Raw genomic sequence first — 113273 nt, forward strand, 5'->3', positions numbered from 1 at the left:
AAGAAAGGATCAATGGTAACCTGCATGAAATCCTTGTTTCTCATTGGCTGTTGATCAGTGTTACCATGGCAGTAACCATGATAGTAACTTTTATGCAATAGGTCCAAGGTGGGTGTTTCATAAAGCTGGTCAGAAGTACAAGTGACTTTATGACCAATTGATGACCTTTCTTAGGAATGTGATCAATATAAGAAAACAAGACATTTACAAGGTAAGATAGGTCAACAGTTCATCATAACTTAGGAATAGATTTATCAAAAACCCACCTGGTGATGAAGAAAAAAAATCACTACAAATATATACTTTTTTAATAGACATGAGAAGTCATATCTATCTCAACCTGGTAAGTATACAGGGAGACCACTGTCAAGGAATTGATAGAAATAGGAGATAATAATCCAACATAGTTTATATACAAAAAAGGTATTTTCAATGGCCAAAAAATAATACAGATAAGCTGCATATTAAAACGAACTCTCGACAATTGGAATAATCACCATGGTCAAATCAATACAAGACTACAGGTTAGAATGCCTTAATTGACATTTCATTAGCTGAACATTCATCCATATTTGCCCAAGTCAGAGCAAACTTGTTTAAGCTGACATAAGTCGTAAGTCTCACCTAAGTCAAACAAATTTTTGCAGTACCAAAATATTCAAATTGGGTAAGGTTACCTGCATTTCTATTTGATTTCCCATTAATTTGAACTACTATGTGATAAGACAATCATCAATGATTTTTGATCATATGATCTACAAGATGACCACTTTGTGTAAAACACATCTTACATTCATAACATTCATAAGGTTTTTCACCAGTATGGATCCTAAGATGAATATTAGCAGCACTCTTATCAGTGAATTGTTTTTGACATACATTACATTCATAACGCTTTATTCCTCTATGTGTATTCATATGCCGCTTCATAGAGCTACGATCCCTGAATTGTCTTCCGCAATCCTCACAGGTATATGGCTTCTCACCGGTATGGATCGTAGAATGGCTAACTAAATAAGATTTCCTGGCAAAGCGTTTATGACAGACCTCGCACTCAAAGCGCTTCTCTTCATCGTGTATGACCTTATGTTTCTGAAGAGTTTTCTTAGTCTTGAAGAACTTTTCACAGATTTCACACTGGAATTCTGTGTTTTCAGTCGTGACAACATCTTCCTGGATAACAACCTCTGTGACATTGTCCATCATAACCTGTGCAGCCATCATGGTTTCAGCTAAAGCCTGAGATGCGACACGCTGTTCAGCTTCATGCTCAACCAAGTGAGCTGTCAAGTTCTCTTGTCCAAGGATTTGTTTCTGACAAACGCCGCATTCAAATAGAGTCTTCTTCCGATGTGTCTTAGCATGCGCTCTCATATTAGTAGCAGTCCAGAACATCTTCCCGCATACTTCACAAGAATGTGATTTCTCACCTGTATGCATTCTAACATGAGAGTTAAGGGCACTTTTGTCTGCAAATGCTCGATCACATGTTTCACATTTGTAAGGTTTCAACCCTGTATGGATGATCTTATGCCTTCTGAGTGTTCCAGGTTCTGTGAAGGCTTTATTGCAGACATCACACACGTAAGGTTTCTCTCCTGTATGCACACGTACATGGTTGACAAGACGAGGTTTGGTTGGGAAGGCCTTGCCACAAAAAGTACACAAGAATGGCTTGACACCTGTGTGTATTCTCAAGTGTGTATAATAACTTGATTTAGACCTTAAGACTCTGTTGCAGATATCACAAGTGAATATTTTTTGCGGAGGCTTTTTTGGTTTGATACCTTGATGTAGTTTCATGTGAGCATTGAGGAAGTTCTGCCGTACAAACTTACGAGAACAAATGTTACATTCATATGGTCTGTCTCCTAAATGCATCCGCTTGTGAAGATTCAGGTATGATTTGTCTCGAAAAGACTTGCCACAAAGATCGCATAAGAATGGTTTTGCTCCTGTATGGATGGACTTATGGCGACGTTGGGAGGTCTTATCAGAAAACCTTTTATCGCAGAGGGAACAACCGTATGGTTTCTCACCAGTGTGTACCCTTTGATGACGCACTAGGTAACTCTTTTGGGCAAAGGTATGGTCACATATATCACACTTGAATGTCTGCACCTCTTTCTTTGCTTTGGCTACCTTAGCTGGCATAGGGATCATCTCTTCTTCTTCATTATTCAGTTCTTCATGGGTTTCTTTATGTTTAATCAGCTCTTCCTTCTCCTCAAACTCTTTTTTACAGATACGGCATCTATACACCATCTTGAGACCAGTGTCTTCAGAGCTTGGAATGTCTCCCTTCACCTTGTCACCATCTTCCATTCCTTTCCGATGGACCTTCTTCTCATGCATTGTCCGTTGTCCTTTCTGACGAAACCCTTTATCACAGTAGGAACATTTGAAGGGTTTCTCTGCAGAGTGCACTCTCATATGTGATGCACATGCACTCTGGTCACTAAAAGACTTTTCGCAAAATCCACACTTGAAAGGTTTTTGGCCGGTGTGTATGCGTTCATGCCTCCTGAGTGATTTGGCATTGTAGAAGGTTTTGTTACACACAGAGCACTTGGGACCTTGACCGGTATGTAGCTTCATGTGATACTTAAGACTGACAGACGTAGAGAATATCTTATTACACACCTCACATGCATAGACTTTCCCTTGTTTACCATGTTTCTTGTTATGCATTGTGAAGGTACGAAGATTAGGAAAATCCTGCTTGCATGTAGGGCACTTGAAGATCTTGTTAGATTTCTTATTGTTATCTGTTGATTTGCCTTCTTTGGTGACATACTCGGTATGGGTCTCCATGTGTTTTTCTCTCTCTTTCTTGTAAAGGAATTTTTCAGAGCAGAAAGGACAGGAGAACTGCTTTCCACATTTACCTGATATTTTGTGTTTTTCCAAACTGCTCGGGCTAAGGAATGCTTTTGGGCACCCATCACACCGCAGGAGCTTCTCTTCTTTGTGGTCCTGTCCTCCGTGTGTCAGTCGATGGGTTCTCATCTGAAACCCAGTGTAAAACTTCATCTGACAAACATCGCATTCCACCTGCTTGTCACCTGCATGGCGTTTCTTATGGCTTTTCAACGATGAGGCATCACTGAATCTCATATCACACAGATCACATTTGTATGGCTTGGTACCTTTGTGGATGATCTTGTGTCGTCTCAGACCTCCATAGCTCTTGAAGGTTTTTTCACACTGGGTACATTTGTAAGGGCGTTCTCCTGTGTGCGTGTTGAGATGTTCCTTGAGAATCCAGGATGTCCGGAAACTCTTTGAGCAGTGTGGACAATCCCAACTTGCATGTGTGGATTCATGCCGAGTCAACTGGCGCACACTCACAAAGGTCTTCTTGCACACTGGACACTCGGCTCTTTCACCCTTTCCTTCCTTCGTTTTCTTCTTGACTATCTCTTCGTCCTCACTGCTTGATAGCTCTTTTTGAATGTCTACATGAACCAATCTCTGATGCATCTTCAAACCTTTCTGTGAGGTGAAGGATTTCTCACATTCATCACATTTAAACTTCTTTGAGGCAGGTACTTCCCAATCACTGTCATCGTCATCAACCTCTTCACCATCTACATCATTCTCTGCTTCATCTACTGTCTCCTTCACTCCTTCTTGTCTTTCATCTAAAGTCTCTGTCACCTCTTCCTGTCCTTCATCTACAGTCTGGCCCATCTGAGTTTGGCCTATTGATCTCACATGGCTGATGTCTTTATTGTTTGCTGTCTCATCTACTGCTGCATCCATGGTCTCCCCTAGCTCTTCTTCTTCTTCATGGACAACCTTATGGCAGATGAGATAACTCTCCTTGGTAAACATTGACCCACAGATATTACACATAAACATCTTAGGCCGACTATGCAACATCATATGCTTTGCAAGAAGTGCCTCATTATCAAAGCAAGCCTCACATTCTTCACATTTAGAGAGAGAATGTTTTTGTTTCATATGTTTCATCCTCTGTCCATCTGTGTCAAATAACTTACTGCAGTAGCGACAAAGGTAAGGTGATTCTTCCTTGGCATGAGATTTCTCATGAGCACGGTGTTGCCTTTCTGTTCGGAACTCTTTCCAGCAGTAATGACAGACCTTATGGGATGGTTCTGGAGTCTTTACTGGAGCTTGTTTCCTGGGGGTACCCCTTGACACAGACTTCATGTTGGAATCACGTTTGGTTCCTGCAAAGCAATACAATACATAAAAATATTACTCAATAAAGAAATCTGCTTTCATGCCAACATAATATCTTATATCGTAGTTTTTGTTATACTAGTAATGATTCACTAAATCTGTATACATGTACATGTAATATCTACCTTCAACCCTAAATAGACTGGGCTATTTCAACGCCTAAAGACGGGGGGGGGGGGGGGAATAGAATATTCCTCGGAATAGAATATTTCTTGATAGATGGCGCTATATAAATGCCTACATGTATTATTATTATTATTATCATTCAGCCCCCATTATGATTTTGCCCATCGATCGCGACGAAAATTGGCCCGTGCATTACCCATTGCACAATCTACAGAACTATAAACAGCTGCTGTGAAAAATCTCATTACTAATTAATTATGCTAATTTAGGGGTAAAATCAAAAGTTTGCTTTAACTAAATAATTCCCCTAAAATGCTAATTTTTAGTTCACAGACTCTTTATAATAATCTGATCAAATAAACTTTTTTTTTTACTGTTTTGTCAATGGAAATTGTCGGGAACTTTATTTGACCATAAACAAGATGAAAATAATTGATATTAATCAGTAAAAGGATAATAGTGACGCTTTTATGAATTTTGGCAAAAGAAGCTGCTGAAAACTGCTTATCTAAAAAAAGAGCCAATGGAGTAAATAAGAGAGCCAAAAGGGGCCTAAGCTTTCGATCCTAGCAGAATCTTCTTCGGAGGCAAAATGACAAACATATAAAGTGGAACAACCATAATATAGACCACAGACATTCAACAGCAACACTACATGTAGAAACAAGGAGACAAAAGGGGCATTAGTGAGAAGAGATGACCAATCAGGTTAATGAGGCCCCCCCCCTGGCCTACATGTGGATAGGTTTAATATCATTGTGTTTATACATATACCGGTAATATGGATGAAATGAATCAAATTAAATTGAAAACATTTCCTTTGATACGCTGTGCTTATTCAAAGGTCTCATCCATTATAATACATATCTGACTTTAATAACCAAATGAAATTAAAACAAACTTCATACACAATACTCTAAATACCAATGAAAAGGAAATAAAATAAATTAGCCCCTCCCCCCTTTTTTGGCATCGAAATAGCCCAGTGTATTTAGGGTTAAGAGTGATAACATGGGTAGCAACCTTCTTTTCCTCAGAAGAGTTCTTCACATGTATCAGAAGACTGTTTTCAGACAATATGAGACTGCCAAAGCCTTTTCTAATCTGCCCTCAGATGTTTTGAGATACAAGTTTTTATAAGCCCAGCCACAACATAACACACACAAATGTTTTTATACTAACCTTGGGTTTTATTAGAGGATTGCTCTAGCTCTGCATTATTTGACCCTTTCGTTTCTGATGTAGCATTCTGATTGTTGATCTCAGCTTCTCTTATCACAGTATCTGCACTAACATTGGTTAACTCAGCCTCCTCACCTGTACTAACATTGGTCACCTCTGTTTCTGGGTTCATGGTATTTGTGCTCTGATTGGTCAATCCAACTTGAGGTGTGATAGTATCTGTGCTCTGATTGGTCGATCCAACTTGTGGTATGATAGTATCTGTGCTCTGATTGGTCGAGCCAACTTGTGGTGTGATAGTATCTGTACTCTGATTGGTCGAGCCAACTTCTGGTGTGATAGTATCTGTACTCTGATTGGTCGATCCAACTTGTGGTGTGATAGTATCTGCGCTCTGATTGGTCAATTCTGACTCCAACATGACAGGTTCTGCAGTCTCATTTGTCAAACAAGATTCTGGTCTCAAGATAACTGAACACTGGTTGGTCACTTCAGATTCAGGTAAGGCAGGAGTAGAGTTCTCATTGGTCAAACTAGCTTCTTGGTTTATATCATCAGCGCTCTGATTGGTCAATCCATCTGGTATTTGTATAACAGTATCTATCCTATGATTGGTTGATAGTCTATCTCTGCCTATGCCTATCTCTACTTGATTAGGTAGCTTGTTGACCTCACCGCTCTCAACAATCTCAAGCAAACTCTCTGTATTGTGGAGAAAAAAATATTTAGAGAAATAATTCGAATAATGTTTTCGCCAGTTTTACAATGCATGCTGTTTGCCCTAAATGCTCAAAATTTTCAAATATGAGTTTTACTCTGAATTAAACTGTTGATTGTGGTATCTCTGACTTCACAAATTTTGAAAACTTTTTTAATGATGATACTGTTGTGTATAAATAACCACACACTATAGATTAATGTAAATCTTCATGCATAGTTTGTGACAATATGAAAATTAATGAGAACATTACTTTTAAATACAGAGCATATTGTCTGCGGTAATCCGACCATCATTTCACGACTCAACAGTGTGTAACCCATTTCAGAGAAAATCAACTTCATAGTTTACTATAATTTCCATGTTTTTTCCTTAGCTTTACAAGATTTTCATTGCTATTAAAATACATGGTAGGAAAGACCAAAACAACTGATTAACATCGATATCTTTATTTTACAGAGTACCAAGAATCACAGGAATTAATATCATGAAAGAGCTAAATGCATGTAATTTTGGTTTGAGTGGTTTAGATTGTAGATTTTCCCTGTAAAAAATATCATTGAAAATAAAACTCCAACCACATTTTCAATACATGCAATCAACAATTCATTGTATCCCTCTTTCAGATGCAAAGTCAATGCATGACTGCATGCATTAAGGGTGAGCAGGGTTGTTTTCAATCATTTGTGCATTTTGTAGAAAATTTGTATGGCAATACCTTGAGAATTCCCACACATCTGAGAAACTAAAATATTGCTGCTTGGAAATTTAATCATATACATACAGAGTAGCACTTGTACTTTTTTTCTGCAAAAAATTCTCAAAATCAATGTTTTTGACAAAAATCACTGGTTTATTTTCAAAGTCTTTGACATAATGTGTGATTCATGTATTTCATCTGTCCACTGGTCTTGAGAACACATGTGAATCACTGATCAGACATTATTTAAAATAAAAACAAAAAAACAGAATCTGGAATTTATTAATGATTAATTTCTTTCCAACTGTTCCAGATGCATTTAATAACTTAAAACATTCTTTTGTTTATTGTCATACTGAGATTCAGCTTGCTGCATATTGTTTATTCTTTACGCAATTTTACCAAATAAAGCACATTCATACATTATCATTCCATTTGTATTATTACAATTTTCAAATTGTAACAAAAAGCCAAAAATAAAATTGGCTCTTTGGAGAGCTCATGTATCTTTGTTTCCATAGTGATTTTTATGATTCTAACCTTGAGTATGGTTGCTTTGGTGATGACTGTCTTCCACAATCATCTCAGAGTTCTGTTCTGCTACCGGTAACTCAACATAAATGCTTTCTGTTAAACCAAGTTGTTGGAGATCCTGACCTATAGACCAATGGCATGTGACAGGGAATAACAATGATCATAATAAAAACAACAACAATGATAATTTCATTTCATTTATTTCATTTTAACCAAAATATAAATCAAATAAATACAATCATAACAAGTCAACATCATAAAAATATACCAAAAAATATACCAATGATGATGATGATAATGATGATGATGATAATAATAATAATAACAATAATAATAAACAACCATGGACTCAACATAGATTTTCAAAACCACCTTTGTGAATTCGGGCCATAAAGTTTATTTTAAAAGCGAGGTCTGTATTTCTGAAACCATGGTTTACAGAAATTTCATTCATTTATTAGGCCTGATTCAATGCCTACATTGAGAGAGAGAGTATAACAAAACATTATACACAATGACATTGGTTGTATATAATTAAGGCAAAGCAGACACTGTTCTGACTTTTAAAATATTGAGCATACTGTTTATGTTAAACTAATTAAGAGATAAATGATTTGATGTTGTAAGTTCAACATTAGCCTAAACGTATGTAAACTGACTTGAATCCACAGAACCACCACATCAAACGCACTCTCTTGCATGATTGTACTTTTATTCAAAATGATTCTTTTGTAAAAACTCAATTTAATAAGGTTTTATACAATGTGAGTTCTAGGTATAAGATAATCTATACAGTGTGAGAGTTCTAGATATATATACACTGAATGACCCGGGGCCACTTCCAATGAAAAGTGGATACCATGCGCGACCATGGGGTCTCAATAAGCATTTTTCATTTTCTGAAAATTCATCCCTTAACAATTATTGGGGTGTGAAACCCTACCCTTCACCTTGGCAAGTATTCCCTGAATTGAACCCCTAGAAACAAGTACAATGATATTTTAATTGTTATAGTATTTCATGGACGACATCGTTTTTACCTTTACCTACATTTACATCATTGGGTTTACTATGGCCCCACCTCCCACACCTTGAGCAAATCAGACTCTAACACGTAGTGTTGACTGTTTGGGCAAAAAGAACATCCTTAATAAAACATTTGTCTTTTTTATAAACCTTGCAAATTGACCCTAAAAATGTAGCTATCCTAGCAAAATATAGATACCCTTTTTTTCATTATTTTAGTGTTTTGGACACCCTTATTACATTACGTACGTAATGTGCCCTATCTTGAAAAAGACATCCTTTTACGTTTCTTTGGTCGCGTATGGTATCAATTCGTCAATGTAAGTGCCCCCCCTGGGACTGTATGATAATTCATATGTGAGTGAGAGTTCAAGATATATAATTAGCATTTATTACAAAGATCTCTAATGATGAATTCATAACTTTAATAACTCAAATTTTCATATTTTTAACCCGTTGGAGACATGTACAAACTAACTTGTGTTGAAGTCTACAGAAATTTATTGAAGTGAAGTCAAATGGTGTCCCACAGATTAATAAAGGAGCTGTCTTACCTTCCTGTGCAAAAGCCAGATTAACAGCGATGATTGGTTGTCCATTGTGATCAAGATGTTGGGTCACATGACCACTATCTTCTGATGCAATATGAACCTGGCCATCATGGCTTATAATCTGAAATGTTGTATTTCCTGTAGAATAGGTGGATAGGATTACTACATGTATCTGACAATCACAGTTACTACAGATCTACAGTCATGTAATGTAGTATATTCTTTGTGACACATGTTACGATATCAGTATGGATATCTAAGCACTCCATACACCTCCCGCAACATGGATACCATGCCTGTTGATTGACCTGCCTAGCTGGCCTGTATAATAAACCTGTATATACGTTCATACCAAAGTCTCCACCAGAGTCCTTTGTATTGGATCATGGTGGCAGCTGAAACCAGTGATCGCTTTTGAAATGACAAGGATCAAGTAACCAGATACTGTATTGTTGGGAAGTAAACTGCATGTCTTTTTACCGAAATTCGCATGCTTCCTAACCTACTAACCCAACGGGCGCCCGCGAGTCGCCGCCCGCTAGCCCCGGCTATCGCATCGCTACTGTACCGTACCGTACTGTGCATACCCAATGCACTGTCACAGCAAATCACACAGTGCTGTGAGAAGGAGCGAGATGCTAACGGTAACTGTAAACAATCAAATATAGCCTGAATAAGTTATAACTGTGTTCAATCACTGGCACAGAGGTCTGCATCATAAGATCAACATACACTAAAAGTTGATAAAACCTAAATTACTTAATTTTCTGGACTGGAGTGTGAACAATGAATTAATATTTTCCTAATATTAATTGTAAATCTGGAGTGTGAGAAGTGAGTGGGAGTGACCAGCATTTTCACTGCATGAAACACCTAATGACATTCACACAGGGCTGTGAGTGCGTTACAGGTATCATCACCAGTCGACCTGTGACTGTAAGGAGCGTTCACACGTGGATATAATCAGACATTAATATCTACACTCATTCATTTAAATTAAATACCTAATTACGTACAGCGAACATACACAATGAGTAGTGGAAAATATCCAGAAATGAACTGGGAGGCAACAGACCTACCAGAAGAGTTCCAGCTTTTCAGACAAAGAATGGAGCTGATTCTAGCAGACCAAGACATAACTGATCAGAGAAAAGTGGCTATAAAAATCAAGATTGCTGTAGGCAATGAAGGCTTGCGTCGAATCAATGCATCGGGGCTATCAGAGACCGATAAAGAAAAACCGCAAGAGCTATGGAGACTATTAGAGGCACAGTTAAAGGTCAATATCAATTTTCGCATACACCGCTTAGAGCTAATGCGGTACAGGCAGAAACCAGATGAAACGATCGATGAATTCGTTACCAGGTGTAGGGACAAAGCCAAAAATTGCGATTTCGAGGAAGCTGAGTTAAATGAGCGAATCATGGAGCTAGTGATTGCGTCAACTCCAAGTCTCGAATTCCAAAAGTCATTGCTAGATCAACCGAAAGGTTACAAGGTCGAACAAATCTTGGTAGAAGGTCGTAAATACGAGGCAGTTGCTGCGAGCCGACAATGTCTTGAGACACTAGACCCTAAACAGAATATCGATTCGTTCAAGCGTAACCAGGGACGAAAAGCATGTGGTAACTGCGGACGTTTCCACAAACCTCGTCAGTGCCCTGCATATGACGATGAGTGCCGTGCCTGTGGCACCAAGGGCCATTGGGCCAAATTCTGTCGTAAATCGAAAAATGATCGTAGTCGTAAACAGAATCGTAGATCAGATGACCAAAGATCAGACACGGTATCTGATGACCGGAAACCAAGACAAAACAAATCACGATCAAAGTCGAAAAGTCGAAAGAGTAAACCAATAAGCGAAATGGACATAACACATGATACTACCACAGATCATGATCATTATCAATGTACAGATGGTCCATTCAACGTAGCACAATTTGACACCATACATACTAATGGACCACACACAGTTGTAAATCCAGAAGGTACTGTAGCATTTGCTAACATTGACATAATATGCCCACAGAGAGTAGGTCAACATAAGCTTTACCTAAAAGTGGACTCGGGGGCAAGTGCTAACACTATCACAGTACGTACCGCCAAAGCAATTTACGGTCCAAGGTGGGAATCAGTAGTGAAACAAACAACAATAAAGCTTATAGCTTACGGAGAGACACAAATTCCATGTAAGGGTACACTGGACATAAAGTGTAGATACAAGAGTACAAAATGGTCAACACATACATTCTATGTAGCAGATGTCAAGGGTCCAGCGATCCTAGGGTTGTTAGGTTGCACTGACCTTGGAATTATCACAGTTCACTCAATGGACAACAAAACACCTACAACCAATCCTCAACCTAAACAAACACCTATCACAAGTGTAAGGGATCTCAAACAAGCATATCCGAATCAGTTTGACGCTATTGGTAGTTTCCGAGGGAAGGCAATGCTTCATGTCAAGGATGATGCTAAACCTACCATAGACGCACCCCGCAAGTGCAGCGTACACTTGAAAGACAAAATCAAGGCGGAACTGGACAATATGGAGCAGCAAGGAGTCATCAGAAAAATTGAGTACCACACCGATTGGTGCAGCTCCATGACCACTGTTGTGAAGAAAGATGGATCCATCAGGATTTGTCTTGACCCCAGGAGGTTAAATGATGCCTTGAAGAGATGCCCGCACAAGGTACCAACCTTGGAAGAGGTCCAACCTGTCTTCGCAGGAGCTCAGTACTTCTCTAAGTTAGACGCGAAGGCTGGTTACTGGTCGGTTCACCTAGCAGAGGAGTGCCAGGATCTCACCACATTCCGTACACCATTTGGAAGGTACTGCTTCCAAAGACTACCATTTGGGTTATGTACTAGTCAGGATATCTTCCAGCAGCATATGGATAGGATTGTCCAAAATGTGCCAGGCTGCATATGCATCGCAGATGACATAGCGATCGTAGGAAGAACGGAGGAGGAACACGATAGGAATCTCTACTTACTCATGGAGACAGCAAAGCAAGAAGGCTTAGTGTTCAACAGCTCCAAATGTACTATCAAGAAGGAAGCCATCAACTTCTTCGGTTCCAAGTACACTAGATCAGGTATCTACCCAGATCCGAGCAAGGTAGAAGCTATCACATCAATGCCATCACCCAAGGACAAAGAAGATGTTCAGAGATGCCTAGGATTATTCACATACCTAGCAGCATACATTCCTAACTTCTCAGAGAAGTCAGCGCCACTTCGAGAACTTCTACACAAGGAAGTACCATTCATCTGGGACGATGATCATGAACATTCCTTGAACAGCCTGAAAAGTGCAGTATCATCAGGTGCATGTCTACAATTCTATGACCCAAAGAAAGAGACAACTCTTGAGGTAGATGCATCGATGAAAGGGCTAGGAGCATGCCTGCTCCAGCAAGGCAAACCAGTTGCATTTGCATCCAAAAGTCTTTCCACTGCACAATCCAACTATTCCAACATAGAGAGGGAAACCTTAGCCCTAGTGTTTGGTATCAACCGCTTCCATACATATCTGTTCGGGAAGGAATTCACCGTCATAACAGATCACAGACCATTGGAAATGATATGGAAGAAACCTCTTAGAAGTGCACCACCACGTCTACAGAGATTGCTTATCAAAGTCCAAGGATACCGATGTCAAGTCAAGTATCGACCAGGAAAAGACATGATTCTTTCCGATACCTTGAGCCGACTTCCTAATCCCAAGGAAGCACGCGATGTTCCGCTAGATGTCAGAGTGGAATCCATCTGCTCTGAAGCCGAAGATTCGCACCAGATTGACTTGATATACTTCGGACAACACAAGAGAACAGAGCTTCAGAGAGAAACAGCTAATGATCCTATTCTCAGATCACTATGGCAAATAGTCACTCAGGGATGGCCTGAGACCATCCAAGAATTGCCGACATCCCTTCGTCAATTTTGGTCTTACAGAGATGAAATTGGAGTATCACACGGAGTACTCTTCAAGGGAAGTCAAGTCATCATACCGAAGACACTAAGGAATGACATCCTTAGACAGCTTCATCTAGGACACATGGGAATCGAAAGCACGAGACGACTTGCTCGTGAGACAGTGTTCTGGCCAAACATCAACAAGGACATTGATCAGTTGATAAAGCAGTGTGAAACATGCCAGAAACACCAAGCAAGACAGCAGAAAGAGCCACTGCATCCCCATGATGTACCACCAGCACCATGGACCAGACTGGGAAGTGACTTGTTCATGCTCAATAGACAAGAGTATCTACTCGTTACTGATTACTATTCCAAGTATCCGATCATTGCTAAGCTAACCGATACATCCAGTGCAGCTATAGCAAGACAGATGACGGGAATCTTCAGTCTGTTTGGTCCACCAGAAGAGATTGTGTCCGACAACGGTCCACAATTTGTCGGGAAACCGTTCCAAGACATGTGCAAGAAGTGGAATATCAAGCACATCACTTCTTCACCGCACTATCCAAGATCCAACGGATTAGCTGAGAGAATGGTTCGTACAATCAAGAATCTGTTGACAAAGTGTTCTCAAACTAGCCAAGACAGTCAACTAGCCATGATGCACCTGAGAGCAACACCAGTTGACAATAACTTGAGATCACCAGCAGAGATGTTGTTTGGAAGACCCATCCGAACCACATTGCCAAGTCACTATCTTTCGAGAGATTCTGCTGCTACCGAGTTTCTCTTGAATAGGCAAGACAAAATGAAGGAAGTGCATGATCGACATGCAAGTTCTGATCTGCCACCACTGCATGTAGGACAGCCAGTGAGAGTTCTGCATCCAAGAGACAACACTTGGATACCAGCCAAAGTATCCAAAATCTGTGAAGAACCTCGATCCTACGAAGTTTCAACGCCGAACGGAGGAATCTTGAGGAGAAATAGATCTCACTTGAGGGAAATTCCATCCACCAACCCAACTCCGAAGCGTGTGAGGTTCGACGAAGAAAACCACTCCACAGAAACTCAACCAGAGGAAGACAACGTCCAACGAACACCAATGTCCAACTCTAACTCTAATCAATCTCAACAGACATACTCACAAACCACGAGGTCTGGACGCACTATTCGCAAACCAGAGAGATTCATGTTTGAAGATTGAACATTATGAACACTCTAAACTCTCAAACAAAGAAGAGAAAGAGAAGAAAGAAGACAACACTGAAGACATTAGTGTAGTTTTAAGTTTGTTATGTGCATGTATAAACATTGTACATTATTTTTGGTATGTCAAGATAGTGTTCACGAAATTATCAAAAAGACACTATAACCAAAACTTATTGTTTGGAAATATTGATTTCAGGATCAATCCGGTTATCCAAATTATTTTCAGTTTTGCACGAGATTGAAGTTATGTAAAATTGAAGATGCATACAGTTTATCACAAATTGGTATTATTCTCACAAACCAAACAATTTCTATATTATATCTGATAAATCATAACTAAGCCAAATTACCAAAATTTGCAGACTACCAAAAGTATTGTTTTAAAACAATATCATTGAAATTTGAAATTCTCAATCTTATCAGAAGAAGGGGGATGTTACGATATCAGTATGGATATCTAAGCACTCCATACACCTCCCGCAACATGGATACCATGCCTGTTGATTGACCTGCCTAGCTGGCCTGTATAATAAACCTGTATATACGTTCATACCAAAGTCTCCACCAGAGTCCTTTGTATTGGATCAACACATTCATGTGTTGTTTAAATTACTGTTATGTATCATACATGTATGTTATAGTTATTTTTTTTCATTTGTAAGATTGGCACTTCAATTCTTTACGTTTAATAAATTGATTACAAACTTGATTATTAGTATTAGAATGAAGTCTAGTGGTTAGACTAAATGGACTTATGATTGTAATGTTGTGAGTTCAAATCTCCACTCATTCATTATCTTCAATTCAACCAAAAGGGGCAGAGTATTTTATATTGTCTATAAGATTGATAAGGTTGGATATGAAATGTCTATGTAATTGGTTATATCAACTTGGAGATCATGTGGAGGGAAAGCTGCACTACTAGGTTCTTAGATTTACTTCAATAGAAACAGAAGCATTTATCATTTTCTATTATCATTAAGTAATTTATTATTACCATTATTATTTGTAGTCATGGGGGGAGGGAATCCAATTCTTTAACCAGTAGTAATCTTACCATGAGCTTCACCAGCTAAGGCATTCATAATAATCACAGCCTCTCTATCAACCTGTTCATCCAACTCAATGTGACCTTGACCTTCAACGACCATCATTTCTTCTTCCTCCTCCATCATTCAAATCTAAACAAAAAACAAAGATCACTGGTCTAACATGAATCCCATATTAAAATTTGAAATTTAGAGAGCGCATATACAGACCTGCCAACCTCTGGGAATGAAAAATTGTATTCTGTGACAAAAAAGTGTATTTTCCCAAAAAAAGTGTATTCCATAATAAAATGCGTGGCGCACTAGCTCATCGCGGCGCTCAAGCTGCAAGCTAAAATGTGCACTGCTCTTGCACATGAAAAAAAAACAACATTTAAACGTACAAATATCTCACCTTGATTTTAACAAAATGATTAAAAAAACACAAGTTACCTGAAATTACATTGATCTAATAACCATATTTGTGTAAGTTTTTTTTTTTTACAAAAAACATATTTTTAAAAGAAAAAACATACTGCAGTATTTTGGTTGCAAAAACGTACTATATGCGCCAAAAACGTACTGGTTGGCAGGTCTGATAAGTGTCAAGACTCTCTATGCGCTTTACAAAATATATTAGATTACTAAATTATATATTAAACCTAAGTGTGGTCCTTACGACCTGCCTGCTTAAGTGAGTTAGCTCTAGCTCTCTCTCTTAAATGGCCGATCGAGACTGGGGTAGGAGAGAACTTTTCCGTTTTTTTGAGGTTCCAGTCTGTGCCTTGATGTCAGGATACTACCACTCGTTAGACCATCATCCATATAATCGTGGTAAGTGCATAATTCATGTTTTCACAATTTATCTTGCTACTGCTAGATATTTTGACCATAATCTACCCTTGTCCCGTGAGTATGGGTAAATACACGGTGAGCTCCTGGGCGCCGGCCCGCTACGTGGGCCGGCACTCCCTGGGTTACCATCTAAAGAAACCTTGCGTGCACTGCATCTCCACTAATGGCACGCACTCGGCCTGGCCTGGCGCATGGGCTGGCTGGCTGCATGCAATAGTAATTAGTACTTAGCACCCCGACTCTTATCTTAAATTTAAGATGAGATTCTTCTTCTGCAAACAGTACAGTCCACCGTCTGGTGTATTGTCGTACTGGTGAAGTGCAGCGTGCAAGTGTATGTACATTATCCGATAAAAAATTGCTTACAGCGTGCAAGTAAAAACAACCACCGTTATTAACGGAGCTGGGTCTTTTGTACCTCTTGTTTAAAGATGTGTAGAGAGGTACAATTAACTGTGCTTTGGGGGAGGGAGTTCCAAAGTCTTATCGAATCTGGGAAGAAGCTCCTCTGGTAGACAAGTGTTCTGGCAAAGGGAACAAGGATCTTCTGAGAATGACCTCTATGCATAGATGTGGATGGAGTGAGGAAAGTAGGTGGGATGTCAATGAGTGAGTTGGTAATACAGTAGATCATCACCACCTTGGCCTGTGCCCTACGCTCTTGTAAAGTTGGCCATTTGAGCTGGTTCAACATGGCTGCAACACTGCTTGTCCTACGGTGATCATTACAGACAAAGCGTGCATACATGTAGCGTCGCTGCACCATTTCAAGCTTTTTTATATTTGCTTGCGTGCGAGGGTCCCATATTATGCTGGCATACTCCATGATTGGTTGCAGGAGAGCTTTGTAGGGTAGGTCTATTCATAAGGAAGAGGTCAAGAAAGCTGTCCTGCCTTGTTGGAAAATCTACAATTTGTTCAAGCCCACAGTTGTGAAGCATGTCCAAGAATCTCATGTTGACAGCATTTTGATATTGGTTCCTGTCAATAGCTAGGGTGGTCCAATTAATGTCAGGAAGATTTAAATCCCCTCCAAGCCACAAAACAGCGTTGCGATACTTAGCGTTAATATCCTCTATCACTTCACAAAGGTCATTCATGTAAGCAATAGAACTGGATGGTGGGCGATACATAGCACAGATAACTAGGGATTGGTGCCTGTCAAGATGAAGTTTTATAAAGACTGCTTCTATCTCCAAATCCAGTCTGTAGGTTAGACGCTCAAATACAAAGTTGTTCTTTATTGATTCATGATTCTTATTGATTCATGATATCACCAGCGTGATTTCAAGTACAGTGTTGTGGCTGGTGTTGTCACAACATCAACACCAGGGGCGGTATTCTGAAAATGTTCTTATCTTAATTTTGTTCTTATCTACGTCATGATCTCAAATTTGTATTCTGAAAACGTTCTTATCTTGCTTTCCATCCTATGCTGAGCGCGTAAATTTACCACTCGCGCACGTAATATAAAAGTGCGCTAAAAAGATAAGAACAAAATCAAGTGATATTCTGAAAACGTTCTTATCTTTCACGATATTTAAGATACATGTAGCTTGATGGTTATCACATCTCACCATGTCCACATTTTTCTTGCTCAAAATTGATGGCCACTAGTAGTAACAAGTACCCACAAGTATTCCTCCCACCATTTCTTTCATTCACCCTTTATTTTGCCCATCTCTTTTTTCTATCCCTTCTTTCTTTTTCTTTTTTTCTGGCCTTTCTATCTGTCTGTCTTTCTACTTTTCTTTCATTCTTCATTTATATTTAACTGTCTAAAGAACTTTGAATTAAAACAGTATATACTACTCCTCGTGATCCAAGTCCCCTCTCCTAAAAATACAAAACGGCAATTAACCCGTTGATATTCATCTACCCCTCATTTCCATCCTCTTCAAAACCACTCTGTCACTTTTAGACAGTTTAATAGACCTGATTAATGAATATTTTCGATAATAAGAATCATTAAAATCAATGAAAATCACATTAAAACACTATTTAACTGTCTAAATACTCCTCGTGATCAAGTCCCCTTCCCGTGTTAAGTTCGTCCAATTTCCCATAGGAGGGGACTTGGATAACGAGGAGTACTATTACTCGTGATCCAAGTCCCCTCTCCTAAAAATACAAAACGGCAATTAACCCGTTGATATTCATCTACCCCTCATTTCCCTCCTCTTCAAAACCACTCTGCCACTTTTAGACAGTTTAATAGACATGATTAATGAATATTTTCGATAATAAGAATCATTAAATCAATAAAAATCACATTAAAAACACTATTCAACTGTCTAAATACTCCTCGTGATCCGAGTCCCCTTCCCGTGTTGAGTTCGTCTAATTTGCCATAGGAGGGGACTTGGATAACGACTAACACTACTCCTCGTTATCCAAGTCCCCTCCTATGGGAGATTGGACGAACTTGACACGGGAAGGGGACTCGGATCACAAGGAGTATTTAGACAGTTAAATAGTGTTTTAGTGTGATTAATTTTGTCTTATTAATTGTTTTGATAATTATTTCATAAACTAGGAAGAATATACCGCCACAGGAGAGAAAAGACTATTTTTGTCGTTTGAAAAAGTGTCCGAGTCAGTTGTTTTTGTGTCAATGGGAAAACGTGTGGTGGAAGTCCCCGCTCAGTGAGAAGCTTCGCACCGTTTTGCATCGCGAACAATGAATTTCTTTTGAAAATCTTCCAACCGTGGATTCTATTGAAAGATTGCTGATATTTGAGGTGTGTCTCAAGTTTGTCCCCAGTGACTTGGATGACGATAAGGCCAAGATTTTCTGAATACCGATTTGCAATGATTTTAGCGTCTTCTTGGCCAAATCGTGGTTTTGGAAACCACTCATAGATTTCTGTACGTGCATTTGTGTACAAAGTGAATGGAGGTGGAAATAGGGAACCGTGCGTGCGACTGAATAAAGCGCGAAGCGCTGCTGTATGAAGTGAATGGTGGTTACCTATATCACGATAATGCCGTCTTCTTATCTCATTGATATAAGAACAAAGATAAGAACGTTTTCAGAATACCACCCCAGATTTCAACACCGTACTTGAATGTGAAATCACCAAGTTTCATACACTTGTCCCACACGCAGCCTTTTGTGTAGTTTCATCAGACCTAGGCTATGATGAATATGAATTCTTAAATTGTGCGTGTGTGCGCTTTTTTTTAATTACTTGCGACCCATACCAGCAATTTTCAAATCTTTTCTAGCTCATAAATATCAGTTAAATAATTAAATCAATAGTGGTTACCTTTTTACTGAATTTTGGTGACAGCGACAGAAATTATTGATGCAAAACAGCGAAATTTTTCAGTTGTGAATTGACGATAACGGACTCTTCGACTTCAATCGAATCAGACTCGAAATAATACCGGTCATCAGACAATAGAGGGCGAAAATAGCATTCGAGATTTTAGAGAGATCGATGATAAGGATAAGAAATTGATGACAATCTACACGTATGTTGTTGAACAATAATGTTTATCTCATTGATAATTGATGAGAACACGGAATGAGAGCTGATATTCTATTTTCAACTGAAAAGTGGGCATTCTTTGGATTTTTTTTAACCATGGAGAAAGGTATCTGTTTGAAGGACAAGTCCACCCCAACAAAAAGTATATTTTAATAAAAAGAAAAGAAAAAATCCAACACTGGCATTACACTAAACATTTCATCAAAATCGGATGTATAAGAAAGTTATGACATTTTAAAATTTCGCTCAATTTTACAAAACAGTTATATGCACATCCTGGCTGGTATGTAAATGAGGGAACTGATGACATCACTCACTCATCCCCGGGAATCACCCCGGGGGACTCACTATTTCTTTTGTATTTTATTATACATGTATTATAATAGATATGAAATATTCTAATTTTCACTTCATTGTAAAGTGATACAACGATTAATTCCTTCATGAACATGTGGAATTTGCATTTTTTTTAATACTATATATCGTTCAGTCAAGTTGGTCCTTATTGTCAAATCTATAAAAAAAAAAGAAATATTGTATAATTCAAACAATAAAGAACAAAAGAAATAGTTAGTGATGGGCACTTACGTTAATAAGCCGTCCTTACAAATGTGACCCCACCCCCCTTGAAAGTCACAGCATATATCTTTAAGGGGAATTTGTCTCTCATACGAAAACCAAAATCTTATTTACTGAATAACCTTTATGGAAGTAAAGCAAATTTTTCGTGTGTTATTTATTAGTTAATGCTAAATTATCAATGTTTCATCCCCCTACCCTTTCCCGGGCCTGGCTGGTCTTTATCCTCATGTCCCCTTTTTTGTCCCTTGTACATAAATATGTCCCTCATCTCTCCCGCCTCTCTCTTTAGTTATCATATTATATTATATTGCCATTTCTGTGTTGTTTATCTTATGTTCGGCGTAATGAGGAACCTTGCTTCACTTAGGTCTCCTCGTCTTCCTTTAAAATAATTTCTTTTCTGTCTTAAGCTGTATAATATTTTCTGAATACTCTGTTTATATGTATTGTATGTTTTATCATGTACTCTGATTATTGTTTCATACACACCTGTATGTTTGTCATGTATTCAAACTCAAAGCTGGAAGACAAATAAAATGAACTTAATATGAACTTATGAGTACCTTTCACGAAATGACCTTCAATTTTGGGTGAAAAACTTTTATTATTCTTTGCCTGTCAAATTTTCCTCGGGGATGATATGCGCCATTATTTTTTTTTTCAAAATCCTGGATCCGCCCGCCCCGAATATATCCTTTGGTAGGGCCGATGAACATCATATGGGTATCTAATCAAACAATCTGAGTTATTAGACGTAGCACGGTTTACGTAAAGAATAAGAATGTTATGACAATTTCGAGTGCGGAGCGAAGTGATTTTATTCAAAGATTTCGACCTAAAAAAAACACCATTGGACATGCCAGGCCGAGGGGCCGATCGATGCATTTGATAATGAATAAAAAAATTTCTTTGGCATGGCCGATGTTCGAGCTGTACGGTATCTCATTATGAGTAAATAATGCGCTGTATGCCTCGAATAGCATGCCTTCATTGGCGTAGAGCAGTATTAAGGTCAGCAGTGGCGTACCGTGGGTCATGGCATTGGGGGGGCACCAGCAAAAATTTTGAGTCACTAAGTGAGCGCGCGAAGCGCGCCCAGTTGCTGGGTATACTGACCTATTAGAGGCATTTTAAGGACAGTGCCATCAAACGGAAATGTCTCTCACTGGTCAAATAATGCGAGCGCGAAGCGCGAGCTTAAAATTTTTTAAATTCAGACCTAAAAAAGGACATTGTAATCAATCTTTTGTAATCATGATACGTACTTTTCTCGCTAAATAATGCGAGCGCGAAGCGCGAGCTGAATTTTTTGTAAATATTGACCCCCAAATAGGAAGATTTTAAGGACTATATTTTAGGAATCCATTAAGATTATAAACATCTCACCGTAGTAATCTAATGCGAGTGCCAATAAGCGCTTGCTTATTTTGTTACGATTGCATCTAAACATGCACATAAAGCACTTGTAATCATGATTAACATACCCATCTCACTAATCAAATCTTGCGAGCGCGAAGCGCGAGCTGAAAATTTAGGAAATTCAGAACTGAAGAGGGGCATTTTAAGGCTTGTTTGTAGGAATCCACGAAGACCATGCATAGTTTACTAACCAAATGATGCGAGCGCGAAGCGCGAGCTGAAAATTTTTGATATTCAGATTAGAAAAAGGGACATTTTAAGGACTGATTCTAGGAATTCATACTTCACCAATCCACTACTGCGAACGTGAGCACGGACAGGAAATGTTTTATATTAAGACCTTAAAATGGGGCAATCACTATAAGTAGTCATGAAAAAGAAGCATACTATTGTACATAAAACAATAATATTAAACTTGAAATAAAATTAAAGTGCGAGGAAATATATTTGGCAGTTTGGTGTATGTGGTGTGGTGGTATAAGGTATATGATTATATTTCTCGGTAAACAGACAATGCGAGCACCAGGAACAATGAAGACATAGGCCCTGAGCAAATTATGTCTCATAAAGTTATGAAAAAAATGTTTCTTATGTAATATAACATAACATAATTATGATATAATATAACATTATAATGAACAATAATGTTTTCTTTCTCACTACGTTTCTCTTCCTTTCTCTCTCTTTTTCTCCTTTACCCCGTTTTTTTTTGGTCAGCCGATTGGGGGGGGGGGGGGGCACGTGCCCCCCATGCCCCCCCCGTAGTTACGCCACTGAAGGTCAGTAAGCAAATTTGTTAATATATAGTACAATAATTAAGTGAGCAAAAAAAAAGACGTTCAATTTAAAAATTGTATAATTTTGATCCAGGTTTATATGGTATTAATTCAACAGATATACGTTAACATCTCCTTTCTGTTTCTTTAATTCCCCTTTGTTCTCTGGTCATGGAAATGAGGCTAGCATATATGCCAAGCAAACCCCGGCATAGGAGAATATTTTGACGAACAAAATAAAGAATGGACCGGAGAATGGGTATATAATCAGCTTCCCATTAAAGGAGAATGAAACCATTGGAACAAGATAGATTGTGTGAAAACAGAAAAATCAAAGAAACAGATCAACAAAAGTTTGAGAAAAGTCGGACAAATAATGAGAAAGTTATGAGCATTTGAATATTGCGATCACTAATGCTATGGAGATAGCAAATTGGCAATGCGACAAAGATGTGTGATGTCACTTGTGAACAACTCTCCCCATTACTTTAGTATATATTTCACTTGAATTGCCTCTTTTATCACATCTATCCATAGATCATGTGTTCTTTCTACATGAGGGCATGTAATACATATTTTTTAAGAATACATCTTGGATAAAGAGTTTGTATCATCATCAGAAAAAGTATAACAAGAGACATTTTGAGGGTATTAGTCCACGTACCAAAGGGAAAGTTGTTCATCAGTGACATCACACATCCTTGTCGCATTGCCAATAGGAGGATCTCCATAGCATTAGTGATTGCATATTCAAATGCTCATAACTTTCTCATTATTTGTCCGATTTTCTCAAACTTTCTTTATTTTTATTCTTTGATTTTTCTGTTTCTACACAAGCCTATTTGTTCCAAAGGTTTTATTCCCCTTTAATGTCAAGCCAATATGAGTCTGCATAGGGACTGATTCAACCCACTCCGCCCATGCATGCACACTGTTAAAAACAACTCGCAGTAATTAAAAAAAAGTGTTTAAAATCTTAAACAACCATGTTTAAATTATTGATTAAATATTTGAATTCAAACTTTGTTGTTTAAGAAAACACTTGCTTAAAATGTTTCAACAACTACTACTGTGCGAATCACATAGTTATTAATTCAACAGTGCAATCTTTTCAGAGTATCTGTATATTATTAGACGCCATCAAACAGAAGCCCAAACAACCTTCAAGTTTGTCAAATGTGATTGTTATCTGTTAGCCCGTCGTCTGTTGGGAGGGCATTTTATTAGAAATTATTTGTGTCACCTTTTGACCATGGGCCAATTGCACGAAAGGGTCTTTGCAAGGACCGTCTTTCGTGTCGCCCATCTTTTATGATAGTGTATGCGGGGTATTTCCGAAATGTATCATAAACAAATAAAATTCAATAGCTAGCATTTAAATCGATATGTATACGATTTCATGATATATCACATCATTTTATGAACAAATATTTTGTTTACTTCAACGGATGAAGAAAATATGTTTGCAGGTAGTTTATTTAAAATGCGTTATACTTTGCGCATCATAATAAATGGGCGACATGAAAGACGGTTCTTGCAAAGACCCTTTCGTGCAATTATTGTAGATAATGTATACATTAGGTTATGTTAAAATATAATCTTATTTCACATATTAGGAGGATTGTTGTTTGCTTCAGATGTTTGCACATGACTGATGGATTATGTATGTATTTTATTATTATTTTTTTGAACCATATTCCAGTTTTGTTACAATATGATAATGTTTTATACTAACTATAGGACCCCATTTGAAATAAGCCTTTCGGCTTTCATGGGCTATCCTGTCACGGTATTCTTCAATTTCATTGTAATCTCTTGTGATATTCTTGACGAATAAAATCAATCAATCGGCCACTCTGGTCTTTACGAGCTGTGGAATAAATAACATTCTCGTTTGGATTAGTCTAGCGCCATCTATTGAGCATGTAAATAGTTTAAAGTGGGGACCATCTTCTTCCTTCAAACCAGCATCGGTTCACACCACTAATCTCTCTCCACTAGAGGAGAGAGATCAGTGGTTCACACTCTCAGCCAAAACAAACAAAGCGGTGCCAAGGTATCATGGGGGTGGGCGACCCCAACTGAATATTGGCGGCGCAAATAAATAAAAACAGAGAAAAGGAATAAAAAAATATATAAATATAAAGGATGCCAACCTCATGAGAAAGATATTAATCTATAGGCGGATAACATGGGGCTTAAAGTATCCCGTTTTTAAATCAATATGCACAAATAATTATGCTCACAATTCGAGGCTCCATATTGCTTTAAACTGTTCATGATTGAAAAAATGGCCGAAAATTACGTTATTAGTGTCTCAGTAACAATATATCCTCTTCATGAATTCCCTGAAATAGCTCTTTAAACGTTTCCTTTTCAGGTTGGTATTCACTAGGCCTAGTATTCACCTCGCGCTGCTCTCTTATTTATAATTATGTTAACTAAAATACACATTTTTGTCATGTGCGTGATTAAAAATGTTCTAATCCCGCTTGGGGGGGGGGGGGTTAAGTCGGCAAAATTTTCAGCTTGCATCATATTATATTTCAGATCTCTACATTTGCAATTTCCTTCATGTTAAACATTGCTTCCTTTTTTTGGACAGTATGACAAAATTGTCTGCTCGCGCTTCGCGCTCGCATTTATTGTTATTATAATACACAGATTTTCATTTATTTAAAGACGAAAATAAAATGTCCACTTTTCGGATGGAATATTTGATTTGATTTGATTTGATTTATTGTTTTCTTCTGCATCCATAACATTCGTATAATACATTTTTAATAACATAATAAACATAATATGTTTGCATTTTTGGCATAAATTATAGGTAAAGAGTACTAAAAAGATAATTCCAGACAAAAATGATTAACTATTATAATGTTCACAATTTGCAGGAGAAGGATTGTCATCACAAGCAGATTGCTTGAAAAAATGACAATCCCAAACTTATACTAATTGAATTAATACATTTATAAAGCAGAATGGGCATATTCTTTCAAATAGCTGAGGGTGACGGTGATATGATGATGATATTGATGATGATGATGATGATGATGAAGGCCATGGAGATGATGATGGTCATGATGAAGATATTGGTAATGACTAAATCGAAGGAGGAATAAATTCACGATAAAAAGGATACGACACAGAAATTTTACTTCAAGTATTCTGATAATAACATAGATTTAACGTTTGCCTTAAATGAGTGAAGAGACGAACATTGTTTAACAGGCTCTGGTAGAGAGTTCCACAAATCTGGACCATGGTGTCTTATGGATCTCTGCGCAATAAGCAATTTGGGGTTAATCAAATGGAAATTTGAAGAGTTACGGGTAGGGTATGAATGAATAGATGTATTCAGAGTATAAAATTGTGGAATGAAGGTGCATGGGAGCATGTTATTTACGTACTTAAACATAAGTAGTAAGCTTTGAAGAGTATTTATGTCAAATACTGTTAGAGTCTATAGTTTATGGAATAATGGATTTGTGTGTGATAAATATTGTGAATCAGTACAGATTCGAATTGCTTTTTTCTGTAATAAGTATATTCTATTAGTTTTAGTTTTTGCACACGTTGCCCAAACTATGTTGCAATACGATATATAAGGCAATATTAATTAATTGTATAGTATGACAAGAGTTGTATGTGGAATTATGTTCTTCATTTTGTAAAGTATACCAACGTTTCTAGAAATACTAGTAGTTATACAACGTACATGTTCATTCCAATTTAAATTTTCATCTATTGTGACACCTAAAACTTTGTTTCTCTTTTCCTTTTGAGAGGAATATTGTCGTATGTTTATATTATAAGGAAATTCGTTACCATGTAAGTATGTATGCTTGAAATATATAAAGTTTGTTTTTTCTATATTGAGTGAAAGCTTATTACACTTAAACCACAAAGATAGTTTTGGTAACTCACGGTTAATTATATCTACTAAAGTTTCTAAGCTTTTATGTGAACAAAAAATGTTGGTGTCATCTGCAAATAATACATATGATAATAAAGGTGTTACAGAAGTCAAATCATTAATATATATTAAAAAAAGCAAGGGGCCTAGGATTGATCCTTGTGGAACTCCGCATTGTATTAACTGAAAATCAGAAGGAATATTATTGTGAATTACTTATTGTTTTCTATTGGACAAATAACTCTTAAACCAAGATTTTCAAGTTTTTTTAAGTAATATCTGGTGGTCAAGAGTGTCAAAGGCTTTGCTTAAGTCCATGAATACGCCTATTATATGTTCTTTATTTGCCATTGCATTTGTAATTTTATCATATATTTGTATTAACGCCTGATCAGTCGAATGTCCTTTCCTGAATCCATATTGGTTAGAATTTAGAAAATGAAAAGTATCTAGAAACTTATGAAGTCTATATCAAAACTTTCAGCTCATAACTCTTCACGCTCACCATTAATTAAAAAAAATCCATTATTTTCATTGCAAAAGTGTATAATGTCACGTTTTTAAGTCAAAAACTTTTAAAGAGGGAGGGGGGGGGGCTTGTGCGCTCGTAATAATTACAGGGGCCGCGGACCCGGGGTGGGTTTGCTTCAGCACCCACTTTTTTCCCCAAAACCGTGTTCAAAAACGTAAAAATAACTATATAATTGTGATTTTTAGCATGGCCAGTCTCCCCACACATTTTGCTCAGCCCCCCCCCCCCCCCACTTTCAAAACCTTTTTTTAGCGGCCCTTGAATATATTTGTTCAAAGATAAATATATTGTTACTTATTAAGAGCGTGCTTATAAGATTGTCCACCTTTTAGGTCAGAATATCAAGATTTCAGCGTGCGCTTCGCGCTCGCATCAGCGATTAGGAGAGACCGAGGAGAGATGTGACACTCAATACGAAGTCAATCAGCAAACCGGTTACATCAGTAGAAAGGAGTGCCTATAGAGCCCTAGCCCTAGACACGGCTCACAACGGATATATCAGCCATTACACAGTTTTGCAGTTAAAACTTCTTTTTACCCATTTTTGATAGGCCTATACTCTTTCGTCATTTCTTATACAGATCCGGTAGATCCTCTGTTATTATGAATATGCTAGCTGGGCGCGTACGCAAGGGGGGGGGGGGTTCGGGGGTTCAAACCCCCCCCCTTTTCGTTTCCTTTTTTTTTTTTTTTTTTGCTTGTCTCCCCAGAGGTCGGTCTGGTCAAGGAGTTATCGGGCACGCGCCTGATAACTCCTTGGTCTGGTTACGGACAGTTCCCCTACCCAATAATGTATATGACAGCAATAATGAACAGAATCTCATGTTTCCGACGAAAAACACAGAAAAAAATTCCGCTCGCTTCGCTCGCTCCATTTTATTATATCTTTTATTTCCGCATGTCGCCGACATGATCACGGTATCGCCATTAACAAGGCCATACATGATTATCATGATGTATACTTATGAATACAAGTGAACCAAGACAAAGACATACGTTTTCTTACAAAATATGTTTTACCAATATGAAAACCGAAATGACGGAAAACGCTAAAATGTCGGTTAGCTCGCTCCGCTCGCTCGTAATAGGCCCTAATTTATGAAATTCCATAAGTATCTAGTCTCCTGTTCAAGGCCGTATTATGAGTGTTACGAATAGAAGGACATGAAGCATCGACTAATACTTGATTTACTAACAAACTATTGACAAGAAATGTATGTTTTGACGGGAAAACGCGAAAATTTCGGCTCGCTCACTCCGCTCGCTCGTAATCATTTATGAAATTTCTTAAGTTTCTAGTCTCTTGATCAAGGCCATATCATGAGACTTACGAGCAGAAGGACATGTATCATCAACTAATATGTAATCATTACCAACAAGCTATTGACAAGAATTGTATGTTTTGACGGGAAAACGCGAAAATTTCGGCTCGCTTGCTCCGCTCGCTCATAATTATTCATGACATTTCTCAAGTTTCTAGTGTTCTGATCAAGGCCATATCCAGGCGCGTAGCCAGGGGGGGCGGTCGCCCCCCCCAAAAAAAACGTCCCCAAAAAGAAAAAAAAAGAAGGGAAAAAAGGAGAGGAGAAAAGGAAAAGGGAAGGAAGGAAAGGGAAGAAAGGTAGCTTTGTGTTTTTTCTATTTATTCTTTATTTTTTTCTCAAAAGAGAAACTCCTTCACTCTTCTTGCTTTAAATTCATATATGAATTTTGCTTCCGCGCTGCGCGCGGTTAAATGACAATATTGAAGTTCTCCATTGTTCCCCCACCTTTTCTCTAACCCTGTTTTTCCACCTCAGCTATGTGCTTCTTGCCAGTTAAAGTTAAAATTGTATACATTAGGGCATGAATTTGAGTAAGGTTAGGCCGAAGTAAATGTATGAAGTTATCTTTTTTTTTCAATTGATCGCGCAACTTCTGGTCTGGTCGGCTCCGAGCGGGTAAAATCTTTACATCAGTTTCTGCCGTCACCTCCATAAAATCAGCTTCTCCCGCTTTTCAGCTCATTACTATAAACAACCATAATTTGGGGGCAAACAGGTTCCTAATTTAAAAAGAGGAAGGTATGGAATTCGTGTCGTATTAAATAAAAAAGCACCGTTTTGATCAAATTGTATTAAACTTCATGTCATTTCCCTGTATACATTCATCTCCTGTCCTGTTTTGCGCCCTCAGTTTGAAATTTTGAATGACACTTAAGTTTCTTTATATTCAAAATGAAGCGCTTCAGGATAAGTAAAAAAAAAATAATTATCCTTTATTATATAGATAGATAATTTCAATAAATCACAGAAGTTTCAACTTTATGCGCACTATTTTCCTTGTAATGAAGTTCAATAATCTTAGATAATCAATTGAATTAGAGACGATTGGGTATTAGAGATATCTACATTTGATGAAATGTCCGCCCTTTGAAATTTCAGAGTTTCATTGCTCATCGGGGGAGGAATATCTTCCTCTACCAATCTTCTCCTCTGTTTTGCGAGTTAAAAATATGCACTGATGCTAAATTGTTTGTAATCAAATCTGATCTTTCCAAAGAAAGTTTCAATATATCTTTGAGAAACCCTTTTCACGGGACCCTTTTTATGGCAAGAAAAATTTGATAAATCACTTTAGCTTCCGCGCTTCGCGCGGAGTTATTATCATTTTAATTTCCTCCATTGTATACCTCTTTTGTGCGTTTACAATCACTTTTGAAAACAAGGTTCAAAATCGCAATATAGTCAACCGAATTGGAGGTACTAGAGACAAGAGAAACGGCTCCTTTTCATTTTAATTTATGAAACACTAAAAGCTTCGCGCTTCGTGCGGGAGGGGGAAACTCCCCTCCCTGCACCCACCCCCTAGGGAGCGCGCTTCGCGTGCATTTACCGCCCCCTCCAAAATGAAATTCTGGCTACGCGGTTGGCCATATCATGAGTGCTACGATCCGAAGGACATGTATAGCATCGACTATGATTCCAACAAACTATTGACAAAAAGGTTATGTTTTCAACGCAACATTAAAACGAGAACATTTCTGCTCGCTCGCGGGTCATGACCGCACTGTTACATACCCATCCCCACTTAAATGTTATTGTCTTATTTGCAGCGCTGAAAAAAAAAAATCATCACCTCCCCCCCCGCTCATCACTTTTTAGAGACTGGGCGGGAGATTAAAAAAAAAATCAGCTCGAACCCCCCCCCCTTTCAAAAATCCTGCATACGCGCCTGCTAGCTGGTATCTTTTATTAAGTGTGCAAACTTCTGATATCAAAATTGATTGATAGCAGACCATATAGAGGGCACCATTTTTATTTTTACTTGTTTATTTTTTATCTTTTATTATTTTTTTGCCAAGGTTGGGGGGGGGGGGGTGATGATGAGACACATTATTTCCTCCCTATGCTGTTCCATTTTTCCTTAGCACGTATTAATTTTTCTTGTGAAATTAAAATTTCATGATTTCTTAATGTCTCATTTCACCCCAGGGAGACCCATATGTTACTTTGATTTTTTTTCTAAAAAAATCATGGATTACACGAAATAGCAGAATGTCTTATGCATGACAAAAATACTACATTATAAACTTTAGTATCTGTAGTACATACATTATCTAATGATTATGATCTACAGTAAGCCTAAATGAATGAATAAATGAAAAAAAAAATGAATATATAGCCTGGCAAAAATATTGAAAAAAAAAGGTTACAAGACGTCTTTCTCGATAAAAAGTGGCCAGCATATGCCCTGTCCGAGTTCAGAGTGCTTAGAATGTCCCGTGTTAAATCTATACATGTATATATAAAAAAAATAATAATAATAAGCTCGCACTGCGCACTCGTATACAATGTACTCTGTTCATGTATGTTTGTATCAATGATCTCTGACAAAGCCTCTGTGCCTTGCATTGAAAAATACTTTCTAGGACCTTGTCACCAAAAATTTTGACAGGCCGAAAATTATAACAGGCGTACATCTAGTAGTTTTATTGGGGTAAAACACACACCACTTTTCCAACTTTCCCGTTTAATATTATAGTAGGCGTATTTTTTTTTTTGGGGGGGGGGGGTTACAAAACAATAAAAATATTCAGACCATAAAACTGACATTTTACAGAGCATTTTTTAATGAATTTTCAAATCATACAAATTAATGAAAGCTCGATGTCGCAGCTGAAATATGTTGACTTCAAAACTTGTTAAGCTCCATATCAGCCTACTGAGCAAGATATGTACTTCGAGCGAAAATTTCATGTGATGCCGAGGTTTTTTACCTGAGTGCTAAGAAAGCATGAATGTCTGTTAGCAAGCAACCAGGGGATCAACGGCTTAGGGTCCTCTCCGAGAGACCTGATAATGAGAATAAATGCCTTACCAAAGGGCACTAGCGCACCACTTAGGAATCGAACCCGGGTCACCGGAATCCGAAACCCCCGCTCTACCGACTGAGCTATCGCGCCTGAAATATTTTTTTCTAAGTCTTCCCTTTAGGGCCTACCTAATTCTATTCACCCGTCTCCCTCCTCTTATTTTTCCTCTCCTTTTTCCCCCTCCTCTCTTTCCCCTTCTTTTTCTTTTTCCCTTTTTTCTTTTCTCTTTTTTTTTGCTCCGCCAATAGACCTTATCGCAAATAGATTCACGCAAAGAATCATGGGATCGCAAAGGGGGCAATAGCGCCGCTGTTGTCCGGATGCGACCATGCGAGCGCAAGCAGCCGACAATAAAGTGTACGATTTCCATAGTGTATCAAAATACGATCGACGCCCGCAGCCAACATTTTGCTAACTTCCAGTAAACGCCTCGTCATATTTGTTCCAGAGTCTAACATCACTTTTCTTCTTAATCATGGGTGGCAGAGATAGATGTGCTATCTATAGCTGCAAGAATTACCACAGATTTTATGAAGAAAAGTATAATTTTCTTTCATTTTCGCGCACTGTCTGTGCGTGTTTTGAGCTGCGCAGCTGCTGTGCATGCACGGACAGTGGGCATGCACTCTCGGCCCGGGGACACTGTACGTCGGCGAGGCAGTGGAGGAAACTGGTCCCTAATTCCAAGCAAAAATAAAATGATGATCAATAAAACAAACTCTGCAGTACATTTGATTACTTTATTCTAGTTATGTATGTTTGTAATATCAATCGATAGTCAAGAATACATGTTTCATAAATAATTATCTCAATCATGATTTTATTCAGTAGGCCTAAAAACCGAGCTGTGTTTTCTTTTTCTCTCCACAGTAGGCTACATAATAGTTGCATATTATTCAGGATCGTGGTCGGACATTCTGAAGTTTAATCATTGGCATGCTTAGACAAAATAATGAATGAAATAATGAGAAAAAAAAGAAAATAAAAAATGAGAATAGACGAAAATATATTGAGAGAAAAATAAGATACAAAAAGAAAATTAATGAGGAAGGTGATTTGTAAGAGAAGTGACTGAATGCGATGAAATAAATTGAAGATGTAAATGTTGAAATAAGATTTTTTTAAATATCCATCATCTACTAAGTTTCAGACAAAATAAAATTACAGAGAGTTGGGGGATGTTTCAAATTCAGGGATTTATTCATTCTGCATGTCATTTTTATATGTCCTTCATTATGTATGTATATATATATATAAATAAATAAATATATATATATATATATATATATACTGTATATATATATATATATATATATATATATATATATATATATATCAGGAATGCGAAACAAATTCTCGAGTAATGCAGTTTTTGTAATGCTAACAATTTAGTTCTTTTATTCACTCTCCAAATTTTCGGTAGACCTCTACCTTCTTCAGGGAAGATTCGTGAATTGTGACAAGTTTGAATGACAGTTGTTTTTATTAATAAAAGCGTGCGCGATCTTAGCGGGACTAGGGTAACTTTTGCGCATGCACCTAGCAGCAGTTACCCTAGTCCCGCTGAGATCGCGCACGCTTTTATTAATAAAAACCACTGTCATTCAAACTTGTCACAATTCACGAATCTTCCCTGAAGAAGGTAGAGGTCTACCGAAAATTTGGAGAGTGAATAAAAGAACTAAATTGTTGGCATTACAAAAACTGCATTACTCGTGAATTTGTTTCGCATTCCTGATGTCTTTTTATTGCCAATACGTGGAAAACCAAGATATATATATATATATATATATATATATATATATAGCTTATTTTTGATATACTTTAGATTTGTCTCACCCCCTATATAGAGCTTGTATGATCAAACTAAAGAGCCCGAGTTGCAAAGGAGGACTATATTTGCCCCAAAATAACAAAACTATATAGCTAAATTATATATATGGTCTACATTATGATTCTCATGAATATTCTTTAATGGAAAAATTTGCTATCTAATTGGGATCGCCGACGTGCTCTTTTCTAAAGTCGATCGGCATTGACCCGCAATCACCGTCTCACTTTTCCCACAAAATCTTCCCAAGTTTAGCCCCATAAAACTTCGAAAATATGGTGAGTATTGAGTTCATACTTTCACTGGGCAATCATGATACATAGATTGTTCTATAAATCCACATTCAAGTATCCAAAGTAATTTAAATACGAAGAAATCAGACTTTTAAAAAAGCCTGGATTTTGAGTGACACTGCACAAAACATATGGCGTTGTATGGCTTCCCAAAAGCCGATTCTGCGTTTGCCCCCTTTCGCATCCCGTGATCCTCTGCGATGACAGACGCCCTCACGCGACAGACGCTATTTGCGATAAGGTCTATAGGGGAAGGGCCCGTGCCCCTCGCCTCCCTTGGATCGGCCGCGCATTTGATGAGTCAAGGTTGACCCTCACCATGCAGGAATCCTCAACCTAGCTTTAGCAGAGGTAGTCAATCACCAACTCCCCAATAAAAACCCTCGTTAATCTCATTCATGAAACAGGTTGTTACATCTCTGATAAACCCTCGGCATTTACAACCTGAGTGTAGGTCTAAACAAGAATTTCCCGCCAATTTCCCGTCAATGAACTGACTATGGGCGCGTGTTGGAGGCGGGGTTCGATCGTCCATGATCTCAGCTGATTCTTACTCGCCACGCGTGCGAGCGGCGAGACTCTCCATTCATTCAGCACAGAACAATCACATGTCTAGCCGTCACACAACCACCCCGTCAAAACAAACCCTGGACGGATTGTTAGTCTACAACAGAAACCTTCTTTTAAAGAAACATCACTTCATTTGTCCAGTCTAATAAGGTAAAACTCATATCCCTGTCATGTTAAACTTTGGGTTTAGATGAATTATCGTATTCGATAAATTCTTTGTTGTATTTTCGATAGATGAGTTGGGAGATTTGAGGATGACGGAAATTGAATCGAAAGAAATCTGAAGTTTTGTGCACCTAGCTCCGGGAATTATCTGAATGTCAAGCATTGTTCGTCTTGAAGAGAACTCCTCTTAGCATAATCTATTAATTTTGTTTAAGTTAGCAAATTGCATGCATTGGCGCAAAAAAGTTTCTTTACCGGAAATCGGCAATCGTCGGATTTTTATTGTAACTGCTTGAAATATCATGTGAAAATATCCCAGCATCGGTCGCATGAAGTGGGAGACGCAGTTGCCATATAAACTAACTAACTTAGTTGTAATGGGGTGCATATAGAGCTATTTATAGGCTGATCCAAGGCGGGGAGGGGGACAGCGGTCCCCTATTGGCGGGAAAAGATTAAAAAAAGAAAGAACAGAAAAGAAGAGGGAAATCAAAGGAGGAAGAAAGTCAATAAAATAAGGAGACGGGTAGGTGGTGAATTGAGCAAAAAACCCCTCTTATCTTGCTTCCAACCTGGATTAGTATTTACCAAGGACGGATACAAAATTTTAAAATAGGCCTACTAACCTGTAATGGACATTCTAGGCACTTTTTGTAATCATGCACAGGATTGATATGTAACGATAAAGAGTCGATTCAAGCGCTAAGCGCGAGTGGAAAATTCTTGAGATTTAGACATTAAAACCGGACCGAACCGGACACTATATTCATATTTTGTAATCATGAAAAGGATTGGTATCTTTCTACATGATATTCTGCTCTGCAACTAGATCATTTATGCACGTTTTAGATAAGAACATTTGGCATAGCTCAATAAACATTTCTTTTATTTTCCATTTCCAACAATCATTTACAATAAGTTTTTTTACATACATCTTGATATAATTATAATAAATAAAACAAAGAAACTTATTATGTGTAATTCAATTCAATTTAAAGTATTCTTTATTCGCATAAAAATGCACATATACATAAAAACGTGTTTTCCAATTTACAAAACAAACATATTCAGTATATTAAAAAATGCACTTTAAAACATCCATTCAACAACAAACAATACAAAACCGAGGTAATAATTAAGATAACAGGTCGGAAACGGAGGAAGCTGCTAAAAAAGCGAAGCTTGTAGAATGCAGCCTCCTATTTATATTCGTACGAACAATGTAAACAAAACACATAAAACAACATAGTAGAAATTTGAGCTTAAATCTATTTGAATGAATGCGCAAGCTTTTTGTCTGTTTTTCTTTTAGACCGAGAATCTGAGCATTTTAAACACATTTTGTAATAGTAAAAGGAAGGTATCTTCTTAAAATAATATTGCGAGCGCGAAGCGCGATCTGAAATTTTTTGATATTCCCATCTGAAAAAGGGGTAAGTTTAAACACTTTAAATATGCCAAGCACAATTGAGGAAACAAATGTGAAGAGGATATGGATCACACTTAATAAATGATGCAAACGCGATGTTTTCTTTTAACCTCGGAACGGACATAAGCACATTTTATGATCATATGATAAGGACAACTATCTCCCTATTCCTCTTCCTATGCCTGAGCTAAAATTGTTGATATTCCGATCTGAAAAAGAGACATTTTAAGGATTAGGAATTCATGAAAATGATATCATCTCATTAAATATTCTAACAGGCCTTAATGGGTGCGAGAAATTAGTTGATATATGGCCTGACAACTGGATATTTTATTTTTAGTGCAAAGCACGAAATATTTGATGAATTATTTTTTTAAAAGGTGATTTTAAGCAGTTTGTTAAAATGCGAGCGCGAGCACTAGCTGATAAGTTTTGACAATCAGACCTGAAAAGGGATATTATGAGAACTTTATGGAATACACGAAAAGAATAGATATAGGCCTACCAAAAAAAATTATGCGAGCTGAAAAATAATATTCAGACAATAAAACGAGAAATTTTACAGTGAAGACTTTTTAATCATATCAATTTGTAAATCAAAGTAATAATGGAAGCTCAGGGGCGTCGATCCATATTTCAGATGGGGGGGGGGGCAAAATCATAAATCAGCGTTCCAAAGGCGTTCGATAACACAAACCAAACAAACTCGACCACACACACATATAGGTCTCTCTCTCTATATATATTTATATATATGATTCATGAGAAAAAGACACTTAATCTCACCAACAAATTAATGCGCGTGCGAAGCGCGAGCTGAAATATTTTGTATAAGGACCTGAAACAGGAAAAAGGTACCTGTTTACATATATATCATTACACAAATTTAATTTTTCATTCATTTAGGTTTTATTTCCACAAACCCGTTATGTTACAAAACTTTGACAACTTAACTTACATAATTAAGCTGAGCAACCACTGCACACGTAGATTACATAGGTATATAAATAGCAAGCATTTTTAATCAATACATATTAATACATGTTTAAGTACATAAAACGGAAAAGGGGAAGAAACCTTAGAAGCAGAATGCTTGTAGATAAGGTTCCCTTTTTTATACATTACTTTTGATATAACTATACTTAATAATGCGAGTGCCAAGAGCGAGCTGAAATTTCTTAATATTCTGACCTGAAAGCTTGATATTCTAAACATTTTTAGTACCAATGATTCAGATGGGCATCTCAAAGAACATTAGATGCGAGCGCGAAGCTCGAGCTGAAAATTGTGATATTTCGATCTGAAATAAACATGATAAATGACAATTTAATGGATATTTTAAATCAAGAATAAGACATTATATCGAACAAAAGATTATTGCAAATTGAAGCGGGAGTTCTGAAAACAGGACATTCTATTCACCTATTTAATCATGAAAGTATGGGTTTTTGCTACAGAAATGATGCGAGCGCGAAGCGCGAGCTGAAAATTTTTATATTCCAATCTGAAAAGCAGACATTTTGATCACGATTTTAAATAAGAACGACTTGTGTAGTTCGATCTCGCATGCTGATTTATATGTGTAATATTACAATCTTATTTCATTTTTGCAAATGCGGAATTATGGGGGGGGGGGGGGCAAAACGATACGTTTGCCCCCTAATATTTTTATTGGTTGTGCGATCGCCCCCTGCCCCCCAGGATTGACGCCTCTGTGAAAGCTCGATGTACCCGTTGAAATTTGTATTGTATATCGACTTCAAAATTTTATATTTTTAGCGCCATTCCTGCCTATTTGGGTATATAAGATGTGTATTAATCCAACAGGTAATGCGAGCGAATATTTATTTTTCAAGTCTTCCCTTCAACCTTATTTTATTCACTCGTCTTCCTTCTTTAATTTTCCTCTTTTTTTCTCCTCTCTTTTCCTTTCTTTTTCTTTTTTCCCTTCCCGTTCCCCATTTCTTTTGCGCCGCCAATAAGGGTTGGGGTCGCGGCCTCCTTGCGCCGGGGGTTAAGAAATTGTCCTATTTTCAGCTCAGTAGGAATAAAAAAAACCATCGCGCTCTGCGATTGCATTATTCATCCACATGCACTGCGAAACCATTAGCCTGGTATTGATATCGGTCCACACAATAGAGGAGTTGTAATAATACCGGTGTGGCATGTTAGGAGTTTAGTTAGGCTAACGCCAATTCGGTTTATTTAAGAAACACCAATTAGTGTTGAACCAATGTCAGATTGATTCTTAAAATAACTGGTGTTTTTCAACACCTCTCTGGAGTAGACCGATATTATACCAGGATGGTGTTAAATTCACATCGGCGTTTTTGCAGCAGCCGATAAAACTAAATATACAGTTTATATCTCAAACTAACTTTCATGTGGGATTAATAATACTGTCAGATATGGATAAAGCGCAGATACTATACTGTACAATATAAGGTTGTGCAACATATATTATTTACAAATGATTTGCTTTTCAAATTGACATTAGTTTCAGTAAACAAATGCACATATTGTCGAAAAGAAATTGAAACGGTTTTGCATCTATACTCGGAGTGCAGGTATTATCACATTTGGGAAGAGTTAGAGGACTGGATTAGGACCAAAACCAGTGAGACTCTACATTTTTTAGATGAAAATAAAATATTCGGATTGACTGGAAAAAAAACAACTATGTTGCACTTAATTGTATTTCATTATAGTAAGAAAAACTGTATTATGATTGTAAAATAAACAATACAATTCCTCTTTTCAGTATCATTAAATAGGCAATAAACAATTATTACTAAAATGTAAAATGCATTGCCCAACTTAATTTCAAAGAACGCAGATTTGACAAATGATGGTTTCGATTGAAAAATGTCTTTAATGATTGACTTCCGAATGTAAAATTATTTTGTTACACTTGTCAGTTCATTGTTTGTATAAGTCAAAAGCGTTACTAATTGTACTCTGTATCTATTGATTTTTGATTGCCAATTAAACTCTGAGGGGAAAAAAGAAAAAGAAAAAAGTACTCTATATACTCATTCTACCGCGCTTTACATTTTGATAACATAATATTTTTCCCGGCTTTTTAACCGAGTCGCCATAATATGCGCTCAAGCATTTGAGGAATTTAGACCTAGCAGGTACCCATTCACCTCACCTGGATTGAGTGCAGCACAATGTTGGTAAATATCTTGCTGAAGGAAAACACGCCGCACTATATAGACCACGACGCTCGGGTTAAATTAAAGGATTAAACTTTATTGTTACGCATATGTTGGATCGGTTACACTTCGTAATTCCGAAACACGTTATGCCGCTTACACTTCGTAATTTAACACATAAATTGCCTATACCTCGATGTTCGTTAATCCGAAAACGTAAAAGGGTTCGTTAATCCGAATATTTGTGGCGTTATCCCGAAGGTTCGTTATTTCGAAGGTTCGATAATCCGAAAACGAAATAAGGTTCGATGTTCCAAAGGTTCGTTAGTCCGAAAACGAAATAAGATTCGCTAATCATTACGTTTTCGGATTAACGAATCTTCGGAATTACGAACCTCACTTTGTTTTCGGACTTACGAACCTTCGGAATTACGAACCTTCGGAAATACGAACCTTCGGAATAACGAACCTTCGGAATAACGAAGCTTCGGAATTACGAATATATGCGAAATTGCCTATACCTCAATGTTCAAGGGTTCGTAATTCCGAAGGTTCGTTAATCCGAAAAGAAAATGAGAGGCGTAATTCCGAAGGTTCGTTAGTCCGAAAACGAAATAAGGTTCGTAATTCGGAAGGTTCCTTAATCCGAAAACGAAATGATGTTCGTAATTCCGATGGTTCGTTAGTCCGAAAACGAAATGAACAACGAACCTCATTTCGTTTTTGGATAAACAAACCTTCGGAACAACGAACCTTATTTCGTTTTCGGATTAATGAACCTTCGGAACAACGAACCTCATTTCGTATTCGGATTGTCGAACCTTCGGAACAATGAACCTTATTTCGCTTTCGGATTAAGGAACCTTCGGAATATCCGAACCTTCGGAATAACGAAGCTTTGGAATTACGAATGTATACGATTGGGGTTCATCTCAATAGCTACATCTCGCGATGGGACATTGTCCTCCATCGGAAAAAATGAAAAGTTTGGTTAAAACTAGCACTTAAAAAATAATGAAATCCTCTGAGATTCACCCAAATTAGGTAGTGAATTCCTTTATTTTCTAATAAGCTCGATTGCTTTGGTCCCTCGCTTCCATGTTTCTTTTAAAGATATGATCCATACGTCGGTTCAAGAAGTTTGTGACGTGGTGGGATGATTCCCCTCACCATGCAGGGGTGGCAGAACGTATTTTTCGGGGGGGGGGGGGGCAAAGCTAAAAAGGGCACTTATATGCCAAAAATGGCATTTTGATGTAAACAGGTATTTTCAACATGAGATTATCATCTAAAGAAGGTATGTATTTTATAGTAATTAACTTCAGCAAAGTTTTTTTTTCTTTGGAAGTGATTTCTGATTGATCGGAAATTCAAATCTGAAGTTGTAAAACTCGGTTTTTTTTGTCAATTATGGACTTAATTATTGTAAAAAGGTCATCATTCCGAGAGGTTGCGAGCGCACCAATTCTCGACCTCAAACTTTGGGAAATTTGATCTTATAAAAAATGAAAAGTAAACATTCTCAGCAGTTTCTGCATGAAAAAAGACGTGAATCTAACTAAAGAATTAAGCGCGAAGCGCAAGCTGACATCTTTAATATAATGACCAGAAAAGGAACATTTTAAAGAATGCATTTAGTGACTTACGAATAGGATACGGGCTACCTATCTCACCAATCTAATAATGCGAGCGCGAACTGCGAGCTGAAAGTTTATTTTTCTAACCAGAAAACTGGACATTCTATGCATTTTATTTAACCAAGAACAGACTCTGAATACATTGATAAACAATAATTGGTGCAAGTGCAAAAACACGAGCCAAAAGTGTGTGATATTCCAACCTGAAAAGTGGAAATTCTAAGCATTTTTGTATAAAAAGGAAAGGGGATGGGGGATTCCCCCTCCCGCGCGAAGCTTTTGGTGTTTCATAAATTAAAATGAAAAGGAGCTGTCTCTCTTGTCTCTAGTACCTATATTAGCTAAATTAAGTTGACTATATTGTGATTTTGAACCTTGCTTTCATGAACCTTAATTTGTTTTCAGAAGTGATTGTGAACGCACAAAATGGAATACAATGGAGGAAATTAAAATGATAATAACCCCGCGCGAAGTGCGGAAGCTAAGGGGTTTGTCAATTTGTTTTACCATGAAAAGGGTCCCGAGAAAAGGTATTCTCAAAGATATATTGAATACTTCCCTTGGAAAGATAAGATTTTATTACAAACAATTTAGCGACAGTGCGTATTCAACTCGCAAAACAGCGGAAGAAGTGTGTAGTGCGCAAAAAGTTGAAACTTCTGTGATAAAAGGGATGCCTAATTTATTTGACTTATCCTGAAGCGCTTCATTTTGAATTATAAAAAAACTTAAGTGTCATTCATAATTTCAAACTGAGGGCGCAAAACAGGACAGGAGGTGAATGTGCAGGGAAATGACATGAAGTTTAATAGAATTTGATTAAAAATATTGCACTTTTTTTATTTAATACGACACACATTTTATACCTTCCTCTTTTTTTGGGGGGACTTTTTTTTTGGGGGGGGGGGGGTGGCGACCGCCCCCACCGCCCATCTCCCCTGGCTACGCGCCTGCATGGACACAAACCATTTTTTTGGTCAAATTTTTCAGAAAATTTAGGATTTTTTTTGGGGGGTGGGGGGCCTTCTGAAATCCTGTCATTATAATTACCATAATTCAGATAAAAATTCCTAGTATTTAAAAAATAAGAGCATATTCAACGGTTTTCACGATCCATTCTTTCGATCTACCTGTTCTTTAAAGTCCCTAGCGAGCAAAGAGAGTGAGCAGGTAATTTGACCCAAGTATTTGTCATGATAGATCTGACTTCACACCATTTCCCCCCATAATCCTTCCCCCTTTTCTTGGTTGTTGAATTACGGGGTGCTTTAAAGGGGAAGTTCACCCTGAAGAAAACTTTGTTGTAAAAATAGCAAAAAAAATAGTAAAAAATATTGGCGAAGGTTTCAGGAAAATCCGTTAAAAAGTAAGAAAGTTATTAGAGTTCAAAGTTTTGGATTTGTGACGTCATAGACGAGCAGCTGCCCCATGTGTTATGTAATATAAAATGCATGAATTTCAAATTTTGTATGGTTCCTGATGACTTAATTTTGTTTTCTATATCGGGTGTGAAATGATTTGTCTATTGATATACAAAAGGTACAGTGAAAACCATGTTCAATTTTTTGAGAAAATGACATTAATTTGATTTTTTACCATTCGCTATGTATGAATGCTGCTCGCATATGACGTCACAAATCAAATAATTGAAATTCTAATAACTTTTTAATTATTTGATGAATTTTTCTCAAACCTTCGGCAATATTTCTTATTATTTTTACTGCTATTTTTACAATAAACTTTTTGTCAGGGTGAACTTCCCCTTTAAGATAGTACCGCAAGTTGTCCACACGCACGTCGTTTTATGAAAGGTCATTAACGATCTCTGGGCCAGGGACCAGGGACCACTGGATAATAATTGTCTAAGGGCATAACAGTTATAACTGTATATGAAGTATCTATTCTCCGGGCCGAGGCACTATCCCTTGGGTTCGATCTGTCCTCCTTTTATTAATCTTTTCAATGCGGCAATTATTTTCCTAGTTCTACTTGGTTCGGAAAACGAACTAAAACTACCCCGGATCTTTAAGGTTTCGAAAAGAGGTCTGAGGTCGCTAGCTTGCTCTGTCACTCAATGTTTTCATCTATCAGCTGATAAACCCGTCAATGAAATTGTAGTTTTCTACGAGAGCTTGCCTTCGACGTGCTTTGGACGATTGCTGCCAAACGTACATACATGTAGTGCTACTGCTAGTGCAATACAACGATAAAATAAGTAACCCCGTACATTACTCTACTTCACTCACGTACTCACACAAGTTCCAACTACACACGAATTAACATACAGACACTTGCGGGTACACACAATCCTCATTATACCACAAATATGCAAATGACCACACCCAAATAAAGACGAACAAAGAGCTATGTACAAAGAGGGGACATATCTCTCCAGACCCGCTTTTCAAAATTTCCAACAGTCATTTTACGAATTTATGTTGTTTAACATGGATCTATTCCAGATGTAGCAAGAAATAAATATATATGTTTGTATAAGTATACAATTTTGCTTTAGATTTTAGAGGAAACGGGAGTTGTTTACGTTGAAAATGGCAAATGTCCAAAATACACCTGCTACGTGAATTTATCGGCAAGCATAATGGCTTGCTTTGACGACGACTAACAACGACCAATCAGAGGCAGCCATTTATGCGGCAAGTCATGTGGGGCGCAAGCGACCAATCCACGACGGGTTATTTAAATTGCCATTCGTCTTTGTTCATTGCATGCACACACTCAACGGGATTTTTTTACTACGAGATTTGTACAGAGGTTCGTAATAGAAAGATTGTGTGTACTACTATGTTATGACTTCGTATTCTTTCTTATTGCATAAAATTTCCGAACAGTGAGACCTGAAACTCTACATATCTACGTGAAAAATATATTTTCCCTTGGATTGGTTAGAATTTTGGAGCTGACAGACGCCTACAATTTTCTTGCAAAGCTGTTTTCTACAGGTGAAATTCGATTTTACCGTGTGGGACTACAACCACAACGGCCAGTGCGCACGTAAGGCATACCGTTTCGAAATTGTTATTGTATGAATTTCTAAATAGGTCGGACTACACCGAAGTGAAGTCACTCGTGCACTCGTTTGGCGTAAACAACTCTCTTGTTTTTCATGTAGCTCGTGATTTTAACTTAATTTCATCATGGATTTCTACGGAGATGGATCAGTAACTGAATTATCGGTGAATGATGTTTTTGAGAATGAAGTGCAGAGCGAAGTGAATGAGATTTTGAGATCAGATTCTGCTCAATTTTCACCCGCACCCCAGTCGACGGATCTCTCCGCGCTGCAGACGACAACCTTGGATTTAGATTCCACTGAATTTACGTTGCTGCCGAGTTATTTTCACGAGCAAGCCGTCCAAACCACAGCCCAAGATGCGAATCCAACTTCAGTTTTAACAACGACAGCCAATACTGTGGATTTGAGCCAGATTACTGGGATGGATGGAGTGGAAAATAATATTCATAGTCTGCTTGTGGACCCTCAAACAGGCATGCCTGTTTCTACCAGCACGCTGCAGTTGGACCCCAACTCTGCCCAGGCCAGTCTTCAAATGATCGTCAACAGCCTCCCTGAGCTTCAGGCACAGATAGCTGCCTCTGCCTCGTCCACTGAAACCCTTGGTCTGAGTAGCATTGGAAACATCATTTCTCAGTCCCCCATCCTTTCTCTCAACACACAGCAGCAACAAGAGTCACCACTCATTCTCTCAACGATGTCAACCGGCTCGCAAAGTGGGAACCAGAACTTGACTTTTCAAAATGGCACACTGCAGGCAACTGATCTCTCTCAAATCAACCTATCAAACTTTAATGAACTTGCAGCACAGACTCTCATCTCACAAATCCAACAGCAGCAGTTACACTTGGCCAATGGAAATGTGCAAAATGGTTCAGATCTGAACTCGGCTCTCAAACTTCAGCAACAAAAGGGGAGTGTTCATCCAGCGAGTCCAAAGGCAAAGGCTGAGAAAGTCTACCCGAAGCCGGCTTACTCGTACAGTTGTCTCATTACAATGGCGTTGAAGAATAGTCAAGCTGGCTGTTTGCCCGTCAGTGAGATTTATCAGTTTATGTGGTGAGTATTTTTTAATCATGGGATTTAATCTTCCTGTTTAAATAGGGGAAGTTTACTTCCTGACAAAAACTAAAAAAATCCAGAAAAATAGACTATTGTAGGAAAACCAGTTGAAGAATGAGAATGTTGTTAGAAATTAGAATTACACTCTACATGTAATACCAGTAGCAGTAAGATCTTGATGTCGTCTTCTGAAATTCTGCGTCAGGTGTCCTACAAAATGCTTGAATAATTAATGTTTTATTTTGATTTAATGGTTCATGATGACTATTTTTCTTGCAGGAGCATGTGTGAAACATTTTTGTTGGTGATATTCTATAGACTCTAACTTTAGGCCTAACTGAATGTAAAACCATTTTCAATAAAGAGATTAGATGTGTGCAGTGCAGGACTGTTTTGGTATAGTGCACCGGGTAAATCATCAATCATTTCAACAAAAGATGAAATGATAAAAGCTTTTTTAATCTTTTAATGGATTTTCCTCAAGTCTTTACCTGTGTTTTAAATTATTTCTTCTAGTTTTTTTTTTAAATAAATACTTAAGTTTTCATCAGGGTAAACTTCAACTTGGAAGCTTTAGTGACTGGAATCAATTTGTTTGCTCTTGACTAGTCTGAGCCTAGAAGTAAGTGAAGTGATGAGAAGAGAGTTCATTAATTAGAGCTCTAGAAAAAATTGTTTGGTTATTCATGTAGGATTTAACATTTTCTATATAGTCTAAAAAGTATAGAATATAAATTACACCAGAAAACTATATAACACAGATGGCTTAGTGCTTGTATGAATAATCATGTTAGTCTACATGTATTTGCATTGCAAATATACATGTATTTGAAATCTGTCAATAACATTACTTCATCTTTATTATGCCTGTAATAATATTGGATATTGAATTTGGGTAAAACTTTGGACAAAAAAATTGTGATTGGACCGTCCTCATACATGTACTATCTTATTAAGTCTAACCTTACCAGTTGTGCGTACATGTGTAATACGTTGTTATAGTGAAATCATTGACCTTTTTGTGAAACACCCTACATTTAGGGTACCATGTAATGAAGGTTGTTATTTCTTATTTTGACCTGATATAACATGATTGGACTTTTATATGTTCACATCAATTGATTACAAATTTGAACTCTTGGAAGCTCTAAATTTTGTCAATTTTTGTCAAGGCAAGTACCTGTATGATGTGCTGGAAAAAATGTAGCCCAGTTTTGAGGTCCTGCCTTCAATCTGTCATCTTATACTGTATTCCTCAATTTTGAACAATTCCAAGACCATTATTCATTAATTGGATATTCTCTTGTCTTGTCTTTCCGTTAATGCCCACAATCATTATATTGATTATTATAGCATATAAACGTCAAGATTGACTTGACTTACTGGGACCGGCAATACACCGGGTGAACACCCTACTCTTTGACGAATAGTGTATTAGTTTTTAATAACATGAATATAGGTTATGACTCTCCTATACACGGGACCAACATTTGCGTCCTTTCTGATGGATGTAGTGTTTTCCAACTTCATTCACACCTGCACTGAATACAGTGGTGAGGCACGGTAACACATAACGCTATAGCATCAGATTTTTTGTTAGACGCGTTTCGGCATGAGCGGGACTCGAACCCCTCACGTTGAGATCTACGATCTTATCCGAAACATGCGCTCTAACCAACTGACTGAGCTATGCTGCCTCCCTCTTGTATCATTTTCAATGGTTGACACTACTAAAAAAATTCATGTACACTAGCTTATTACAATGTATATATTTTATAAGAGTCAAGACTGGCTTTACATGTATACACTTTAGTTTGTAGATTGGATGGATACAACTTAAGTTGACCCCTAAAAAAGTCATGGTGTTTACTTTATGCAAGTAAAATTTCAATTGAAAATACTTGGCTACACAAATTGTTTGGGGAAATTATTTTTTCTGTTCCTAGCAATAACACTAGTCCATCAGGTCACACTTGATGAATCTTATTTCGTAGTTGTGGAAACTGTTCTAGTGATCTTTGAGTGTTCAATGTTTTGATAAAGCCTGATTTCTCAAATGTCGTCTTACTCATTAATTCATACGCTGTACATTAGAGGCTTTATCATTATTCACAGAGGCAATAGTGAAGATGCAGTCTGTGCTTTCAATGCAACTTTGAAATACATGTAGGCTGACTTATTTGGCATTATTTGATTTGAACTCTTGTTTCCACCAAGTCAGGTCCATTTTGAACACTTAGCTCTGATTGCTCATTGTTGTGATTTGTCTTGTAAAGGTACATGCATAATATTCTGAACAATAAAAAAATAAAAATAAGATCTAGATTACACCATGTTTTAATCATGAAGATGGGACCTTTTCAGATCCTGCTTTGTCTTCCAACATCTTTGTCATGATCTTGGAATCCAGCTGTCATCACATGTTCTTTGTCCTACATTGTACTGAAGGCATTTAAACTGGGTTACATAATAATACAATAGTTCCCCCAGTACACTTAGGCCCCCTGCATTGTACCAGTAGATCAATAGCGTGTACAGTCAATGGAGGTATTGGGTGGGTGTACCTAGAAATCTCATCTGAATAGTCTTGCTGACAAGACCCTTGTCCAGGCTTTCTTTAAATCCTATAATGGTGCATTGACTCTATTTAAAGCCTTTATGAATCACACTGATTGCCTCATAGTGGCTGTTTCATGCACTTGTCATGTGATGTAGAATTTACTGAATGTCAGTGATGTACTGGTTGTAACTGGCTAGTTACTAACTTGTTTTACATTATACTTTAGTACCCTGTTTGAATCATTTTGATATTATGAAGTACAAATTATTACATGTATAATCTAGAAGTAGAACTACTTTTATTGATTTTTTGGGGCAATCCAGGGGGGCATTTCATCAGCATTTTCGTCCGACAAGTTGTCAGATCTGATATCTTTCCTCGATTCTGATTGGCTGAGAAGCACTGTTACTATGGTAACTGTCGGATAAAACAGGACTTGTTGGATAAAACGTCTCCACAAGTCCTTTCATGAAACGCTTCCCTGATGAGCCTTTCATCAACATTTTTGTCTGACTTTTATTGAATTTGCTGTAGTTGAGAAGTTTCAATGAAAGGACTTGTCAGACCAATTTTTCCGACAAGCCCTGTTTTATCTGACAGTTGCCATGGTAACAGATTGTTACCATAGCAACTGTCAGATAAGACAGGGCTTGTAAGTTGTTACCATAGTAACTGTCAGATACAACAGTTATTGTTACAAATGATAGAATAATTTGTCTGACAAGTCCTTTCATAAAATGCTTCAATGGTGCTGTTTTGAACTCATCCAGGCAATCACTAAATACATGTTCATTTAGTTATCATTTCAGACAGCTTGTAACTTATTCTTTTTCCAATTGATGTTAAAAAACTTTCACTGATTTTTTTTTCTGATACACGTTTCATTACAAGGTTTGATTCAACCATTGAATTGTTTTTAAAACTTTTGATCAATATGGGGTCTGCTGATAAAGACTAGTCCATTTGTTATTGGGTTGTCCAGTTTGTAAGGTGTGAGTAAGCATGATCTTATACACAACCCATGTTACTCCACCTACACAGTGACACACACACAGTGTGTGCATCAAAACAATAGTAGTTTGCATTGGGTATGAGCCAAGGAGGTGTGGCTTGGTGACTGGTTATTATTCATAGTTCTCCACATGTGGGTGTACTCATGCTTTGAGAATGAATGAATGAAAGTGCCTTGCCTACTTTCTTGTGAGTAATGGCTCCTGTGCAAGAGTGCATGTGTTTTGGAACTGAACTTGTACTATTTTTGGTCAAGTTTGTCAACATTCACAGTCACATGTATGTACAATCAGCCTTAGTACAATGTAACAATTGTTACTTTCTAACATCGTGTTCCTTCTTTCTACACTACATGTATATGCAAGCTTCTTTTAATTATCTTTACTGTCGTGTCTACAGTGGTTACTCGTAATGTAGTAATTCTCATGTAATTCTTACCATGGAGCTATTACAGAGCTCCATGTTCTTTTACTGTACACCTTTTAAACAGACAAATGCAGTTATACCATAGAGGTAATAGCTCCATGGTTATATATTTGTCAAAACATTGCAAGAAAAATAATACATTGATTTTCAATCAGTACATTTTTCAGTTCATATTTTTTTATCATAATTTTTTTTTTTTGGGGGGGGGTGGAGAAGGCAGCTGTACTTTCTCTACTTTACACATACATGTACATGTATGCCAAAGTCAGTGCTGAACCAATTGATATACATGCCAGTACATCTAAATGTTTTTCATATATATTATGCAAAATTACTCAAATTGACTCGATTTTCTAATTCACACTCACGAATAAACTTGTTTTCATGAGTTCATTTTAGACTTGTATTTTTTTTTTCAAACATTTGGTACATTAATTATTTTTTTGGGAAGGTTGTCTGAGTTTGAAGTTCATCAGGATTCATGGATATTTACATGGGGCACCATTCATGTAAGTTCTTTAGGTGTAATACATGTAGCATAGTGATATATTTCAATGTATTAATTAAACCAATCATTACAGTGCAACATTCCCCTAGATACCTTATTCAATCTACTCTTCAACTGGTGTTTTTAAACCTGACAATTCTAATAAAAATGTTTTGTTGTTATTTACAGTGAGAACTTCCCATACTTCAAGACTGCACCAGATGGATGGAAGGTAAGCTTGGAGTTTCAAATCAAATTAAAATTAAAACTAAAATACACTCACAAATACATGTACCCCCCAAACAGAGGCAAGTGAACAAAAGCCCATTCCAGAACTATATGACACATCCTAATGTACAAGTCCATAAATCACAATTTTAAAGTCAGTCATTAAAGGTCAAGTCCACCTCAGAAAAATGGTTGATTTGAATCAATAGAGGAAGATCATACTTAAGCACAATTCTGAAAATTTCATCAAAATCGGATGTAAGATAAGAAAGTTATGACATTTCAAAGTTTTGCTTATTTTTAACAAAATAGTTAGGCCCTATATGAACGAGCCAGTTACATCCAAATGAGAGAGCCGATGATGTCACTCACTCACTATTTCTTTTGTTTTTTATTGTTTGAATTATATAATATTTCAATTTTTACGAATTTGACGATTAGGACCTCCTTGCCTGAAGCACAAAATGTGTTCAGGGAGGAATGAAACTTCATTTCACATGACAATGACGAGAAAATAAAAACATTTCATATTTCATATAATAAAATAGAAAAGAAATAGTGAGTGATGTCATCAGTTCTTCATTTGCATACTGACCGAGATGTGCATATAACTGTTTTGAGAAATGAAGCGAAAGTTTAAAATGCCATAATTTTCTTATTTTACATCCGATTTTGATGAAATTTTCAGTGTTACATGTTTGCTTGTTGAATTTTTCTCTTTTTATTCAAATCAAGTTTTTGTTGGGGTGGATTTGTCCTTTAATTTTGTTCTGGTGTACAGAATTCAAAATTAAAACTTTTTTTTCTGCAATGATTTTATTCTGTGCTGTTAAACTTAATGTCCTCTTCTCACGATGTACACCTAATAGGGGTGTGCAGCTGGACTTTAAATGGTTCTTACATGTAATTGTCTTGTCAAAAGTTAGATTTCATGGAAAAAATGTATTTCAAACAAGTTTAGACCTTGGAACGTTAACATACATGTACAAATCATGATCCTTGAAAAAGAGTTCTGATTTCAAAGAAAACATGCTGGGGAAGGGGGTGGGGCTCAGTTGTGCAGGGCAAATCCTGTGGCACATACTGGTAGTTTGAAACCCCCCCCCCCCAGATATTGGCATCCTCTACAGGGGCAACCTGATGTGTGTAATGTGGTGTTGACCTACCTGTAGAAGAGTGATTTTTGACAGACTGTTCAAGTTTGAACCATACGTTATTTCTAATCTAGTTTGCTTAAGTACATTGAACAATGAATTATGGAGGAAAAGTGCGCTACTCAAATATTGTGTGAATCATATTAAAGAGAAATTCCAGTAGTTGCAGTAAACACTGATTTCATGAGAAAGTCTGTAAAACAAGGTTTAATTGTCAGTATATCATCGAGGATCTAGATCTGGTACAATTACATTAACTGAACTTTGTGAAATCTTGAAATCTACGCTGAAAAATGTTCACACCGAAGATCCCCAACACAGAAAAGCGCACGTGGGGCAATGTATAATTATTGCTTAGAGCGTCGGGACCGACGCCCTACCGGAATCATGTGCTTTTTTGCTGATTTCTCAGCAATTACACAATTTCTTCCAGAATCCTTTGGCACATGCGTTTTATTTATACAAACAAACACTTTGGTGGTCATTTCATTGGATTCTGTACGAACTCATTTTAATATCGTTACCAAAACTAGCATTTACCTTTAAGAGTGAAACTGATTTTACTTTTAAATGACATTGACATGGAGGACTCAATCTTCATAGCCATAGAACAGGTGCATCAAGTTATTTTTAGCACACCCCTCTATTCGTACACTAAAGGAATCTCCCCTTATTATTAAAGTGCACTCACCCATTGTATTGACAGACCTCTACCTGTTTGTCCTCTTCCATTCAACCAATAGGGATCCAGGAATTGACAGGTGTTTTTCTTTCTGTATTAGACTTTGATTTATGTTTACAAAGGTCTTTTACATAACGTAACAAATCATTTGTACAAGTTTAGCATGAGCTGATCCCTTCATGTACATTGTTAAGGAGATGAGGGGAAGTATCAGAAGCTCTATTGTTTTACATAGTTTATTTTTTCTGAGCTTTAAGACAAAAGTTGACAATCAGCTGAAATGTGCTGTTTCCAAATATTCAAACTGAGCCAGATTTGTAAATTTTCATGATCGAAACAATCCTCCCAAATTCAAAATTTCTTGCTTGATTCAGAATCTTTATGAACTCTAGAGAGCAACTGAATTTCATAGGGGTGTGAGAGATCAGATTTTTTTCAGCTTAATTTCAGCTTATTTGGGCTTCCGTCTGTAAAAAAGTATGGGAGCTCTTTCTATTCCAGACTTTTTCAGATTTTTTTTTATTCACTCACACCCCTGATTTAAAAATGTTTATTGAAAATGATTACAGTCAATCAAGTTTGAAGTGATTATTTTTACCGTACTTTTGAAAGCTCATTCATATTGGTGGATTCCACTCACCAAGATTTTCACATTGTAATTTTTGAAGCAAAAATGTAGGGTTTTGTAATGAATAAAATGATTACAATGAATTAATACCATCAATGTTCCCACTTCAAAAGTACGTGTATTACAGCACAGTATCTCTAGATGATTTAAAATATTTTACAGTTTTATAATCTTGGTGTTGGTTCTCTTTGTCCATCATACAGAACTCTGTCAGACACAACCTGTCACTAAACAAATGCTTTGCTAAGATAGAGAAGCCACAGGTTAATAATAGTAATGGTTCAGCTAGGAAAGGATGTCTGTGGGCAATGAATCCAGAGAAACAAGCAAAGATGGAAGAAGAAGTTTATAAATGGACTCAGAAAGATCCTTCTGGTATTAAGAGAAGCATGGCTAAACCAGGTAAGATCACAATCCATTGACTATCATGGCATTGTACATCCATCCATCATACAATCTATGATCTCAGTATACTCTGCTCTATCAAGATTATTTACGGGATGCTGGGAAAAATGTGTTCACTAGAGGAACAATAATTCTTTAAATTATTGATTATTTCATTTACAATGCAGTATGCATGCGCAACTGAGTCATAACAGTTTTTTTTTACCATTTCCTGCTGCCAGAAAAAACTACTAGGATTCTTTGCTTCTCATCCCGAGATGGTGCTTAAACTACAGCAGTCTAGAGCTCTCATGTGCAAATGCAAGAATTCGTATTATTACAGGCTGATAAATTCAAAGACCTGTGTATGATCTATATTTCCATTGTTGATGATGTCATGAAACTCTAGGCTGGGGTTAGTCTACAAATGTAGACCCACTTCTGCAGTGTGTGTACCTCAGCTGATTCAGACTAGGTCTCCTGAGGCTGCAGAAGCTTTGCTCGCCCTTTCAGGCTGGTTCGCTTCGCAAACCAGCAGATCCTCACGAGCCATTCAGAGTCTGCATAGCAGACTGGGCTGGGGTATGTTGGGAGATTATATGGCTAGGGTTGATATCTCAGCCGTCGATTGTGCGATCCCACCTACCTTGGCATGCAGATTGTCTGGGACATAATCTACAAATATGTGTACTGGTATTAATTTATTTCTTACGAATTGCCATTAATTATTAATTGATTTAAGTTAATTTATGCATAAATAGTATGCAAAATCCTACTAAAAAAATTATCAGATCAAGTATTTAAAATATTCATTTGTTTTTGGACCTATTGTTTTTCTTTGTTTTTTTTATCAACTTTGTTGGGGATTCTTTTGAATCCTAAACAGCATAAAATAAATCCATTTTGACCAGCAAAACTAAAATAATCATTTTTTATGATTTCTGGTTGAAAACACAATTTGCTTTGACTTCATACACAAAAACATGATTTTGAGCAATGTTTGGTATATGACGTGCACTTACAAAATATTGTGTAATTTTGAAACCGTGTACCCAGGTGTCACAAATTTGGTCTCAAAAGATGGCAAAGTCAGCAAGTGGCGCAGTAAAAAAAAATTGCATTGCATGGCAAATATATTGCACGAGTAATTGTTGAGCCCCCCCCCCCTCTCAGGCCTACATACTGTACATGTACTGTAGGGTTATGATGGATAATTATCAGAGTCTTTTACTATGTCAATTTCTTCAATGATCAGTCAGTCTGCAGGACATTGTAACTGATGTCATTGATTGGGGACCACTGGACCAGACAAGTTCAGCCCAGGCCTTGTGAAGTTAAACCTTTGGTAGGGAATAGCAGTGGCAAGAAATGTTGATTTAAATTTCTTTTCTCTGTTCATTATTCCGTTTCATACGATTACTTTGAGAATACATGTCTTAACATTTCACTCCCAACCTTGATATTTTTCAGAGGAATTCTCAAGAATTGAAGCCCTATCCCGGATCACGACAGCCTCATCGCCAAAACCTTCACAGAGAGAATCCACCCCACCCATAGCAACGGTTCCTCCTCCTCTTCAGAGCATCATCTCAACGGCAACCACTACAACAGTGACAGCATCAGACACCAAACATGAGACTACACACAATACTGTCTTTGCTGAACAGTTCTTCAACCCTAGTCTTAATCTACTAGACCCTACATTAACTCAACTCGATGGTGATCTTGGTTTACAGGTGAGCTATAGCATTACAGCTAATGAAGATAGATTGTCATTCAAAAACATGCACACATGTGCATGTGCGTGTACTAAAAAAGACATATTTACAGAAACATGATCGAGGTACACAATGTACTTCCAAGTTCCGATGAATGCGAACCTGAATGATTAATGTGTTTGATACTTCATAGCTTAAACTCTGCCATTGTAACTTCCATGGAATTTGTGATAGTTATTGGCTGTGTATCATTTTCTGTATAAAATAGGCATCTGAACTACAATCTGTTTTATATGGTGTTGTATTTGGTTTCACCACAAAGCACTTTACATACAACTTTCTGGTGTTATGAGGCAGGAAGGAGGTGAATATTATCTCGGTTACAAGAAAAAAAAAGGGTTAGGGCTTATAATTCTTTTCTAGAGTTATCTTTTACAAAGTCATCTGTGGGGTGTTGCAAGAAAGTTGCAATCGATCGCAAGTTGCAACTGATTGTCACTGGCCAATCAAAATCATTGTTGCATGCATGTTTTCCTAAAAGGGCAGACCCTGAGCCAATCAGAATGGTTGTTTCAAAATTATCATTTATTTGCAATTGATTGCAACTTTCTTGCAACACCCCACTAGGTTGATAAACAGATCATCCAGAAGATAATAATTCGCTTAATTATAAAGCGTGGTATCAATCTACGACTGTTCAAAGCACCTCACACTTATTTTTACCCAGTCACTGGATTCATAGCTTTTTAGCATCCTGTTATAGGTGCATACTTGCTAAACAAAACACAAAGATGGTTGTTTCCTACCGGTATCCAATTAGCACCTGGGTGAGAGTGGCAAAGTGTGGATTTACGCCTTGCCAAAGGACGTAAGGCCACGGTGGGATTCGAACACAAGACCCTCTGATTACAAGATGAGAATCAGAATCGCTACACCAAGGTGCTTCCACATATCCTGTTTCTATATTTTCCAAGATTCTCATTCAATTATTCTTATTGTTTTTTTCATCTCTAGGACAATTTGCTGGACACCTTCAACGACATCAGTAGTTTAGATGTGCCTATGACAACATCACCATTCACAGCCTTCAGTTTTAGTGGTCCAATTCTTGACAGCTCACCATTAAAGGATTCCACGCACACAGTATCATCAGCATACCTACTGGACTCACCACAGTCACACACTGCATCATCACTACAATTCTGCAGCCCAACGAGGGCGCCCCAGGTCACAGCTTTTATGTGACAATCACAGAGACTCAAAGCAGATGATAGTGAAGTTTCTAAGAGTTTTATATGAGAGAGAGAATTCAGGGGCTTGTTTCATCAATGCATTACAACTGTTGTAACTTCACCATTGTGGAAGTTACCATGGTAACGGGTCTCATCAGCCAATCACCATCAAGGTTTCCATGGTAGTCGCCATACTTAAGAAATTACTAGAATTGTAACCTTTTGTGAAACAGGCCCCAGTTTGTTTTCATATTGATATGTATACTAAAACTATCTTTACAAATATTTTGTTGTTTTTATTAGAATGGGATGCAGGATGTAGCATGCAGTCATCATAGTTGTATATTTTGTTTGGAAGGGATTTAAAAAAAAAGTTGACTTGCCATTCGTAGAGTTTAATACTGTATGGTTTGCTAGAGCTTGATAGGGTTTTTCAATGTCCATTAATTATCTTGGATGTTGGACCACCCATTGTTCCTATACTGTAGAAAATTCTTACCCCAAAAAATAAAAACATTGAACTTTCAAATAAGATAATTTTTTTAAAGAGAATATTCTTAGAATGGGGATAAAGACAAATTATAATTGAGTAATCTGAACACACTGAAAGATGATTTAGTCAGTGTTTTACTACACCCATGATTATCAGGCCATAGAATGAGATTGTTTTAAAAAAAAATAGTCAAGTGATGGAAATTCCCATTGTAATTTGACAAGTGGCACAAGACACAACTAATTGGGAGAGGATAAACCAAAGTCAATCTAATGAGAAATTTTCTATCCTGTATTGTAGTAGTAGGATTTATTTACTCATCATAAATGAATTACATTCAGTTTACAATCCAAGGTAAACTTGTATTGTATACCTGGTGGCGTGATAACTCAGTCAGTAGAGCGGGGGTTTCAGATTCTGGCGACCCAGGCTTGATTTCCATTTGTCCTTTGGTAAGGCATTAATCCTCATTACTAGGTCCCTCTGAGAGGATCTTAAACCTGTCCTCTTGTTGTTTGCTTACAAGCATTCATGCTTTCTTACATGTAGTACTCAGGTAAAAAATCATCACCATTCCTTCATTCAATGTTAACTGATTTGTTACCCTATTAACTCCTGGATAGTGGATACTAAATTCTTGACTTCAGATTTAGAAAGTTCTTGCTCTTATAACCATACAAACTTACATTGTAGTACTTTACGCAAGATGTCTTTGTACATATAGATTTTTTTTATCTTTATAACTCCTAGGAAAAAAAAAATTGTACAGAAGTTTATATGAATATTTCTTATTTAGCCTAAAAAAAAATTTGAACTTGTTTGAAAATTCATATTTGGAAAGAAAAGCTTGTATTTCTTGTCTGATGTCAGACCTGTTGTGGCATGTATGCAATTTGCTCTATTTTAATGGCTTAGCAATTATCATTATTGTTCGTTGGTTTGTTTTGCAGTCTTCTCTCTGGTTTAAGCTAAACTATTTTTTTTCACAGGCATTTCATGTCTACACACATTTACCTATTCTGTGAGTCATCCTTCCATTAGTCAAATGATACCCTAACTTCAAGCATTATTTCAACCCTGAATATAAAAAACATGTGTTAATTAGATCTAAGTTTAATTTCACCTTTAAAAAGTCAATCAGATTTCTGTGGTCTCACAGCTATCTGCTTGACTTTAAAGGTGAAACTAAACTCAGCTGTGCTACCCCCCCCCCTTTCCGGGTCAAACTCATCCTTAACCCTAAATAGACTGGGCTATTTCGACACCTAAGAAGACTGGGGGGGGGGGCTGATTCAGCCCCCCCTTATGATCTCGGCCGTCGATCGCGCGATCGCGACAAAAATTGGCACACGTGTTTCCCATGGCATTATCTACTTCAGATACGCCATACTTACCTATTCCCTTAAAAGCCATTCGATCGCCACGCTCGAATACACCCGGCAAAAAATTTCTCCTATAAAAGGAGAAAAAGTCTGCAACGCAGACTAGAGCCCCGCACGACAAGGAGGGAAACCCCGCCCTATATACTATAAGTACCTTGCGTGCGTGGCTCACTTCCTCTTTCTTTTGCCGGCGCCCGAACCTAACGGTTGTGTGGCGCTTACGCTCAGTTAGAGTTTCTATACACCCAAACAGTACAAGACTTTTCCCAAAGTAGACAGAGGTCTCAGAACCCACGTCTCAGGGCAAAAAGTAGACAGAGGTCTCAGAACCCACGTCTCATTACAAAAGTAGACAGAGGTCTCAGAACCCACGTCTCATTACAAAAGTAGACAGAGGTCTCAGAACCCACGTCTCATTACAAAAGTAGACAGAGGTCTCAGAACCCACGTCTCATTACAAAAGTAGACAGAGGTCTCAGAACCCACGTCTCATTACAAAAGTAGACAGAGGTCTCAGAACCCACGTCTCATTACAAAAGTAGACAGAGGTCTCAGAACCCACGTCTCATCACAGAAGTAGGCAGAGGTCTCGGTACCCACGCCTCATCCGATCCCACAGCCATACCAGACGGAGGTACGTTTCAGGCCCCACGTCTATATTATCCGCCATAATGAGCCAAACAACTGGATCGAAAGACTCTCCCCGTCAGGGCCCCAATCAAGCCAGTAATAACACTTCCCAGAACAATACGAAAAAAGAGGATGGAGCTATGAAAGATGATGGAGGAAAGAAGACCCCAAATATAGCCAGGTCTAAACGAGGTACAGGGTTCAAAATCCCCCTCAAAGGAAAAGTCAAGACCCCCTCCCAGGCCAAACCCAAGGGGAAGACAGAAACTAAAACCCCTACTCCGGACGAATTAACCCTCGGGACGTCCGTCACCTTACTGGGAAAGATACCGAAGGGGGCCGAGTTTTCTTTGGACGACTCGGATAAATTCGAGACGATTCCCGTCACCAAGAAAGCGAAGATGGGGGAATCAGGGAAGGACGTAAAAACGGGTTTTCATCCCCCTGACGACACGGACATTGCCTCGGCGGCATGGTTCATGAAGATGTTCCAGGCGGCGCAAAAATGTATGAACTTGTCGAATCAGCCGATTGCAGGCGACACCAGCGCCCCTACCAGATCAGCGGCGCAGACCAAAACTCGGCCCGACAGCCCAGGCGCCCCGACACCGGACGGGCCGCTGAGGCGTGACGGAGTACCGGCGAAGCGGCCACGGCCAGGACAACGGGACATTGAAAGCCGTACTCGGGGGAGAAGCCCGAGTACCTGTCATGCTCCCTCTATTGATATAAATGAGGATGATTCAGACTCTGAATATGGCTACCATCGGCCCATAGCATCCCGCAAGCGAAAATGGGCAGACACTTTGCTGTCTCAACTTTCTACTTCAGGATCAGAGAGACAGAGCATTGCTAGCGGTCGTTATGAGAAGGAGGGGGCTTCAGTGATTAGTGAGGGTTTTTCTTCAGCTATTTTTGCTTCCAGCCCCAGCTCTCGCCATGATAGCGTAGAAAGCAAGCCTGTTTCGGCTGCAGATTTGATTACGAAATACTGCCCCCAGCTTAAGGCAGAGACTACCGACTTGGAGGAATCTAAGCCTATTTTCTGTCTCGATTCGGAGCTTGGGAGACAATCTGTCAACTCAGCTGCGGTGAAGCTTGACAAACCCTTCTCATCCTGCCTGAATTACCTTAATGACAGGGGAAGGGACTTACGTCCTACCAACAGAGTGGTTAAGAAGCACTTTCGCTTTGGGGAACGAGACTTTAAGCACGCTTTCAAGACTCCCACAGTCCCAGATGCAGCCTTTTGTGTTGGTGATGCTAAGGCTAAGAGATCGCGCTACTCTAATCAGAATCCACTCGGGTCACGTAGATTTAAGCGTATGGAGAGTCAGTTGACCTCTATTGACCAGGCAGCCAGGGCATCTATGCGCCTAGCAACCTATCACACATATCTTTTGACAGCCTTTCGGGAATCTGAGAGACTATGTATCTCCCCAGAGGATCGCAGAGACATATGGGAGTGTGTTATGAAGATTGCAGAATACCAGTTTGAACAGGCGTCGAGAACGGCCTTTGCACGAGAGCAAGACGTTCACAGGTCATTGACCTACTTCAGATTGAAAAAAATGCTACTCGACTACTCGAAAGACTGCCAGCCTGGGGGGATGACCTTTTCAGTGGTCGTTTTCAGGAAGTTTTAGAATCTTCCATCTCTGCCTCTTCCACGGCTGATAAGACAGTGTACAGGCTGTCTTCACATTCTTATGGCCAACGTTCCTCCTCACGTCAGCAGGCCTCTGGGCCGAGTAACCAGCAACAGCAGGCCCCCCCACAACGCGAGGTCAGGGATAGGAGGCCCCAGACCAATCAAAGGACCCCTAAGCCCTTTCGGGGTCGACGCAGATCGTCCCGCGGTTCTCAGTACCCCCCTAAACACTTGTGACTCCTTGGCCGGACCGTTTTCCCCAGACTTACTAGCCCCCATAGCCCCCGTAGGAGGAAGACTCATTTTCTTTGCAAAAAATTGGAGCCTCATAACAAGAGACAAACTAATTCTCAGGATAGTGCGGGAGGGATACCGGGTCGAGATCGACCCAGATTATCGGGACGCGTTCGCACAACTAAGAACCACCTCTGCCCTCCCCCGCTCTCTCGAAAAGAGAGAGGCTCTCTTAAGGGAAATCAACGAACTGGAGAGAAAGCGTGCAATTTCCAAGGTGCCCTCCAGCCGAAAAATTGTTTTGTCAAATGTCTTCCTAATTCGGAAACGGTCCGGAAAATTCAGGATGATCCTGAATCTAAAGAAACTAAACAGGTTCATCGAAAACAAGCCATTCAAGATGGAATGCCTCTCCAAGATCCTGCCCCTGCTTCGCCCCCACGAGTGGGCGGCATCTATAGACTTATCGGACGCGTATCTTCACGTTCCAATAGCAAAGTCCTCTCAGCATCTCCTAGGTTTCGCAATAGGAGGGGACACTTACCAGTATCAGGCCCTCCCTTTCGGCCTTCGCTCTGCTCCTCGCATTTTTACAAGGCTCGTCAGGGTAATTGCTGCAGAGCTAAGAAGAAGAGGGGTAAAAATTTTTTGTTATCTCGACGATTGGTTGATCCTCGCCCCCTCAGAACAATCCCTTCACAGACACTTGAAGGTCACTATCGCGTTAACGACAAATTTAGGCCTTCTCATAAACTGGGAAAAATCAAGATTGACTCCAACTCAGACTCCGGATTTCCTTGGAGCATTTATAGACATCCCGCGTCAGCTGGCAGCCCCCCTTCCCCACCGGGTTCAGAGAACGAGAGCAGTCGCGGAGCAACTCCTGTCCAGTCGTTTCTCGACTGCGAAGACTTGGCAGATTTTTCTGGGACTCTTAGCAAGCTTAGTGGATACAGTCCCCCTTTGCAGACTGAGGATGAGACTACTCCAGCTACATCTCCTCAAGTTTTTTCGCCCACCCATGGACGCCGAGAAAACCTACATCCCTCTATCTCCGGAGTCAATAGGGGCCATTCAGTGGTGGCTTCTTCCCTTGTCTCTGACCTCAGGGAAGCCCTTCAGAGGTCCCCTTCCGTCAGTGGTCATCCTAACCGACGCCTCAAACCAAGGTTGGGGCGCAGTCATGGACTCGAAGAGGGTGTGGGGGGACTGGACTGGTCATCAGCTGAATTTTCACATAAACAGGTTGGAGATGATTGCGGTGCAGTTAGCCCTCCAACACTTTGCATCCGAGATAGTGGAAAAGTGTGTCCTGATAAAGTCAGACAACCAGACGGTGGTAACATATCTCAACAAAGAAGGGGGAACTCGGTCAAGGACCCTTTGCAGACTGACTCTAGAGATTTTGACATGGTGCGACAGTCGCAACATCACGGTGAAGGCATCCCACATTCCAGGAAAGGAGAATTACATAGCAGACTTCTTATCGAGGGGACGCTATCTCCCCTCGGAATGGATGCTCCACGAGGCTGTGGCCAAGGAGATATTCAATCAATTCGGCAACCCACAGATAGATCTATTTGCCTCAACACTAAACAAGCAGATCACTACTTACTGCACCAAGCACAGGGATCCAATAGCAGTGGCGACAGACGCCTTCTCAATTCAATGGGACAATGTTTTCGGTTATGCTTTTCCTCCATTTGCAATCATCCCCAAGGTACTTCAGAAAGTAGAGGAGGAAGGAGCAACCATACTGCTAGTCGCCCCCTGGTGGCCCCGCCGACCATGGTTCTCAACGATAGTCGGCCTTCTGTGGGGGAGCCCAGTGATTCTACCGATGAGGCAGGACATCCTGAGTCAACCAGGGACCCAGCACTACTACCCCGAGCCCAACAAACTGAGGCTCACACTGTGGCCCATTACAGGGCAGCAGCAATCAAGGCTGGACTTTCTGAACGGGCTGCCAATTTCTCGGCCGAATGTTTACGGTCTTCCACACGATCAACCTACGACTCCAGACTCAGTCACTATGTTAGATGGTGTCGGCAGGCTAAGACTAATCCATGCAAGGCATCTGTAGGTGAGATTGCTGAATTTTTTATATCTTTGTATGACAAGAATTTGGCATGTAATACTATTCGAGGTTACAGGTCTGCCATAGCTGTCCTACATGAAGGCTTTGACAATGGTGAATCTGTTTCCTCCTCTATTTTTCTGTCAAGGTTATTAAAGTCCTTCTTTCTTAACAGACCCAGTAGAAGGCTTCTTGCTCCTGCTTGGAGCCTTCCCCAGGTGTTAGTCTCCCTCAGTCAGCCCCCTTTTGAGCCAATGCATAATGCATCTTTGCGGGATTTAACCATAAAAACTGTTTTCCTTCTGGCAGCGGCTTCTGGTCAGAGGCGTAGCTCTATCCATGCTCTTACCACAGCTCCTGAGCATATTCGTTGGGAGAAAAACAAGGTTAGACTTATTCCTCATGGTCGTTTTCTTGCCAAGAATCAACGGGAGTCCTCTCTCCCTCTTGAAATTGTTCTACCATCCATAAGTTCCTTTTCTTCAGTTAGGGAGGATAGGTTTTGGTGCCCGGTAAGAGCATTAAAATGGTATCTTGATAAGACTAAACAATTTCGTGCTTCCGATCAACTTTTTGTTAGTTTTATTCCCCCTCACAGGGCCGTCTCGCCGGATACTATCTCTCGTTGGATTGTGGAGGCAGTGAAATCTGCTGGTGATCCAGTCATCATTCACCAGAAAGTTAGAGCCCATGACACAAGAGGATTGGCTGCTTCCTGGGCTTTATTCAAGGGCGTACCCATGGAGGATATAATGAAAGCGGCATATTGGTCCAACACTAATACATTCACATCCTGCTACCTCTCGGATGTCCTCGGTGATGAATCCAAGTTTGCAAGGGCCACCCTGTCCGGTTCCCATCGCTAATCCAAGGTATGAGTTTAACTTTACAAGCTTGTCTTTAGTATCTTGTATAATAGATTTGATCTGTAGGGCCTCTTGGCTTTGGCCTGACCACCTCCCATAGTTGTTTCCGTGGGAATCTGGCTTTTAAGGGAATAGGTAAGTATGGCGTATCTGAAGTAGATTATGTTGTTCAGTAGTGAACACCATATCTACGAAGTAGCCATACTTACCTATGCTACCCTCCCACCTCCCCTCTTTCTGTTTCTGAGGTTCGTTTGCCTAAGAAAGAGGAAGTGAGCCACGCACGCAAGGTACTTATAGTATATAGGGCGGGGTTTCCCTCCTTGTCGTGCGGGGCTCTAGTCTGCGTTGCAGACTTTTTCTCCTTTTATAGGAGAAATTTTTTGCCGGGTGTATTCGAGCGTGGCGATCGAATGGCTTTTAAGGGAATAGGTAAGTATGGCTACTTCGTAGATATGGTGTTCACTACTGAACAACATAATCTACAAAACTATAACATAAAATTCTGCAAAAAATCTCATGTCTCATTAATTATGCTAATTTATGCATAAAATCATAAGTTTGCTCTAATTAATAAATTAATGCCCCAGAAATGCTAATTTTTATTTCACGTACTCTAGATAAGCATCTGATCCAATTGATTTTAAAAAAAATTCAAAATCGTATTTATTTTCTTATGTATTCTATTGTTTTCTAAATTTCTTATGTATTTCTTTGTTTTTCAACTTTTTGTTTTTTATTGTTTTTTCAATGGAAATTGTTGGGGACTTTATTTTGACCATAAAAAAGATAAAATTAATTGATTTTAAGCAGTAAAAGGAAAAATAATGATACATTTATGAAATTTGGCTAAGTTCACTATTTGCATTGGATTTGTACACAAATTCACGTTTTTGAGTAATTTTGGGTCTGCATGCACTTACGAAATGTTGCGTAATTTCGGAACCGCGTACCCGGGGGTCACAATTTTGGTCTCAAAAGTTGCGCAAGACTTGAAAGTAAAAAGTCAGCGAGTGACGCGGTCAAAAAATTTTGCGCGGCGGATTTATTGCGAAAAATGTCGAGGGGGGGCTGAATCAGCCCCCCCCCAGTGTTTTTAGGGTTAAAGGTCACTTCATTAAGTTACAATATTTCATGTGAAATTTTGATTTGTCTGATAAACTCTGGTTTATAGAAAAGGGTAAAATTGATATTAAAAAAAGAAGTGCCTTCAACTGAAAGCTCAGGATAGAAAGAAACTTATTTTTACAGGTTTTCATTTAAACAAGAGAAGATATTTTGCTCAAGATGAATCTATTTAGAATCATGCGGACAGACTAATCCTAAACCTTATTGATAAGCAGATAGAGAAAACTTGGTTTATCATGCAAAGTGTCTGTCCATAAAATACATTTTTCATATCATAAATTCAGAGTTAAAGAAATCTTGTTTGAGAGATTATTCTTGGCATGGTTTTCTTAGAATTTGAGGATTATGATTTTAACACGATTTTTATTTCTAAATGTAGGCCAATGATAGAGGCTGACTAATTGCAATATAAATCATGTCAGTTGCTTATGTGCATTTATTCAAGTACTTTTGAGTGAGAAAAATCAAGCTTGGCATTATGTAATTTGTATCAAGCAGGATATGATTTTAGAAACTCCTTGGGTTACTGATTATGTTTTACAGGAAAATGATCCCATAGTTTGATCTGGTTAATTTCATCTATGAAATGTTCTTGTATGTCCATGGTTAGATCTTGGAAATGACACCTGTATATTTGTTCTAAAACTTGTTCTAAACTTGGTATGTTGTCAATGTCTCAAGCATTTCTACCAAAGGAATCTACAGGGAATACTCGGTATCATGAAACTATAAGTTATGAATGTCTTTACAATTGATTAGAATTCTTAAGAGTTTGCAAATTTAGATACTTACTATTTTGCACCAGAACAGAGTTCCCCAGTCATGGATCAAGGTCACAGGTAATTTACAAAGAACTTTATGAAATGACATTCTGGTGTGTTTATTGGTGGTTTTGTGATGTCTGACTACGAGTGTTACAAAGTGCCTATCAAGTCATTATACTATGCTGAATTGAAATAAGGCAGTATTATCGATGTTTTGCATGGTAAATCAAAAGCAATAAACAAAGGTGATATTTTGTTTAAAAAAAACTTTAAATAGTTTGTAAACCTACGCATTCTGCTTGCAATGTGTTGAGTCAAATCATTAATATTCAATATGTAACCGAGAATTGTAGACAATGAAGAACCCACGTAAGAAGTCATAGAGGATAGAGAGACTGGAATGCAGTCATTTGCTTCAATGAAATTATCACCAACCTTATCAAAATATTCTTTTATAATTGATTGCATTTATGAACTTAAATAAAAAAAAATCATGGTTGCAATATTAAGATTTCTTTTAATTTGCTCACTGGCATTTCATTTTAAACAGAAATCAACTGACCCCCCTTTTCCCTAATATTAGATTTAAACGTCATGAGAAAATTAAGAAAGTGTTTTTTTTTAGTTCACGAGCCAAATTTCGTTTCATGGAATCACAATTGACCCATGTGTATTTTTTTCTCGTCTGATACACATAGCTAATGAATTTTTTAAAAAATGTGAAAAATTTGTAGATAAGCATGGATTTCTTTACGTGCAGAAATTGAATATTTTATTTGTATTTAGAATATTTTCTAAAAACAAGAGAAACCCATACATGGTTTTCCTCTAATTGGTATATATTATACTTTTGTATATTGTAATATTGTAGATTGATTGTGTGTATGTATTATGAAGGCCTTGATAAGAGTGGAATTATGTGTTTTTTGTAATTATACATAAACAGTAAAGAAATCAAGCTTTGATATAAGAAGAAAGAAATATAACAGTTGTGTTTTGTGCTTTTAATCCACAGATGGTTAGAAATGGAAGGGCTTTGAATATTGGAGAGGTGGAAGTGAAAAAAAGGGGAGAAGAAAACAGGAGAGAGAGGAGGTTAAAAGAGAGAGGGGAAGAAAAGAAGAAACAATTAGAGAGGGAGGAAGGAAAAGAGAAGGGGGGGAAGAATAAATTTTCCGAAGAATTAGTTTTGTTTTGTGCGTTTAATCCACAGATGGTCGAAAATGAAAGGGCATTGAATATTGGAGAGAGAGAGAGAGGTTAAAAAGAGAGGAGAGAAGAAAAGAAACAATTAGAGAATGAGAAAGGAAAAGGGAAAGAAGGGGGGGGAGAGAATAAATTTTCTGAAGAATTAGTTTTGTTTAGCATGTTTCATCCACAGAAGGTTGAAAATGGAAGGACATTGAATATTGGAGAGAGAGGTGGAAGTGAAAAAAAGGGGAGAAGATAACACGAGAGGGAAGGTTAAAAAAAGAGGAGAGGGGAAGAAAAGAAACAATTAGAGAATGAGAAAGGAAAAGGCGAAGAAGGGGGGAGAATAAATCTTAAAAAGAATTGAAGTTGTGTTTAGTGCGTTTCATCCACAGAAGGTTGAAAATGGAAGGACATTGAATATTGGAGAGAGAGAAGGTGGAAGTGAAAAAAAGGGGAGAAGATAACAGAGGGAAGGTTAAAAAGAGAGGAGAGGGGAAGAAAAGAAGGAACAATTAAAGAATGAGAAAGGAAAAGAGGAAGAAATGGTAGGGGGGAATGGGAAGAGTAAATTCCTATCCAAAGAGTCAGTGAACACCATTGACAAACTCGAGCTTTCTCTAAACGGAAAAATTGTGAGACTATCAAATAGTATTTTCAAACTTGTTACGGGGGTTATCAAGAAAAGATAGGAGCAAGCTTGAAGGGTTCCTTGCCCTACTGTGCTATCAACTTCATGCACAATAATAAGTGATATATTTTCCTCCATACTATTTCTTCCCTAAATGCGTGTTCACTCTAATCTCTGAGTACATTCCCGTAAGAAATCTCCGATCCTCTACTAATAAACAGCTAAATGTACAAAGAACGAATTTAACTCTGGGAGAAAAGGCATTTGCCTCATCAGCTCCATCTCTCTGGAATGCTCTTCCACTGAGGATCAGATCAGCAGAATCACTTGAAGCATTTAAAAAATACCTAAAATCTTATCTGTTTTCTTCTTATTTTTGTTAAATATTGTTAGCTAATTTCATTTATTCATGCACCCATACATATGCAAATTATTTTATCTGTAATTCCCAATCCCTCTGCGCCTCGGAATAGTTCACTAGATAGATGGCGCATAATAAATGCTGTGTTTATTATACACTCTCTCTTTAAAATAAAAAAATCTCTGTCCGTATCTCTATTCATAGCGATTTGTAATTATATCATTTGAATTATCTTTAGTGATCCTGTGGTTTTACATCCCATTCTCTCTGTAGACTGATTCTTTCACTCCATCTTTCACTCTCGTGAAAAGATTTGCAGTCTTTAAAAGTAACTCTCATCTTTTTTCCATTGCATAATAGTTATATCATTAATTATGGTAACTTTGTCATCCAATGGTATCTTTCATGGAATCCTTGATTTTGATTGGCTGATGAGCATTGTTACCATGGTAGTTACCAGTGGATGGCAAATTTACAATAGAAACTTTTCTGCAACAGGGCCAAGGTCTAATATCTAGAGCCTAGGATTGTTCCCAGTTTTGTGCAATATGGAAAACAGAAAGAACACAAAACAGAAAGAGCATTTCACTGCAAACATGATTTGTCTATCAATACTTGTTTGCAGTGTTTAGCATGGGCGAAAAAACCGAGGGGGGAACGTGTCCCGTACCAAAAAAATAGTAGGGGGGGGGTCCCCCATATACATCACTTCACAATCTAAATAATATGTATTTTGGACTAAATGACCTTACATTTTAGGTGGAAACCTTTTTTTTTTGCTTGTCAAATTTTCCAGGCCCTGGTCCCCACTCCTACCTTTGGGGACAGATTTCCACCCATGGGCCCGTATTCTGAAGTCGGGTTTAACTTGAACTCAGGTTTGAAGTTTTGAGGTTTGTGGTTTAAGTATGGATAGCCAATTGTTACATAAAACTACTTACAGTAGAGATATCATACTTCAGCTCATTTGGCTATCAAATCATTCATAATTGGCTAGGAAGTAAATAGATGATTGTCTTCACCATCGATGAATCAGGAAAGATGCAGTAAACATAAACATACAACTTTATAAAAATTTTGATACTTTTGGCTTCCCATACTTAAACCACAACTTTAAACCTGAGTTTCAGTTAAACCCAACTTCAGAATACGGGCCATGGTGTTTAGCATTTGTTTTCTAAGCTTCATCTGCATGGAAAATTACTATTGCTTGATGACATGTTTTGTGACAAAAGAACATGGAATGTGAAGTTTAGAACAATGAAGAAAAAAGAACAGACATTTTATAAAACAGAAAACTATGATCTCTAGCCTTAGCCTAAGAAAAGGCCACATATTTTGCATGGGTTATTCCAGATATTCCTAGATAAGGATAGAAGGTTCTCATGTAATACACTCTTTAAACTGAGAGAGAGAGAGGGGGGAAATAATACGTAGATGGCATGTCAAGAATGTAATGTAATGCAACAAAATGAATTCTCAAAATAGGTTTTCACTTCCAAATGTATAATTTTTGATTATGTACACATCTATCATTTATACATGCATTCAATCTTTAATACAGTTTATTTACAATTCTTACAGTTTAATTAAAATAAAACTGATTGTATAAATCTTCAAAAATCTGATTTAAAGTTTATTTACATTTAAGATATACATAATAAAACTTTTTCACACATTTAAACTAGATGAGATTCTTTACTTTGTCAAGGTGAAATTCATGTCACAGACTTCAAATGTATCTGAAGTATAGTAACTTTTGATTTGTTCAATAATCTTTAAAAAAAACCTATTCATAACCTCATGGAATTAGTGATCCACTTTACATGCCAGCAGGCGAGATTACCCCCCCCCCCCCCCCGCTGTCTTAGTAATAGAGTTCACAATAATTCATTTAAAGGTACTCTACATAGGAGCAGATAACTCGCCAAACTTACACAACTAAACAGTGCAGCAATAACAAGAGCGCCTTTGGAAGTCTTGCCTGCATTACGTGATTCAATATAGCAGCAGTTCTGACTTTGGAACAACTATAGAGTAATCATTCCCCCAAAACACCATTCATATGATCATAAAATACTATATTAGATAGCCAAGACAGATAACCAAGCGCGATTGGTCAATTGCGCGTCACGTGATATGATCAAAATCTGTGTATTTTCCCAGCCGGTCCACCTTCGATGAATATATTGACCAACTGGTCCGTGAATATATTGACCAACTGGTCCGTGAATATATTTTTCTATGTGTATGGCGCCCTCTTGTGGGTTAGATGTTACCAACTAAACGGAAATAAAATATGTGGGACTAAAGTATCTGAACTGGACTAGGCCTAAAACAAACTTGATTTGATTAGAAAAGGGCCATTCACTGCATTAGAGTAGTAGTAGACTAAAGTTACATCTAGATCTATACCAGTTCCATCAATCACTGTGACTATCGTAAACAACAGGCTGCACGCATCGTTAGGCCATTTTTATCTACATCATTAAAGGCTATCTAATATAACAGATATTGACTGATGGGATGTGTAAAAAAACATTCTTTGGACCGCCTAAAGGATTAATATTTTCCCTCGTGATCATATTTTATGAATAATTAAATATAACCCCTCGAGAAAATATAAATCCGGCGGTCCAAAGAATGTTTATATTACACACTCCATTAGTCAATATCTGTATAATATTCATTGACTCTAAAAGACATTTGACCTTGATCATGTGACCTAAGACGATCTGTCATACTTGATTACCCCAATTTCCACATTTCATGAACTTTATCCATAATTTATGATGGCCAAAGTTCATTGATCTTTAATGACCTATCAACTTGGTCACGTGACCTAAAAGTCATACAGGATGTTTACTGATACTTGATCACTCTTATGTCCAAGTTTCATGCACTAGATCCATATACTTTCCAAGTTTTGACATTTCAAAAAAATGAACCTCAGTTAAGATTTTGTATTCCCCAACATAAGCTAAATTCATTGACTCTAAATGACACAAGTGTGTTCTTGTCGTCCTCAGGAGAATTCTCCTGAGGACGACAAGAAAACACTTGTCGAAACGTCGAGATTGGGTGGTCCTTTTCAGGACAGACACTTGCCCAACAAAGATACATGGTGTACCGTGAAACCTCCTACACTATACTTTAGTTTTACTTCCTTAGATTTGGATGACAGATACTGATGAAATAATTTTTCACTCTTTCTTCTCATACAGCAAAATTTTGAAATGTTGTCAATATCCCAATGTACTTGGGGGAGTGATTCATCTCAATTAAAATCAATAGGAATATCAGAATAAATATACCAAGTCTGTCAAGAGTGTCTATGCTACCTAAACCTGACAGTTATAATCTCAGTCTGTTTGCTGCCCTCTATGTTCTTATTCATTCTTCTTTCCTCTGCCCTAGGTTTTTTAGACCAATCAAAGTGAGAGTATTCCATAATAGATCGTTGTACAGCTCTCTCTGCTACAGCTTCTTCAGGTGTTCCTCGTGGTGGACTGGAATGAGTACAAGTTCAAAATTCATCATAGGAAAATATGACCAGTATACAATACTTTTATGATCAGTACCAAACCAGATAAATTCTTTGTCTTTTTTATGATATTGTAAAGCATTTCTTCTGAAAATCTTTCCCTCATTTAAATTTGATCCCCATCAAATTAAAAAATATTAAACACTGATAAATGTTTGCACTTACATGTATAGACAGGATTACTAGTCTCTCAACTTTGGGGTAATTAATCATGATCCCTTTTAAGGAAATTCTTTGTAGTTTTAAATTCACCTCATAAAAGTAGACTGCTAAACTGTGATCCCTCAAATCCCACATATCTCAAGAACAACATTCTTCTCATAATTACTATTTAAAAGCTGAACACAAACTTATCAAAATAAATATTTATTAGACTGGGTTATAAAACATGGTGGGTGCGTCAGGTATAGTGGTTCTGACTTTCGTCTTTGAAACAGAGGGTCATGGGCTCAAATGGTAGCCATGGTGTTGTTTCCTTCAGCAAGAAATTCATCCACACTGGCTAGGATTCAAACCCATGACCCTCTGTTTGAAAGGCAAGAGCGAGAACCACTAGACCATGATGCACCCACAACATATCATATAAGATTGAGTTAAACATGATTTAAAAGCTGAAATCTTTATTATTTCTTTTGCTGAAAATTAATTTCCTGTGACTGTATTGTTGTTTTTTGGTGCATAGTATTTTACTGCCATGCCATGCACAAAATAATTGTATATTCACCTGCTAAAATGATTTGCTACTTCTTTATCAGACACCATACTAGCCAATGAGTGTCTAGATTCGCTGACCACGCCCTGGTCTTTAGCTCTCTGGGCGGGACCGTTACACCGACGCCCAAATGCAATCGTCTCTAACAGGGCCTGTCTCTCTTGCTGGTACAGCTTGGCTGCATCATCTCGCTCAGACTTCAAGATTTCTGAAATAGGGGAGGATGAAATTGATTGTGTGAATCTCTCTTGATAGCTGGTAGGTGTTTCAAGCAACTTTATGAACGACCGGAGATCCTTCCTTTGGAGCTAATTCAACACTGTCAATTTAGTACGCAAAATTTACGGATCACCAGTATTTTGTAAAGTTGCTCATAATTTCAAATAGTTTTAAGAAACGCACACCTGGTATGTACATCCCCAGGCATCTGATCAGACACTATAAAACAGAGCTGACTATTGCGTACAAACAATGCCACCCCTGAAATAGTAATGTATTCAAATTTCAACCCAGGCTGATCTGCCACTGCCCAAGACCCCTTATCTTTCTCTTTCCCTAGCACCACCCCACCCCCCTCTTTTCTCTTTTTCTATGTCTCCTATAAAAAGCACAATGCTAAATTTAGCATCCTGAGTACACCTTAATTTAAAACAGCGACCATTGACCCTTACATTGATGTTTGTTAATAACAATTAAACAGGATGTGCATAATACAGTCAGGTACTTTAATAGACAGATGATCTTTAATCAATTAATTCTTAAAACTAACATTTTAAGGAAGTAAACATTCATCATATGTTAGGATCATTGAAATGTAATGAGATACATAATTTCAAAGATTCTTCTCTAGATTATTTGTTAATTTTGTGGTGAAATGGGCATGCTTCAGTTCTGCTTCTTGTATTATAAAGACCTTATGAATGTTTAATAATTTTAAGTGTGCTAAGATGATACACAGGGGCGGAACCAGCCTTTGCCAATAGTGGGGGCCCAGAATTTTTTGTCAGCCATATTTTCCCCGATCGGCCGCTCGAAGATGATATTTTGATTCTTTGAAGGGGTAGTCCTAATATTAACTTTTTAGCTTTATTAATCAACATAGATATATAATATCATAATCCTTATTTGTATAATGCGAGCGCGAAGCGCGAGCTAATTTTTTTGGAAATCTTAAGTATTTTTTTCCTAAAAGTTGAACATTCTGGGCAATGTTTGTTTTCCTGAAAAAGATCTGTATGAAACTAAATCATTACTACGAACGCAAAGCACGAGCAGAAATAAACTGATGGAAAAGGTACCTGTTAAAGACTACATGTAGTTAGCGATGAAGACGTTATGTATTCAAAAATCAAATAATGCGAGCGCGAAGCGCGAGCTGAATTTTTTACATTTTTACCCGAAGAATGGAAATTCTAAGCACTTTTTTGTAAATTAAACAGAAAAAATGTATATAACTAAACAATTAATGCAAGCGCGAAGCGCGAGCGGAAAATATTGAGATTTAGACCTATACTGAACGAGACACTCTCTTCATGTTTGTAAATCATGAAAAGGATGAGTAATTGGGGATCTTCCGTACATTAATAATGCGAGGGCAAAGCGCGAGCTGAAAGTCTTCATATACGTTTTGAACTGATTGAAAAGGAACCTGTTAAGGTCTGCCAATTAGCCATGAAGACGTTATGTATTTCAACAAACAAATCATGCGAGCGCGAAGCGCGAGCTGAAAAATTTTGACATTTCTACATATAGAATGGAAAATTTTAATCAATTCTTTATAATCGTGAACAAGATAGCTATATAACTGAACAATTGATGCCAGCGCGAATATTAAATTGTTTCCTACTTTTGTACGCGCTATGGTACTTTTTGTTTTTAGCGCCTCTAAAGTGGACTTAATTTTTTCATTTAGTAGTTTTAATGAACTTACCTTGTCTATCTAGGAGTTTCAATGAACTTACCTTGTCTATCTAGGAGTTTCAATGATGGTACGTGATGAATGATGTAATGACGGTATTCTGCTTCCTGGGCCAAAGGATTCTGGGATAGGTCTGAAAATTAGAAATCAAAATCGTCCATGTATTAACAAAACAAGTCTAGGAGGACTATAAAATTAAAATTGATCATTTAATGACTAGATGTAATTCAATTTAAAGATTTCAATTTGATTTTATTAATGATTTTCCATAGATTTGAACCATTAGTGGAGCGTTGTGGCCCAGTGGATTAGTCTCCAGACTTTGAAACAGAGGGTCGTGAGTTCGAATCCCAGCCACGGCGTAATTTCCTTCGACAAGAAATTTATCCACATTGTGCTGCACTCAACCCAGGTGAGGTAAATGGGTACCTGGCAGGAATTTATTCCTTGAAATGCGTGTGAGCTGCAATCTTAGTAATTACTGCTGCCAAGCTACAGCTGGGGTAATAATATCCAAGTCCTTTGGAAGTGCATAGAGACATTATTCATAATTGTGATATGCGCTATACAAGAACTGTGTATTATTACTATCATTATTATTATGATATTATGAAATTTTTCATGATAAAAATCTGGAGCCATGACACATCGTGACTTTTTTCTTTCAAGTCTGGCACAAATTTCAAGATCAAATTTGCACCACGAAGGAGTTGTGACATTACCCAAACCATTGTGTGAGATGGCGAGGATTGATAAAGAGGAGCAAATAAACATGGCTACTTGTTAATACCCTCCAGACTGACTCTACTGAATTCATTCATTTACATGTATGTCCTCTAAGACCAAGCTCTGTATCATCAAAGTAATAGACATTATTAGACCGGGGGGGGGGGGGGGGGGGAGCTTATATACAGTGAGTCCCACAATAAAACAAAACCGAGATTTAGCAATGATTTATCATAACTTAATCAAAAATACAATAGACAAATGACCTACCATTTTAAAGCATAGAATCTCCTCTTTCATCTGAAATTTCTTTATAGATTATTTCTCATTCACGCAGGAGTGAGCAAAAACGATTTAAGGAAAGGATACAAAAAAGACATTTGGCAGGGAGTATCTGAATTTCAGAAAGAAAATCACATGCCAAAAAGTTCAATATCTGCTCTTTTATTTGATACCTTAATCGCAAAAAATGGTCAAGAAGTAAACAAGTTATCTTCCCTCAAAATAATGCTTGTATTTCCATAATTACAAAATAAACATGTTTTCATTGGTTTCCAAACAGAACCTATTCCAACCTATCGCATAGTTAACAAAGGACTTAATGCATGGCTGATCGTCAACAAAACGGAGTGTCGAGTGAGTATGAATGCGAGCCTGTAAAACCTCTTCATTTCATGAAATTATTGAAATTCAAGCTTTATTTCAAATAACCAGAACTGTGTTATTTCTTGACCATTTTCTGTCATTGAGGTATCAAATCAAAGAGCAGATATTGAACTTTCTTAAAATGTGGTTTTCTTTTTGAAACCCAGATACAGCCCGCCAAATGACTTTTAAGCTTTACAATGGTAGGTCATTTGTCTATTGTATTTGTGATTAAGTTATGATAAATCATCCATAAATCTCGATTTTTTTTTGTGGGATGCACTGTATATTGTTCACATAGATGAACAAATTAAATTCTTGCATACACTTTCAAGACATCTGTGACAGAATACGATAGCAGATGGGATGAGTTAAGATGGTTTTTCCAGTTACTTTGTATTTTACTTTTTTGATGCACTAAATGATTGACCGCGGAAGTGGTTTACAGAGCTGCTACACAACTCAAGCCTATAACCCTCCCTACTTCTCAGCTTTCTACTCCTTCTGGTTTACAGTCCTTTTAAGGACTACACTCATTTCAAAAAGAGTCTACTTCCCAACCTTCTCTTTCTTACCTTTCCATTTGACTTCTATTTCTATCCCTTTCCATCCCTCCAGGACGTTACACATGGTGTACCGTAAACCACTTCTACGAATGTTCATACCACCATCTATCCCTTTCCATCTCTGTCCCTCCAGGACGTTACACATGGTGTACCGTAAACCACTTCTACGAATGTTCATACCACCATCTATCCCTTTCCATCTCTGTCCCTCCAGGACGTTACACATGGTGTACCGTAAACCACTTCTACGAATGTTCATACCACCATCTATCCCTTTCCATCTCTGTTCCTCCAGGACGTTACACATGGTGTACCGTAAACCACTTCTGCGAATGTTCATACCACCATCTATCCCTTTCCATCTCTGTTCCTCCAGGACGTTACACATGGTGTACCGTAAACCATTTCTACGAATGTACATACCACCATCTATCCCTTTCCATCTCTGTTCCTCCAGGACGTTACACATGGTGTACCGTAAACCACTTCTACGAATGTTCATACCACCATCTATCCCTTTCCATCCCTGTCCCTCCAGGACGTTACACATGGTGTACCGTAAACCACTTCTACGAATGTTCATACCACCATCTATCCCTTTCCATCTCTGTCCCTCCAGGACGTTACACATGGTGTACCGTAAACCACTTCTACGAATGTTCATACCACCATCTATCCCTTTCCATCTCTGTTCCTCCAGGACGTTACACATGGTGTACCGTAAACCACTTCTACGAATGTACATACCACCATCTATCCCTTTCCATCTCTGTTCCTCCAGGACGTTACACATGGTGTACCGTAAACCACTTCTACGAATGTTCATACCACCATCTATCCCTTTCCATCCCTGTCCCTCCAGGACGTTACACATGGTGTACCGTAAACCACTTCTACGAATGTTCATACCACCATCTATCCCTTTCCATCTCTGTCCCTCCAGGACGTTACACATGGTGTACCGTAAACCACTTCTACGAATGTTCATACCACCATCTATCCCTTTCCATCTCTGTTCCTCCAGGACGTTACACATGGTGTACCGTAAACCACTTCTACGAATGTACATACCACCATCTATCCCTTTCCATCTCTGTTCCTCCAGGACGTTACACATGGTGTACCGTAAACCACTTCTACGAATGTTCATACCACCATCTATCCCTTTCCATCCCTGTCCCTCCAAGACGTTACACATGGTGTACCGTAAACCACTTCTACGAATGTTCATACCACCATCTATCCCTTTCCATCTCTGTCCCTCCAGGACGTTACACATGGTGTACCGTAAACCACTTCTACGAATGTTCATACCACCATCTATCCCTTTCCATCTCTGTTCCTCCAGGACGTTACACATGGTGTACCGTAAACCACTTCTACGAATGTACATACCACCATCTATCCCTTTCCATCTCTGTTCCTCCAGGACGTTACACATGGTGTACCGTAAACCACTTCTACGAATGTTCATACCACCATCTATCCCTTTCCATCTCTGTTCCTCCAGGACGTTACACATGGTGTACCGTAAACCACTTCTACGAATGTTCATACCACCATCTATCCCTTTCCATCTCTGTCCCTCCAGGACGTTACACATGGTGTATCGTAAACCACTTCTACGAATGTTCATACCACCATCTATCCCTTTCCATCTCTGTCCCTCCAGGACGTTACACATGGTGTACCGTAAACCACTTCTATGAATGTACATACCACCATCTATCCCTTTCCATCTCTGTTCCTCCAGGACGTTACACATGGTGTACCGTAAACCACTTCTACGAATGTTCATACCACCATCTATCCCTTTCCATCTCTGTTCCTCCAGGACGTTACACATGGTGTACCGTAAACCACTTCTACGAATGTTCATACCACCATCTATCCCTTTCCATCTCTGTTCCTCCAGGACGTTACACATGGTGTACCGTAAACCACTTCTACGAATGTTCATACCACCATCTATCCCTTTCCATCTCTGTCCCTCCAGGACGTTACACATGGTGTACCGTAAACCACTTCTACGAATGTTCATACCACCATCTATCCCTTTCCATCTCTGTCCCTCCAGGACGTTACACATGGTGTACCGTAAACCACTTCTACGAATGTTCATACCACCATCTATCCCTTTCCATCTCTGTCCCTCCAGGACGTTACACATGGTGTACCGTAAACCACTTCTACGAATGTTCATACCACCATCTATCCCTTTCCATCTCTGTCCCTCCAGGACGTTACACATGGTGTACCGAATGTAGAATACAACTTATCAAATCTTCAAGTTCTAACAAATCTTTATAACAATACTTACTGAGTGTATTTAATGCTTGCATAGCTTTCATTTCAGCTATAGTTTCTTCAAGATTGGTCAGCTGATTGTTATGTAACATCAAAACTTGAAGACTGGTTAATGGCTGAAGAAGACCTCCTACACTCACCAACTCATTGTCCTTGAAAAATCAAATATTGGTATAAAACATTACAGAAAAATATACTGTAATAATAATAACAATAATAAGAAAAATAATGTTGATAATAATATCATTATCAATAACAAAAACAAAACTAATAATTATTATTATTATAACAGAAATAATAATAAAATTAATAATACTAAAAATAACAACTTCTATTAAAATCAGCCATGAATGCTGTAGCCAAGAATACTTACGATTAGATCACCTGATTGGGCGACAATTACTAGTAATCTGATTTAGCTCACTTCTCATCTTGTAATATCTATATAGGCCTTATTGCCGCAGGCTACATGTCATCCATTTTATTATTTTGGTTCGAAATCAAAGGTGGGGGGGGGGGGGGCAGTCAAAGACATCTTGTAGAGTGACTTTATCAACAACTTTGAAGTGGTATACACACATTACACATAAGAGCCTTTGATAATTCAACATTTGTAATCCTTGGCTTAAATGCTGAATGCAAATATGTGGGTGTTCAAAAATTACAAATACAAAAATGACCAAAAAATTTCTGAAAAAATCCTTGTATGAACATATAGGCCTACCTGTAAATACAATTCTGTTATTCTGTAGTTGATTGATAGACAGTTAATCCTCCTTAGTTTGTTTCCATTCAGCCATAGACGATTGAGCATCCGATACTGACCCAAATCACATAAGTCTTGATCAGTAAGACCTTGGTTGCTAAGATACAGCTCTGTTACATCTAGGTCCTTCCTGATTTCCTGACTGTTCATCTGTTCTTCAATCAGCTGAAGAAGAAAGGCAAATAAAAATATTGAAAACAAATTGATAGCAATCTAAGGGAAGGGGGATGGGGGTCAAAGATGGAGAGACAACCAGAAACATTGAGTCTTCTCTCCTGCTCTTAAACTCAAGACATCCATCTCTTATTCACTGAAGTCTCTCTCTACTCAATCCTCTCATCCAGCAAAGTACCACTCAAGCTTTCTGGCTTACACTCATTTCCAAAAGATACTGTTTCTAACTTCCACTTTCTTAAATAACAAAAATTGAGTTGCCACTGAGGTATTATGTCCTCAATCCTCATTGTGATGATACAGACTCGTTTAGAGCTCGAAGACATAATAAATAATCAGAGTACAATCAGTCTAGGAACTAGTAGCCATGATGTTTATTGCTCTTCTAATATTCGCTTGCGCCGCATCACATCTTGCGCATAGTAACAATATAGATCTTGGATATATCACAACAGTCACAGGTTACACTGTCTCTACGTATGGGCTTCCAAATCTTATTGGTGAGTGGAGTTCAAGAGCAATGTACAGAGATTTGTTCAAGATTTTAACAATTCACTTTATCAACTCATGTTGACAGGGGTCTGAAAAGAAAGAATGCAAGTTTGGTTATGGATGGCCCAACATGACAAAATTCTTATCAATTCAACAATATTACTATTTCTGAATTAAAGGTATTAATCACCTTTATCAAATAATTTTTTAATTTGTCATTTTCCATGCTTAATAATTGAATGATCTAGCCCTCATATTTTCCAATATAATTCAAAATTTTTGATTTTATAATAGTATCTTTTCCACATTTAGAAGCCCTTTCTGCATATCATACATGAATAACGTAGTCCCGAGGGACCACTTCCATTGACGAGTGGATACCATGCGTGACCATGGGGTCTCGAAAAGCACCCTAAACAAGCATTTTCAATATTCTGATAATGCACCCCTTGAACAAGTATTGGTGTGTGAAACCCTACCCTTAACAGGCATTGGAAATAAAACGATACTCTTGGCAAGTATTCCCTGATAAATGAACCCCTAAACAAGTACAGCGATATTTTAATTGTTTCATACGGACGTCGGTTTTACCTTTACCTACATAATTGGGTTTAGTACGGCCCCACCTCCCACACCTCGCGTAAGTCAGACTCTAAGCACGTATAGTGTTAACTGTTGGGGCAAAAAGTGCATCCTTTATTTTTTAGTCTTTTTGCCCTCACAAATCTGGCCCTAAACATGTAGCTTTTCTAGCGAAATAGATACTCTTTTTTCATTTAGTGTTTTTGACACCCTTATTACGTTATGTACGTACATGTAACATGCCCTATCTTAAAAAAGACATCTTTTTAATTGTTTTTTTGGTCGCGCATGGTATCCACTCATCTGTGCCACCATGAAAAAAGTTTCTACCAAAAAGTTATAACAGGTCCGGAGGTGCCATAACTTTCAGTCAGGTTGTTGTTCCAATCTAGAATGTTGCACAAAAAAGTAGTGGAAGAAGGAACTTTTTCTTCTACTAAAGTATACTATCTTGCATATTCAATGAATCAATGCGAAGAACAGCGGTGTAACAGGGGTCGGTGGCCAGAGCCAGAAATTTCCCAGTCATATCATGGTATGTACATACGTAATGGTGTAATAAGGCAACAACTTTGAGAGGGTCAGGTATTGCGTATCAGGCAGAATTTATTTCTTAAAATAAAGTTACGAGCAAGCGAAGCGAGCGAGCAAAAATTTTGACATTCTTAATACGAAAAGTCAATTTTGTGATAGATTTTGATGTGATATCCAGAGAATAACATATTTCACTCTTGTCTCTTTCCATTCATTTTTTTGTGGTCTGTATACCACTGTGAAAAGGATTATTTGCGGCAAATAGCCTGATCCATAGAGTATACGAGGGGGGAGTACAAATGGCGCGTGTGCTAAAAAGATGCTTGATATAAGTTCCAAGTGTGTGAGCAAAGCGAGCGAGAAAAATTCACCTTTTCATGAGATATATTCAATATCCTACACTTTTCCTTTGCTTTTCTTTCCTCCTTTTTTGTTCTTGTTTGTAGAAGTTTTGGGGACCATGGCCCAACCCTTCCATATTCAAATACGACAGTGCAATGCGGTTGGGGTCCAGGGCGGAGCCCCCGAAACTTTTGATATCACAGCCATTCAAACCTCGAATATACAGAATAGCTTTTACACAACACACTTATTCAACCCAGTTGAACCAAATATTTTGAGGGGGCAAAAGATAGCAATGTGGGAAAATTTGTAAAAAGTCGCCAGCGAGCTGGAAAAAAAATTGCCTGATGAAATTGAAACCTCTGATGCACTGTCACATACACACTCATTAACATACAAAGGTCACCCATTACCTATCATTAGCACTGCGAGTAGGATGACTCATGCCATCACAACATTAATACATGTACTGACATAACAAAATCTCACTTCATTACCCCTCCTTACTATCTGGGTACCGTAAAACAAAGGGCAGCAAATTAATTGCTATATGAAATGGCCTAATCAGATAATTGTTGCATGTGCATTTTGCTCCATAGACCGACAAGGAATTAGAATTGTTCTTTCAAATTAGCGATTAATCTCTAACCTTCGTGTTACTTACAGAGCCCCGGGGCCGATTGCACGAAAGGGTCTTTCCAAGGACCGTCTTTCGTGTCGCCCATCTTTTATCATACGCTATAAGCGGGGTGTTTCTGAAATTTATGATAAAGAATAAGATTCGTTAGCTTGCTTTTAAATCAAATTTTATACAATTTCATGATATATCACATCATTTTATAAATACATATTTTGTTTATTTTAACGGACGAATGAAATATGTTTGCAGATGATTTATTTAAAATGAGTTTCACATGGCGCATCATAAAAGATGGGCGACACGAAAGATGGTCCTTGCAAAGACCCTTTCGTGCAATCGGCCCCTGGTCCACTGCACTGGTCCATCAATCTAGAATAAAATTGCTTTCACTTTTTTTCAGATTGGTTTTGAATTAAAATTATAAATTACAAGCTAATGACAAATGTTACTTCAGTTTGCAGAGTTAATAATTTAAATTAAAAAGGAGAACTTGTCTTTTGCCATGGGCAGGCAGGCCTGGCCTGGACATACCGGTAGTTCATTATAATGATGGGGGGACCTAAAGCTACGCACTTTGTTTTCAAACAATAAAAACTGTCCCAATTTTAATATTTCAACAAATTATATTTCACTAATTTGTGGCAAACATTCTAAATATCATTAGCCAAGTAGAAAATATCACAAAACTCACTAATACGAAAATCTCGTCGTGTTTTTCGAACACCTCTTGATTTCGCCGCCCGATGTAGAAGGGGTCCTAAAGCTACGCACTCGATTTATCATGCAAAAAAATAGTATTTCCTGTGCCTCAATTTCTAAAATATATTCAAATTATTATAGGATAAAATAAAATTAAAGCGAATATAACTCCGAACTTCCTAACAGTTGTTGGTTTTCTCTGCATTTAGAGATTTACTGCTGCCTCTGTAGAAAAAAATTAATAGGAAATGTTCATCACTCTGCAGTCACAGTTCCACACACAGAGTGCGCATTTGCCATTGAAAACTGCATGCGCGATGATCACTAAGGAATGCTTGTCTAGGATGCTCTATTAACGGTTGCTACATGGGAGTGATAGTACTAGCAGATGACGTTGCTCTTATCAGTACATGCCCTCGTGAACTCCAATCAATGCTGGACCTCACCTTCAATTATTCCTGTGCCTGGAGATATAAAATTAATCCACAAAAAAGTGCCGTAGTAGTAATAAACAAAAAAACATCAACCAGTGTAAGTTCAATCGAGTGGAAAATGGGAGGAATGACGATCAAGGAAAGCAGAGAGCACCCACACCTTGGCATAATAAAAAGCAATTGTAATATTGATCACACCAATGACATCATATCAAAGGGATATAACACCTTCTTCTCGCTTACTGGAACAAAGCAAGGAACTCTACGCCTGCTGCCACCAATATGTACTCATCTTTGGAAAATGTTCTGCATACCAAGAATGCTATATGGGATTCAGATTATCCAACTTACCAACTACATGCTGTCCCGTCTGAACAAGGCTCAATCTTTTCTTTTTAAAAGAGTGCTTGGTTTGCCAAGGAGTGCGGCTGACGAAATTGTTTATTTATTGCTAGATATCCTTCCAATGGATAAGCGAATCGACTATGAAATTCTTCTCTTACTTGGGCAATATGCAAGCCTTTCAGACGAGCGCACTGAAAGAAGAATCCTATTGAATGGTATAGCAAACAATACACCATTGGTAAGACGCTGGATAAAAATTCTCAATAGTTATGAGCTTCCAAGTCTCACTAACATCCTTAGAGAGCGCATTCCATATAAAGTATGGAAGAAGCTAGCAATGGGAAAAATTTATAAACAACACTATGCAGCCCTTGAAATTGCAGTTGCTAAAAAATCTTCTCTAAGTCTATGGTCGGGCATGACCCAACGTAATAAAAAGAATTATTACCCAAAGCAAGTCTCCAGCCCTCTCTTGAGGGAAGCTATATCCATCAGAGCTCAATTATCCTGCAGTACATACCCAACGAATAGAAGATTATTCTCTCTGAATCAAAGTACCACAACGTCCTGCAAGTTCTGCCACTCCGAAGTGGAAAGCGTTGTACATTTTGTTGGAGAATGCCCAGCGTTTAGCACACACAGGAAAACACTTCTACACTTAATAAAAGAAGACGAGGAACTGCAGTATTTTTCTGTGTATTTCAATGATCAAGAACCTCAACAATTTACCGCTTCCGTCCTGTTTCTACCTGACGTCGAATTAGCAGATTCCTCCAGAAACGACCTTAACCTACTTGTCTTAAATTTCTTGCATAAGATTCACCTCTCTCGATCTACCTTACTCTCACGTCAAAATATGTAACGCTACCATTAATGCAGTATCAAACTGCGGATCTCCGATACAGCGGAGGAAGGATACAGAAGAAGAAGAAGAAGAAGGTGCGTAGCTTTAGGACCCGCGCAGCTTTAGGACCCCCTACCATAGTTTTATACTCAGTCTCAGTAAGCTTTGCCTTATAAGTTATACCGGTACGTTATTTTAGAATTCTATCTAATTCTAAACTCCATAAACACGCTAAACTCGTCAAGCCAGGCGTGGATTGGATTGTGATCTTCCCCCATTCACGCTCGGCCCGTTGCTAACGGGCCGGGCGTGAATGGGGTAAGATCGGGTAGGTTTAGGCCCAGGCTACCGGCTAGCAACTGCTTTAGTACATGCATCGCGGCCGATAAACGATATTATGAGGCACGCGATTTCTCAACTGTGGTTATTTGATTCGTAACTCACTTGTAATGCTTATAAAATGAAAAAGAAATAATACCTCTTTGGTCTTCGATTTAGTAGCGTCCACCATTTCCTTCGTCATTAATACAGGTAATAATATTAGCAGAGTAAAATGAGGTCGCGTCGAGGTTCGTCAACGATCTCGAACCGGGAATTTGTTGTTTGTTGACAAGCTAAAGAATTGAATGGAAAAGATATCCTACTTGTGTCATGCTCATTTACGCACTATGCACAAAGCACGGGTTGTGGTGTCTCTCGCATACCATATCCTTCAATTTAGTGCCCCCATCCCCATGTCACGGTGATAATTGAAAACGGTCCCCGCCCGCCCCTATAGTAATTAATTATTACAAAGGTAAGTGCACATACTTGCCAAAAAAGAAGCAATAATCATTCAGACAATCGCACTGATAGCTCACCAGAGTGGGTTTAAGTTAAATCAATCACACCCATATCATTTAAAACAGCTGGGCCCCGGCCGATCGAGCTGTTCTTTTTAGATAATCATTTTGTTTGGATATATGATTGCCATTCAGAACTAAATTATCTAAGTCATCCTTTCCTCTCAGAATTCCGCTTATGAGAGGGATTCAGGGTATGTCAATTAACTCTTAACATGCCACACCTCATTTACATGTATATCAAAAACTTGTAGATTTTCTTTTTACTGAAAAATCCTTGCTTGTGCCACTGAGAAGTTGACCCACAGACACATTCAAGGAAAATTGATATTTTCCAAAGCCTAATTATAATGACATTGAATTATTACGACTGACCACGTACGCTGTACGGGTTGAGTTAATTTCCCAACCCTAACCTCAATGTCATGGAAAAAACTATTCTTAGTGCGTTTCTGGTCTGCATGGTGTCCACCTTAATATGCAATATAATCGACCCCGACTCGGACCCCCTACAAATTATTTAAGGAAACTATCTTTGAGATTGTAAAATGATAATTACAAAGCACGAAAGAGTCGATGTTTTTTTTAGAATACAACCAGGAGAGGATCCAAGACTTTCCAAGGGGGAGGGCAAATTTTTGAGAAGCAAAAAACAAGGTCTTCAGCCACAAATAAAGGATATTTCGTACCAGAAAAAAATTACAAGCCAAAAAATGGAAAAAAATGCATTTTTACATTACAATTTTTCTTTTTAATTTTGCTTCTCAAGGGGGGGGGGCACATGCCGCCTGTGCCCCCCTGGATCCGTGCCTGAATACAACTAAAAATGATAACAATTAAATATTAAGTAAACTAAGTTCAGCTTTGTTGGAGATTACATGCCACGTTAGGCCTACTTTGGCAATACAGCAATTCTAGTCTCTGTAATTTATTTCCCCCTTAATTAACCCATCAAATATTCTAGCAGTATTATTTTCAAATTATTCAAACGAAGCATGGGAAGTTAGGAAGCAGCTTTTAAAAATATAAGTGGCATTCATGACCTAACGGCTGAATAAAGTTAAGCACAAAAAGAGAGAACATTTTTCAAATACAGCAGGAGGAATAAGGCTTGCCCTAACAGCTTAAAGTCTGGATCATAAATCTTGTCATCATTATGAAAATTAATGTTTCAGTGGGATTTTTTTTACCAGACGGGGTAAGGTGTTGCTTGGCACTGCTGCATAGCCCACCACCAAGGGGGGGGGGGGGATATGTTTGAGGGTACCATGCAGGGGCGGATCCCGAGGAAAATTTGACAAGCAAAAAATATCAATAATAAAATAAACGTCATCGCTTAAAAAAGGGGGACAAAGGCGATTGCCGGGCCCCAAATTTTATCTTTTATCTAAAAATTTCCTCAAAATTCACCAAAAGTATATGCATCAAATTCTTCAAATTGATGACAAGATGAAAAATAGTTTAATCTCAATAAAATTAATTACATGCACTTGAACAGCAATATCATTGATGAAATCCGAGATAACATTATTTTTGATAATGATATCCAAAGCAGTGGCGTACCGTGGGTCACGGCATGCTGGGAGGGGGGGGGGAGCACTAGATTTGTTTTAGTGATTATACATTTTAAGGACTTTCCCATTAAACGGATATGTATCTTATTAAATCAAATAATGCGAGCGCGAAGCGCGAGCTGAAAAAAAAGGTTCAGACCTAAAAGAGGGATATTATGAGCAAATGTTTGCAACCATGATAGTACCTGACTCACTAAACAAACAATGCGAGCCAGAGCTCATTTTTTTATATATTGGCCCGAAAAGGGAAATTTTAAGGGCTATTTCTTAAAGGAATTCATGAAGGGCATATAATTTATGTCTCATCATAGTCATCTAATGCGAGCGCCAAGCGCATGCTGTTAAAATAACACATAAACACATGTAGCACTTATTGTATATCGTTGATTTTCATTATATTGAATAGACTTTTACTTTCTCATTATCGGGCACACACGAATGGTCTTGTTTGTTTGTTTTATTTCCGTAATCAGATTAAGAAAATATACAATATACAACATACAATAACGGAGGATCACCCAATTCAGCTGTATTTGCAAAATACATGCTGTTCTTCCTTGGGGTCCTAGTCTTGTCATAATAGCTCTATATCAAAGCTTTTGCTATAATAATGATCTTCACCATTATCATGATTATAATCTCGGATCTTTCATATACAACCTTAATAAAAATGAACTACCAGGCCTATATGTTTACAAGAAATTCATCACTACCCTACAAGATCTGCTGGACTTTTACAACAAGAACAATATTTACCAACAGACTTTTCATATCCTCTGTCATCAAACTTGGAACTCACTTTCACAAGCTTTACGAAATAAGCCTATTTACAATTCAAAGTTTCAATAGAGCGTTTGGAAAAAATCTCACTATTATAAACAGCCTACTTATATTTTTTTTCTGCTCTTTTATATTCTCCCACTCTCAATTTATTCCACTTCTTTTTCCCGTTTGTGTCTCTTTTCCTTCTATAGCATGCTTTATTTTTTGTTCCTTTAAGTTTGTTTTTTTCTTTTCTGTTACTCGTTTTTATCCTTTGTTTTATTGTTTTGCTTTGTTTTGTCCGTTCTTGTACTATTTTCTACACTGTAAAAACTATGGTGTTAAAACTGACACCAATTGGTGTTAATAGAGGACCACACCCTGAGGTGTTAAAATAACACCCTATAGAGATTGAACATCACACCAGAGTTTAAATGTAACAACCATTGGTGTTTTAACAACACCTATAAGTGTAAAACTAACACCATCAATTTATCACCGGTGTAAAATAACTGGTGTGGTCCTCTATGTACACCGATTAACACCACAGTTTTTGCTGTGTTTGTCGGCTTGTTCTTGTATAGTGATTAACTTGTTTCTTATACACTTCTGTTATATATGTTTTTGTGTAAAGTTACGTATCGTGTGTCCTTTTCATTTTTTTTCATATCTAAGATACTTGTAATATCATCCATCCTTGTTTATCTTTTACTTAGGAAAGCATATTTCAAAAGGATCTGGATCATATTTGATTTCAACAAGAAAGATATGCTGATTTGTTATTTTTAATTGTTGTATTTATTAAAATAAAAACTTCATAAACAAACTTTGCTTTTCTAAAGGTTTCTACTTCATTTCATTATGATAATAATAATAATAATATGAACATTTGTAATGCGCCGGTATCCATCATAAAAAGATGCTCATGGCGCAATAAAGAAAAGAAAAGAAAAAAAAAGGAAAAAGAAAAAAGAAAGGAAGGAAGAAAGAAGAAAAACCTACTAAAAAGAGAGGTAGAAAAACAATCACCTAAAAGCTTGCGTGAATAACCAGGTTTTAAGAGAGCTTTTGAAAGTGGTGAGACAAGAAATATTGCGGATTTCTATTGGCAATTTATTCCATAGGAAAGGCCCAGCATGTTGAAATGAACGATCCCCCCATGAATTATGAGATTTTGGTACAGTAAGAATGAACTAGAAGACCTAAGGTTGCGAGAGGGATTGTATGGAGTAATCAAGGAAGAGTTGTATTGAGGTGCAGTTCTGTGAATGGAATGGAAAACAAGTAGGAGGATTTTGAATTTAATGCGCTGTACAACAGGTAACCAGTGAAGAGATTTTAGAATGGGGGTTATGTGGTTCCTCTTGGGGGACATGGTGACGATACGGGCAGCATTATGTTGGAGTTTGCTAAGGCGATCTAATTGAGATTGTGAAACATTATATACTAAAGCGTTGCAAAAATCAAGACGGGATGTAATAAGTGCATGTATAATTTTCTCTGTACTAGACTTAGTGAGATACTTCCTAATAAACCCTAAATTCCGTAATTGGTACTGTACTGATCGACATATACTAGAGACCTGGGTAGACATGGACATATTAGCATCAAACATAACCCCAAGATTTCTGCACTTATCTGAAACTCTGATTACAGAACATCCTATTTTTATGGAGCAAACGTTAGACTTAGATAACTGAGCCCTAGAACCAAGCAACATGAATTCAGACTTAGCATCATTTACTTTAAGAGAGTGTGAGCACATCCAATCTAGTACATCATTGATACATTCTTCAAGCTTTTTGATAGCTAGTTCAGTGCTATCTTGACCAGCGGCGAAAGAAGTATACAGCTGAACATCGTCCGCGTAACAGTGGTACTTAATAACAGAGTGCTTATCTAAAATATGCTTAAGACCACTGAGGTATACAGAAAAAAGTAGGGGACCTCCCACTGATCCTTGGGGAACTCCGCTTGTCAGGGGAACTTGATCTGACCTTGCACTGTTGACACAAACCAGCTGATATCGATCAGATAGATATGACTCAAACCAGCTGAAGACCTTTCCCCGAAGACCAAGAGATGACAGAATATCCAAAAGTATGCCATGATGAACCGTGTCAAATGCAGAAGACATGTCTAAACAAACCAAAGCTGTGACACGTCCGGTGTCCATCTCTGACAATATGTCATTCGATAAGTTCACCAAGAGAGTCTCCACGCTGTGATTAGGACGGTACGCAGACTGCCTTCCATCAATCAGATCGTTTTCAATGAGATAGTCTGACAGTCTAGAAAAAGCGACACGTTCCAATACTTTAGATAGGTATGGCAAATTGGAGATAGGCCGATAGCTAAGGAGTGACTCACAGTCCAAAGATGGTTTCTTAAGTAGAGGGTGGATGTGGGCCAGCTTCAGTGCTTTTGGAACCTCACCACAAGAGAGACTCATGTTGACTATCGCTGCAATCACTGGTGCGACTGTTGGAGCACATTCCTTAAGCAACTTTGTCGGAGCAGGGTCGAGTCCACTTGACTTCACAGGAGTTGTACAAATAAGGGATTTGATTTCATCTGCTGTGGTCGGTTCGAAGACTTCCAAAATTTCATCCGTCAGACAAGGTCGTGGAGAAACATCTGATTCACTTTACTGTGTAATTCTGTTGAAATTATCAATCAAAGCTTCAAATGACAAGCTCGGTCACTTTGCTCCATCTCTTTTGAGTATTTTCAAATAAAGTTTAGATCAGTGAAAAATTTCTGGGCATGGGCACTCACATATTTATGTCATAAATGGGCATTTTGGTGCAATTTCACTATATGGAGATTGTATTTAATCAGCGAGAAGCAGAAGTTGCACGAAACCCTTTTTTGAAGTGATTTCTACGGGAATTTCTGATTGATAGTTAAGATGTATATTTAGGCTTTTTATGAGAGCGAGTGGTTTGGAAAATAAAAATCAAATCGAAAGTTGTAAAGCTCTTTTTTTAATGTTTTTTTTAATTATAATTTGAAAAAAAAAGCTAATGGAAAAAAACGCTATTATTGCTAAAAAGGCATCTTTGCGAGATTTTGCGAGTACGAATGCGACGTACTTCACACATTTGAACATTTTATATATTCGACGCAAAGAAAGGGAAAATGAGAAAAATAGAGAAAAAGAAAGAAGCCAATTTTCTGTAAATAACGGTAGGCACTTAATACTTCAGTTTGAAAGGACACTCGTAAAATGACGTCACTCTCGCCGATGAATATTCGGTTACACTTCGTAATTCCGAAGCTTCGTAATTCCGAAGGTTCTTTATTCCGAAGGTTCGTAATTCCGAAACACGTAAATTGCCTATACCTCGATGTTCGTTAATCCGAAAACGAAAAAGGGTTCGTTAATCCGAACATTTGTGGCGTAATTCCGACGATTCGTTATTCCGAAGGTTCGATAATCCGAAAACGAAATAAGGTTCGTTGTTCCGAAGGTTCGTTAATCCGAAAAAGAAATAAGGTTCGTTGTTCCGAAGGTTCGTTAATCCGAAAACGAAAAAAGGTTCGTTATTCCGAAGGTTCGTTGATCCGAAAACGAAATAAGGTTCGTAATTCCGAAGGTTCGTTGATCCGAAAACGAAATAAGGTTCGTAATTCCGAAGGTTCGTTAATCCGAAAACTAAATAAGGTTCGTTAATCCGAAAACAAAATAAGGTTCGTTTTTCCGAAGGTTCGTTAATCCGAAAACGAAATAAGGTTCGTTAATCCGAAAACAAAATAAGGTTCGTTAATCCGAAAACAAAATAAGGTTCGTTAATCCGAAAAATGAAAACCGGGAAAGCAGAGGCAGAGGCAAGGGGAGGGGGCGGGGGACACTGTTGCCGTTCAATTATCATATATGGGGATGGGAAGGCAAGGGCGGCCGAACGAATTTTCGTTGGGGGTAAAGCCAAAAAATGAAACTCATACGTCAAAATTGGCACTGTGGTGATATTTTCACCTTAAGATTATCATCTGCTTGAAGTTATTGTCTGTTTGATAGTGATTAAGTAGAGAATAACTTTTTTGAAGTGACTTCTTATTATGGCAAAATGTATATTTAGGCTTTATTTTTCGGGAGGGAGTATAATGAGCGAGCGGCTTGGTAAAACAAATTCAAAGGTGAAGTTGTATAACGTTTTTGTGGTCAGTTATTCTTAAAATGGCATTATTGCGAGGTGTTGCGAGCGTGAATCACAAGCTAAACTTTAGGTTATTTCAATAAAAAATGAAAATTAGTTTTTAAAAATCCGAGCAGATTTCTGCTGTCATTAAAAAGATGTGCATCTAAATAAAGAATTAACACGAGTGCAAAACGCGAGCTTAAACATACTGACCAGAAAAGGAACCTGTTAAAGAAAGCATTTAGTGACCTCTTTAGGATGCATATTTCACCAATCGAATGAGAGTGCGAAGCGCAAGCTGAAATTTTTCAATATTCCAGCCTGAAAACTTAACTTAACTTGAATACTTTAAAAAGAGTATTTTATTTTTAAAAAACATGAAAAACGGCATATTTCTTTTTGAAAAAGGAACTTTCCCATTTTGGAAAATATTAATTCCCCTGTTTTTTATTCCATTTTTGATGCCCCCTGCCTCCCTCCCGGCGGCGCGTTTCCGTTTTACACCCTGGCGAAGGCATTTTCCGGAAAAGTAGCCAAAAAGCGACTAGTGAAGAGTCTACGTCTACGTTTGTTTACATTATCAGCTGGGCGCGCGATCCAAAGTCCGCACCGAAGTTATCCGCAAATGCAGCTGAGCTTCTACTTTCCAGGTTCAATACGAATGTTTGCCTTGATCATTTGCCTTGCCGATTTGCTGATGTCTGTCTTTCTCTCTATCTGTCTATATATCTATCTCTCAAATTCTATCTCTATCTATCTATGTAACTGCAGTATCTATCTATCTAATAATCTTCTCTGTCTCTCTCATTCTTTATCTAACATCTATCTCAAATTCTCTATCTCTATCTATCCATCCATCTGTCTGTCTTTCTCTATTTCTCTCTCTCTACCCACCTATGTAACTACGGTATCTGTTAATTTGTCGCTCTTCTCTCTCATTCTTGATCTATCTGACATCTATCTATCTCTCAAATTCTCTATCTATCTCTCTATCCATCTATCTATCCATCTGTCTGTCTTTCTCTATTTCTCTCTATTTTTAAACTAGAGTATCTATCTGTTAATTTGTTAATAATCTTCTCTGTCTCTCTCATTTAATTATCTATTTAATATCTCTATCTATCTATCCATCTGTCTGTCTTTCTCTTATTCTCTCTATTTATCTATCTATTTTTTAACTTATCTATCTGTTAATTTGTTAATATTCTTTGTCTCTCTCCCTCTTTATCTATCTAACATCTATCTATCTCTCATCTATCTATCTATCTATCTATCTAACATCTATCTATCTCTCATCTATCCTTATCTCTCTCTTTCTCTCTCTACCCCTCTCCCTCTATATATCGACCTCTCTGTCTCTCCCCTCTCTCTATTTATCTATCTATCCATCCATCTCTCCCTCTTTCTCTCTCTTTCTATCTATGTATCCACCTCTCTCTCTCTCTCTCTATTTCTATCTATCTATCTATCTATCTATCTGTCTATCTTGTCTCTATCTATTTATCAGTCTTCTATATCTATCTTTCGGCAGCTTCTATAAGTGTATCAATCCATCAAACTTCAATCTGTCTTTCCTGTGTCGCACGCTGCATGCAACCAGCGACGTGTGTAGACTCTTCACTAGTCGCTTTTTGGCTACTTTTCCGGAAAATGCCTTCGCCAGGGTGTAAAACGGAAACGCGCCTCCCGGCGGATCCAACTTTCGTCAAATAGAGGGGGGGGGGGGGATTTTTTTTAGTCATATTTTCCTTGATCGGCAGTTTAAAGTTGATTTTTGTTTGTTTCTTTGAAAGGGTAGTCCTAACAGTCAATAATTAGCTTTATCCTTATAAAATAAATACGTAATAACATGATAAACCCTTTTTAAATAATGCGAGCGCGAGCTATATTTTTGTTAATATGATGGGCAATATGTTTGTGATCTTCAAAGCGAGATGCCTATGTAACTAAATTTAGATAATAACTGCTAGCAAGAAGCGCGAACAGAATTTTTAAATATATAAGCTCTGACCTGATCTAAAGGGGACATTTTAAGAACTTTTTGCAGTTAGCCATGAAGACGATGCATGTTTTAGCTAATGGCGGCGGAACGGTTTTTTTTTTTTTTTGGGGGGGGCAAAGTAAATAAAAAGGGGCCAATAGGGGCAATTTGGTGCAAACGGATATTTTCACCATTAGATTATCATCTGTGTAAAGAGGTTGTGTGTTTTTGTAGTAACTAAATTGAGCACATTTTTTTAAGTGATCACTAAACATGCTAAAGTTATATATTTACGTTTCATTTCTACGAGCGTAGAGAGTAAGCGGTTTGGGGAAAAAGTCAAATCTGAAGATGTAAAATTCACCTTTTTGGTCAATACTGTTAAAAGGGCATCCTTGTGAGATGTTGCGAGCGAATCACGTGCTCAAACTTTTGGAAATTTCATGTGGGCCTAGAATAATGATATTGATATAGATATCATTTACCCAGGAAGCCACTTCAGTTCTGAAAACTATTCTCCCAGCTATTATTATTTTTTTTACAAGAATGCTATAAAATATCCAGTTTTCAGGTTGGAAAATCGGAAAAATTTGGCTCACGTTTCTCGCTCGCATCAAGTATTGTTTATTGAGGAACTCATTCTATTCCTGGTTACAAAAAAGAAGTATGAAATGTCCAGTTTTCAGGTTGGAATATCACAAATTTTAAGCTTGCGGTTCGCGCTCTCATTATTTAGTTCGTGAGATATATATTCTATTCATGAGTCACTATAATTATGAAGTCCTTAAAAGATTACTTTCTGAAGCATGTTGCATAAAACTATTTACCTGAGAAAACTCTGGTAAAAACTGAAAACTAAGGTTAGTCTGATTTCCGCCAATTACTTTAGCACAGGGCAAAAACTCCTGTAAAAACAACCTGAGTTTTCTCAGGTAAAAAGTTTCATGCAACGGGCCCCAGGTCAGTATATAAACAAATTACAACTCGCCCTCTCATTAATTCTTTAGAAAGATACACATCTTTCTCACGATTACAAAAAATGTTCCGAATGCTCACTTCACGTCTTGTTACACGAAATGTCTACTAGTTTCAGCTTGCGATTCGCGCTTTCAACATCTCACAAGGATCATTATTAGTATTATTTTTATTTTTATACCAGCAGAAGCTGTTATTAAAAATGACATCCCCTCCAATACAAATCCTATTATCTAGAGGTTGCTCGCACGATTCCAACACACTTGATCCCCTGCATCTTTAATTAAACCATTTGCTTATAGGCAGCAATTGCTCAGATAAAATCGAAATTAGCCTATGCTTGATCAGGGCGCCATTCTTAATGAAATACATGCTTTGGCCCCAACACACATCATCGATCGTTATTACTATCATTGCATAATATCGTGTAATTTTGTAAAGGACAACATCGTTTTTGTTACCAAAATGAATTATTTTCATTTTCGGAAATACGAACCTTATTTATTTTTCGGATTAACGAACCTTATTTCGTTTTCGGATTAACGAACCTTATTTCGTTTTCGGATTAACGAACCTTCGGAATTACGAACCTTATTTCGTTTTCGGATTAACGAACCTTCGGAATTACGAACCTTATTTTGTTTTCGGATTAACGAACCTTCGGAATTACGAACCTTATTTCGTTTTCGGATTAACGAACCTTCGGAATTACGAACCTTATTTCGTTTTCGGATTGACGAACCTTCGGAATTACGAACCTTATTTCGTTTTCGGATTGACGAACCTTCGGAATTACGAACCTTCGGAATTACGAACCTTCGGAAATACGAACCTTCGGAATAACCGAACCTTCGGAATTACGAAGCTTCGGAATTACGAATGTATGCGGAATATTCATTAGATTGTGGTCGTGTGTGTTCCATACAAACATGCACACAGAAGTGCATGCATGCAGAGAGTTATATGAGAGGAACATTGGCTCCAGAGAGAAGTTGTCAATAACGTGTGTGTACTATTCCATGCTGTCCGCGTGGGAGAGAGTGCATGGCAATTCGGTTAAACGAAGTTTCCGATATAAAGAGATAATTACTCTATGTACAGTAGACGTATACTGTAATAGAGGCAAATGTCAGATCAGGGGAGGCTGGAGTACAATCAGGTTTTCTTTTTGTAAGGGAAGAATAGTGTATAATTATAGCCAATTGATCTAAGTAAGGGAAGTGAACAATAATGTTTTTTAAAAAGAATGGAATATACCTGCATGGTGAAGCCAATTTGAAAGGAGGTGAGGCAAGTTTCAATGGAGGTTATTAAAAAAAATAAACTGTACAACACATTATAGTGAAGCCAGTTTAAAAGGAGGTGAGGCAGGTTTCAATGGAGGTTTTTTATAAAGAATAAACTGTACCACACATTATGGTGAAGCCAGTTTAAAAAGAGGTGAGGCAAGTTTCAATGGAGGTTTTTATAATTAACTGTACTCTAAATTATGGTGAAGCCAATTTAAATGGAGGTCAGGCAGGTTTCAATGTAGGTTTTTTAAAAAGAATAAAGGGTACCACACATTATGGTGAAGCCAGTTTAAAAGGAGGTGAGGCAAGTTTTAATGGACGTTTTCATAACTGTACTACAAATGATGGTGAAGCCAATTTCAAAGGAGGTGAGGCAAGTTTCAATGGAGGTTTTTATAACTGTACTCTGAATTATGGTGAAGCCAATTTAAAAGCAGGTGAGGCAAGTTTCAATGGAGGTTTTTATAACTGTACTCTGAATTATGGTGAAGCCAATTTAAAAGCAGGTGAGGCAAGTTTCAATGGAGGTTTTATAACTGTACTCTAAATGATGGTGAAGCCAATTCAAATGGAGGTCAGGCAAGTTTCAATGGAGGTTTTATAACTGTACTCTAAATTATGGTGAAGCCAATTCAAATGGAGGTCAGGCAGGTTTCAATGTAGGTTTTTTAAAAAGAATAAACGGTACCACACATTATGGTGACGCCAGTTTAAATGGAGGTGAGGCAATTTTCAATGGAGGTTTTTTTTAAAGAATAAACTGTACCACACATTATGGTGAAGCCAGTTTGAAAGGAGGTGAGGCAAGTTTCAATGGAGGTTTTTTCAAAAGAATAAATGTACCACACATATCATGGTGAAGCCAGTTTAAAAGGAGGCGAGGCAAATTTCGAGGTTTTTATAACTGTACTCTGAATTATGGTGAAGCCAATTTAAAAGCAGGTGAGGCAAGTTTCAATGGAGGTTTTTTAAAAAGAATAAACTGTACCACACATTATGGTGAAGCCAGTTTAAAAGGAGGTGAGGCAAGTTTCAATGGAGGTTTTATAACTGTACTCTAAATTATGGTGAAGCCAATTTAAATGGAGGTCAGGCAGGTTTCAATGTAGGTTTTTTAAAAAGAATAAAGGGTACCACACATTATGGTGACGCCAGTTTGAAAGGAGGTGAGGCAAGTTTCAATGGAGGTTTTTTAAAAAGAATAAATGTACCACACATATCATGGTGAAGCCAGTTTAAAAGGAGGCGAGGCAGGTTTCAGTGGAGGTTTTTAAAAAAGAACAAATTATGGTGTAGCCAATTTAAAAGGAGGTGAGGCAAGTTCCAATGGAGTTTTTTATAACTACTACAAATGATGGTGAAGCCAATTTAAAAGGAGGTGAGGCAGGTTTCAATGGAGGTTTTTGAAAAAGAATAAACTGTACTTCAAATGATGGTAAAGCCAACTTGAGAGGTGAGGAATGGAATGGATTTTATGTAGAAGCAAACTTTTCCATTCCCCCAATACGTAAAAATCCCCTTCCCAAAAATCCAATTATCACTGAAATGGAATATACATAATATATTTTTTTATAAGCCAGGTTATGCAAAATAATGTCATCCTTTGTCAACAAGAAATCTGTACATGTCCTCTGGAGAAAAAATAATACCTTGGCCGCCTTTTAATTTCTAAGTTTTGATTTTATTAGTATTTTACTTAGCAATTTGGCTGGCTTAACAAAATGCTTAAACTTGCATGCAGATCAGATCTCAGAATTTACCTTATCCAAAATGAGGTAAATACTAATACCCATTGTGATGTTATAAATTTTTATCCAAATAGTGCCAAATGTATGAATGAATTTCTGTGCGTTTCATTTTTGGATATGCAGACTTAAGTCTAGTAGATGGCCGACTTACATTTAGGCAAAATACTTAGCCAAAAAAATGCAATTGAATACCAACGATGGATAAGTATTTTACTCTAGCAAAATACTGAGAAAAAATATACTTAAAATTGTGGCTTTAAGAATAGCATTGAATACTGGGGTACCCTGTTCCTCATCATCATTATTATCCCACTACCACACCAGTTTCTGCAGCACAAAGTTGAACTTTCATGGGTTTAGTCCATTTCAAAGCAAACACTCACTTTAACTTTCTCTTACAACATGACGTCCACACACTGGCAATCACATCATTACAACACCAACCGTCAGAGTACAACAGAACTGCAGTTACCATAGCATTACCCCAACACACCACTCAATTTTTAATTCATCCAAATGAAATATGACTGTGTTGCACAAAGAAAAACTATGTAGTCATAGTAGATTTTATTGACTTGCACATTTATAAGGCTATACATATATTTTGAGCGATTGCTCTGTTGTCATCAGTGATAGTTCGTACCCACTGTGCTTATGGCCAACTTTGGTAAAGGCATACATTGAATAAACTTTTATAAGATACAGTTTTTAAACCTTGTATATGTACTGAAAATGATGACAGAATATTTTCTTAAAATATAACATTAAAACTGCATGACAGGTCATACAACATATTTCAACATGAACTATTTCACAATTTGCCAACATGACAATAAATACTAAGCTTAAAAAATATAGAAGCTGATATTGGATGGAAAAGAAAATCTATGTCATACAGCTTGAAAGACATTACATATGTATGCACTTAATGGTATCTATATGATCATGAAGTTCTTCTACACAGCTTGATAATGTTGATTTATCCAGTTTGGCAAGTACTGTTGTGGTTGAGGCAAAGTTAAGGGTTGTTCTGAATACTAAACCCCATTTTGTGTAACAACATGAAATCTATCAGAGTAACATGAAATAGTACAAGAGACGAAAATACTAGCAGCTAGGCAAGCTTTTTTACATAAATGTTTTTTTTTCATATGCTCTTTGATATTTTTTCTCAACATAACGAAATTTGGCCAGCCACCCAAATATCAACAATAAGTTGCCAGTGAAGGTTCGTAGAAAATAACCAAAATAGTAATTCGGTTTTCCAAACGTATATTAGAACATTGGGTTATCCAAAAAAGTATTTTTTTTTCTTCATACTGTCAAAATGTGAGGTTTTAAAAGTTGAAGACAAAATACAAGACTTCGATATCCGTGTTTTGCTCACTGCTAAGTAGTTGAACTACATATTACACATCGCATGCTTAAGTGAACCCCATATCTTGTTCTCTTATTTGAAGCTCTCACCAAACTTCTTCTGCATTCAATCAAGTACTAGCGAGGGATATTATTGATCAATATTATCAAGATAAATCATTTTACAGCTTAGGATGTGATTGTTCAAGATCAATGAGAATCTTTAAATCAATGTATTTACTGTTGGTATTGGGGTGTCTGGACACATATAGCAACATACTCTTGCTGTTAAAAAGAACAAGTGATAATTACAATAGTTAACAGCAAGTATTAACTGCAGTTTGAGTAAATAAAAATATACACTATAATACAGTTTAAAATACGTTTATTTTCAGTACTGGCAGGCCTAGGATCATGATAAAAGATGATAAGATACTAAAAGTTGGCAAGTACTGTGTGCTAATGGCATGCATTCTAATCAAGTTTATGCACAAACATCTACAATGACTGTTATGTGGGCAGCAAAAATTGTGGCAAATTATGTTCAGAATGATATGAGACATTTTAACAATACTGAATAAAACACAAAGGTCATTTAGTCTTGCATCAAATAGTTATTGATCAGCCTCAATGCCGATTAATGCAACAAACAATGTATCATTATTTACACAGGTTAACATTTGCAAGTATCCTAAGGAACCCTAAGTTGAATGGATACAATTAGTTGATGTTTTATGACTAACTAGCTAGATGGATTCTCAAATACATGCAGTCAAAACTTATGGCACTGTCTTTGCTAGACCAAGAATACATTATATATTTACATTTTTAACATGACCTTGCCGACAATAGAAATTTGACTTAAAACCTTCACTAACACAAGAGGTAATTTTCAAATTGATCCTTTCAAAGATTTGAGGAGATTAAAAAGTTATCAGTCAGAGTGCAGGTCCCTATGCTACAGAGCTACCAAGTCTCATGCATTATGCGTGAGACTCGAGCATTTTGGACTCTTGTTCATCCCGTCAAATCTCTGTCTCACGCAACTATCACAGCCTATCCCCATATACATTGTACACAATGTCTGTGATCTCACTCAGATTCAAAGAAAATCTCACGCATAGCTGGTCTTTGAACTTGGCATCTCTGATGCTAATGAGCTAATTGGTCAGAATCATCCAAATCCTCCCGTGGCTTGTGCTTTAATTTGTCTTCATCAAGGTCATTGAATATTCAAAACCTCTGTAGTCACAACTACAGTATCACTTGGATGAAATATGCTTTTTGAGGACATGACTGTTATACCATGAACTTTGACCTCATGGGCTAATATTTCACCAGCCATATGCACAGATAAGCCATATTGGAAGTAGAACCCTCAAATGATTCTATAAGACATGGGAATAGGAGATATTTTGGGTATACAAGTATACTGATGCCTGTGACCTATGAACTGAACTACAACTATTTACAGAGATTATCTGCATTAAATGTGCATTCAGGAACCAAGCTTGAATTTCATCCTATTGACAATTGTACAGATGATGTGAAAATGAACTGTTTGAATTTATATAACGACTGCATATCTGTAATCTTGCAATATAATCAGAACCTTACCTTAATTTTGAATTTGATCCCACAAATGATTCTTAACTGAATAACAGCAAGAATAGGATATATCATGTATTTAATGAGTCATTGACTCTTAACCCCAAAATCTGATCAGATCATCTGTACTCAATTATACACACTTAGACTAAGTCTCAAGTTGATTAGAGCAACTATTCTTAACCCAAAACAGGCTGAGGGGAGGGTTGAATCAACTCCCCCCTCAACATTTTCTGCGATAATTCCACCGCGCGAATTTTGACCACGCCATTGCAGAGTTTATACTTAAAAGTCTTGCGCATCTTGAGACCAAATTTACGAAGCCCATGTACGCGGTTCTGAAATTACGCAACATTTTATAAGTGCACGTCTGACCAAAAATTGTGCCAAAACATGATTTTGTATACAAATTCAATGCAAATTGAGTTTTCTCATCTTAGTCATAAAGATATGATTATTTATACTTTAAGCAGCTGAAATAAATTGATTTTAGCATAATTATGCTTCAAAAAGGTTGTGCAATAAATCTGGTGGAAAAACAAAGCAAAACAAAAGGTTGAAAATCAAAGAAATACATAAGAAATTCATAAAACAATAATACAATAGAAATTGATTTCCAAAACAATTTTTTTCCAATCTAGATTGTTAAGAATGCTACAAAGAATAATTTTACCAAAACTTAGCATTCAAGGAGCTTTATTATTTAGTGAATTAGAACAAGAAGTATAATTTATGCATAAATTAGCATAATTAATTTATATAAAATAAAATCTCCTTATTTTGGAAAATTTTATCCTACAGCCTTGTTGATTACATCGCACAATACCAGCATGCAAATTATTGTGGCACTTGCGCCATCGGCAACCAAGGTCTCGGGGGGGGGGGGGGGAATCAACTCCCCCCCCCCCGGCCACTGAACAGCCAAAAAAGCCCGGCCTAGTTAGGGTTAAGTTGTCGGGAGATAAAATTGGCTAGACAAGCCAGAATAAGCGTCCTGCAAATTTTGTTTATATTTTATAATCTTGTTTATAGTTGTTAAACAATCCATATTTACATTTTGTATGGTGAAGATTCAATTTTTCTTGAAAGAGCTGAACTTTAAAGTAAAGGTTGCAAACCTGTGCTTCTACCCCTTTTGTCATTGGTGTGATGTAGTTTAATGTTCATCTTGTAATGAACTTATTAAAACAAGGTATAACTACACAATCACAGAGGGGGCCTAATACAAATCAAATATTTTTACAAGAGATACTGTTATGGAGTAATTTAGTACTGTTTCACAACTATAACATTCAGCTGCCAACTGCCTTTAAAAAATACATGTTTTACAAATATTGCATAGGCATTGAATACATCTACTAGAAAAAGTCACAAACAGTGTCCCAGGGTATGAATTAATTTCATCAGAAAGAATGCTTGTAAAAATACCAATCTTGCTATCATATAAAATAAATTGTTAATAACATGAAAGAGAAACAATCACAGATTTGATCTTCACCTGTAGTTGCATAATGTGAATGGTGACGCACCATCAAAGGAGATAATGCTTTATTAGATCTAGCCTTTTGACAAGGCAACATGACTTCATCAAGTAGTGGCTAAAATTGGCTTCACCATAATTCAGAGTACAGTTATAAAAACCTCCATTGAAACTTGCCTCGCCTCCTTTTAAACTGGCTTCACCATGATATGTGTGGTACAGTTTATTCTTTTTAAAAAACCTCCATTGAAACTTGCCTCACCTGCTTTTAAATTGGCTTCACCATAATTCAGAGTACAGTTATAAATCCTCCATTGAAACTTGCCTCGCCTCCTTTTAAACTGGCTTCACCATGATATGTGTGGTACAGTTTATTCTTTTGAAAAAACCTCCATTGAAACTTGTCTCACCTCCATTTAAACTGGCGTCACCATAATGTGTGGTACCATTTATTCTTTTTAAAAAACCTCCATTGAAACCTGCCTCACCTCCTTTTAAATTGGCTTCACCATCATTTGTAGTAGTTATAAAAAACTCCATTGGAACTTGCCTCACCTCCTTTTAAATTGGCTTCACCATCATATGTGGTACAGTTTATTCTTTTTAAAAACCTCCATTGAAATTTGCCTCACCTGCTTTTAAATTGGCTTCACCATAATTCAGAGTACAGTTATAAAAACCTCCAATGAAACTTGCCTCGCCTCCTTTTAAACTGGCTTCACCATGATATGTGTGGTACAGTTTATTCTTTTTAAAAAACCTCCATTGAAACTTGCCTCACCTGCTTTTAAATTGGCTTCACCATAATTCAGAGTACAGTTATAAATCCTCCATTGAAACTTGCCTCGCCTCCTTTTAAACTGGCTTCACCATGATATGTGTGGTACAGTTTATTCTTTTGAAAAAACCTCCATTGAAACTTGTCTCACCTCCATTTAAACTGGCGTCACCATAATGTGTGGTACCATTTATTCTTTAAAAAAAAAACCTCCATTGAAACCTGCCTCACCTCCTTTTAAATTGGCTTCACCATCATTTGTAGTAGTTATAAAAAACTCCATTGGAACTTGCCTCACCTCCTTTTAAATTGGCTTCACCATCATGTGTGGTACAGTTTATTCTTTTTAAAAACCTCCATTGAAACTTGCCTCACCTCCTTTTAAATTGGCTTCACCATAATTCAGAGTACAGTTATAAAAACCTCCATTGAAACTTGCCTCGCCTCCTTTTAAACTGGCTTCACCATGATATGTGTGGTACAGTTTATTCTTTTCAAAAAACCTCCATTGAAACTTGCCTCACCTGCTTTTAAATTGGCTTCACCATAATTCAGAGTACAGATATAAATCCTCCATTGAAACTTGCCTCGCGTCCTTTTAAACTGGCTTCACCATCATGTGTGGTACAGTTTATTCTTTTTAAAAACCTCCATTGAAACTTGCCTCACCTGCTTTTAAATTGGCTTCACCATAATTCAGAGTACAGTTATAAAAACCTCCATTGAAACTTGCCTCGCCTCCTTTTAAACTGGCTTCACCATGATATGTGTGGTACAGTTTATTCTTTTTAAAAAACCTCCATTGAAACTTGCCTCACCTGCTTTTAAATTGGCTTCACCATAATTCAGAGTACAGTTATAAATCCTCCATTGAAACTTGCCTCGATCGCCTCCTTTTAAACTGGCTTCACCATATGTGTGGTACAGTTTATTCTTTTGAAAAAACCTCCATTGAAACTTGTCTCACCTCCATTTAAACTGGCGTCACCATAATGTGTGGTACCATTTATTCTTTTTTAAAAAACCTCCATTGAAACCTGCCTCACCTCCTTTTAAATTGGCTTCACCATCATTTGTAGTAGTTATAAAAAACTCCATTGGAACTTGCCTCACCTCCTTTTAAATTGGCTTCACCATCATGTGTGGTACAGTTTATTCTTTTTAAAAACCTCCAATGAAACTTGTCTCACCTGCTTTTAAATTGGCTTCACCATAATTCAGAGTACAGTTATAAAAACCTCCATTGAAACTTGCCTCGCCTCCTTTTAAACTGGCTTCACCATGATATGTGTGGTACAGTTTATTCTTTTTAAAAAACCTCCATTGAAACTTGCCTCACCTGCTTTTAAATTGGCTTCACCATAATTCAGAGTACAGTTATAAATCCTCCATTGGAACTTGCCTCGATCGCCTCCTTTTAAACTGGCTTCACCATGATATGTGTAGTACAGTTTATTCTTTTGAAAAAACCTCCATTGAAACTTGTCTCACCTCCATTTAAACTGGCGTCACCGTAATGTGTGGTACCATTTATTCTTTTAAAAAAACCTCCATTGAAACCTGCCTCACCTCCTTTTAAATTGGCTTCACCATAATGTGTGGTACAGTTTATTCTTTTAAAAAACCTCCATTGAAACTTGCCTCACCTGCTTTTAAATTGGCTTCACCATAATTCAGAGTACAGTTATAAAAACCTCCATTGAAACTGATCGCCTCCTTTTAAACTGGCTTCACCATGATATGTGTGGTACAGTTTCTTTTGAAAAAACCTCCATTGAAACTTTTCTCACCTCCATTTAAACTGGCGTCACCATAATGTGTTGTACCGTTTATTCTTTATAAAAAACCTCCATTGAAACCTGCCTCACCTCCTTTTAAACTGGCTTCACTATAATGTGTTGTACAGTTTATTTTTTTTAATAACCTCCATTGAAACTTGCCTCACCTCCTTTCAAATTGGCTTCACCATGCAGGTATATTCCATTCTTTTTAAAAAACATTATTGTTCACTTCCCTTACTTAGATCAATTGGCTATAATTATACACTATTCTTCCCTTACAAAAAGAAAACCTGATTGTACTCCAGCCTCCCCTGATCTGACATTTGCCTCTATTACAGTATACGTCTACTGTACATAGAGTAATTATCTCTTTATATCGGAAACTTCGTTTAACCGAATTGCCATGCACTCTCTCCCACGCGGACAGCATGGAATAGTACACACACGTTATTGACAACTTCTCTCTGGAGCCAATGTTCCTCTCATATAACTCTCTGCATGCATGCACTTCTGTGTGCATGTTTGTATGGAACACACACGACCACAATCTAATGAATATTCATCGGCGAGAGTGACGTCATTTTACGAGTGTCCTTTCAAACTGAAGTATTAAGTGCCTACCGTAAATAACTCAGGTGTATTTTGAAAATGGAAATACAAAGATTAATTACAGAAAATCTGTACCAAAAATTGATTTTTTTTTTTTTTGGGGGGGGGGGGGAATACTTGACAAAAAGAGAGCGAGAGAGAGGGAGAGAAAAAAAGAAGATTTCTCACCACAAACGTCGCACACAATAGTTTGCGATTTCGATTGATTATGTCCGACCTCGCCTTCCATAATCATCGGCGCGCCATCTTCATTCCGCGCGAACAAAAACCTGACTATGTGAGAGTAAGAATGACGATTTCTTCTTGAAAATTGAGCTATTTTAGTCATGGAAAATGCGATGGTGGATCCAGAAAATGCTCTTGTGCATTTGGAATTCTTCAAAGATGTCCATTACTACCTAATTGGAACAATTTCAGAAGAGGTAATTTTTACATTATTTCAATTTTTCATTCCAGTCCCGTATGTGTCTATTCCCGTTAGTGATGATGTCTTATCGAATTGCACTCATGCCCACTCTAGGCGACACCGCAATACTTACCCGTGTTAAGAAACTGAGACTCCACTCACGCGCATTTGGGCAGCCCTAGCTTAGAACTAAGCTTTCTTTCCGTAAAAAATCTTTATTCTTATGATTCAATAAATGTTAATGGATATATAATTACTCTTAAATCGGTACTCACCGGTTCTTTTCTTGAATTTTCTGCCAAATTCCCACGCTTCTGGCTTCAATTCTGCGATGGATTCTGTTGCCATAGACAGCTACACATGCAACTCTATTTATAAATGGAGCGCCCCTTACGAGAGTTGTTAATGCCGCGGAAAAATTGTTAGGCATTTTGGCCTGTGGTCAAGGCGTTCTTTTGTTCTATTTTTTTATAGGTATGAGATCGAAATCACAGCGACTATTCACACTGTTCCATAATGATTCCGAAAGGAGGTGCAGCACCCCCCACCCACATGGGCGCAAATCCCAGGGGGACACTTCCCCCTAACCCAAAATAGTAGGGGCACATTATCAAATGTCCCCCTACTATTATATGATGGAAAGAAATAGGCCTACATCATTTAAATCGAAGTAAAACATGTATTTTGGACGAGACGACCTTCTTTTGGGGGTGATAAACCTTCCTTTTTGTTTTTTTTTTGTTAGTTTTTTTTTTTTTTTTTTTTGCCTGTTTCCAGCCCCTGGTCCCCTACCTTAGATTTCCACCCTTGCCTCCCACTACTCTTGATATTGTTTGCGAATCTGTTTTGTAAATTAAAGGGGAATTTCACCCTGATAAAAAGATGATGAAAATATGAGAAAAATCATTTCAAAATATCGATGAAGGTGTTATTTGACAAAAAATGGAGTTGATGAATTTAGAATGCTTGATTTATTGTGACGTCTATAACGAGCAGTTGCTCTATCCTAAATATAAAATGCCCAAATTTCCCATTTTTAATGGTCCGTAACGACCCACTTTTTTCTTTTTGATAACAAGTATGAATTGATATAGGCCTACTAAAATGTACCATAAAAATCATTATCATGTATTTCTTGACATTTCATTTACTTTTTTACCATAATAATAGCTGCTTGCAAAGGCCTACGCCGTCACAAAAAAACCCGGGGGGCCGGGGGGCACTTACATTGACGAGTGGATACCATGCGCGACCAAAAAAAAACGTAAAAAGGATGTCCTTATCACGATAGGGCACGTTACCTACGTAACGTGATAAGGGTGTCAAAAACACAAAAATAACGAAAAAAGGATATCTATTAATTCGCTAGGAAAACCGTCGTGTTTAGGGTCTAATTTGCGGGGATGATAAAACAAAATCAAAATGTTTTATAAAGGATGTCCTTTTTGCTCCAACACTTCGTGTTTAGAGTCCGATTTGCGCGAGGTGTAGAAGGTGGGGTCGTACTAAACCAAATTAGGTAAAGCCGACGACCGAAGGACCCGTAACAATAAAACATTCCTGTACTTGTTTAGGGGTTCATTTCAGGGAATATTTGCCAAGAGTATCGTTTTGTTTCCAATACTTGTTAAGGGTAGGGTTTCACACGCCAATACTTGTTAAGGGGTGCATTTTCAGAATATGGAAATTACGTGTTTAGGGTGCTTTTCGAGACCCCATGGTCGCGCATGGTATCCACTCGTGAATGGAAGTGGCCCCCCCCGGGCAAAAAAAAAAATCTTACCTTTGAAAAAGATTGGTGGGGGATGGATTTTCCTCGAACGCATACCAATTTTTTTTCTGCTATTTTCATAATAAACTTTAAATGAATTCAACTTTGCACTACTTAATTTTTTCAAAGACAAAATAACAAAATTACATCTCGTCATCATCATCATCACCACTATCATTAGCATCACCATCATCATCACCACAACCGTCACCACAACCATCATCATCACCAAGATAATTTTCATCATCGTCATTGCATGCCATCATCATCTTTTTTTTTTCTTTATTTTTTCCCCATCCCTTCTTCTTTTTTTTCTTCCAATATTCCTCCTTTTTTTAGAGCGGCACACCGTCATGCTCCCTCACTGATTATCCGCCTCTATATGCTTGGTGTTGTATGAATTGGCGGATACCTGAATGAAATACTGAAGAGAAAATAAGGAAAGGGAAAAAGTAAGAAGAAAAAGAAGATGAGGAGAAGAAAAAAAGAAAGCCAAACAAATGAAACAAAACAATGTCAAAATTTCGTAATAAAGTCTTCTACATGTACGTCAGTTTAATAATGATGTTTTCATTGAAATGAGAACAAAAAAAGAATTGAAACCATAGGCGGCGGAAGCGGGGACGTTCCCCCCTAAATTTGTTGTTGACCTTTTTTTTTTTTGCTTGTCAATTTATTTTCCTACGTCCCCCCTAAAATGTTTGGGTTGAGAGCCTTTTTTTTTGCTTGTCAAAATTTTTTAGGTTGTCCCCTCCTAAAATTTGGGGCTTCCGCCGCCAATGATTGAAACAGGACTACATTATAGTGTAAAGAAATAGAGGGAAGCTCCGAGACAATAAAAAGGTTGAAAAAGAAAAAAATGTGAAAACACAAAGCTCTCACAACATGAGCATAATAACAAATAAGCGAGGACAAGTAGCTGAGGGACCCCCCCCCCAACTCTCTCTCTCTAGTTATCTATCTATCTATCCGACTCGATTATATAAGAGAAGAATTTACTAATCAAAATATTATGAGCAAAAAGCACGAGCTGATATTTTTTATGAATATTCAAAACTGATAGAGAGACGCAATCGAATTATTCGATTGCGACAAAATTGATGATCTGAGAATTTATTGTTTTTAGGAATTCATTAAAAGCATAAAGTTGATCAGCATTAAAATATGGCAGGCGCAACGCATGAGCTAAAGCTTTATAGGCATACACCGATAAAAAATTTTAAGTATTTTTGGTAATCATGAAAAAAATTGATATTTCATGAAAGAAAGCTCAAATCCCGAGGAGGAATATTCTTATGAATTGACTTTAAAAAAAACTGTGGTAAGCCCCATTTAATATTTGATTATAAGTCGAATAAAACAGTAAAAGCTGACAAACGTTCGCGTGATATTTGGCAACCTCCCCCCCCAAAAAAAAAAAAAATAAATAAAAAATAAACAAAAGTTTTTAACTATAATAATGATCGAAGGTAATTTTGTCTCGCGTAGAACTGGACAAATGAAAAAAAGATTGTCACTAAAAAAATGAAGGTAATTTTGACCCACGTAAAATTTGGCGAGCCCCCCCCCCAAAAAAAAAAAAAGGAAAAAAGGTTTTAACAAGCAAAAAAAGGCTAAAAAGGAGAAAGAAGAGACAAGAATAATTATGAACGAAATATCCCCATTACAAATAATGCTGTGATCATCATAAGGGAGGGGCCCGGGGGGCCACTTCCATTCACGAGTGGACACCATGCGCGACCATGGGGTCTCGAAAAGCACCCTAAACACGTAATTTCCATATTCTGAAAAGGCACCCCTTAACAAGTATTGGCGTGTGAAACCCTACCCTTAACAAGTATTGGAAACAAAACGATACTACTGGCAAATAATCCCTGAAATGAACCCCTAAACAAGTACAAGAATGTTTTATTGTTACGGGTCCTTCGGTCGTCGGCTTATTTGGTTTAGTACGACCCCACCTTCTACACCTCGCGCAAATCGGACTCTTAACACGAAGTGTTGGGACAAAAAGGACATCCTTTACAAAACATTTTAATTTTGTTTGATCATCCCCGCAAATTCGACCCTAAACACGTAATTTTCCTAGCGAAATAGATACCCTTTTTCATTATTTTTGCGTTTTTGACACCCTTATCACGTTACGTACGTAACGTGCCCTATCGTGAAAAGGACATCCTTTTTACGTGTTTTTTTGGTCGCGCATGGTATCCACTCGTCAATGTAAGTGGCCCCTCCGGGGGGAGGGGTCGCATAACTAATATGAACAACGTATTTAATTCCAAAATATTTACTACAAATCTCAATAGGGGGATCGGGCAGAAATGCTCACCCCCACCCCCACCCCCCGATCCGCCACTGATTCCAATCAATAATGACATTTATCTGCAATACTGATACTTTGGAATCAAGATACTGAAGATTGATACGCTTTACATAAATTATGAACGTCTGACAAAAAGATAATCTACCGATCACCTGACCGATCAGCTGACCAGTTCGCGTATCACTTCGGAGTTGATCACTCGTCGCAGCTGTGTGGAACGCTCACCGAAAATCAACAAAAAGGGCCTGAAATGTAAGTTTAATGATAATATATTTTAATTTGAACTACTTAATTAATACTTTTAATGTATCCCCACCAAATGAAAGTCATATCACGTAACTCCAATTTGTATTAAGGCGTACATTTACCAAAGTCTTGGGTTGGAAATCAGAACAGTATTCTCTAACCCATATTTTTAGGTAATGTCGCCTATGAGGTCCATACATGTTAATGTTTGGACCTCATTGGTACTAGGAGTGCTCATGCCATGGTTTCAAATCGTCTCGTGTGTGAAGGATTCATATGCACCTGGTGCACGCGAATCTTTCACACCCTTTTTACTATAATAACTATGACTTTACATCATAGCTAAGAATTGTACTTGTTCTATAACACTTACCGAACCATATGGATCGTTCGTTGAATTCTCTTTGCTGTCTTTTATAATAAAATAAGAGCATTTTTCGTGATCTTCACGTAGATAACTTCTGCTCAGCGTGGATATCAATTTTTGCCTAAAGAGGGCGCGCGATATTATTCACCAAGCCGGTAGGCACTTAAGAACCAAGTTTGAAAGGATACTCGTAAAATTATGTCACTCTCGCCGATGAATATTCATTAGATCGTGGTCGTGCGTGTTCAATACACACTGAGTGCATGTATGCAGAGAGTTTGTATTGAACACGCACGACCACGATCTAATGAATATTCTTCTTCTTAGTTGTTCTTCCCCCGGTATTCGAGGATCAGCGGCTATCCGCAGGTTGGGTGTTGAGCAGAAGTAATTTCTCTACACGAATGTGATGAATTTTAAGAATGTATCTGAGGCAGCACAACGAACAATTGTGTACAACGGATAGCGGAGCGTGAACGTAGCGGTCGTGTACAGTTTTGCTTATTACATGACGTCATCCAGCCCCTGCCGAGAACCAATTTATGAATGAAAATATAGTAAGCATGCGCAGTGCAAGCCTTTTATTTCCCCACACAGAATTCCACCAAAACAAGTGTGCAATTCTCTATCACCTCGTACCAAAATCGACCTAGAATTTCACTTTCCCGTATTTTATATGAATTATGAAAGGTATTCTCGGAGGATCTATTTTCTCACCGATACTGCACAGGTAAGCAAATTTCGATTACTTCTTGCTTTTCCGTCAAAATCTTACGAATTAGCGTCTATATGCCATCGTGTTCGTTGGAATTTGTAGAGTCTATCGCAACGTGCACAAAGTCAATTGGCTTCCGGGTTTCGGAGCGTCGCCTGAATATGCATAAAATTGCAGAGTTTCGATAATTTTCGATCGATACCGGAGCGATCCGATCACGAACCAAAACTATTTACGGCGTACACAACGTGACCGGATATCGTTATCGCTATCGATACTTCCGCACGCAGTCCGAAGGAATTATTTTTGGGACCACGTGGTCATGACGTGATCTGCGCGATTGACCAATCAGCGGTCTTCGAATCGCTGTGCGGAGACGATCTATCCATTGTACACAGTCTATGGACAATTGTTCGTTGTGGGCAGTGGGTCATAACATTGGCAGCAAGAGCGATAGAAAGGTGCGAGGAGGGTAATAAGATATTAGTGGCAAAGATGAAGGGGTGAGCAGAGGTGAAGGCTTGGCTGACTGAAGCAGGGAGGTTAGAGATAGGACATGTTGAATGAGAACACACCGTTGGGGTTTGAGGACTGGGCAGGAAGCAAGGAAGTGGGTGGAGCTTTCTTCCTCCGTTGAGCAAAGTCTGCAGGTGGCGCTGGGAGACTTGCCTATGGTCTTCAGTCTTTGTTGTGTTAGATATGTGCCTGTCAGAAGTTGGGAGCGAAGTCTTGCAGCAATACGGAGGTGTGAGGGAAGTGCAGGGGGGAATAGACGGCTAGGGCCTGGGAACGTTGAACAATGCTTCCAGTAGGCAAGAGTGTTCTTCTCTTGAATGGCATCAACTAGGTCAGCATTGTGCTTCTTGAAGATGGCCTGGCGGCACAATCTTTTCCAAGTGAGGTAGTCGATGCTCTGGGAGCCAGATAGGATGGCAGGCAAGCTGTATTTGGCGATTAGCTGCTTCCAGTAGGAGATGAAAGGGACATCAGCAGCGAGAGCATGTAGAAGTATTCTATGCTCAAACCTATCGCTTGGTAGAGTAACCAGTTGCCCGAGAGTCATCAAGGTGTTCAGGTCGATCTGCATAGAGAGAGGGATAATTCCGGTAAGGAGAAAGACTGCCTCGTTTGCTGTGCTTCTGGGGAGCCCTAGGAATTTTTTGAAGAGAAGGGCCTGTGCTGAGTCTAGCTTATCCCTGGATCTCTTGGTAACTCTAATGGCAGCAATGCCATAAAGCATCCTAGGAATGCAATAGATGGTCCATAACTTGGCAATAGTTGGAGGCCAGAAGTTGTTTCTTGAAGCCGAACCACCTAGCAGAGCAAATATGGAGTTATATCCCTTGGCAATGATGTTCGGTGCAGGATCTTGAGAAGTTGAGGACTTGGTGACACCAAGATGGGGATGCTGACTGACTTCCTTAACTTCTTCTTCATTCAGGTACCAAGTGTGCTTGAGGTGGTCTTGAACATTAAAGACGAGGATTGCACTTTTTGATGGATTGATCTTGTACTTCCATGTGGTTGCATAGGTATGGGTGAGACTCAGCATGCATTGAAGTTCTTTGGCTGAGGACGCTATGAGGGCCACATCGTCAGCTAGAACAATTACCCCCGCATACAGGTTTTGGCAGTGGCAACCAAGATCTTTGTCTCTTAGCAACTTTATCAAGCCGTCAATGAAGATGTTGTAGAGAAGAGGGGAGAGGATTCCTCCTTGTCTCACACCCTTCTGAAGAGGAAAGGAGCAGCTGGCATCCCCTTTCCATAGTACTCTGCTGGATGCACCATTGTACATTTCCACCAGTGTTGACTGAGCTTCGAGTGGTATAGGCGTGTCAGCTAGCTTTTGAAAGAGGCCAGGGTGCCAGACACAATCAAAAGCTTTAGCAGCATCCAAGAGGGCAAGATATGTTGGCTTCTTCTGAGAAGTATTCAGCTCAATAAGCATCTCAAGGGTCAGTGAAGCAAGAATACAGGATTTTGAGGCTTGGAATCCAAACTGAAGTTCGTCAGGTGTGTTGACTTCAGCCAAAGAGTCCTCAATCTTAGGTTTTAGGGCAATTTCCACGAGCTTTGATAGAGTTGGGGTCAGGGAGATAACCTCTGTAGCTAGAGGTTTGACAGGTTTGCTCCCTCCTTTGTGCAGTGGAATAATCATTGCTTCCTTCAGTGACGCTGGAAGATGTGCCAGTTTGATGGAGTTTTGGAGGAGAAGGAGAAGAAGGCGACGGAAAATTGGACCCGAGTGAACCAGATGCTCAGAAGTTATGCTGTCGAGGCCTGGGGCTTTGTGAAGCTTGAGTTTTCTAATGGCTGTGTCAAGATCATGGGAGGTGAGAGTAAGTAAGACTTCTTCTGCACCTTGTGATTGAGTGAGGGGCACTAGGGCATTAGGGGAGTGCTCAGTCATGTGTTTGGTTCCTTCGAAGTTGGTTGCAGTAGGATCTGAGGAGAGAAATAAGATTTCCAGCCCTTGATGACATCCTTGCCCTTGAACAGGGTCTCTTTGTAAACCATGAATGGGAGGTCCACTGTTGAGGATTTGCCTGCTTTGTTTGACTTTACCAGGCTGTAGAACAAGGAGCTGTTCATGTCATTTGCTGACTCTATCTTTCCATGCAGTTTGAGTCTGTTGGAGGCTTCAGATTGTCTCAGAATATTCAGAATATTCATCAGATTGTCTCAGAATATTCAGAATATTCATCGCGACAGTGACGTAATTTTACGAGTGTCCTTTCAAACTTGGTATTTAAGTGCCTACCGTACCTTTGTTTACGGTGTTGCAAGCTAGCTGCATTCTAGGCGATCAGCATTATTTTCTTGCTCGTTCAATCCACTTTCATCATTATCTTGTCAAAAGATGGCGTACTTTACCAATAAGTGTATACATGAGATGTAACCTGTTGATTATTGGTACAATTTCCTATTATGCGCTGACGACTTGAATTGAGAATGTTCGATACGAAAAATTGCTTTTCGATTGTTGTTTGCGTACTTTCCACCGCAGTATTAAGGACGGATCGAACGGAGTATCCTGGTTGAGACTTGGAGGTAAGCGATAAAAACACTTTTATAAATAATTTCCATTTCATTTTTAAAACAAAATTAAACCATTACAATAAGAGTACGAAAGTGGAGAAATGCTGAAACGTTTGGCGTTTTTCATTCCCTGACATTCGTGTGATGAATGAAAACGTCAAAGTCCACTATGAAACCACATGCGTTGTGCGAGGTTAGTATTACTAACCTCGCATGTTGTGTGAGTGATCAAATTGTCTTCACTTGCTCACTGCAAGCCTGGTCCTGGAGGCGTCTAGGGAGTAAAAGTTATTTACTACTGTGGTAAAATTATAAATGTATTTTACCTATTGATCCCTCAGTAATTGAAGCCCAGGATATGGATTGTAATTTGTAGATAAAACTCGAGTCGAAGGGTGAACGGGCTAAGCAAAGTAGGTTTGTGATGATGGTGTAGGTAATCACACACGTCCTGCTCGCAGCGCGACTGGTAATTAAAAGGGATGATGGTATGAGTTGCCTGTGGGAAAGAAAGGGTGGAAAGTGGGGTTATCAGGAGGAAATTACTGATATACTCACCAGACAGAAGTTGGTGCGAGGCACGATGAAAAAGATAAAGCAAAAAGCAGGCCAAAATAAACTTGTAGGATGTGGACTTTTTGGTGTGATGTGTACTTCTTACTGTAGATAATTGATATTGGTCACTTGGTGTGACATATTCATGGTGTAGATGTAGATACAACTCAAAGGGCGAAGGTTGATTTGTGTAGATCACAGACGTCCTCGTCTCGCACCGGTTGACTCTCCAAGTGTTCATTCTTGGCTGGCCTGACAATGCAGCTCAGACATTTTGTTGAACCGCTTGAACCACTTATGTAAAAATTATTATTTAGCAAATAAAAGAATTTGAATTTGAATTATCTGTGCAGATTATTAATAAATTATTATTGTAATAAGAAAATTCATGATAAGTGATAATTACAGG

At 38.0% G+C, this 113273-nt stretch overlaps 5 protein-coding genes across 6 annotated transcripts in view; 3 read left to right on the forward strand and 2 right to left on the reverse strand.

Moving 5' to 3' along the window:
* Positions 1–650: 650 nt before the first annotated feature.
* Positions 651–19419, reverse strand: LOC121417562 (zinc finger protein 845-like). Its single transcript, XM_041611299.1, has 6 exons — positions 19335–19419; positions 15240–15363; positions 9050–9184; positions 7476–7592; positions 5518–6219; positions 651–4196 (listed from the first exon to the last, which is right to left on the reverse strand). Exons 2-6 carry the CDS (start codon positions 15355–15357, stop codon positions 733–735), a joined length of 4536 nt encoding a protein of 1511 aa, XP_041467233.1. The 5' UTR covers positions 15358–15363; positions 19335–19419; the 3' UTR covers positions 651–732.
* Positions 19420–42963: 23544 nt separating this feature from the next.
* LOC121417564 (forkhead box protein A1-like) lies at positions 42964–56407 on the forward strand. The gene is made up of 5 exons (XM_041611301.1): positions 42964–44317; positions 48994–49036; positions 51700–51898; positions 53351–53616; positions 54613–56407. The coding sequence occupies exons 1-5, from the start codon at positions 43380–43382 to the stop codon at positions 54841–54843; spliced, it is 1677 nt and encodes a 558-aa protein (XP_041467235.1). The 5' UTR covers positions 42964–43379; the 3' UTR covers positions 54844–56407.
* Positions 56408–59621: 3214 nt separating this feature from the next.
* On the forward strand, positions 59622–62529 carry LOC121417563. Its single transcript, XM_041611300.1, has 2 exons — positions 59622–61303; positions 61896–62529. The coding sequence occupies exons 1-2, from the start codon at positions 59626–59628 to the stop codon at positions 61940–61942; spliced, it is 1725 nt and encodes a 574-aa protein (XP_041467234.1). The 5' UTR covers positions 59622–59625; the 3' UTR covers positions 61943–62529.
* A 6783-nt stretch (positions 62530–69312) lies between these two features.
* On the reverse strand, positions 69313–83113 carry LOC121417565 (leucine-rich repeat-containing protein 72-like). The gene is made up of 6 exons (XM_041611302.1): positions 82987–83113; positions 77381–77587; positions 76670–76808; positions 72456–72545; positions 70507–70702; positions 69313–69747 (listed from the first exon to the last, which is right to left on the reverse strand). Exons 1-6 carry the CDS (start codon positions 83029–83031, stop codon positions 69576–69578), a joined length of 849 nt encoding a protein of 282 aa, XP_041467236.1. The 5' UTR covers positions 83032–83113; the 3' UTR covers positions 69313–69575.
* A 20536-nt stretch (positions 83114–103649) lies between these two features.
* LOC121417566 (PAX-interacting protein 1-like) overlaps positions 103650–113273 on the forward strand; it is a 39354-nt gene continuing 29730 nt past the window's right edge. The window contains exon 1 of one of the 2 annotated variants that reach the window (XM_041611304.1): positions 103650–103858. In XM_041611304.1, coding sequence (XP_041467238.1) covers positions 103763–103858 — 96 coding nt within the window. In that variant the 5' untranslated portion in view covers positions 103650–103762. The remainder of the gene's footprint in view (positions 103859–113273) is intronic. The other variant, XM_041611303.1, reaches the window with a different exon arrangement.

The sequence above is a fragment of the Lytechinus variegatus genome, chromosome 6, assembly GCF_018143015.1.
Source record: "Lytechinus variegatus isolate NC3 chromosome 6, Lvar_3.0, whole genome shotgun sequence".
Lineage (NCBI taxonomy): Eukaryota > Metazoa > Echinodermata > Echinoidea > Temnopleuroida > Toxopneustidae > Lytechinus > Lytechinus variegatus.

Excerpts from the sequence above, each read along its gene's own strand:
- LOC121417565 (XM_041611302.1), bottom strand. The coding sequence starts at position 83,031 with ATGACGAAGGAAATGGTGGACGCTACTAAATCGAAGACCAAAGAG. Across the intron at positions 77,588-82,986 it reads CTAAATCGAAGACCAAAGAG|CTGATTGAAGAACAGATGAA; the intron begins GTATTATTTCTT and ends TTTCTTCTTCAG. Across the intron at positions 69,748-70,506 it reads GTAGCAAATCATTTTAGCAG|TCCACCACGAGGAACACCTG; the intron begins GTGAATATACAA and ends TACTCATTCCAG.
- LOC121417562 (XM_041611299.1), bottom strand. The coding sequence starts at position 15,357 with ATGATGGAGGAGGAAGAAGAAATGATGGTCGTTGAAGGTCAAGGTCAC. Across the intron at positions 9,185-15,239 it reads CTTAGCTGGTGAAGCTCATG|GAAATACAACATTTCAGATT; the intron begins GTAAGATTACTA and ends CCTATTCTACAG. Across the intron at positions 6,220-7,475 it reads CCAAAGCAACCATACTCAAG|AGAGTTTGCTTGAGATTGTT; the intron begins GTTAGAATCATA and ends TCCACAATACAG.
- LOC121417564 (XM_041611301.1), top strand. The coding sequence starts at position 43,380 with ATGGATTTCTACGGAGATGGATCAGTAACTGAATTATCGGTGAATGAT. Across the intron at positions 44,318-48,993 it reads GAGATTTATCAGTTTATGTG|TGAGAACTTCCCATACTTCA; the intron begins GTGAGTATTTTT and ends TGTTATTTACAG. Across the intron at positions 53,617-54,612 it reads ATGGTGATCTTGGTTTACAG|GACAATTTGCTGGACACCTT; the intron begins GTGAGCTATAGC and ends TTTCATCTCTAG.
- LOC121417563 (XM_041611300.1), top strand. The coding sequence starts at position 59,626 with ATGCCTCTCCAAGATCCTGCCCCTGCTTCGCCCCCACGAGTGGGCGGC. Across the intron at positions 61,304-61,895 it reads TCCATGCAAGGCATCTGTAG|GGCCGTCTCGCCGGATACTA; the intron begins GTGAGATTGCTG and ends TCCCCCTCACAG.